The sequence below is a fragment of the Ursus americanus genome, chromosome 3, assembly GCF_024610735.1.
Source record: "Ursus americanus isolate L20-20 chromosome 3, mUrsAme1.1.p, whole genome shotgun sequence".
Classification (NCBI taxonomy): Eukaryota; Metazoa; Chordata; class Mammalia; order Carnivora; family Ursidae; genus Ursus; species Ursus americanus.
In genome coordinates this window covers 17,355,140-17,473,289 of record NC_142129.1, presented here as the reverse complement: position 1 = coordinate 17,473,289, position 118,150 = coordinate 17,355,140, and the positions used below count along the sequence as shown (strand labels likewise).

At 47.0% G+C, this 118,150-nt stretch overlaps 3 protein-coding genes and 1 long non-coding RNA gene across 4 annotated transcripts; 2 read left to right on the top strand and 2 right to left on the bottom strand.

The window, feature by feature from the left end:
* The first annotated feature begins 5,285 nt into the window (after positions 1–5,285).
* Positions 5,286–19,983, top strand: STMP1 (short transmembrane mitochondrial protein 1). The gene is made up of 3 exons (XM_045792581.2): positions 5,286–5,408; positions 17,279–17,332; positions 18,302–19,983. Exons 1-3 carry the CDS (start codon positions 5,394–5,396, stop codon positions 18,374–18,376), a joined length of 144 nt encoding a protein of 47 aa, XP_045648537.1. The 5' UTR covers positions 5,286–5,393; the 3' UTR covers positions 18,377–19,983.
* A 4,385-nt stretch (positions 19,984–24,368) lies between these two features.
* Positions 24,369–64,831, bottom strand: SLC13A4 (solute carrier family 13 member 4). The gene is made up of 16 exons (XM_087860805.1): positions 64,692–64,831; positions 59,208–59,336; positions 47,538–47,674; positions 45,451–45,623; positions 44,969–45,023; positions 42,661–42,700; positions 41,577–41,654; positions 39,436–39,620; positions 35,949–36,065; positions 34,864–34,965; positions 33,383–33,484; positions 32,563–32,660; positions 32,226–32,350; positions 29,418–29,579; positions 28,051–28,188; positions 24,369–25,994 (listed from the first exon to the last, which is right to left on the bottom strand). The coding sequence occupies exons 1-16, from the start codon at positions 64,788–64,790 to the stop codon at positions 25,857–25,859; spliced, it is 1,878 nt and encodes a 625-aa protein (XP_087716931.1). The 5' UTR covers positions 64,791–64,831; the 3' UTR covers positions 24,369–25,856.
* LOC123788915 (uncharacterized) lies at positions 34,948–93,348 on the top strand. The gene is made up of 9 exons (XR_015723820.1): positions 34,948–35,158; positions 35,856–36,088; positions 50,701–50,843; positions 66,328–66,428; positions 67,877–67,946; positions 79,802–79,904; positions 84,298–84,422; positions 85,451–85,739; positions 92,000–93,348. It is a non-coding gene; the product is annotated as an uncharacterized LOC123788915 (long non-coding RNA).
* FAM180A (family with sequence similarity 180 member A) lies at positions 66,744–82,708 on the bottom strand. Its single transcript, XM_045792578.2, has 3 exons — positions 82,344–82,708; positions 72,035–72,135; positions 66,744–70,584 (listed from the first exon to the last, which is right to left on the bottom strand). The coding sequence occupies exons 1-3, from the start codon at positions 82,417–82,419 to the stop codon at positions 70,240–70,242; spliced, it is 522 nt and encodes a 173-aa protein (XP_045648534.1). The 5' UTR covers positions 82,420–82,708; the 3' UTR covers positions 66,744–70,239.
* Positions 93,349–118,150: the final 24,802 nt, after the last annotated feature.

Sequence of the window (118,150 nt, the reverse complement as noted above, 5' to 3'; positions counted from 1 at the left end):
AAAAGGGCCTTGTCATTGTTATAATTGAAGTTAATTTCCTGCCCACCACTTAGAAACATTAGTCTTTAGCTGAAAAGCATCCTGCTAATGAATAGAAGTCTTAGGGGAGTGTGAATGCGTGAGTAAGTGGGTCCACTATGGAGTAGCGACATCTGAACATAGGCAGGAGCTCAGAATCAGAAAGGAGCCTGGGGCACAGAATCAAAGCATTTTGTAAACCTTGTGAGTGTGAAGCTAAATTGAAAATGAAGATTTTTAGATTTACTGAACTTTGTTTTCTTGTTTTCCCATCATTTCTTCCAAAACTCCAGCAGACTGGATCGGAAGTTGGACACTGGGGAATGTGTGGGGAGGGAGGGCAGGAAGGATTGCCGCTGCAGGTGTGCTGCTTAGAAGACTGACCAGAAATGCAATTTGTATTATAAAGCCAGCTAACAGCTGAGCCTCGCTGCCTGACTCAGCATGGTTACCTGGGGTGTGGAGAGGGGCTGTTGGGTGCTGCGTGTGCTCTGTAGCAAAGCAAAGGGGATCAAAACATTGTAGAACTTTCATTTTAAAAAGGTTTAGCATTTAAAGGGAAGGTTCATCCAGTCCTAAAAACTACTAAATAAACATAGGCTCTTAAAGCATTGTTTTTACTGAGTTAATCTGTTTGGTGGGATTAGAAAAAAAGAGGTGAGTACCTTCTTTATTGTAGTTTTCATAAAATAGTGTTGCATAAATATATAAGTCTGAACTTTATCTGAGCTATAAAAGCTGTTCATACACAATTGAGCCTTTTCTAAGTACTCGTTTATTTTCCCAAGTTGTTTTGAAAAACATTGACTCTTCATAAGAGTTGAAAGAAAACGCATTTTGCATATTTGCTTTATCTTTTTTATATGTATATACATACTGTTTTTTCCCCTTGACTGTTTGAAAATAGGTTGTAGACATCGTGACACTTTGTCCATATTTCAGCAAGTATTTCCTTCCAAATCATAATACCATAATCGCACTTAAGACATTTGCTAGTAAAATGCAATAAATAATTTCTAATATTCAGTCTGTATTCAAATTTCAATTGCCCCCAAACTGTACTTCTAGACCTTTTATTTTTTTACCCAGAATTAAATCAAGAATCACACATTACATTTAGTTCTCTCGTATTCCCTTGAGTCAGAAGCGGTTCCCCTCCCTTTCCAGGGGAGAAGGTGGTTAACCTGACACTTTTAAGCTATTTTGGAAAAGGTCCCACAGTTTTTGTTTTGCTTTTTAATTCAGGCTAAACATTTCTGGCAACAATACTACAATTCTTTGGGTGATATGCCTTCAGCATATCATATCAGGAGGTACATATCAGTTTGTCCCATTATTTTAAGCTTGCTCAATTAAGGTAGTGCTTGACACACCTCTCCATTGCAATGAATAATCTGTGGGTTGATACTTGAAGACTGTGAATTTATGTTTCCAAAAACCTTTTCAGCCATTGCTTTTATCATGTATTCGAATTTAAATAATTGTGTATGGCTTCAATCATACAAATAATATAATCAACATAATAAACGTGCGGATACCCACTCTATCCTCATGTCATATACTTAATTTGGTCAAATCTTTAAATTAACCATATTTGTTCCAGAATTATTTTTTTAAGTACATCTACTGTGGTAGATACAGTTGGGGCTCCTGTGAACTCCCTGATCCCATTCCCACTACTTCCCTCCCAGAGATAACCTTTGTCTAGAATTCATTGTTGAATTTGCTGTTCATGTTTTATGCTTCCACTACATATGTGTGTGTTCATAGGCATTAAAAAGGATTGTTTTACAGGTTGTTTTTTTTTTTTTTTTTTTTTTTTTTTTTAGTTTTTAATTCCGGTTAACAGAGCGTGTTATATTAGTTTCAGGGGTACAATATAGTGATTTCAGAACTTCCATACATCACCCAGTGCTCATCACAAGTGCACTCCTTAATCCCCATCACCCATTTAACTTATCCCTTGTTTTACAGGTTGTTAATCTTTATATGTGTGTTGTAATACTATGAAACAATTTGCAGTTTGCTTTTTTTGGTTTAACATTGTGTTTTTAGTAATTCCTCAGACTCATTTATTATAAATATTGAATGGTAGTTACTATATTTTACAAATACCCTAATTTATGCATTCTCTTGTTGGTGGGCAGACATACATTTAAATTCCCAGTATTTTGCTATTACAAACAGTGCTGCAATGACTATCACACATGTCTCGTTGAATGAGACATGACATGTAAGAAGGCCTCTCTGGATTACATAACTAGAAGCGGAAATCCTGAGATGGAGGTTAAGAGTTTTAAATTTCACTAGACACTGCAGTTTTTTTCTCAGTAGTTCCTCCAATTTACTCCCACCCATGGGGTGAGAGTTCCTGTTTGTTCATACCATTAATAACAGTTCCAATTGTCATACTTTTTTTCCCCCAATGACTTAATTTTTTAGAGTAATTTTAAGTTTACAGCAAAATTGAGAGGTAGATTCAGAGATCTCCCATATACCTGCTGTTCCCACACATGCATAGTCCCCCCATTATCAGTACCACTCACTGAATGGTACATTTTTACCAGGGATGATCCTGCATTGACACATCATAATCATCCAAAGCCCTAGGGTTCACTTTTGATGTGTATTCTTTGGGTTTGGACAAATGTGTGACATATATCCATCACTACGATATACAGAGTATTTTCACTGCCCTAAAAATCTTAACCTTCTGCACTCTGTGTTAATTTCTGTGTTAATTCCTGCTTACCCCCACCCTCGTAACCAGTTATCTTTTTATTGTCCCCATAGGTTTGCCTTTTCCAGAATTTCATGGACTTGGAATCATACAGTATGTAGGCTTTTCAGATTAGCTTCTTTCACTTAGTAATATGCATTTAAGTTTCCTCCAAGTCTTTTCATGGCTTGATAGCTTTTTTCTTTTAAAGCACTGTTTTCTAGGGGCGCCTGGTGCCTCAGTCGTTAGGCGTCTGCCTTTGGCTCAGGGCGTGATCCCGGCGTTCTGGGATCGAGCCCCACATCAGGCTCCTACGCTGGGAGCCTGCTTCTTCCTCTCCACTCCCCCTGCTTGTATTCCCTCTCTTGCTGGCTCTCTCTCTGTCAAATAAATAAATAAAATCTTAAAAAAAAAAAAATAAAGCACTGTTTTCTAGTCCATTGTCTGGATGTTCCACAGTTTTTTAATCGGCTTACCTACTGAAGGGCATCTTGGTTGTTTCCATTGATTGAAGTTCAGATCTCTTGGAGTTTAGACAAGCTAGAAAGGGAGTGAAGCCAGAGGGGAGCGCACAGCTTGTAAGAATATGGAACAGCTGAGAGACTGGAGATCTGGCTAAGGTCAAAAAACTGGTGAAATAGGAAATAAGTTTTGGGAATATAATGCTTCAAAGGTGGAGCTGGTCCAGTAGATGACAAAGTGTGGGTTAGGAACATGGGGGTGGATTGCTGAAGTGGTATGAGGATGGTCACTGGAGGTAAGGATTCTGTGTGTGGCCTTGGAAGTCTCCCATGATCATGATAGATTGGCAAGGCTGAAAGGAAGGCTGTTAGATGCCAAAGCTTTTGGTAAATGAAGGGACCACCTGGGAAGTCAGTAGATGAAGGCATCGTGAAGGGATAAAGGAAAGGCATTACTCTTGAAGTGTTTCCATCAGAGGACATTTAAGTAATAATCTCAAAGTAGCAAAAATAATTCTGCCCTTCTTCCCCTGTCCTTGTGGTTATTTGGGGGTATAAGAGAAAGAACCTTTGAAAAGACCTTAGAGGAACAGGCTTCCTTTCAGGATTTATTTGTGAGAAGGGGGTAAGGTTTTATGCAAGGAACTTCAATAAATCCTGTGTTCAGAGGCTGCACCAAGCACTTGCTGGGCAATGAGGATGGAGTCATGAACGGATGAAATCCTCATTATGTAGTTCACAGTATGGTGTCTTGCAACTCAAAATGTTTCAGAGGCCACTGGTAGCAGCCTCACTTGGGAGCTGGGTAGAAATGCATGTCAGGCCCCAACTCAGATGTACTGAATCAGAATCTGCAGTTTGACGAGATTTCCAGGTGATGTGAATGCACATTAAAGTTTGAGGAACACTGGTCAAGATTTGACTGAGTCTTGTTTTAATCTAGACACGCTGGAAAGTGAAGTGTGTTGCAGCCATCTACTAGCATCTCCTCCCTCTTGGCCGTCCCTTTAGTTCAAAGAGATCCCGCTCCTCTGGTTATAATTGATGAGAGAGCACCTGACACTAACTTGACCAATCAGCATTCCTTCCCCAGGTATTGAAAATGGTAGGGAAAGAGTGATCCAGTTTTTCTATCGTTGGATCATTTAATGAGTAAACTCCAGTAAGTTACAATGGTCAGACTCTGGAAGGCAGAAAAAAACAAAAGGCAAAATGAGAGAACAATGAAGCAGATGTATGGAGAAAGCAGAAATGGAGAGAAAATGCTGCTTAATTCTGGATTTCTTTCCTGTTCCCCATCGTTGTCCACTGTATCTCCATATCACTCTCCCATATGGTTTAAGCTAATATGATTTGGTTGTTCTGATCTGGAACCAGAGTTCTACTTAATGTAACAGATGAGGGTGAATTCAGAAGGCTGAGAGCAAAGAGAAAATGTGGTCTTGCTTTGGAAGTGTGTGATAAGGGAGGTTGTTGAAGGCTTGAAGACCAGGAGTAGGAGGTGGCTGTAGTATGCTGGGGTAGCTCCGTGTGGAGACAGGATAAGGAGAGGTCTTCTAGAGCTCATTGTCCAGCCCGGACACATGACAAGTCTTTATTGATCCCTCACGTTGTCTCATTTGATTCACCCAACAGTTCAATGGGGAGCTGCAATCAGCCCCATTTACAGAGAAGGAAAGGGAACTTGAGCGAGGTTAATTAGCCAGGAGGTGAAGGCAGTCATGAATTGGACGGGGCTGTGCCAGACTCCAAAGGCCTTCAGCTTAACCACTTAAGCACCTAAACTCTATCAAAAGTGCTCATTGTAGGTTACAAAGCACGTTGGGGTGTAAGTAATCTAGATCCCGGGACCCGACCCAGGTTTACAGAAGCGGGATTTGGGCACTGGAGCCTTGGAATCTGAACGATCAAATCTGTCCATCCAGGCCTGCCTGGGACTTGAGGCTTCCTCCGCTCAGGCCTTCTCCCTGTTCGGCCAGTCCAGGCGGTAATTCCGGGTCTCTCCGCCAGGGGGCGCCAGGGCGCCGCGAGCGGCTCGGGGTGAGGCGAGGCGAGGCGAGGCGAGGCGGGAGGCGCGGGCGGGGCCGGGCGTGACCCGGAAGCCCACGGCGGGTTCCGCCCCTCGCTCGGGGAGAGGCAGGCTCTGACCGGCCCACCGAGCTGCAGCTGCTCTTCGCGCGCTCCTCGCCGACGCCATGCTCCAGTTCCTGGTGAGTGGAGCTGCCCAGGAGGAGCCGGGGCTGGGTCCGGGGCCCCGCCAGCCGGCCTGGGTCCGGGTTTCGGGGGGTCTGGGCGTGCGTCCGGGGCCCCGCGGCGCCAGCTCGTCGCCTGTCGGGGTGGGCTGCGGGGTGTTGTGTCTGTCGGCCCCCGGCCGCTTTGCCAGCACTTATGCGTCCTTCAGACCGGGAGGTGTCGGCGGGCACTTTCACAGCCGCTGCTGTGCCGTCCCGGCGGGCCTTGTGTGAGCCTCGTGTTAAAGCTTTTGGGGCCCCTGATGACTTGGAAGGCTCCCCTCGCCTGCCCTCCCGCCCCCACACCCCACCCGGGCCTTGGAGCCCTGCTGGTGGGTTTTCTGGGAACGCAGGAGGGCCAGCAGTAAACTCTGAATGAGTTAGCCGCCTCACGAGGCGCAGAAGCACAAGGTCAGAGTGCGAGGCTTCGGGGAGCCCTCGTCGGGCCTTTTATAGCTTCCAGACTTTGCGGATGGCTGGTTGCTGGCATGAGTCAGACCCTGGTGTGCACGGAACTCCTCCAGAGGGCTCATTTGGGGGGAAATGACTGTTACTGTGATTAAATAAATTCTATCCCATGGCTCTTTATTTCGGTTCAAAATTGGCTTTCTGGCACAGCTGAGTGTATTTCAAAGGTTGCCTGGTGAAGGTTTCCGGAAGACTCGCCAAACATTTCCAAACGAGAGTCTTTCCAAGTGTTTGTGCCTCCCGAACTTGATGCTTCCTCCCTCTCATTCTGATAAAGAGGCAGGTGAACGTTCCAGTTACCTTCCAGGTGGCCAGATGGAGTGCTCTGGGGATGAGATGCTTTCCCGAATGTTATATTCTTTATCAAAGAGAATTTTTCAGTGCCCCTTGTGTCTTTTTTGAGGTGGTAATTGATTTTTAAAATCCTTAGGAGGAAAGAGGTATCCTTGACATAAATTGCCTAAGACAGGGCTGTTCCTTTGCTTCTGGAAATTTCTCCAGTGTCCTAACTGGGTGTTAGTTAAGGAGTCAAGAGAAATCATTATTGTCTTTTAGTTGTAGGAAACATTCATGTTAAAAATAATATCAGCCCCAAAGTATAAGATGATAGCATTGAGCCTGATACAGCTGTAGCGCATTGACAGACTGGGAGACCATTGATTATTATTTTTTTAATAAAATTTTTAAAAGATTTTATTTATTTGATGGAGAGGGAGAGAAAGCACAACCAGGGGGAGCAGCAGACTCCCCAATGAGCAGGGAGCCCAATGCGCGGGGTTGGATCCCAGGACCCTGGAATCATGACCTGAGCCGAAGGCAGACGCTTAATGTACTGAGCCACCCAGGCGCCCCTGATTACTTCTAAGTGCTTTTGCAGAGTGAATTTATTTGGCTTTGGAATAAACTTTTGCTGTGTGTAAATATGCACGTACCTGATTTGAGAATTCAGAATTCTCAGCATTTAAGGAGAAATAATGCAGCCATTCATTAAATTCCTAGCTCAGAAGTCTCTGGAACAGGGATGCTCTCTTGCCCTCTTGTTCCTCAATCTCCTCACTGCATCTGTTGAAAGAAGCGGGTAGTATGACTTCTCACCTTGATTCCACCTCTTTCAAATGATTAACTCTGTGCACTTGGGCAAGACTGTCTCTTGCTTTTAACCATTTGCTTTATAAAATGAGTTGAAGCAGGTGATTCCTAAGTTGTCCTTGAGCTTTTAACCTGTGACCAGCCATCTTGTCCTAGTGCTTAAGAGGTTAGATGCCTGGATTCCAACCCCAGCTTCATCATTTGCAAGCTGTGGGAACTTGGGTAGGCTCTCTAAATTCTCTGTGCTTCGGTTTCCACAAAAGAAAATGGGAACCTACCTCATGATTTTGTTGTTAGGATTAAAACTGAGTTAGTACATGAAGGTACTTTAGAGAACGGTGACACTTCATAAGGACTCGGCTATTATTCAGTTTCTCTTTTACAAGATACTAGCTGAACTCTAATACGGTTTCTTTTCAGAATTGGGGATTCAGGGGCACCTGGGTGGCTCAGTCGGTTAAGTGTCTGCCTTCAGCTCAGGTCATGATCCTGGGGTCCTGGGATCGAGCCCCACATCAGACTCCTTCCTCCTGTCCCCTACCCCCATTCATGCTCTCTCTCATTCTCCCTCTCTCTCTCAAATAAATGAATAAAATCTTTTTTATAAAAAATGGGGATTCATTTGCCCTCAGGTAGGCGATGGGACAAGTTTTGAAAGTGCCAAATTATTACAACTTAAACCACAGTCATCCCACGTTTTGGAACCCTCCAGGATGCTCCCTACACTTGTCACTTCCTGGAACACTATTCGAAAACCACTGCACCTGGGTTGTTTATATATTCCTTTCATTGTTCATTCCTCCATGGATTAAAATAATTCACCCATCATCCTGGTCTCAGAAACGTGTTGCCTTGGTCCTGCTGCCCTTTGCTTTTACTGCAGTAGCTTCCTTAAGGTTTAGCTACAGGTGTTGTAAGGAAACTTCGGAGGCTTTTGAGGGGAAGCCTGACAGGACGGGCATCTCTGGGAGCTCGGTGGGCACTGCCTGTCATACTGTTACTGGCGCCAGCTTTTGCTCCTGTTACCGTCTGAAGTGGCAGCCCTTGGTACTCTTAATCACGACCTCCTTAATCCCTCCTCCCTTGGCTTTTGGATCGTTCGTCTCAGTGTTTTCTGGCATTCTTTAACATTATAACACAATGTTTAATTTACGGAAGAACCTGTGAAGGTGCCTGGCTCGGGTGTTGGCCCCTCCAAGGGCTGAGGGGATCAGTATCTTGGTGCAGCAGCTGGGAAGGGGCCCTGTCTAATCTCGCCTGTTTGTGCTGGCTGCTTTTCCCTTCTTTTGGTTACTATGAGTTTCTCGAGGCTCAGTCCTTGACTTTCTGCTCCTCTCTTCAAACCCACCCTCAGGGAGTGTGGTCCTTGTCATGCTGTCACCTTCTCCTCTTAGCTGCTTCCAAAACTACCTTGTGTCCCTTTCTCTGAGTTCCAGTTTGCTCTCCTCTCCTGTCCGCTGAACATCTCTTGTCATCCCCTCTATCTCAGATCCAGCACGTCTGGACCCATTACCTCTTATGTTCCTCACTCTGCAACGCACACCTCACACCTCGCACCTAACTTCTTTCTCTGTTCTCCAGCCCTGCCTTTCTCAAATTTGAAATACTGACATTATCCTTGATTTATTTCTCTCCTTCCTTCTCCATATAATTTAGCTGCTATGCCTAGCACATATATTTCCCTGTGTACTCTTGGGCAAGTTACTGAACTGTGTGCCTCAGTTTCTCCAACAGAAACTGGGCAATAATACTTTCTTTTTTTTTTTTTAACGTTTTTTTATATTATGTTAGTCCCCATACAGTACATCCCCGGTTTCCGATGTAAAGTTCGATGGTTCATTAGTTATGTGTAACACCCAGTGCACCATGCAATAGGGCAATAATACTTTCTGCTTAAAAGGCTGCTTATAAGGCTGTGAAGTTAATTCATGAAAAAGAGAACGCTGCTTTGCACACGGCACTCAGTAAGTGTTAGCTATTGTTTTAAGCCATTGGATCTTCATTACCTTATGAAAGTCCCATCTTTATGGTCCCACTAGAGAGGTGTCTTTTACTCCACCGTTGCCCTAGCTACGCGAGGGTAGCTGGTGTAGGACTGTGGGTTTTGAGTTGGAAGAGTTGTTATAGGTTCTGCAGTTCAGCTAACATGCTGACACCTCAGTTTCTGCTACTAAGGGGGTGTCTGGTTTATGTTTCATCACCTCCCATTAAAATAGGCTCTCTACTTCCTCAGATGATCTATATCATTTTCCAGTGTCTCCCTTACTAGTTCTTGGTGTTAAAGAGCAGTTTGCGTATAGAGCTTACTTAAAAAAAAATTTTTTTAGGGGCGCCTGGGTGGCTCAGTCATTAAACATCTGCCTTCAGCTCAGGGCATGATCCCAGGGTCCTGGGATCAAGCCCCACATTGGGCTCCCTGCTCTGCTGGGAGCCTGCTTCTTCCTCTCCCACTCCCCTGCTTGTGTTCCCTCTCTCGCTGGCTGTCTCTCTCTCTGTCAAATAAATAAAATCTTAAAAAATTATTTTTTTAATTAAAAAAAAGTGGGGTACCTGGCTGGCTCAGTCAGGAGTGCGTGGCTCTTGATCTTGGGGTCATGAGTTTGAGTTCCACATGGGGTATAGAGATTAAATAAATAAAAAACTTAAAAAAAATTTTTTTTAAAGGAAGTAAATCAGTGAATGCAATACTGTGAAGGCAATCATATCTCCCATCAAGGCAAAGATGAGTTTCGTGCTCTTTTCCAACTTTTGTCTCTGTCTCAAGTTAGGACTTCCAATAGGAGAGTGGATATCCTAGTTTTTTCTTCTGCTTTTAGTGGAACTGCTTCTCAGATTTTAGTATGATGTTTGTGTTTCTGATATTTCCTAACAGTTTAAGGAAATTCTCTTCTGTTTCTGCTTTAAGAGTTTTTGTTGTGATTGGTTATTGAATTTTATCATGCTATTTCCCCATCTGATGTGAAATCATCTCAAGTGATTTTTCTCCTGTAATATGTTCATACAGATTACGTTAGATTTCTCACGTGAAGCACTTGAACTCTGTGGCCCATTCAGACCATCATTTGGTGATGCACTGTGTTTTGTTCACTGCACCTTCACTTACTTTAATCTTGTCTTTCTAGAATAGATCATAAATTCCAGGGAAAGAAGCAACATAGCTTATGCTTAGATTTCCTAAGCACATGGCACTTGGTCAATACTATGTGATTTATTTATTTAATTAGATATTCCTCCTTTGCCTGATTACTACTCTCAGATATTCATAAGATACTTGAATATTGGAATCAGCTTCTCTGAGAACAGGCAGACCGATTTTACCTGATGGACCTCTTTCCAAAGTGTTGCAGCTATCTTTTTCATGAATGTCCCTATTTAATTTACTGGCTCAATTGAAGTATTAACAGCCTCCCCCCTTCCATTGTCTAAGGAAAATTATAGAATGTAAAACCTTGCTTACATTTTAAAAATGCACATCTCTGTGGTGGTAGTAGAAGAGATATAGGTTATATCCTCACCAGATTTTTGTTTTAATGTATAGAATGTGGGCTTTATTATTATTCAAAACAGATATTAAACACAGTTGATGATATCTCCACAACAAGTCTTAACTGTTTAAAGACTAAAGGTGAATTTTTTTCTTGCTTCCTTGGAATGGAGCAGTCTTCAAACAGCTTCTGTAGGTCTTTAGACTTAAATGGAGAAATAAAATTATCAATTTATCTTTTTGTTAATGTTAGATAATGTATATATCTAGTTTTCTTGCAGTGTGTAGCTTTTCTCACTTGAAACCATAAAACATTTTTAGGTATCCTTTTGAATGCTAGTTGTAGCTATATTTGCTAAATGAGAGTATTTTTATTATTTTTAATGAGATTATTTTTAGATTTCTTAAGCCCTTGTCGGTAAATATGAGATGGTTCAGATTCTGTGTCATAACTTGGGTTTGGGTGTGTACTCTTTGAAAATGTAATTTGATGAGTCCTATTTCAGAATTGTTAGTCAGTCAGGGTTATTGCCAGGAGCCATCCCTGGGTAAAAATTGTAGCTTTATTTGCTAATTGACAGATGTAACTTTTTGATTGGAGAGGGGGTGAGCAGCAAATGATGAGAAGAGTCAGATTGCTATGGAGTTGGCTTTCTTATTTTTAAGACTTCGTGCTTCTTTATGTTGATACAATGTTGTGATCAACCTGCTCTTGAGTCCTTACATTAAAAAGAGTTGATTTTCTGTGGTGTTCATACACAAAGCCAACTGTTTCTCAGTCCTCATTTTTTTTTTCACCCTAACGTTTCCATTCTTTTTAAACATTTGTCCAATCTGGAAACCTTGAAGTTGTCTTTGATTTCCAGTTTTACCCCATATAGCTGATATTTTACGAAATCTTAATCATTTTTAAAAATATTTTTTAAAAGATTTTATTTATTAATTCATAAGAGACAAAGAGGCAGAGGGAGAAGCAGGCTCCTCATGGAGCAGGGAGCCCAATGCGGGACTTGATCCCAGGACCCCAGGATCACGACCCAAGCAGAAGGCAGACACTTAACCGACTGAGCCACCCAGGTGCCCTAAAATATTTTTAAGATATAATTTACATCATGCAGTTCACCCATTTACAGTGTAGAATTCCACGGTTTTTTATATGTTCACAGAGTTGTGCAACCATCACCACTATAATTTTATATCCAATATTCCATTGTCCCCAAAAGAAACCCCGTATCCATTAGCGTTTATATCTCATTCCCCTCTTGCCCAGTCCTGGACAACCACTAATTTATTTTGTGTTTTTATGGATTTACCTATGCTGGACATTTCCTTTAAGTGGAGTCATATAATACGTGGTCTCTTCCGACTGCTTTTCACTCAGAGCAATGTTATCAAGGTTCATCCATGTTTAGCACGGATCAGTACTTTTATGGCTGAATAATATACCACATTTTGTTAATCCGTTCACCAGTTTATAGGCATTTGGATTGTTTGCACCTTTTGGCTCTTATGGTTAATGTTGCTGTGAACATGTGTGTACAAGTTTTTGTGTGGATGTGTGTTTCAGTTCTCTTGAGTATATACCCTAAAGTAAAACTGCTGCATCATAGGGTAACTCTGCTCAACTTTGAGGACTTGTCAGACCATTTTCCAGAATGGCTGTACGATTTTATAGTCCCATCAGTAATGGATGAAGGTTCCACTTTCTCCACGTCCTTTTCAACACTAGTTTATCTTTGTGACTGAAGTCATCCCTACTGAGTGTGATATGGCACCTCATTGTGGTTTTGATTTGCGTTTCCTCAATGACTAGTGATGTTGAGCATCTTTTCATGTGCTCATGGACCATGTATATCTTATTTGGAGAAATGTCTATCAAATCCCTTGCTCAGGAGCACCTGGGTGGCTCAGTCGGTTGAATGTTGTCTGCCTTCGGCAGGGGTCCTGATTTCAGGGTCCTGGGATCGAGCCCTGTGTGGGGCTTTCTGCTCAGTGAGGAGTCGCTTCTCCCTCTCCCCCCCCCCCCCCCGTGGTCTCTCTGGCTCTCACTCTCTCTCAAATAAATAAATAAAATCTTTAAAAAAAGAAAAATCCTTTGCTCATTTTTAAATTGGGTTGTCTTTTATTGTTAAGTCATAGGGATTCTTATATTTTGGATGCAAGTCCTTCATCAATATGTGATTTGCAAATATTCCATTCCATTGGGTTGCTTTTTCATTTTCTTGATGGTATTCTTTGAAGCACATTTTTAATTTTGATGAAGTCCAATTTATCTTTTCTTTTTTTTTTTTTTTGTCACTTGTGCTTTTGATGTCATATTTAAGAAACCGTTGCCTAATGCAAAGTCATAAGATTCACTACTTTGTGTTCTTACAAGAGTTCTCTAGTTCTAGCTTTTACATTTAGGTCTTAATCCATTTTGAGTTAGTTTTTGTTTATGATGTGAGATAGGGGTCCGTATTCACTCTTCGGCATGTGGATGTCCAGTTGTCCTAGCATCATTTCTTGAAAAGACTGTTCTTTTTCCATTGAATGTATTAGCACCCTTGTTAAAAATCACTTGACCAGGGCACCTGGGTGGCTCAGTTGGTCTGTTGACCCACTCTTGGTTTAGGCTCAGGTCCTGATCTCTGAGTGATGAGATCGAGCCCAATGTCAAGCTCTGAGCTTGGTGGGGAGTCTGCTTGGGATTGTCTCTCCCTTTGCCCTTCCCCCATCTACCCCCGCCCTCTCTCTCTAAAATAAATAAATCTTAAAAAAAAAAAAATCACTTGACCGTAAATGTAGAGGTTGGTTCCTGGACTCTCCATTCTATTTCATTGGTCATCGTTGATTTTTATTGTTATTTTTTAAATTTTTTGTTTATTTTTTTAAATTCCAGTGTAGTTAATATACAGTGTTATATTAGTTGCAGATGTACAATATAGTGATTCAACAATTCTGTATATTACCAGTGCTCACCTATTTCACCCATTCTCCCCCCCACCTCCTCTCAGGTAACCATCAGTTCTCTGTAGTTAAGAGCCTGTTTTGGGGATCATCATTGACTTTTAAGAATAAAACAATTCAGTCATGTTTGCTTGCTGTCCCCTATGCTACCACACTAATCTGGGCCTTCCCTGACTGTACTTATTCATTATTCGGCTCTTTATTTGAGTAGAGCTACTGGGTGAATACTTCCAAAGCAGTGCTTTCATCACGTTCTTGCTGCTAAAAAATAGCCATTGGCTCCCTATGAAGGTTACATGTGAACTAAACTCCTTGCCTGCTTTTTGAGGTTCCTGAGCCAGCCCTACCCAGGGCTCCATACTTATTTCTCTGCGTTTCTAAATTCAAATCCTCTTCTGATCTGTCCTGTTTCTTTTAGTCAAGTCATCACTTCCTCATTCATACCTTATGCCTTGATTCTCCACATTCAGTTCCCTTCTCAGTTTAAATTTTAACACTTTCTCAGCATCTTTAGAGGCTTTAATAAAAAGTTGAGGTACATTGATCTCTTTCAGATATGGTTTCTTAGAAGAATCACTTCTGTGTCATTCATGTGGCTACTTAATGCATGACACATTTCTGGTTTTTCCTGCATCTGTTACATTCAGGGTCCTGTACTGGTTGCTGCCTTCAATTGTTATATAACTGTTTTATTTATATGTAGCTTTTCTTCCTATATATCATGTATAAACTCTTAAAATGTGTAGGGATCAATTTAGAATCTCTTTACAGGGCTGAATATGAATTTATTTTTAATATATAAGGGTCTTCAATCTTTTAATCAGAACCTTTGGGGGCCACATGTATTTGAGAGACTATTTTATTATTATTATTAACAATTTATTTATTTGACAGAGAGAGAGAGCATAAGTAGGCAGAGTGGCAAGCAGAGGGAGGGGGAGAAGCAGGCTCTCCACTGAGCAGGGAGCCGAAACACAGGGCTCCATCCCAGGATCCTTGGGATCATGACCCGAACTGAAGGCAGATACTTAACTAACTGAGCCACCCAGGCGCCCTGGGAGGTTTTTTTTTTTTTTGTTTTTTTTTTTTTTTTTAAGATTTTAGAAAGGTTTAAGCTGCATATACCTTGTTATTTAACCCAATAGCACTCTGGGATAGCATTCTTTAATGACATACATTAAAATATTTACTGTTATACATATTCTCCAGGGGGACGTAGGACAGGATCCTATGATTAAAGATTGCTTTTTCTGTAGCAAAAAGTGAGTATTCACACTGAAATGTGATAGAGTATAAAGAGTATCATATCCATTCAGGTTAGGTGTGATTTTGCTGCCAGTTGAGTTACAACTAAACAGTTTGAATAGAGTTTTGGGTTTCAGAGTTGTGGGTAATGAATGGATTGAGGAGCTGCACCGATTCTAAGTGTATGGTGTAATTGTAGACCTGGAAAATTCTGTACGTGGCCCTGGGCCAGTCTAGGCTTGCCTCCTGTGGCTCTTAGCTGAAGCCTCTTCCTCCCACCCATTTGTTCTTTAACCACTTTGCTCATGTCACTCCTCTGTCCCCACATTTCTGGTGTTTTACCACTTATTGTCCCCAATGTGCACATGAGAAGCAGCCATATATTCCTCAAGTCTCAAAATGAAAGTCTCAAAATGATTGCAGAAGGCATGTGATAGTAATTTATTTAGTGTTGAGCTTGGGAAGCAGTCATTTTTCTTTTTTCTGCACTACCTTCTCTGCAGGGGATACTGTGGGGGAATCAGTGATGTGGAGGGGGCACCGTGGAGGTGGCATACGGCCATCTGGATGGACGCCTTGACGCGGCGTCCAGGTCTGGGCCTGGAAGAAGTTAAGCAATCTTGGCCTGCAGAGAGGTTGCAGACTCATTCAAGGCCTTTTATAATCTGGCTCCAATCTAACTTGTCAGACTAATGAGTCACCATTCCTCAGATTTATATTTTATATTTATATATATTTTTTATTAGATTAAAATGTTTTCTCTGTGTAAACTTGCCTAGTGAGCATCCCATAAATAACATAAATGCTTTTCTGGCTTCATGCTTTTTCCTCAACATTTCACTTAATATGTGACGTTTCTCTTATGTTGTGTATTTGATTTTACAATATCCCAGTGGTAGACCTGGCAGTGTTTTGAAACTGGAATTGGATAGCACTTGTCTAGAGGCCCATAGTTTTTGTTTTGTGTTTTAAAATAACTACTAATTTTTCATGTGCTGGTGAAATTGCCAAATGAAGCCACATTAGATATGCCATATTTATGTCAAGACACATGTGATGAGAACCAGGAATCCTAGAATGTTGGAGCTGGAAGGAACATTGTTAGTATAATGTTTTATAGATCAGGAAACTCAAATCCTCTACAGCTACACAGCTAGATAGTAGTGGAACCAGAGCTCCATTTTTCTTGAAAATTTTCACCCTTAATGTTTTCTCTGCTTGGTGTTAGAGCTAAAATTCTCAGTTGAGGTAAATTTAATACTCTTTCTGGATTTGGAAAACTTCTGTCTACCTCGTTTCAACACACAGGAGTGAAAAAAATCATTTTGCTTATTGGTGCCACCTTGGTAAAACTATAATTTCACAGAATGTGCCTAATTAAATGATTAGAAAATGGACTCTGATTAGAGACTGGACGGCCTCTTTTATGCTCCTTAATTAACTAACAACCAATTTAAATTGTGCTTTTGGTGTTTAAAGCTCAGGAAGGCTGTATTTTGTTTCCCCGTATGTGTCTCTGTTTTGAAGAGAAGGTTCGACCACACCATGTAGAACTGATGGTGTTAAGTGCCACACTTTTTCTGTTAAGCTCTGCTGTATTGAATAGGAGCATTAGATTAGAGAAATGATTAGAGAAAATGATTTTTTAAAAAAGAGAGAGGCCAGTTTGAATTTATGAAATTAGAAATTAGGCGTCCCGTTGGAGATTCATAATTATTGGAGGAAAAAACCCCAGGGAATTACGGATCATCATTAGAACTCAAAGTTTAATGAGCTTTGGTTCTTTTGTGGTGAATGGAGTGCCTTAAATTTTCATTGAACAGTTTTTGTTCAGGAAAACAGTCACCCAATGGAATAAGCATTTATAGGTCTCTAAAAATGATGCCTGTCTCTCCTCCCTGAGTAAGAGCTGGTTAGGGAATCTTTGTCTCCCACAGGTCTTAAGTGTTCTGCCCATTAGGTTCCACCCCTGGCAGAGTGCTAAGGCATGTGCTGTCTCAGTTGTATGTCAGAGTTTCCCGTGCTTTTCTGTCATGATACATTCTCGTTTTTGAGTGTGTATCTAATTTAGGTTCTGTGTTCCTTTGTTGTGAATGACCCTGAAAAAGTCGCTTCATTACCCTAGGCCTCAGGTATGAAGAAATTGAATTGTGAAGATCTCTTCATTGTCTAAGATGATACAATTTAGCTGAGTACTTTTTTTAGTCGGATATTTTTTACTCGATGTAGCAAGAAGTAACAATACTTATAACCAAAAAAGAAAGAAAGACAAAAAACAAATTACTTTTAACAACAAAATCATCACTTGGGCTTGGGTTGCTAGAACTGACAGTTAAATATTTATGGAGGTTGTGAGGGGAAGGGAGAATCTAGAGTAGATTTGTTTAGTGCTGCCATTTATTCTCACTTTTGTATGCTCTTTAACCTTTTGGAAGAGTATTTCTCTGTTTATTTTACAGAAGAAAACTTAATCTCATACTGCCTAGCCCTAGACTGAACACTGGGGTCTTGAACTGTCCTGAGCTCCTTAGGCTGTTGTCCATATAGTTTAGTTTAGTATCGGATGGCACAGAACTTGGTATCCAGTGTAACTCTTCCTGTTCTATTCTTTCAGCTTGGATTTACTCTTGGCAATGTGGTTGGAATGTATCTGGCTCAGAACTATGACGTAAGTGACCATATCCATGTCCTCCCTGATTCCTTGTCACAAATTTGTAGTGACTTGTCTTTGTTAAAGTCAGGTATGCCTTCCAGCATAAATGAAGTCCATAGATCTGAGGGAAATGTTCTGAATTTTGTAGAAGGATTTTCCATTGTTTGAAAAATACACCTCACAGAAGCATCTGTCCTCCATATCACCACAAGAGGGCAAAATCCCATCAATTTAAGATGGTCTTGTGATCCTGAGCTGTGGGTGTTAGCCCAGAGTAATTAATTACTGAGTTAGAGTCTTCTTACAGTTCTGTGGAAAATTATGTGATAAGTGGGAATTTAAAGACTAATTGGATAATCCTTTTAGGCCCCGCACCCTGGTAGTAATGACTGAGAATTTTAGTGATGAATCTTTATAGTGCAGCTCAGTTAAGAAGGTCAGAGTTTTGTGAAGTGGGGATTATATTAGCCTCATTTTATAGATGGGAAGTTGAAAACCAGGCGACAAAACTGCCCATGAATGGGGATTCTGGAAGGGTTGTTGTAAAGAGAGGGAAAGGAAGTGACAGGAAAAGGGAAAGAAGGGAAATATATTAACTTTTGAAATGTTTGTGGTGAAGCTTTTGATGTGACAAAAGAAATTCTTTATCAACCTTCACTTGAGTTATATAGTTTTCTAGGAAAGAGCTTTATTAATTTATATTACCTTTATTGTTTATATATATAACTTAGCATTGTATTGAGGTGCTAAGTGGGTATATAAAAGTAGAAGTCAGAATCTGGCTTCCAGGGAGGGAGCAGACCTTAATTTCCAACTTCTGAGATCCTTCTTATGCAGTTAGGGGGCTAAGAAATTCTGTTCAGCAGGTCACTTTCAGAGGAAAATAAAGACTTGTGCAATGACCCTTTATTGTTGGAGGAAGAGAAGTAAAAGACTATTGATTAGGTAGATGCAAAATTATAATAATCTTTTTTCTCTTTAAAGATACCAAACCTGGCTAAAAAACTAGAAGAAATTAAAAAGGACTTGGACGCCAAGAAGAAACCCCCTAGTTCATGAGGCGGACTCCAGCACTGCCTTCCGGATATACCGATTCTGCTGTTCTTGAGGGCCTCCTTACCATCTGAACCAAAAGCTTTTGTTTTAAATCCCAGCCTCAACAATTTTCTTGTTAGATCCTGCATTGCCTGAGAGCAGAGATGGGGCCACAAGTTAGAACCACCCTTTTCCAACTTCCTCACCTCGTCCCTTCCTCCTTCCTGCCACTTGAGACGGCCTAAGACTGGAATTATGGTGCTAGATTAGTAAATGTGACCTTTAATTAGTAGTCTCTCCTTTATTCTTTGGAATTTCTACTCTTTTCTAAAGAAAAATTGATGAGTTTTGTATAGCCAGTCAGACATAAGTAATGCTGATTTCACAGTTTAGCGGTTATAATGGGTGTTTAAATATTTGGTACTAAATTATGTTGTTTTAGAGTCATTAAAATTAAAGCCCAGAAGCCAGTTACTCCTGCATTATCCACTTATTTTGTACTGTTTTTAGTCAGCTCCATAATTGCTAATTTAATCAGTAAATCAATTTACTACTCATTAACTGAGAAACTATATTCTGAGAACCCTGTCAGGAACTATGGAGTTTAAAAATATGTAAAATAATGGTCTTTATCCTCCATAGAATTCATAGTCTAGTATGCATGTTTTTCCTTAATTGTGTCTTTGATTGGGCTCTTTTCCCTCACAAGAATCCTACTTATTATCCTAGGGAATTATAGGTGCATTTGACGTTACATGGTGGATAAATGACAAGTTGTAAAGGAAATTTTATGCCTCTTCACATTAAAAATGTATTTACATTATACCTTTATAGTGATTCTCCTAAGAAACTTTGAGGGTTTTTTTTTTCCTGCAATCAGAAATCACCATTGTGTGTTGACCCATAAGTAGGGACATCTCTAAGTCCCTCATTCAGCAGGAAGAAGCTGCTGAAGATGAGACCTCCACCGACTTGCCAAAGATTTGTCATTGTCCATCTGTCAGGGTAGAACATAGAGGCCACTTTTAGGCAACAGGCTTGAGCAATTAGAAACCTGAGCAAGGCAAAAGGGCCCACAGTGACCACCGAGCTGATGCAAACAGGCTCATTAAGCCATAGACCCTAACTGACCAATGGGCTACTTAAAACCAGTCACAGTCCCTAAGATTGCCAAAAAAGGGAGAATTCCATAGTCCTTTACTTTGCCGTGTAATATAGCCCCTCACCACCACCTCTTGGCACTCTCTCCTTTGCTGTCCTGCCCGTTGCTCCCTTGCAGTGCATTCAGTAAACTTCTATTGCTTTAAAAAAAGAGAGAGAGAGAGAGGGGCGCCTGGGTGGCACGGCGGTTAGGCGTCTGCCTTCGGCTCAGGGCGTGATCCCGGCGTTGTGGGATCGAGCCCCACATCAGGCTCCTCCTCTGTGAGCCTGCTTCTTCCTCTCCCACTCCCCCTGCTTGTGTTCCCTCTCTCGCTGGCTGTCTCTATCTCTGTCGAATAAATAAATAAAATCTTAAAAAAAAAAAAAGGGAGGGAGGGGGAGAGAGAGAAAGAAAAAGAAAGAAATCGTTGTAATTTGTCAAATGTATAATTAGTCCATTTTTTTTTTAAATAAAATGTTTGTATACATCACTTTTCCCCTGGGTCAGGATACAAAAGTGATTCAGAACAGAGGGCCTCTCATACTCCGGTCCTTCAGCTCCTAGCTCCTCTTCCTGGAGGCAGGCACTATCAACAGTCTCCTGTATACTTTGAGAAGGATTCTCTGCCGAAACAAATACGTGTGTATGGGAGTTTTAACACAAATCATAAACTGTACTGAGTTCACCCCTTGCCTCCCCCCCCCCCCCCTTAATGGAGATCATTCCATATCATTAGGTAAGGAACAAGACCTCTTTCCCTTTTTTGGCTACATGAGATTCTGTTGAATGGATCTACATAACTTATTTAAGCTGTTACTGATGAACATTAGGTTTCCTGTCTTTTGCTGTTACAGTGGTAACCTTGAACATAAAGTTATTATACATAAGCTACACCCTGAAAGTGTAATTTGCACTAACTGTACATGAAGTTCCATTTGATTGTGTGTTTTGTTTTAGGGACTTGAACAGCTCACTGAAAATGCCATTTCTGAAGACATTTTAGCAGAATCAGTAAACTGGAAGAGTAATTTAGAGATACCTTTTTTCAGACAGTGATGACATTGGTACTATGTGATTCTAAAAGGGGTTCTGCTTCTCTTTGGAAACAGGGCTCTCATACGTGAGTAGGGTTTATCTCTGGCAGCATGTCCTAGTGTGTGACACAGATGAGCAGCGTGTTATGGTTTGGCTTCACCCTAGAAGTGAGATCACGGGCGAGGGGCTTATTTTTCTGACACTGCTGTATTCTCTAAGATGTGGACTTAATACTACCTCATGTGGCTCACACGAGAAGCAGTTGAGATAATGTATGTGATGTGTTGCACAGTGCTTTGCAAATTGCCCAATAAATAATAGATGTTGGTCGGAACCTGCTGCTTTGGTCAGAATGCTTTATTTTTTTGCAGTCACTTTTTTGGAACCAGTTTATGAACCATGCAAAATTTGTCATTCTGTGGTCACTCTTCGTTGCTGATGAAAATCTAGAGTATCTACCTTGATCATACCTCCTGGCTCACAAGATTTGATCTTGAGTGACTGAATTGTTAGCAGAATGAACCACAGCCTTGAAGGATAAAGGTTTACCACCTTTGAGGGTATTCAAAATGCTACAAGTTTAGAAAGGTGCTTGCAAAGAGGGATTCCTTGTCACAGTTATGGTAGCATGATTGCTCGTGTGTGTCGTTTCCAGAGGGGCTTTTTGAGGGGTGAAGGTAACTTAGGTATTAGGAGATTAGGTATCTCTGTATTACATCTACTCTCATTTGGATGTAGGGCTTCCTCAGGAGTGACTGACTCTTCCCCTCGCTAACTCATTTCTACCAGTGGGAGGCATCCAGCAGCTCCGTTCTTGCATTCACCTTCACGTGAACTGCGCCACAGGGAATACAGGCTGCCTTTGTGGTGGCTCTTCAGATGCCCTCCTCTAGTTTTAGGTTCTTGCAGCAGCGGAAAGGGGCTGAGTTCTCAGGTGAGATTAGCCTCACTGAGATAGAGGAGGAGCTCAGAACCATCACAGATTTTCGGGTGTAGTTGAAACTTCGTCACGTGGGTGAGGGTGGCAACAACTGTGATTGTGGCATTAAGAGTTGCGTTCCCCGGGTGTTTTGTAGGGACTTTTGCCTCGCAAACCATCGGAGGGATGGGAAGAATCACCTCAAGACATATTCTCCTTTTAAAATTGTTTGAAAATTCCTGTTGATGTGATTTAAGAAAACTCTTGGCCATACGTGATCATAAAAGGAAGGTTACCGACGTGTACAAAATAAGACTTTAGGATTGGTGCTGGGAACTTCATAAACACAATGAACTTGAAAAGTTTATCCTCAAACCATCATCCTCCCAAACAAAGGGAGAGAAAAACCCAAACAACTGTATTTAAAATCCTCAAAAGGGGCTGTCTTTTAGGACTTGAAGTTACCAGTTGATGCCTCTAGACATTTCTTTTGATTTGGTGTTTTATGCAGTTAAGGAGTAACCTGCTGATTTAGGGAACAATTTCATTTTTTCTAACCCATTTACTCAATTTTCATTTGTACGACTGTAGAGAAGGTTACACTGTGGTTTTTCTAGTTGTCTGTGCGTACAGGTTCCTAGAGCACGTGTACACATAATGTTTTCATTTCCACTAAGCACTTCACTCCCTAGATACTCCGCTGGTGTTTGTTTTTCTGCTGAGGTCTCTTGCCTTTTTAGTACTTCTGTTCTTCCCCCGGAAGGAACACCACAGACTGTACTGGAGCAAATGAGGCTTTTCTGAAACTTCCCATCTGGGACTTTGCACATAGCATTTCCATTCCTTAGTCATGAATGAGTTCTTTTTTCCCTAGTGACTGTTAGGGCTTTGTGGAAGGCTGGTGGTGAAGGGAACATATTTTGAGATCTTGCCCGGTCTTAATAGGAGAGCTAGTGACACTTAGATTTTTCATGTTTAGTCTATACCTTTTCTAAAGCTCTGTGCATCATAATTTAGTCAAGTACATTTTTTGGTAAGGCACTGGGAAACGAGAGAACAGTGGGGTTTTATGAAAGTGAACAGGGTGGGGCATTGCAAAACCTGAGGCGTGGGTCTGCTTGGATCATTGCCCCTGTGGCAAGGCCTTACGAAAGGGACAGTGTGGTTGTGTCATTCCTGCACGTACAGTTGTACAGCACTGGGACAAGAAAGTCACCATGTAAATAGCCGGGCAGTTGTGCTTGGAATTCATTTAGCAGGGGCAGCCGCAGAATGGGTTACCTGTGTACTTGGGTCGTCTCTGGCCTTTGTGTGCCAATGGTTTGAACATTTTGTGATACTGAGAGTTATTCTAATGTTTAGATGTACTTTTTTTTTTTTTAAGGTTTTTAGACAGCATGAGAGAGAGCGAGCATGAGTGAGAGGTAGGGGCAGAGGGAGAGGAAGAGGCAGACTCCTGCTGAGCAGGGAGCCAGACGCGGGGCTTGATCCCAGGACCCTGGGATCATGACCTGAGCCAAATTAGATGCTTAACCGACCGAGCCACCCAGGCGCCACTAGGTGTACTTTTTCAAACATGGTGCCTTAGTGTGAAGCCAACTATGTTATTTGGTATTCAACTGAAAAAACAGATTTATTCTGACATTTCTGAGGGAAAACTAGCTATCTTTTATTTACTAAAAGATGGTTCATGAGTCTTTGCCATGTAAATCCTAATATAAAAGATTGTACCATGTACTTCATGGCTGACTTAAAGGAATTTCAAAGGCAATTTTCAAAGGCAATTAAGCAAGTTTGATACATAATTGACTTGAAAATAAGGTGCACCTAAATGTCTTCGTTTCTCAGTCATCTATAAAATAAGCTGGTATAAGGTGATCATTACTGCTTTCCATCCATCTAGTGTTGTGATATTAGAAGAAAAAATCAAATGATCTATGTGCAAGAGACATAAGGCTAAGTTATTGTCCACCAGTGGCGTGATACTAGATGACAAGGAGTTGTTAGTCATCTCTGACATTTCCTGTCACTGGAATGAGCGGGCTTGGTTAGCCTGCACTCTGGCTGTGGGAAGGAAGAGTGCTGCTCTGGAGAACAGTGAGTAGAGCCGAAACTGCGTGCACTGGCTCCTCGGAGCATCTGGCAGCAGCTACGGTGGGGAGTTGCACCGCTTTCCCTTTAGGGCTGAGTGAGGTTCACAAAGGCTGCACAGCGGCCAGGAATTCTAAATCCACTGAATTCTTAGTCACCTCTTCTTCCTCTTTTTTACTATTTGTACTCTGAATCTTACTATTTGCACCATTGTCTTAATATGAATAGGGGCTTGGCGTCTTAAGTTCTGGCATGGGTCAGACAGTTGACAATTTGGCAGCTGTGACAATACGACAACACCCTGACTCTTCTGAACATTTTATAGCAAAATAACTGTAGAGCTGCTGACTCGGTCAAACCAGCTATTGTGTGCATAACACTAGTATTTATTTGGGCTCAGTAGGTCTTTATAAGGAGTCAAATAATGTGGCCTAGGCCAGTTGATAGGGCAGAAGCAGTAATATTCGTGGTTAAATCTGGTCATTTGTGCTGTGGTCAGAGCATGCAAGTGTTGGCCGGCACAAGAGAAATTTTAGAATTCACAGATATTTGATAAACTAAGGGAGTGACTTTATTGATAAGTTATTGTGTGGGAAAACTGCCCATGTTATCAATAGTAACTTAAAATCAATTAAAAGAATGAAGTAACTGTGGAGTATTACTTTTCCAGTAAGACTGATTTAGCAAGGTACTGGTGGTAGAAATCTGAAATATGTATTGCCTACAAGCCAGGGGCCTTGGGAGCTATAGCCAGTCATATAGCAAGGACATCTGTCGTGGGGAAAATGGCATGGTTTTCAGGAGGAAACAGGAGGCCTTGATTTCCAAAGTGATTTTTCTCACGGGCAACATTTATTGAGTAGTTAGTTTACTATATTGTATAAGTTGCTGGAGATGTTAAGGAACATAAGACATCTTCTCTCCCCCCAAGGGACTCATTGACTTGTAGGAAGTGACTGATGGTTTGGAACTTTCTGTACTTGTCTTCTGAGGAATGAACTCCTCATTACATGCAGAAGAAAGCTAGTCAGATACATTAATAGTACTGAGGTCTTAATGATAGTTTGGGCCCCATTAATAAAACAGGTATGAGAGTTTTTTCTCCCTCCCAACTGAACCAATGCAGTGGTATTGATTAGTGGTAAGTAAAGAGAGAGACAGGTGTCCCCCCACTATCCCAAAGTAGAGCATTCCTGTGAAACCTTTCGTAAGCTGAAATGGCATCAAGCAAAGCAGCAGTTACCATTCATTTATATGGAAAAATATCTGAGCATTGGCAGACCCAAAAAAGAACCTCTCTTAGGCTTCTCTGATACCTTAGGACACTTGCTAACGGGGCACAAAATAAAGACAAAGCACAGGTGTTCGCAGCTCTGGCAGCTTGATGCTGAGATGCTGAGTGTTGTTTCCCGGGAGGGGGCATGGTGGCACCACTCCAGCTGCTCAGGTTGCGCACTGCTCCTCTAAGGGCTTGCTGCAAAACCAGTGCTGAACGCTACATGCACTCTTCTCCTAAACCTGAAAATCCTCTTCAGATTTCTTTCAGCTAGCGACAACTGGTACTAACGTAGGTCTTTCGTAAAAGTGAAGTGGTGTAACTAGAACTTTTGAAAAGTGGGGGATGCCTGTACTAATTTCAATGTGTCATCTTCCTCTACTTTTCCTTCGACAGAGAGAAGCTTACCAGCCCCTTTCTAAAGGAGAACACTATTTCTTTATGGGAATTTGGTGCCAAAGGTAAAGAGAAGCCATTGAAGGAAGACGCTAAAGTAATGAGAAAGGAGTACTGATTGCCACAAAGAGGACTTACCCAGATTGCCTTTTTGTGGTGAGAGCTTAAGGATAGAAACACTGATGAGAAAATTCAGGGGCAGAATTTCCTCCGAAAGAGGAGATGTAACTGGTTTCGTTATCTGTGCACAGGTAGGATGATTTGGATTCCCCCTTCAATTCCTAAAAAGGGGTTAAGGTATTAAGAATAAACCTAGTAAGGCTAGTTTGTGAGGCTTAGCCTCTGAGGGGCGACTAAGGTTTTCTTCTCTTCCTGTCTTCAGAAAGAAGTGGAGAGCCCAAGATACCAGAAGTGAGAAAGGTCACAGGGTTTCCTGAACTATGGTGCTAAGGAAGGAGGGCAGAGCAGAAGGCACGAACACCAAGCATGTGTTTTGGTTGTCGGAGGCTTGCTGCACTTTGCTTGAGGAGGCAGATGGCGGAATCTTCTGGTGTTGGTTGTGCGCTCCTGGTGGCTTCCTTGGCCTCTTGGTCAGATTCTGTTAGGTGCTGGCAGCTCCTTCGGTTGGACCGTTTGCCCACTCGCATTAGGCCTGATCAGTGATGTTACTGACCTTCGCCCAGGCTGGAAAAGTGTCCAAGTGGAAGAGGCTAACTCCCCATGTGTTGATGGCTACCATGACGATCACCAGGCCAATGACATTGACCCCCAGGCCAGCTTTCACCTGTAGGACACAAAGCAGCCCATCCTCATCACTGAGCAGGCCGCAGCACAGATCCCCCAGTCTCTGCATCTATGCTGCCCACCCAAGCCTTGGCCCTGACCTGTTCCAGTCACTGCCTGGAATCTGGAGTGTTGCCTCCAAGGGTGGCTCAAGACTGTGAAGGATGGGAGAAGCCATTAGAACCATCTCCACTTGTGTTCTCACTCTCAAGTGGAAGCCTGGGAGGCATGTACTTGGAACACCAGGTGTTAGAATGTTAAGAGTTATGCTACGCAAGGATCCTGTTAGCTACATGATAGGGAAATGCATTAAGGCGGGAACTCTTGGAGCCTTTAATGTGCTGACACATAGGGGACCTGTAGGAGAGGCCCCACTGTACGAAGCCTTTGCCACTGTTAACTGTTTTTTCCTTCCCAAAGCAACAGCTTATGGAAGGTAGTGTGCCTTGGGTTCACCTGGAGAACCAGGTCAGCTGCCTCTGCTCAGCCCTTCCATGGGAGGGTGACACAGACATGCTAGCTTTGCTGCTTTCTGCTGAGGGAATGTCACCTCCATGACCCTGAACCCTCCCATTGCTGCCATGGAAGTGACACAGGCTGAGGGGGGTGTGAGGGAGGATGGCTGGCAGAGCCAGGGCCAGATGGAAAAATGTACAGTAAGGGTAGCTGGCAGCCTACCAGGGAGGAAGCAAGCACACCGCTGTGACCACCGCAGGTCCACTAGCTGGCATGAAGTTGGGAAATCTGTGAGGGAACATGAATGCTAGGAAATTGTTCCAAGCAAGTGACTAGATGTGTTGTTTCTCTGCTTTCTGGCCAGAGCCCTGGACTTATTAATCATCTTGCCCCCTGGGCTTTGGGCGTGAACTGCCCAGGTCCCCTAGCCAGAGGAGGCATGTTCTAACGGGGCTGAATTGAAGTCGTTTAGAGCTGAAAGGAAGCAGAGCATGTAGTTGGAACCTCCGTCTTCTGCAGGTGAGGAAATGGAGGTCTCAGGTCAGTGCCTGGGCTGGGAATAGAACCTACGACTGGCTCACCTCTTGTCATCTGGTGCCTTTGAAAGGCACTGTCACTGATCACTTGATTCCAGAAAAGATGACGGGGAAAGGGGGTGAATGGTGGGGGTACCCAGGAGAGGAAGTAGGGGACAGGAAAGTTGGGACTGAGCTCAACTCTCTCGAGCAGATAGGGTGGTGCGGTAAGAGATGAGGGGGAGGGGAGGGGCGATGGCTGTGCCCTCCCTTCCCTGAAGTATTACAGAGGACCTGTATGAGCAGTTTGGATGGTACAAAGGATCTGAATATCTGCTACTGGCCTGAAGCTCTCCCTTTCCTCCATTTGGTATTTACAGGGCTGCTGAGTACGAGTTTGGACTATACTGAACTAGAATGTGTGAGACCCTCAGCAAGGGGGACAGCCCTATCTCATCCCGGCCCCAGTAATCAGGAGTTGTTTTCATCTTTCCCCCATCCCCCAGCGGCCTGGATATCCAGGAGCACAGCAGTGAGTATAGGTTGAGGGGTTGAGGGTAAATAGGCCCAACACGACAATCTGACCAGATGTCTCCCCAGAGCCATCTTGTGGGAGTCCAGCTGAGAACTAAGAAATGAGATGTGGGTGCTTCATTTTGCCATTGTTGCCTCAGGGGTTCTGGCATTGGGGAGAGTTCAATGGGAGGGTCCTGTCCCATCAGACCTTTCACCCTAGGCTCCTACAGTTTCTCCTACTTCGCTTCTGTGAGTAAACCAGTGGCTTTTGTGGTGAACATCCCCACTGGTCCAGTGAAGAAACAGGCAGAGCCTTGTGCCGCCTCACCCTGGGTTGCATCTCGTGTCTGTTCCAGCTTTCTCTGCCTGGATAAGGGTGGGAGAGCACATTCTTGCTATTCTTGGTGCTTGTGGACCGGCTGAAGGCCTTTTTGCCAGCACCATTTTTCGACCACACTAGACTGGGTGTTGACAGACCACAGACACTGCTGCAAAATGATAAACTTCAGGAGAAGGCTGTGGAGCCACTCGTCCCTGTCCATCGGCAGGAAGCGGGCACCCATGACTCACCATGTCTTTGATCTGGCAGTGCCCGTAGCTGAAGACGATGGCGTTGGGGGGATTGCCCACGGGCAGCATCACTGCAAAGGAGATGCACATGGTGACTGGGATCAGAGTGTAGAGTGGATTAATGTGCAGCGTTTCAGACTAGGAGAAGAGAGAATTCACAGAAACGTCAGCGCTGAGATGCGGCTTGCACTTCTTGGGCTTAAAATCACAAACATGCTTTAAGTGGTGGCTTGGTGGTGGCCAACCTTGGCTGGTGGGGGCAGTTAAATCACTACCCTCGAGGGCATACAGTGCTGGGCAACCTGGGTGGGCTCGTGCTGCTCACTTACTTCCGGTGGAAACGTGGGCTCTGAGTTCCTTCCTAGAAGGGATGTCTCATTTCTTGGTGCTGGTCTAATTTTATCCTTTAGCCGAGAGATTCATTCTTCAAACTCAAATCTCATGAGTAAGCTGCTTGGGTTGAGGTAGGGATCCCTCATCCTTGGGGTGCAGAACTAAGGTGTTTTTCTAGGTGCTGCTTGCTTTGTATGGGATTTGAAACCCATGGCCTTACCCTCAGTGTTGCCGAGTTTTAGCTAAGTGCACTCCCATGCTCACACAAATGAGATGATGGAGGGAGCAGGTGGAAGGCGACATCTGAGCAAAGAGCAAAGATAGTGGCTGGGGGTAGTTTGGGGTTAAAGAGAGCAGAAGGGTATCAATTTGTTGGGGATGGAGGCTTCATTTGATAGGTTCCAGCTCACTAATGGGACAGACGCAGCATTGTGTCTGGTGCGTTACCTTGGGGGTTGCTTAGCCGGGCTGAGATCTGGGAGTTGCTCCCCTCCCCTCATTCATGAATAAGAAATTGTTCTGAGACCATGGGATGAGGCTGGCATTGCCTCAGTTCTCAGACCCCCACCCCTGGACAGAGAAACTGGGGGGAGGTGGTGATGACAGAGCTGTGGTCTTGGTCTTTACAGCTGAGGGTACTTCTGGGAGCATTTTGCCCCCATTTTCTGTAGTTATTCCTCTGGCCCTACTCTTAGATCTTAGGAGAGAAAGAAATGATGATTGTGAGTAATTGGAATCCTAGGGTTTTAAGGATATTCTCTGCATTCTTGTTTCCATTCAGGCTGCCTCTAAACTAATCCTAGTCTTTCGGAAAAGGGTTTCTAGAACCCTTGCTACAATTTTATCTATCTATCTATCTATCTATCTATCTATCTATCTATCTATCAATCAAATTTGAAACCATTTCCCAACTAGCGCTGGAGCACCGATCCGTGATGTCTGTGGCAATGACCAGAGGAGAGAGGACAGCTGGGGAACTGCTCCCTGGGCCCAAGGCAGCTCCTCCTGACATCTGGGCGCCCTGCCCTACTCACCAGGCTGCATAGGATGGGCAGGAAGATGGTGATGGTGGCTGGGTTGCTCACAAACTCGGTGACGATGGACACCAGGATGCATGCCAACAGGGTGACAGCCCACGGTGGGAGGCCACTCAGAGACAACATCTGGTGCCCAATCCACGTGGAGAGGCCAGAGCTCTGCAGGGAGACGGGTGACACAGTAAGAAGAGAGGAGGAAGAGCACATTCCCCATGGAATTCTTAGACTCCAGAAGGTCAGGGATGTTGGGGGGTTGGAAGGAACCACTAGGAGTCATCTAATTTGGCGTCCTATTTTCAGGCAGACTGGACCCAGAGGCATTACTGATTTGATGATAAGATCATTTTTACAGCCCAGAAAATTCTTTATGATTGTATAACGTTCAGTCTCGGGGTTTCCTGGGCACTCGTCACAGCGCATGGAGAGCCACCCATCCTAATGGCTGTGATTCTTCTCAGGATTTTGCCATGATGGCTTGGCAGGGGCTGGAGATCTTTGGGGCAACGGGCCCTTCGATCTCATTACTCTCTCCAGCCTCTGACATTCTCACTCTGTGCATCCAGTCAACAGTGATTTTGACACAGATTCCCCAGTGTAATCCTTAATTCTACTTTTGAAATCTAGCTCTCTTATCACCTGTGAAAAGGGGAAATTATCAACATCTTTGGATAGTAGCCTTTCCTGTGGTTTGTGGGGAGTCAGTGGGCCGGGCTGAACACTAGAAGCTTTACATAGAGGGATTCCCAGTCTAGCCACACTCATTGGGAGGGTGCCACCAGGCTGGCCCACCAAGCTAGTCATGGCCGTCCGGCCTGTTTCAGGTCCAGTCTCCTCATGGCTGACATCAGGATCTACGATCCACCAGTGTTTTTTCACGACACAAGATTTGAAGGTATGGTGCCACTCTCGAACCTTTTCCATTAGCAAAATTTATATAGATCTACTTCAATAAATGAATATTATTACCCACTTGGAATAACTTCTTTGGTTGGAAGCTGTTCCTTTGCCAATGGTGGAGATTCCCTCCCTCCCTTAGAAAATAAAGGACACCGCTGAGTTTTTGTACTATAAACCCAGGTTGCCATATGCATTCTCCTGCCCTCCCTCCCTCCTCCTCTCTCTTCTATGGCTGATGTGCTCTGACTTTTCCTGAGCCGAAGGCATACGCCCAACTGACTGAGCCACCCAGGCATCTCCTGGGAGCGCTTTCTTTTCTCTTTTTGCTCCATGGCCTGTGAACTGCAAATCCAACATGTGGGGACTACAGCAATTTGTGGCTGGAACAGGGCTTTGAGGCCTACAGGAACTCTGTGATTGTTACCTCTTATAGCACATTACACCTTATCCACTGGACAAAGGGGAGGAAGAGCAGTTAGCTCAGTGGGAACAGTACTTCTTACAAAGAAATGGCATTCCACTGATCACATGATCCAGACTGTACTCAAAAGTAAAGTGAAAAAATTTAATAGCAATTTTTTCCAGAAGCTATTTTATACTGTAATTTGAAATAAATCGAGAAATTAGATTTCCAAGTTAGAAAAGCACAACAAAGGAAGTCTTACTTTTTTTTTTAACCTCGATACAAAAACATTTTACATTGGATTTTCCTCATGTCAAGACTGAATTATTTCAAACTCGGTAGGAATCACCTATATCATACTTGAATTATATTATTAAAATTAGTAGAGTCAATAGATTTTACAGAAATATCACCTATGCTATCTGTAATACATATAAAATTTTGGTTAAAAAAAATCGGGCTAAAACTAACAACTGACATTCAATTAAGAGGTATGATATTTTGAACTTGGAATTAGAAATAACAGCACATATACAGGATTGGCTGCAAGACGGGACATTTAATAGTGGCTAACAAAAGAATGAGAGTTTCAGTTGGCTGCAATTTCAATATAAATGTTGACATGAGTGCCAATGAAGCCTTATAAAAGCTCCCATAAAAATACAGATTGGTGCTTGGATCAGAGGTGAGAGATGGGGCTTGGGTAATACGACTACTTTACTCTGCAGTAGACTGACCACCTCTGGACTACATTTGAATAAGTCCAAGGGCAAAGTGTAGTGAGTCCCGAGGAGAGAGACCAGCGTGGTAAGGAGTCACTGCTTCTTGAAGAATGGTTGAAGGATCTAGGGAGTTATAGTTGAGGGGGAGGAAGATGATCTAAGGGGATCTAATAACTTTTTATGACTTTAATAATTATTACCTAGGATGGGGTTCCAGAGGACAGAGCCAGAGTCAACTGGAAGACATACAGAAGATCTGAGCTAAGAGTAAAGAGCAATTCTCTGTTCCCCGCTCAGGGAGTGCCCTGTCACTGGTGCTGTCCAAGCCCAGGGGTGTCTAAAGCCCAGATTTAGAACACATTCTCCAAAGGGGCTCAATATATGCGTATGGACTGACTGAGGCACAGTTTGCTCTGTGTAGATGTAGGGTGTGTCTGGACCCTTTAGAGACACATTTCTTACCACCACTGTCAAATGCCCAGAAGGAGATGGCTATAAAATCCAATAAATTTGTGCCTGTGGCTGTATGGGCCGGGCAGTGAGGTGGGAGTGCCCATGTGCTGTGACTCCCTGGCACAGCTGATCTGTAAGTCTGTTCTCAGCAGCACTAGCCTAGAAGCTCGGGGCAGGACGGGGTATCCACGCCTGGCTGTACTGGTCCGTGGGGTGAACGTTCACCTCTCCCTCAGCACCTTTGAATCTTCCCCCCAGCATCAAAATGATTCATTAGGTAAAGCTGCTTAAAAACTCTTTGGCCCAAGAAGAACAGGATTCAAGAGTTACCTTGCTGCCAGAAGCCAGGGCATAGCCTCCCCCCACCAGAATGACAATCTCCCAGGGCATGGTCTTCTGGAAGTCCTTCCATGTGATGATGGGCTCTGTCCCCAGCGAGGGCTCCTGGTTCTGCCCTGGATCACAGGTAGACAGAGGAAGAGCCAGATGAAACCTTAATGGGTGGGGGTTGTGGAGACAGGGGCCTAATGGGCGAACCGATGATTTGGAAGGCTGCTCTGCTCTCGTGGGGGGACTCAGAAGGCCTTGGGAAGGCTCTTCTGAAAATTCTGACTGGGGTATGATTGACCAGAGCCAGCCCTGACTTCTTCCCTTGAACTTCTCTCACCGTCACTCTTCTTCCCAAAGCAGGGCTTCTTTGCTGGGATCAGGAAGAGGAGGAAGCCGAGGAACACAGAGACCGTAGCATCGGTGCGGTAGCCCTTCCTAGCAAAGAGACAAGCAGGGCTGGAGGCGGAGGGTCAGCAGGGGGAGGGGACCATGATGTCTCGGGACAGTCTGTCTGAACACAGTGCCTCTTTTTAGGACCCAGTCTAGTGGGTGGTCAGCCTTCCTTCCTGCAGCTGCTGCCGTGCTGTCCAGCGGTGGATTGAGTAGGCGAGGGTTGAAGTCTGGAGGCTGGGTCTGGTGAGGGTAGGCATCTTAGTGTGGCAGGAGTTATTTCGATAAAGGAGACTCGAAAAGGATGAGTCTCTTTCCTGCAAAGGTCACACCTCCGTGTGTGTCTTTGCTCCTCTGAGAAGCTGAGCTGAGAGAGGTGTGGCCCCAGCCTTCAGGGGTCCTGCAGGGACGGCCCTGGGGCCTCTACCTGCCTCTGCCTGCCAAGGCCTCGGCCACCCCCTCAGGCTCTCACAGCTGGCATTTGATCTTTATGCCTCAGAGCCACCTGCGAGAAAACTGAGGTTCCAAGAGCTTAAGTAACAAGATCAAGGTCACATGGCTGGTCGGGGCAGCACCAGCTCCCAACCCCAGACTCAGATGCCACACACTGTCCATACTGGCTTCCCTAAGAAGGGGGCACTTTCAAGGGGACGGAGTGCTTCCTGGGCTCACGGCTGCCTCTATGAGTCGAGGAGGGACACTGGTGGGAACTGCCTGAAGGGTGTGTGTCAGGGGGTTATTAGTAAGGAGGAGACAGTACCACTTACTTTTCAAAGAAAGAATCCCATCCAGGAACAAAGCCAGGCTCCCGGGTGAACCACAGCACGGTCATCAGGATGAAGAAAAACCCAGTTACCATTTCAGGGTAGCTATAAAATACAACAGGAAAAGCTGCTCCAGGAACTGGGAGGTTTCTGTTTGCTTTTTCACTTCGCATGGGGTGCGCCTGTGTTCAGAGCCCCCATCCCGGGGACAAAACAGTGGCTGCCCCGCCGCTCTGAGCCGCTGAGCAGAAGTGGGAAGAGGGCTGAGAAGATGCCAGACAACGTGACGTCACCCGCATCTGCTAGAGAAGCCGAGGTAAGGGTTGACGTGGAACAGCAGCCTACGTTTACGCAGTGCAGAGTAGGGCCTCCAGGGAGAATGCAGTGGAAAAGGCCCTCACACTCGGCTGGTGGGGGTAGGAGTGGCTACAACATTTTGGAGGGAATCTGATGACGTCAGGGGCCTCAGATTCGGTCCTTCCTTCCATGTAAGGAAATAACTAGAAATGCACAGTGATATGTTCTCTATTTAAAAACTAAACATTAAAAGTGGAAACAATCTACACTCCGTGATATTCCACGATGTCAAATACATTTTGGTATAACTGTAGGTTCGTATGAGATGCATCTAATAATGATGTTTGCGCTGCAGAGCTGATGGCCTGGGAATATAATGACAGTCTAATGCTAAGTGAAAAAAAGACAAGATATAAAACTATGTTCAGTTTGGACTGAATTTTAGCAAAAATACATATAATTTTGCAAGAAAAAAGCATGGAAGGAAGAGTACATTATGGTAACAGTTGTTAACAGTTAACACTGAATAAATAGAAGTCAATTTTAGTTTTTTTCTTTATATTCTCCTGTATTTTCTTAATGTTCTACAATGAATGGGTATTCCTTTTATAAATTAAAACATTTTAAAATACTGCTTATACCGGGATCCTTTTGCCCAAAGCTGTACCTGCCTATTGCCATAAAAGGAGAAAAATGGCACTAAATAGGCTGTGGGGTCACTGGGGAAAGCTGATAATGGCTGAGGGGGTGGTGATTCCTCCAGCCTTCTGTCTTCAAGTCTGTATTTGATGATGCCTGATGCCCCCCAGCTCCCCAGGAGTGGCCATGGGAGCGGCGGTGGCCCATTCAGAGCAGCAGGGGTGCTGACTGTACGGGGAATTGGGCCTGTCCCAAGGGGGTGGCTGTGCTGTCTCACGCTTCTTTCCCCGGCCACCCCAGCTGCGCCATCCACCCCCACATGGCGGCTATACCTTGGACTTGGAACATGGCAAAGGGGAAGGGCGGCCACCTGGAATCTGGACTAGCCGGACTTGGGCATTCAGAAGCATCTGTAAAGGCCTGGATTCGTAGTTGTGGAAAATTCCCCAGCTCAGGGGGCTGTGGGGAACAAGGCTGCTTGCGTGCTCACTTCACCTGCTATGCTTTCTATCTGGGGGAAGGAGAGAGGGTGAAGGGCTGAATTTTACCTAATGGCTCCCAGCTTTTCATATTCCTCTTGGATTCTCTTCTCTGACACCTCTTCCCTTTTGGTCTTCTTCTTCTTGCTCAGGGAGCAGGTCTCTCTAAAACTGAGAAGGAAGAAGGAGCAGAAGAATAAAGGAAACGTGCTTCTGAGGCCCAGGGAAGTCAAGGATTGAGCAAATGCTCAACTGTTGCCTTGCTGTGATCACTAGTCGCCTCTTCTCTCCAAGCCCAGCTCTCCTACGACTTTTATCTGCCAGGTTTCACAGCCTCCCCTCAGCCTCTCCCTGAGGCTTCCGGGTATGTCCACATGGGTATACCTCTGGTGTATCGACATGAAGTATCATGTCTTACAGACTTGTGCGAGTGTGTTTATGTGGGGTAGTTTCTACATTCTGGAGGTACAGAAATATACAGCTATCACTGATTTGATAGTAGCTTCTGAGTTATTAAAAAAAAAAAAAAAGCAACTCAGAGAACATTCCCTGAGCAATGGGAATCTTGGGTCCCATGGACCAATAGCAAAACATTATATATATCTTCCCTTTATGTGTTTGAGGCTGATCGAAATATGGTTATGAAGAAAGGCTTGCTAGGCAGATTAATATCAGAAATAATATTGCAAGAGGAATGTCTTACTTATGACTTGGAGAAGTACATGAATTGTTAGTTCCTGCAACTACTATGTATGAATTACTCGTGTCTATCAAATTAAGCCTAAGGAAACTTCTATTTGGAGTCACATTTCTTTAGAAGTTAGTTCAAATTATTCTGTATGCTTTGAGAGAAATGAAACTACATTAACCACCCTCCCCTTCAGACTTTTTATAAATGCCGGTTCCTTTAACCAGTGAGTTGGAATTAAGAACATTCCATTGCAGAGCTCATAGTGAAGTGCCGAGGCCATGCGTGTTTAGAGTGGCTAGACCAGAGGATGCCTGACTCCCCGTCTTGTCCAGTGGCTTCTCCTCACGCATCCTCTGTGGTTACTCGGCAGCTCGGCCTTGGATGGCGCTCCCCGGGCCTCCCGCCATGACTTTGGATGGACAGGAGAGCCTCGCTACCTCGCCGGCGGGGCCCTGGGACTCACTTGCAGCCCAGGAACAGCCAGTGCATCCAGAACCAGCTGACCACCAGCATGAGGAGGGAGATGGGGAAGCTGAAGAGGAACCAGGTGCCGAAGTTGACCACCTCTGCAGCGGGGGTACTGGCTGCGGGGGAAAGAACCAGGTCAGTGATGAGAAAAGGCTGGACTCCCACGTCGTTCCTGGGGGTGATAAGCTAAATGCTCCCTAAGAAGACAGACATCAGAGCTAATGGTAACGACGTGGTAGGTAACACATTATCTAGAACTCACGTATCTCCCAGCTGCAACTGTACAGGGCCCAGCCAAGCAGCATGAAGTGAGCTAGAAAGGGCACCTAAGCAACCAGACTTGATACCACTGAAGTATATACACTTTGCACTCAGGAGAAACACTCGGGAGCTGTTTTGCTCTTGATCTATGTAAAGAGTCAGAACTAAGTTTACTCATCTGGTTTTCAGGACAACGGAGAATGGAAAGGGCAGTCTGGTAAACTTGATTTATAAAGTCCTTGAAGGAATGTGAGTTTTGATGGGGGATGCAAGGCACCAATTCTGGAGAAGTTTGGACTTTCGAGTGTCGTGAAGGTTCCAGGTATTAATAGTGCCCCTAGGAGAGCCATGACTTGGAATCTCCAAATCTTTTATCAACAACCACTGCTGTCCTAGGGTCTCAGGAAGGTTACCCGGAGGACTCTTCATTCATCAGGAAGAGCTGTGGCCCCCAGCCCAGGTGTTGTTTCCTGAGGAGCCATGATGGGCCACATGTGAGTCATGACTTTAGCCTAGACAACACCTGTGTTCCTTTCCTCTTGGGTTCTTCTCCCACCTCTAAGGTGGGAGGAGACTGCCCCTCTTTTCACACTAGGCACTGCATGGAAAAAGAGAAAGACAAAGAGCAGAATCCCCCCCAGAGAGAATGCAGTGGAAACACAGGTTGTAAGAGTGTTTCATCTTCTCTGTCATCACAGGGACATCCACTTCTTTGCACTGTGGCCTGGTCAGGGACATACCTTTACCATCCATGTGCTTCTTGGGAAATTGTGACAGCTTGTGCCTTCCCTAAGGGCCAGAGTGGGTCATTGATGGGGGGATGGGGTGGAAAGAAGGGCTTTTGGAACTAGAAGGCTACCAGGGGGTGTAAGTCTGGCCTGTAGTGGACTAACAGGAATGAAGTCTGTTGCGTCTTCTCTTCTCTGTACATAGAAATCTAGGCCCTGTTCCTGGACCCAGGAAAGGGAATGGGTTTTTAGAATAGATTAAATAGACTTTTGTGGATACATGTGGGAGCCTATTCCCATCTATAGCACTTTATAAAGTGTAACAACTAATTTGTAGATTTTTGAAACACAGCCAGAATGAACTCATGGTGGTCTGTTCACCAATGCCAAGAAAAAGCATGGCAGCACTTTCAGACTAGGGGCAACCCAGGGAGTGCACCTTTCTTTCATAGGATCCCTGTTGTCCATGTATGCCACAGTGATGACTCAATGTACCAGGACACAACCCAGGAAGGAGACTAAGAGAATATGAATTAGCCCAACCACAGAGTGAATCAGAAATTAGAGAGTAGAAATTCAGAGTCTGGACAGAGTAATATGGTGTGAGGACTCTGTGACACTCAGATCCTGGGGACTTGGGTCTTAACCTTTCATTGGTCTGTCCTCCCCTCCCCTCCCCTCCCCTCCCTCCCTCCCTCCCTCCCTCCCTCCCTTCTCTTCTCTTCTCTTCTCCTTTCCTCCCTCCCCGCTTCTTCCTTCCCTTCCTTCCTTGCTTCCTTCCTTTTCCTCCTAAAATGAAAAGTGTGTTTCTTCTCTTGTCTGTGATCAGTTTCTCTGCTCTCTGCTCTAGAGCCCTTCTTGTGTTCTCAGGGACATCACTCTATCAATCATCCCCTCTCTCCCAAATCTTTAATTTTCCTTTCACCTGGAGGTCCCTATAGACATTTAAATGTCTTCCATCTTAAAAACCCCTCTTGACACCACTCGACTCTCCATTATCATCCCATACCTGTCCTTATCACGGACAACTCTCTGTCTACTCACCGCCAGCTTACTCCTCAACTCACTGCAATTTGGCTTCACTTTTCAATCACTGGACCAAATTGCTCTTGCCTAGGTCACCAGTAACCTCCATGTCACCAAATCAAATGGACACATTTTTGTCCTTCTTTTGCTTAGTCATTCAGCCACTTTAAACAGTATGGCCCACTCCTTCCTCCTTGAATACTTTCTTCCCTTGGATAGAAGGACACCAGATTTTCCTCTTCCCTGTGTGATACCTACTATTCTCTCATTTACAGCCTACTTTAAATATTTGAGCTTAATATGTATGGCCCCTGCTCTACTTACTCTATATATTCTCCCTGAGTGATTGATCTCCTTCACTCTCCTGGCTTCAGTTGCCGTGTGCGTCCCACCAGGACCCACTACCATCTAATTTGTGGGCCCCAGTGCAAAATGCAAATGTGGGGTTGCTTGTTCAAAAATGATTAAGAATTTCCAGATGGTGAGAGCAGAGCATCAAGCGAAGTGTGGGGCCCTTCTGAGCACGGTGGTCAGTGCGATTGTTCAGGTTGTGTGCTCATGAAGTCAGTTCTGAAGGCCCCTGTCTCTAAATCTATGCCTTTAGCTTAAAAATTCCTCTTGAGATTCAGAGCTGTGTATCCGTCTGGCCATCTCAACCTCTACATCAACATTTCCTTATTTTTCTGCTCATTTAGGGCAAGGGCAACTCTGTTCCCCCAGCTGCAGAGGCCATGAGTCTGACAATCAGACTTGGCCTTTCGCTCTCTCAGATTCTTTCTAATCCTGCCGAGGCTGGTCAAGTCTACCTCTGCCTCTCTCTCAAATCTGACCGTTTCTCCTCACCACTGCCTGGGTTAGCAGGCCACCGCCAGCCCTCTTCTGGGCATCTGCGGTGGTGTCCAAAGTTGTCTTCCTGCTGCCTCCTTTCTCTTTTCCATTTTTTTTCAGTCGGAATCAGCTTTCAAAACTATAAACCTGAGCATCTCACTCCCGCCTAAAATTCTTCAAAGGCTTCTCATGGCCTTTCGGATGAAGTCCAAGGTCCCTCACGGGCCTCAAGAAGCCCTTCATGATCTGCACGTCCACCTCCCTGGCCTCCCATTGCCCTCCACCATTCTCCTTTATGTGCTCTGCTCCCTCGCCTCGGAGTCTCCCACTCGCTGTTGTCTTGGTCTGGAAAACCTCCCTTCATCCAGTGCAGGCCCCCTGTGCTTCCGGTGTGGCTTCCATAGCTCCGTCCTTGGGGAGGTGTGTCCTCCCCGTGGACTGGGTGGCCCCCCGTGGGCTCTCCCAGCAGAACCCCGCCCTTCTCCAGTCACACTGAACTGTCGTGCTCCATCGTCTCTTTTCCCTCTTGGTACAGAAACTGTTCTAGTTCCCTTTTCTGCCCTGTCCTTAGCACCTCATTCAGCTCCTGACACGTAGTGGGTGGTGAGTAGATATCTGTCGGCCAGGTGAGTTACTTACTTGTTGAAGTGTTCCAAGAAAATCAGGCTGGTGGACGTGCCAATGATGGTGGTCAGGCCCCCAATGGTAGCGGCATAAGATATGCTCAGAGAGAGGCACTTGCAGACCATCTGGTCATGCTGGGACTTGTACTTTCTGTTGAGCTCCTGGTTCCTGGGGCCGGGGATCAGGACCAGAGGCTTTTCCTAGCAGAGAAAAACCAGTGAATCTTTCCATCCCAGCATGGGCTGTCCGGGCCACAAAGCATGAAGACGGGCACCATGGTGCCGTGGAAAGGTTTTATGCTTGAGTGTCAGAAAGACAAACCCCAATCCTAGTTCTACCGTTTACCAATGTGGGCAGCCCCTCTGAGCTGCGTGTTCTTCTGCAAAATGGAGAAAATCCTATTTTCTCCACCCAATTGTTGTGAAGAGTCATTGAAGTAATGTATGTAAAGCACTTAGAGCACTTCCTGGCGTTTGACAAATGGTAAGCTAGTATTACTTTTGTTGTTAGTCACAGCACGTCTGTTTTCACTTGAACTCCAGCAAAACTGGCTGCTCTCCGCCTTGCGCCTTGCGTGTGAATGACACATGGAAGATGGCGGTTCTCTCTGGAGTTGGAGTGAGGGTCCTGACTGGGAGGTGTCTGAGAAAGAAGCCTGGGGTTGCTGAGGGAGTCTAGTGTGTGATTCTCTCCTCACTCTTGTCTGCTTCTTGCCTCTTGGTTTTGCCTCCCCACTTTCCCCCTCCCCTTGCATATAAGGCTAGCCTTCGGTGCTCCTCTCACACCCTCCTTGGCCCACATGGTGGCCTTTCAAGGTCAGAGGTTGCTGACCTCTGGCCTCCAGTGTAGATAAAGCAGCAAGTGGGGCACCTGGGTGGCTCAGTCAGTTAAGCTTCCGACTCTTGTTTCGATCAGGTTGTGACCTCAGGGTCGTGGGATCGAGCCCTGTGTCAGGCTCCCAGCTCAGCACGGAGCCTGATTAAGACTCTCTCTCCCTCTTCCTTTGCCCCTTCCCACTGCACACACTCTCTTTCTCTCTCAAATAAATAAATAAGTCCTTTAAAAAAAGAATAATAATAAGAAGAAACAAGTACCCTCTGCCCCTATAGGCCTGGTCTCCCCTCACTGAGTCTTCATGAGACCAGGAGCCACCTGGTGCAAACGTCAGCAGGCCAGACCCTGGGAAAACCACGGGGAAGAGGCCACCTTGCCTCCTTTCTCAAAGCCCTTAACAAGTGCCCCACCTCATAGGAGGGCCCAAGTCAGTCTGGACCCTTGCAAGCCTTCCTGAGAAATTCATTATCAGAGCTGTAAGAGGCCTCATAGATTCTCTGGTCCAGTGGTTTCCCATGATCCTTTCTTCTCGTGAAAATTTTCATGGACCTCCAATATGTAAAACATAACGTAGCATTTAATCAGCATATGTCTGTTTTATAACTGAAAGTAGACACGTGTGGTCAGGGAGACTTGGATTTGAATCGAGATGCTCCTCTCACTACTGGCTCTGAGGCCGTGGGCACATGATGTTGTCTCTTTGCCTCATCTGCAGAAATGGGGTTCTGCTACCTCCCTGAGCCATGATTAGGGAGAAAGTGCTCAGCACACTGTGCTTGGTACCTACTGAGGGTTTCAGAAATGGTGGCAATTATTTATGCTGATGATGGATGTTAAATATTCGAGATTATTTGGATGGACACAAAAATTTGAAATCAAGGGTTACAAGTGATAGCTGCGATTTTAGGCCAGCTTCAAGATCTATCTTGTTTCCACATTTCGTCCCAGTGGAATAGCAAGTAGCAGGAAAATACTCATTCGCACAAAAAGAGCAGTTTTCGTACAATCTCCGAATACTCAAATACAATATTTGCATTGTCCCCAAAGCACCTTTGAGAAAAAAATCTGAACACCTCTGATCTAGTCCAACCCTTTTATAGTTGAAGATAAAACCAGGGGCTCCGATGGTAGAATGACTTGCAAAATCAAGAGTGAGTTAGACGTTTGACCTCCATGGCACACGCAGGCCAGGCATGTTTGTGGACTGAGTGCCTGGTGACAGCACACTGGCCTGATGCCCTCATAACTTCAAGACCAGTGCCCCTTGGGAAGCTCAAGGCCTTTAATGTAGGAAACAGGGTCAAGGGGGTGAGTTCCATTACCTGGGACCGGTGTTGCTTCTTGCCCTGGGGATTTGCTGTTTTGACCGGGCTGGTGACCGTGGGCACACCATTCACGTTCTGTGGGGACAAAGACCATCCCACTGTCAGGAAGAGGAGGTGGGGGGCCTCGAGGGGTGCTGCGTAATTGCCCCATGGTGACTCACGCCTCAGCAGTGTGGCCATCGGGGACCAGAAGCCACGGAGAGCATGCAGTGGGGAGACACCCCACCGTGCCTCCAAGACACAGAGTCCCATCCAGCGGGTGCCAAGCAGTCCATTTGCAGAGACTTCTGAAACTTGGCAGAACATGGCTCTGTCCTTGTAGGACAGCTTTCTGCAACTTCATTAGCTAATGAAGAATCCTTCATTTTTCTTTAACACAAAGAAAATGAAAAAAAAAAAAAATCTCACCACAGCAAAGTCCACAGTTTGGTGATCACAATTTGGGCTGATATAAGAAGATGTGAAACCAGTTCTGGGGGAAGAGGTGAGGCCATAAACTCTGCTTTCCTCTACAAATGTGACCCTTTGGGGGCTCCTGGGTGGCGCAGTCGGTTAAATGTCTGACTCTTGGTTTCAGCTCAGGTCATGATCTCATGGATTGTGGGATCGATCCCTGCCTCAGGTTTCTCGCTCAGCAGGGAGTCTGCTTGAAGATTCGCTCCCTCTGCTCCTCCCCCGAGTCACACACGTGTGTGCTTTGTTTCTCTAAAGCAAATAAACGAATCTCTAAATGTGACCCTTTTTATAGTACAGTTTTTGTATGTAATCCCCACTGCAAGGAATCCTCCTGAGGATGAATGTGTCTCTTGGAAATCTGGATGGCTGAGTATTGGGTTTCCAGGGAAATGCGAAGGGGCACTTTATGAGGCTAAGCCCTCTCAGGGCTGGGGTTGAGGTATGCAGGCCCTCGCCCGGAGCCCGTCTAGCCCTTCTCACATCCGGGCTCGTGTGAGCACCTGTATGTTCTCACACCAGTGGCTGCGCCTGGGCTCTAGGACAAGCTGCCCGGCGTCTCTGTCCCTGAGTTGTCATGAAGGACAGCCAAGTGATCTTAAAGCACAGAAAAAAATCAAGGCCTTACCTTGTTCTGCATCAGAGAGGTGAAGTCTGCAGTCGATGTGCTGGAAGAAAGCAAAGGAGATGGGAAAACAACAGTGGACCAGACTCCATGAGATGGGAATGCCCCCCGCTCCCATTGGCGTTTGTGTAAGTGACCTCTCTAGAGTCCGGTTTCCTAGGCTACAAAGAAGACTGATCTCACCCGAGGCTTCCTGGCCTTCCAGGGATGCTGTCGGGGTTTGTGGGGACATAGCATTTCCTCAGAAGCAGTGCTGACGCTTCCAGTAACCAGCACGGAGTGCTTCTCAGGGGCCAAGCACTTCACTACGAACTGCAGTCCTCACGACATCGTTCCCCTCATGACGGGTGCATGGCGCAGGTGTTACTACCTGCATGTGCGGAGTAGACAGTGCGCCCAGAGACGAGCCCCGGAGCCCCTGACCACATTCTCACCGGCTGACTCGGGGAAGGTCACTGTCTAGGAGGAGAGACTTGTGAAATGCTCATCTGAGGTTGCAGGAGCAGGGAGGGCCTGGGCTGCACATGGAGAAAGGCAGATGAGAGCCAGAGGAAAGTGGAAACTGAACTATAGCGTTACTGGCTACGCTCAGCGCTAGCTGCATGCTTCGGTGTGTCTTAGTTCTGAGGACAGTGGGTGCCATGAGCTCAATGTGAAGACATGTTGGACACGTGTGCAGAACTGGAGTCCCGTGGCCGACAGCCATGTCCAGGCTACCCCAGGGGAGGGTAAGGGGCTGATGGGGGTTCAGAGGGAAGCATTCTTTGGAGAGGGTCGTTAGCCTGGAAAGAGTAGAGTGGTATTCCCAAATCGGGTGAGGGGGCAGAGCCCCTCAGAGAGCATGGGAAGTGCTGGCCACCCCAGAAGACGGCCATTCTCACCCGGCAAATGGCCCGGCTCCCACCAGCACTCTGCTGAGGGAGTTCTAGGGACAACTTGAACTTTTGCTTCGGAGCCTGGGGACATATATTTAGGTCTGGAGAAGAACAAAGGCAGAGGAGGCGGCGCACACGGAAGGTGGCCGGGCTAGAGCCGTCTTGCAGAGGCCCTACGGAAGAGGCCGAGACAACCCCAGGACGAAGAGGCTCTGGGGGAGTGAGGCAGCAGAGCGCAGAACCTAGGGGTGGGGAGAGTGGTCATCCAGGAGTGCCTCACCACCGCCATCAGGCCTGGCACCCCGCAGAGGGCACCTCAAGGGGCTGCTCCAGGGACGCTCGATGTGGGCACTTGGCAAGTGAGAGAGCCAGGGAGTGTCAGGGGAGGACGCCTGGAGACGTCAGGAGCAACAGAGGGAGGGGCAGGGGCCCTGAGGCTGGGAGGAGGTAGGATGAAAGAGGATTCTGTCCCCGTACTCTGACCTCTGACCCTGTAGGCCTGGGGGACAGGAGGCAGGAGGCGCTGTGAGAGACTGAAGTTTTGGAGTCCGGACCAGACTGTTGACTATCTGCAAAGGAGCTCGTTCCGTTCTAACACCTTAAAGAACCAGAGAGCAGTGAAGTTTGCCTGAGCTCTCGTCCAGGACCGTGGAGGGGAATCGGGGAGCGGTGATTGAAGGCAGCAGTGTGGGGGAGAGCAGAGCTCGTCCCCACCCTTCTGCCTTCTCCCCTCACACATGCTGGTTGGGCAGCTCTCGTTGCCCAAGAAGACACCAAACTGCAAAACTCAGCTCTGCTGCACACCCAGCTTTTAAAGGCAATATTCCCAGTATCCTGTGAAGACCACATTTTGATACAGAATTTCTGGAAGAAATGAGCTGTTAATGAATCTGCCTCACATGCGTGGTTGGGGGTGTATTTCTCCCATTTTAGATTCTCTCCACCCTCACACGGCTCTCTCATCAACTGTCCTCGAATCCACTACCCGTCACCTCATCTTCCCTTGTCACATCTGACAAGGCCAAACCTCGTAAGACCATAGCTGGTATCCAGAAGATACTTTGTGATTCTCTGAGAATCTCCAGTGACATTTATTATGCGAATGGTTTTCCATTAATTAAATGTACTATTTTCCTAAGGACACCAATTCCGATGAAATTCTACTTGGTAGATGTGTGGATAATCAGATTCAGTCAGTCTTTCTGTCTCTTCCTTTGTGGCTGCAACTCCCTGTGGTCGAGGGAATTGCCCTCAGGCCCTTGGCAGGTGGTTCCCAGGTATGGAGAGGGAATCAGGGCAGAGGGAAGTGGCGGTGTGGCAAGACGTGAGCCTGGCCCATTCACCTAAAAGAGCTGTTCAGGAGCTCATGCCAGCTTCTCTGACCTCTGGAATAGAGCTGGCAAGGCTCTGTCTGGGAGGAGGGCAGTCATACTCACTCTTCATTGACAAAGATGAGCTCCAGAGAGGGCTGGCTGTTGTTTACCTCCAGACCTACGGTAGCAAAGGAAAGCAGACGTGAGATGTGGAGGCTGGAGCCAAGCATGCAGGGCAGGGGCTCAGGGCTGGGGCTGCCGGGGGAAATCCGGGCATATCCTGCTGGCGGCAGGCATGACCGCTGCCCTTCTCTCCGCTCTGCAAGCGTGGGGGGGCTTACGGACAGGGGCAGGTCCAGGGTGTTGTCAGAACCCTTGAGTGTTTGGGGGACAGGAGCAGTGGTGGCTGCTGTGAGCAGGGGAGGAAGGAAGAGCCAGGAACGCGGGGTCACCAGGGGGCTTCGGGTTCCAAGGGCTGGTGTGGGATCGAGGGGTGGGGCGGGGCCCAGGGGTGGGGTGTGGGGGCAGCCCTGAGGGGGGGGCGGGGCGGTGTCCCAAGAGGAGGGGCCCGGGGCAAAGGGGAGGTGAACTCCAGCAAACTGTACTGATGGGCTCGGCCTCTTCGGCGCTGGAGTTGCCAGCCACGAGCTGCTCGTCCTCGGCACTGACCAGCTCCTGCAGCACGGCCTCCACGATGGGCATCACCATGGCAGTGGTGGATGTGTTGGAGAGCCACATGGAGAGCAGCGTGGTGCAGCACATGAAACAAAGCAGCAGCCTGCAAGGCAGGGCGGGCGCGGCGTCCACGGCACGGCCACCAACTGGGCGTGGCCCCCGCTCCCCTCGCAGGGCTCCCTTGGGACCCCTACAAACCCGATGGAGCCGGCCTAGAGAAGGGGCCGGGGAGGGCGTGTATCCAGAAGGTCAGGGTTGTATGGCACGCATTCGGCTTTGTACCCCCCGGGCTTGGCACAGAGTAAACGTGAAATTCGTATTTGTGGAATGAATAAACCACACTTCCTGGGCTAATGGCCTCGCTCATAAAAAGCCCTTCGTCCAGCAAAGGCTAGCTTTGGTCGTAGGGTCACCGGGCCTGGACTTGCTCATTGCTCGGCTCTGCAGACATTCGCTTGGTAATGAGGTGCACTTTTGGTGCCTACAGGAATTCTTTTTTTGCCCTGCAAACAGCTATTCTTCGGGGACCATTACAGTCCTTCCTCTGCGGCCATGTCACCAACTAGTAATTACTAGTGACCAAGCAGAGTTCACAGTTCCCACCCACTTGCCCCTCTGCCGACCCGCTGAAAGGATAGCGCGCCCCCACCCCCAGGCCACACAAGTGTCCCATGTCACTGCGTGCAGTTCTTCAGCTAGGATCTTGAAGAGTCAACCCTTGGAGGAGAACGCTAACAAAAGTAACTCTCAAGTTATTTCACTTTGACTTTGGAAACATACAATGTGTGTTGGGACAGTCGTGTTCTCGCTTCCGTAAGACAAGCCAACATAAAGACCACCCATGCTTCGGTGGGATCCCTGCCATCTCGCAATGTGCGGACACCTATCGTGTGGATTATGTCAGGCAGGCCAAAGTCCTAGTGATGTTTCTGTTTAGGCTGACAGCAACGTGAGTTTGCCTGCGCGGGACCCCCACCAGCAGGCAGAGAGCACCGCAGGGACTGGAAACATGCTCAGGGGAGGGAGAACGAAGAAGAGTGGACATGCAATGGGGTCAGCATTCCTGAGTTTGAGTTGAGTACACAGAGGTTTTGAAGAGCTGCGGAGTTCCAAGGTAATGTGTAGATGTCATTGTGTGCCTAGGAGGCTGAGTGTGCGGTACAAGGCTATTACTGAGTGAGGGGGCAAATGACACCAAATAAGCTGTAGTTAGGTGGGAGACAGGAACCTCCTTTGAGGCCTAGCCTGCATTCATCTAAATGACTAATGTTGAAAACCGAAACCATATTATTTATTTATACTCCACTGGACTCCCAAAGGAGTCAGGGCAGCTTACAGAAAAGGTTGCAAGAAAGCTCTTAGTAGAAGGTGAGACCCACATTCCAAAGGGAAGAGAAAGGTGGGGTTAACACAAAACTGTCAATCCCGACTTTCCCGCACATTCCCCAAGGTTGGCAGTGTCTCCCCTGGCATTCCTGACAGCAGACAGAGAAGAGGCTGAGGCTGAGGGCCTGGGGGGCATCGCAGATGCCAGGTCAGAGGCTACGAGTCTGAGCTGCGGTGTGAACCAGTGACAACAAAAACTCAGAGTGGATGGGAGGAAACCTCCATGTCTCCTTGAATAACAAAGGAGAAGACACTCATTTCCCTGTCCAGCCTGTTCCCTGTTCAGCCAGAAAAAAGGCTGAGAAACAACTGACGCTGGTCCATCTCCTTTTACCCAGTGGGCCCCTTGTATTTTGTAACCTGCTGCCCGTGAAGTCTACGTGGCTCCGAGAAATTATTGAGACTGCGATAATAGATGACACCAAAGTCACACACTGACATCTCCCTTCCATGATCAAGGGCCCTCTCACCAGAGGGAGCAGTGCGAGCCCAGTAGCCCTGATGTCATTCCGTCCCCATTAGTAGAAAAACACCCTCACCTGGAGTCACCAGGGAACCCAGGACCCCTGTCCAGGTGGCCCCCTGGTAGCTGGGGGCAGCGTGGTGGCCGGGCACCCCAAGGGCTACTTACATGCCCGGCTTGGCTCCGGCCATCATGACCATGCGCAGAGCAATGCGTTTATGCAGGTTCCACTTCTCCACGGCAGCCGCCACGCAGATGACGCCCACCAGCAGCAGCGTGGTGTTCTTGAAGTACTCGGTGGCCACCTGCGGGAAGGCGGCGCGGTCAGCCCCTCCCCGGCCAGGGCCCCGCGCATGCGCCGCACGCAATTCATGCTCAACTGGGGGCTGGCAGCGGGAAGCCGGGAGATGAGGGTTGTTGACGTAGCCGACTGCTTGAGATTGTGTGTGTGTGTGTGTGTATTATGTATGTGTGTATATATACACACACACACACATATTATATGTGTTATATGTATATAATATGTATATAACATATATATGTATGTAATATATATAATACGCACACGTATATATTATATATACCCACATACATATATATCTACAAACGTACATACTACCTTAGGCACTGTTCTAAGCTCTTTTCAGAGATTATTTCATTTAATCTGGCCAGTAACCCAATAGGGTAGATATTCTTCTCCATGCTTAAAAAAACATTAGAGCACTCTATTTAATTACGATATCATTTCAAAGAATAAACATATAATTTTATCCTAATCCTTAAAATTATTAAAATAACTCTGGGCGGGGGACGCCTGGGTGGCTCAGTTGTTTAAGCCTCTGCCTTCTGCTCAGGTCATGGATCTCAGGATCCTGGAATGGAGCCCCCTGTCGGGCTCCCTGCTCAGTGCAGGGTCTGCTTCTCCCTCTGCCTCTGCCTCTCCCCTGGCTTGTGCTCTCTTCTCTCTCCTCTCTCTCTCTCTCTCTCTCTCTTTCTCTCTCGCTCATTCTCTCTTTCAAATAAATAAAATTTTTAGAAAAAGCATAAAGTAACTCTGGGCTTATCCCCAAATATCATTTTTTCCTTAGCTTTTTAGAAAATTACATTCATTTTTTTTTAATTAGAAAATTAATGCGTGCTCATTATGGAGAACTTCAAGATAAAGAAAAATTTAAAGGTGAAATTATCTTTAATATTACTACTGTTATTACTTTGGCATATTTCCAATTTATGTCTATATAGATACATAATTGGATTTACACAGTATGTAGTTTTTTGTTTTTTAGTATATAGTTTTATATTCTGCTCCCCCCATTTACATCATACCCTGATCATTTCTTATTTGACTTAAATTTGTTGTAAAAATTCATGTTAATGAAGCATAACGTGCCACAGAATTTGGCCATTTTCCTTTTATTGAATACTTAGGTTAATTCCTTTTTTTAAAAAACTACAAATGGAACAAAGACTCTGCTTAAATCATTAACCTTATATAAATGTGATTATTTCCTTAGGTTAGAGTTCTCAAGGGTATCTTTATAGCTTGTCTTAAATCTTCAAAAACTTTAAAAAATTTAAATAACTCCAAATAATTCCAAAGTTGCAAAGAGTTCCAAAGTGATAATATAAGGAACGCCCATACACTGTCTACATTTTTCCCCCTGAACCATCTGAAGGTAAGTTACATAGTGTTAGCCTTTTCCCCTAAATACTTCAGTGTCCATTTCCTAAGAAGAGGGGTTTTCTCTTCCACAACCAAGCACCAGCAATTAACTTCTTCCTACCACTTAAGGATGAGGAAATTAAGACCGGGGCCTGTGAAGATACTTCATGTGTTTAAGGTCCACAGATCAACCCTTCACTGATTTCCTCACTTGGAACAGTCTCTTCTCTGTGTTACAATCAGATTTCAAAGCCCAGTTCAGGACTTCCTTGTGAAAGAAGAAAACTTTCCTTGTGACCCTGGCCTCTGACTCCAGAACATTCCCTGTGGGCACCATTAATTCCACCCTTCACAGAGCAGGCAGAGCAAAGCTTGACTTGTTGCTTCATGCTCTCACTGTTTGTCTTTTTCTGTGTACCTCTCTTCTCTCTCGACTAAATCTCAGTCTGCAAAAAGGCCATGGATTATCTTGGTATCTTGATATCTCTTAACCCCGAGCACCGAGACGCAAAAGTAGATGCTCAGTCACGTACAGAATTGTTCCCAAGAAGGGAACCGTGACAGAAACTGAGAGAGAGATACAGAGAAGTTTAACTTCTAATTTAGAAACCCTCTTTAAAGTGGAAAAACAAGACTATTTCTCATTGCAGAAAAAAATGAAAACTGCAGGAAATGTAAATATAGTAAAATACGTGGTGTTGAAAATAAACAAAATTTGCATAATCATACTGTTAAACTTTGATTATCGAATTAACCAAAACCATGGTGTACCTATACTGGGAGGACTGGAGGCAGGAGAAGGGGGGCAGTGTAAGAAGACAAAATCCTCATCTGCTGTCCGTTGGAAGTCAACTGATAATGTCTACAAGTGATAACTCAAGAATTAATATAAGAATATCAAATCAGAGAGGCGCCGGGCTGGCTCAGTAGGTAGAGCGTGAGACTCTTGATCTAGGGGTTGTGAGTTCTGGCCCCAGCATTGGGTATAAAGATAAAAAAATAAAATCTTAAAAAAAAAAGAAGTAATATCAAATAAGAATACCATACGGTGCGGTTCTTAATTGCAGAAGAATCGGTTAACAAAGACGAAAGTTATTGACCCTGGATGGGGGTGGGGCGGAAGTGGGACTTGGTGGGGGCACAGAGGGGGAGGGGTGCGGAAGGCCGCTGCTGGTTTTGCATTACGAGGTTTTCAGTATTATTTGATTTTTAAACACTGCTAACACCCTGACAACGTAAAAGCCAAAATAAAGCAGCGTGCTCCGTTTCTCCCTTCTCTCTTTTGTCCCAGGGAGAGGTCCTTGTGTTTCCTTCATGAGGTTGGTGTACGAAGAGAACGGTCACCTGCCTTCTCTGTGACCATTTCCTGGAAGAGCCCCCTGCTTCTGCTTAATCTAGTTCTTGTCCCCAAACCCAGTCGTCAGTTGGCACTGTCACTAATGCTTCCCGAGGGTAGAGAAGGCTCCCCGCTCTGCTGGGCTGGTGACTCTCGAGCGAGTCCCCTCGGGGAGGGGCGGGTAGGCCTCTGAGCTGCGCGGGCACGGGTGAAGATGCTGCCCCCTAGTGGGAGGTGGAGGCACCACGGGGCTCCCTGAGGGCTACGGCTGAGGGGGGAGGGGCGCGGGGGTGGTACCTAGGACCTTTCTCACTGCGCCCTAACTTTCCCAGAAGTCTAGACGACAGCTCTGTGGCGGAATCGGCGTTTTCTTTTCCTCCGTCTATTGAGGCGGGAAACCCACAGAAGACCTGAGACTCTGTACCGGTCCCTCCACTGGCGCCATGACTCGAGGCCCCGCAAAGCCTTCACAAAGGTCAGTGCTGTCGTGGTCACTTTCCTAGGGGACTGGCTGGCAACATTTTCATTTTCTGCCTCTTTGGCACATATCATAATAGGATACCAGTTTGTGATGGCCTTTTAGGAGCCCGGAGCCAAAGGACAGGTGGCGCTACTTTCTCCGGATTCCCTTCAAAGGGAAGGAGAGAGGAACCCACCTCGCCAGGCCAGGAGTTTGGCGTTTCGCATTCACTTTCTCAACAGTCTAGGAGGCAGGGACTGTGGGTACCTCACTTTGCAGGTGAGGAAACGGGCTCAGAGGGGGTAAGGTTAAGGAAGTCTTCAAGGTCACCGCGCGAGGGGCGGGGCGGGATAGCAATCCAGGTGCATTTAATCCAAAGCTACCACACAACGTTAACGCTCAGGACGGGCCAACCGGAAACCATGCGTCGAACGCAACTCTAGGGGACTCTTCTTGGTCTCGTGCCGGCATGCGTAGGCACACATTTCTGGCTTCATTCATAATCACAGTCCTGACACTGGCCAATGCAAGCCCCAGTCCCGGCTTTAGCGGGACCCTGGCTCTGGGCTGTTTTCAGACTTGGTGTTCCATAGGCTTAGGTCCCTTCGCGTGCCCTCCCCGCCCCTTGTAAGCGGGGTCATGCGCCTGGGCCATGCAGCCTGGCTGTAGTTTGTGATGAAGAGGAAGCACAGCCAAGTGGGGAAGAGTGAGGGCTCCAGAGTCAGCCAGGACTCTGCTGTGTGACCCCAGGCAAGTTACTCAACCTCTCTCGGCTTCATTTGGGCATCTAAAATTTAAAGAAAAAAGTATGTGAGTCCCTACCTTTTGTAAAGCTGTTGTGAGGTGGACAACCAGGATTTTTGGCAGCTCTTCCTGTCACTCAGTGGTCCACACAAAGGCTGACCCGCTCTGAGGCCATTAGTACACAGAGAGCACCCAGGCACAAAGCTGCCTTTCCACTTTTATAAATTAAAATTCTATCCGATGGCAGTGTTGCTAGCTGTCCAGCCCACTGGGTGTTTGTTTGTTTTATAATAAAACCTTGGTCATTGAGAACCCCTCAGGGAACACCAGGCTTCCAGGATTCTTGAGGGCTATTTTCACTGTTTTCTGACATGCGTTGCTTACTCCTGCTTGCTGTGGGCATTCCTTTCCCCACTACCTAATTTCTGAGCTCATAGTCTGAGTTGGGAAACTGGATAACAAAGCTGGTTAGAATTATTTGCTGAGAGAACTAGGATCCCCAAACGAGCGCTCCTCCCATGAGTAGAGTCCGCAGTGTCTGTGATGTTTGCAGTTTTATTCTTGCCTTTTCTGCTTTTCTGCTCTGCGGTTTTTCTCTGTTTGCCGGAGCCCTGAGCTGGGAGGGCAGAGGTGGTCCTGGACAGTGTTTTAGAAGAGATGTGCTCAAGGAGGCCACTTGGAAAGGCGGGGCAGAGAAGACCAACAGCATGGGCTCTGAGTACAGACGAGGTGGGTTTGAAGGGTTGCTCCCCCCCAGATGAGCTGCAGGCTCTTGAGCAGGCCACGAAACCCCCATGGCCCCATCATTCCTATGTTTCTAGTGGCGAGAATCATGCCACACAGCTCATTTAATCCATCATGGCATGGCCTTGAGTAAGATAAGGCAGGCAGGGTCTTAGAACAGTGCCTGGCATACAGGAAGTACTCAATAAATGTCCATATTATTAAAGAAGTAAAAAAAAAAAGGATAAAAACCTTCCAGATGAGATTGAGGGTGATGCCGGGGAGGTCAGCATGACCGAAGGAGGGAAGAAGAGAAAGAAATGAAATAAGAAGGAGTAAGGTGGGCCTAAAAACCAAAGATTCCTCCAAGTTTTCTTAGTGAAGTGGGAGCGCATTGCAAGAGCTTTCTGAGCCAGGCTCATGGAGAGGCCCAAGGACAGAAGGGCTGGCGGATGTGGTCCTTCACTAACTAGCTGATTGTTGGTGAATTGCAGGCAACATCCATTAGTGATGAGCTTTTAAAACCTTCCTTTCTTTGAAGGTGGAATTATTGATTGATCTCTACATAGGTTAGGTTTTAAATGTTTAAAACAATTTTTATAAAGGTTGTGGCTCTATTCCTAGACGTTGGAGAAGGAACTCTGGACAGCAGGCTCAGCTCAGTGCTCTTCTCCGGAGGAATGCAAATGGGCCTCCCTGGGGCTCTCCCGGTAGAGGCAGCCCACAGGCCAGTCCTGCCCCCTGCCGCTGGCGCCGGCGCTGTGGAAGGCGCTTGCACACTCACCATAGTGGACAATCCTCACAGCTCCCCCCGAGGCCCTTGTTTTGAGATCCTCCTTTTTCAGACGAGTAAAGGGCAGTTCAGAGAGATTATACAACTTGCTCAAGACTGGTTAGTGCCAAAACTGGATTCAAACTCAGTTCTACCCTACTCCCAGCTTGGATCCTGACTCTTTCCAGCTGCCATTCTACTTGCTCAGGGTGGCAGCAGCCAGAGACGGCTGGAGGTGTGGTGGACCTGACGGTGTCCTGATGCGGACATCTGGCGGCTCTGAGTGGGGTTGGCCTCAGAAGTGCAGACAGTCAGCGCTTTGCAGGTCAACTGTGGGCACCTCTAGAAATGGTGGGAACGTGGCAAGCCCTCAGGAGACCAGTCGTGGCCTCTGGCAACGCACTTAGTTTGAGGCTCTTCTGGACATTGGAACAACTTCGCAGGGACATCCTCTAGACCCCTGGAGGGGACCCCTGGTTGGCTTGCCCTCAGCACGGAGCTCAGCCCCCAGCCAGAGCCGGAGCCCAGGCCACTGCATTCTAGCCAGGGCCCCAGCAAGGCAGCCAAATCCGGTGCGCCTGACTCGAGGCCTTTCCTTGGGGAAAGGAATGCTGTTCCTGTGGGAGAAGTCTCTGAGGGCTCCAGCACCCTCCTAATCACCTAATTGCACTCCCCAAGGCCAGAGCTTTGCAAATCACACTCACTGCCTCAATTTCAGGAGGCCTGCGGGAAGGGCCCAAACAGCCGGGGCCCTGGGCCTCCATGCCCCATTTGAGTAGGCCTTCCTCTTCCATCTGTTTTATGTATTGAGTCTCCCAAGATGTGGTTTACAGAAAAGGTTTTGTTGCTAAAAAAATATCCTTTGCAAACCCTACCGTAGAGAAGTCTAAAGTGGAGAGACTCAGAGGAGCGCTGACCTGGTCCGGATGTCGGCTTAGCTCCTGGAGATGCTGAGTCATACAGCACCCCCAGTTTCTTCTCTGGGATCTTAGGAACTGCCCCCAGTGGAGGAAACAAAGGCAGGGGGCTGGGCTCTGAGTCCAGAGGCAAAGGGGCTGGCTCATATGTAGGGAGCAGCTCTTATGCCAGAACCCTTAACTCGGCCTCAAGAGGCTGCAATATCTGTAAGTTCTTGGTCCCAGGCCCCACTCATGGCCTGGGTGTGGAGCTCAGCTCTGGGCTGCATCTGGATGGCTGTGGGTGATGAGTGGCTTGGGTTCAGGCAGGTGGCCGGGTCCTGATACTCAGCCTACCTCCCCACAGGCCTGCATGGAGGGGGGTCAGCCTCCGGGGTGAGCAGAGGCCAGAAAGGCAGAGCAGAGCGTGGTATAAACAAACAGAGAAACTCAGGGTCTGGGTGATGGTCGGGAATCTGGCAGGTCAGAAAGATCAGGAACCAACAGGGAAGCAGATTCACGACATTGAACTCCAGTGTCATGGGGCTGCACAGGCCGTTTTGTTGTCACAGCTGGAGCTGCCCTGCTGCCTCTCCTGCCCTGGCAGGAGCTAGAATGCCAAGGAGACTTGCCAGGGGCCTGCAGTGCAGGGCCCGGAGAGAGCAGAGGGTGTGTGTGTGTGTGTGTGTGTGTGTGTGTGTTGGGCAAGGGAGAGAGAGAAAGCAGATGTCATCTCTATTGCAGGTAGTTTCTGACCCTGGACACCCCGGAGACTATTCCCAAGCCCTATCATTCAAACCATGCCTTTTACTGCCCCGCAGAGCGCTCTCGCTCCCACCCTCCTAGAAACAGTAATTGTTAGCCAACTTGATTGTCCCCGGCTATGGCAGCACCTTAGAAGGACATCGATGATTTCCGAGGCAGATACAATGATAGTTGTGAGTCACAATGGAGGTAAAATAAAGAACAAACCCCAGGTCCAGGCCTGAGCTCTGTATACCAGCAGAGGGAAGTAGTGACAGGATGCCAACAAGAAGGTCATAGGATCCCAAAGTCAAAGGGCCCTTTGCGTCCATCCCCTCTCCCAAGGCACGAAATCTATCTCTAATGTCCCTGACAGGGTCGCCTGGCCTGCATTCCCAGGAACAGGGATACCCAGATGCCCCATGGCAGCCCATTCCAGCATCTTCCCTCACACGGAGCAGGTCTTTCTTGCAGTGCTTGGACTCCGGTTCTGGTTTGACCCTCTGAGCCTCATGTGTTGAGATGCAGAAGCCAGAAATCATGTCCCTCTTGAGTCTTCTCTTCTTTCCCATGTGACTCGCATTCTAGATTTTGGACATCTTGGCTACCCACCACTGCATGGGCTCCTGATCTAGAATTTCATGCTCTGGACACAGGCATTTATCAACTCAGTGGACTTCAGTATGTATTGGCCAGCGGTTAAGAGCACACATTCTGGGAGCACACACTCCTGGTTCAAGTCCTGACTCCACCCCGTAGTAAGTTCCTTAACCTCTCTGAGCTTCCATTTCTGAACTCCTCTGTAAAGACAGAATGAATAACCGCTGTACAGAGGATTCAGTGACGCGGGAGCATGTGAGGGACCTCCCATAGTGCCTGGCGTATGGTAAATGCCCCAAATTTTGGCAGCCACACTGGGCTGATGGATGATTCATGCTACATCTGTACTCAAATAAAAGCCAAGGTCTTTTCCACACACACTGTTAACATTTATCCCCATTAAACGTCATTTTGTCAGTTCCAGGCCATTGTCTCATCCTGTCAGCATTGTTTCTGTCGTCATACATTAGTGGGCCCATCCAGCTTTGAGTCACCTGCAGATGCAGTAACATGCCTTTTGTATTTTCCCTTGGGCTCTCTCTCTGGTCCACTGCCAATATGTTACTCAGGATTCTTTAGGTTCAGCTGTTTAGCCAGCACTCAGGCTACTCAGCTGTGCCATCATCCAGCCCACACTGGCTCCTCTGATTGAGAATTTTTTTTCCCCTGGAAATTGTGAAGGCTCCAAAGAAAAAGTTCATTTGTAGTCAACAACTTCTGTTTAAAAGGCTGGGGGAATTATAAAGCCTTCTAGAAAGATGTCAATCAAAAATTGGTCAACAAAGTTTGGGCACTCGGTGGGGTAAATTTCATTTATCTAGAACATTCCCTTTTAGGGAATTGGGTGAATCTTCCACCATGACAGAAAATGAGGCATTATGGCATGGGTTTTCTGGGTTTTCCTGTTTGGTTTGTGCCTTCTCTCTTTTAGAATAGAAACTTCTCAAGGTCAGGAGTCTATCATTTTGTATCTCTTCTCAGCAAGACAGAGAGAAGGAAGTCTAAGCTTTGCACACAATAGACTCTTAACACCTGCTGACCGTCAAGTCATCACCATAAAAATTAACCATTTGTATGCATACATCCAAGTTGTCAGTGGGAAACTCAGGAGGGCAGAGATTCTGTGTTTCATTTTTGTCACCTTCAGGGTACCTATAATGCCCCATATGGCCCATGGTAGAAATATTTTTCCGGATGTTGAATGAGAACCACAAGGGACAAAAGCCACGGTTCTAGAGTCATACTGATCCTACCCACACACCTTGGGTGGAGAGCACGCTATCACACACCATCCAGAAACCATGCAACCAAGAGCTCTTCACTGAGGGCCAGTGCAAGGATCCAGGCCATAGACACCACAAATCCTAGGGACTGCGAATCTTTTTGGAGAGAGGACATGTCTACAGAAAGTTTATGTCAGGTGTGTCTGATGGACCACCTGAAGGCTAAAGACATCAGATCGCCTCAAGGGATCTGAGCCTTTTGGAAAGGCTTCACTGTAGAGGGTAATTGGGGGCAGGACTTTAAAGGTTGGAGGGAATTGAAGAGAACTTTGAGTCAAGGCAAGGCTAGGCAAGTACAAGGTGGGTTTGGGGAATGACACGCAGATGATTTGTCTGCAGAAGGGGCTCCTGCAGACCCCCAGCCTACCTTTTCCTGGGGAGCCATGGCACATGCTGGTGTAGGGGTGTGGCTGCTGGTGGTGCGTCTGCAAATCTGAGTGGCTCACAAAGGCTCATAAGCCATGTCCTATACTTATCGCCATTTTCCTCTGATCTGAGTTGAAAAAGCTAGCTGAACAGACTCTCTTTGGCTGACACTGCTTCCTGTAGCCCAACTGTTAAATATCATTGCCAGCCACCGCTCCTTCATCAGAAAGATGGGGTACGATTTTTCACCTCAAATGATAAGACCTGCCCTCTGGCTCCTCTAGTGCTTTCCATCTCCAGCCCCAGCAATAACAATGCCTAATCCTTCACCAGACAGTCTTCCTTTTCTCCTCACAAAGTCATGGTATCCCCACAAACCACTGACTCAACAGTTGTCCTTACAGGTCTGGCATACCTGGCTGTGCAGAGGGGCGGGCCCTTGGATGAACGGTTGCCTAGCAACATCTCTACCGTGCTGAGGCGCTGACTGGGTCACCCCTCTGGAGGATTCCTGCTGCAGGCAGCCCTTGGAGAAATAGGGACATCATCTACTGTCCGCTTTGGGGCTGCCGGTAGTGAAATACAAAGGTAGAAATCTTTTAATTAGTAGTTAGCTCACTTTAAATGTTAGTTAAGATTCAATGCTTTCTATCACGTTGTTTTTTTTTTTTTTCTCTGCCCTCTATATTCACCCCCCGACTCATGGGCTCCTGGTTTCTCACTTCTAAAGAGAAACATGCAGAATAAGTTTAAATGCTTTTCTCAGGAAAAGTCGTGTTTAAGGCCGGTGGTTCTTCTAGGCAGGCACACAGACCAAACTACCTATTCTTATTTTCACAAAAGAAGGGGACACTTTGGAGCAACTGCCTGGTGATTCAGGTCACAGGCTGGCTTTTATGAGGGTCTCCAGGATATTGGTGTTGTACCCATCTTGGGAATAAAAGCACTGCTGATGGCTTGGGGGGGTCCCATCCTTTTTGGAACGGCTAAGGCTACTACAGCTACTCATTGCCACCAACCCTCCCATCCAAAAACAAAAACAATGCAGGTAAAACGATAGCAACAAAAACCACAACGAAACCCAAAAACTCAAATACCCCAAACAAAACAAACACATTGGCTAGTTGAGTCCATCTGGTAGAAGAGCAAGCAAGAATATAGACTTCGAGATCTAATTGATATGAATTTGAATCCAGTTCGGCTACTTCCTACCTTGTGGTAGGTAAATAGATTTTGAGTGAGTTTCTTAACTCTCTGAGCCTCTTTACTCATCCGTAGAATGGAAATACTAACACCCACCTTGTAGAGATCTCAGGGGTAACAGATAACTAATATAGTACTTCCGGGAGAGTGCCTGATTCCTAGTAGGCCTGCAAACATCAGTTCCCTTTTGTCTTTCATCTGTGCCTCTGTCCTTAGTCTCTACCATTCGATCTTTATCAGAAACTCTAAGCAGAGACCAGGGGCTATAACGAGAGTCTAAATAGAACCAGGTGTTAATGAATGAGGACCATCTTCCATCTTGCTTCCGGGTTCTGGTTGTGTTTTCCTTCTTTCCCGTTTGTGGTAGGGTTAAATGTTTGCCCTGAAGTCTGACCACAGCCTGGGCTTGATATTGACAATTTCTGGTTGAGCTTTTAAGAATGCCACAGACAGAAAGAGTGGACAGAGAGGGCAGGTTCCAGGTAGACAGCAGTCAAGGAAAGAATATGCAGTAATCTTGACTTGGGGAAGAAGGAATAGAGTTTTTTTGTGTTTTTTTTTTAAGGGGAAGTGGATGAAAACATTGTTAGGACTCAGAAAAACATGGTAGGTCTCTCTGTCAGCAAACATCTATTGAGCACCTACTGTATATGGGCTCAGGTTTATAATGAGATTGCAAAGACCTGGGAAACTGGATTCCTACCTTTGATTACTGCCTTATAGTTTACGCAGGCATACAAAAGACTGAGAAAGGTCAACAAGCATGCTAACCACCCAGTTCCTAGAGGGTTTCAGATGGAAGGAGCAATTGGATGTGATCAGTCAAGTAAGGCTTCCTGAAAGAGGCAGTTTGAGGGAGATGAGAGTTATGGGAAAGGAACTCAGGGTCTGGAATAGCAGGTGCAAAGGCTTAGTGCTAAGAGGTTGTTCTGGAGGGTGAAGAAAGCGCCCCCCCCCCAAGTGCTTTGTGATTCTCCCTTCACCTTGAGCCCTCTTTCACTGGCCCAGTAGGGTCCCCAGCAGGGATCTGGGCCACAAATAGTCTAACCTCGCTGGATCGGAGGACTCCGAAGAACGGGTAAAGGAAGGCAGGCACCAGGGCTGCAGCTCCCAGAGGCACGGCCTCGGACACCCAGTACACAGCAGTCACGATCAACACGTAAGCACACGCAGCCTCCTGGAAGGGGAGGAAAGTGGGCGATTAGTCACAGGGACAGCCCTGGCCGCGGAGAATCCAAATGAGACCCGGGGCGGAGGCAGTAGGCAGACTCAAACATGGGCCTCAGGAGACAGCCCGGGGAGGGGCAGAGCTGGCCTTGGTGGGGCGGGGGGGGGGGGGGGGGGGGGGAGGGGGACTGCCGTGGATCCTTGGCGGGGCCGGTACTTGGGTGTATGCAGTAATTGCTGCTCCTGGGTGGGCTGGCGCCTGGCACGTGGTCTGCAGCAGGGAAGCCACCAGGCTTAGGAGATCCCAGCTCTGCTTGAAACTGAGCAGGATGGGGACTGACATGAACTCAGTGTCCAGACCCAAGATCAGAGTCTCTAAAGATGGAGTTCACAGCTTTGACAGGCAGCAGAGTATTTTGGCGTCGAGTTGATTGGACGCTAGGTGTTCTTGGGGTCGCTGAAAGTTAGGATCCCTCCGTGTAACGAGTCACGTGTGAGCTCTGAGATTGGCCCATTTTGGGGCTGGAGAATTCCATGCTGGGGGGTGGCTGTTGTGGGCATTAAGAGGTTTAGCAGCATCCCTGGCCTCTACCCACTAGATGTCAGTAGCACCTCCCAATTGTGACAGCCACAAATGTCTTTAGACATTGCTAAATGTCCCTTGGGGGGACATTTGTCCCTGGTTGAGAACCCGTGTCCTTACCAGTGTCTGGTTCTCACTGCTCTGGGACTTCATTCCCCCTGCTTGATGCACCTGGAAACATCCCTCTGATAAAGGAAATAAAAGTACCATCTACCTACAAGGGAAGGCCTGGAAATTTACAGAGTTTTCCCCAACGCCCTCTACTTTGCTGGCTGTACAACTTTGGGGTGCACAGAATAAAAAAGCACAACACTGTTACCAACAACCAGCCCTCAACCTCAGCCTCTAGTAATGCTGGTTGCTCGGAACCATGCTGCTTAATGGCACTGAGAAAGGTCACTGGCTTACTCTCGGGAAGGGTCACTGTCCGAAGGCCTTAACAATGGTCTTGGAGGGCCACTGTACAGAAGGTCCAAGCAGGCTCTGGGTTCCTCAATTTATACATACTTCTAAACCATCTGGGCTCAGGTCTGACCTGCCCTAAGGCTGGCTGGTGATCAAGGAGCCTGACAAATCTTGTTCTGTTTATCTCTCCCTTGGGTTCAGAACAAGCGTCCTCAAACTCTTGCACAAAAGTTACAAAAGGTCGCCATGATCAGTGAGGGGCGTCAGGAGTGATTAACCCGGCTTGGCTGGATGGGACCTTGCTCCCTCCTGATATGCATGGATTACCGCCTTGGGGTTTGAGAAACGGGAACAGCGCCCAACAATTGTTGACTGTAGCTCCCACTGAGATTTCCTCTGGGGCCAAAAGATCAGAGAGAAGTTAAAACTTTTGGAAGTTGCTGATAAGACAACAGAATCAGTAAGGGGGAGAAAAAAAGGCTCCATTGGAAAAGAATGCAATTTAGAGAAATACCCCCCCCCCTTCGTTACAGAAATAAAACTTCTTAAAGAAGTTCAAAGCCTTGAGCCCCTTTGAGCCCACTTATTCCTATCTCTTCCCTGGGAAACAGAATGGCATGTCTTAACTCCAGCTGAAGATAAAGGGGACAGGATATCTGTCCCTCCCTGAGAGCCCTTATTCCTTCCTGAGAACCTTTAGTCTTTCTTGTCATTACAGGGCCGCAAATTAAGGTTAAGGGAGAGGGGAAGGGGAGACTGAGAGAAAGAATGAGAGAGAGAAAGAGAGAGAACAAACTTTCTTCCAGGCACCATCTTAGTTTGACTTAGGAGGACGTGGGTAAGTCAAGGTACACTTTTTGATGGTGATTATTGTTACCAAATTAGAATAGGTTGGCTTGGAGGAAGTCAGCAAGCCCCCTTCATCCAGCATTAAGAACAGAATAAACCACCATCATCATTTTTACCTGGACTTTCCTTAGAGCACAAGAATGGCCAAGAGACTTCCTCCAGAGGCCCTTTCCATATTTCTCACCCCGTTCACCCACGGAATTTACATGAACTTCCTTTTGCTCCTTCCAAAACTTCTCAAAATTCAATGGGTAAGGATAACCCCCCAAAATCTTTGTGAGGTTTGATTCCAGAAATCCTGGGGCCCCACAGCTGGCCAGTGTCTGGCAGGCGGGCTCAGTTAAGTTAGTTGAACTGAATTGGGTTCCTCTGCTGGCTATCAGGTTTCTCTTATCTATCTATTGGAGAGAATATTCTGGAAACCCTCGACCCCTTATCACTGCCACTAGTCAGCAGGTGTGTAGGGGCTGATGAATATTCAGGCAGTGCCTTTAAAGGATAGTTCTGTCAGTTCTTTTTGGCTTCTGTTTACAAATAAAGGAGGGAGCTCAAAAGTGGCATTTCCCCATAGGGGCTGGTTCCTGACCGTACCAACTGACATGTGCATCTGTTCCTTTCCCATGCTGTCCCGTCACCTCAGTGATGTCCCATTCAAACTTCACTGGAAGTTTGAGGTCTGTTTATTTGCTGTCATAAATGACTGTGAGGCCTTTCTGAAATTTAGTTTGGGGCTTGGGTGTAACCTTAATCCTGCCAGGGACACTGAGGCAGGCCTCGGTTATGGACAAGCCCCTCTTGTACCCTCCTCTTCCGTAACATGGGAGACCAAGTCTGGGCTCCTGGTGTTAGAGAGCTGAGCAGGAAAAAGGGGAAGGTCATTCTAATTCCTCCTAGAATGTAGCTGTAGCTTGTCTTTTCCAAGAACCATCAGAACAGTAGGCCCGGAACTCCTGGCCAGGTCCCTTCCCTCAGCTTTGGCCCAGGGCAACCAGGTCCGTTTAGGAATTAAATATCAGAACCTAAAATTTTGACGCTCGGGAGTAAGAATGGGTGAGAGACGTTCTATGTGTTGGTTTGTGCTTCCCGTGGGCGCTGCTGACCTCAAGGTGACTTTATGTCATTCTAGAAGAAGAGCAGTGCTCTCATTGACATGGTGACACACGGAGACATCATCTTTGCAGGGCATCCTGGGTAAGTGGCAAGTAAGCCGCGTCCAGCTCTGAGGGCACTGGGCACGCCGGGCTCCATCTAGCTGTCCCCGGGGCTATGGGATCACAATAGCCACCCAGGGGCACCGACTGGGAAGCTCTGAGGTAGTGTTAGGTTTACTGTCTTAAAAGGCACTTGTACTTTTTTTTTTTTTTTAAGTTTATTTGAGAGACAGCCAGCGAGAGAGGGAACACAAGCAGGGGGAGTGGGAGAGGAAGAAGCAGGCTCCCGGTGGAAGAGCCCGACGTGGGGCTTGATCCCAGAACTCCAGGATCACGCCCTGAGCCAAAGGCAGACGCTTAAGGACTAAGCCACCCAGGCGCCCCTAAAAGGCACTTGTTCTTAACGGGGGCGATTTTCCCTGCCCCTCCTCCCATCCCAGGCCCAGGGGGTATTGGGTAATATCTAGAAACATTTTGGGCTGTCAGAGTGGAGGGGGGGTGCTGTGTGCTCCTGGCATCTAATGGGTGAAGACCAGGGATACGGCTAAACGTCCTTCAATGTACAGGACAGCCCTCCCCACAGCACAGAATTATCTGGCGCTAAATGTCACTGGTGTGGCCATGGAGGAACCCCGTTCGAAGGTGAAACTGAGTCTGACAGAAGGAGCTAGGCCAGGAAAGGGCAGTGTCCCTTGGTCTCAGTAAGCAGCTGTAAAAATCTCTTCAAAGATTATGTACAGATCCAAACAGAGCAGAGGCTCACCTGCTCTTCCTTTACTCTCCTTTTTTTATTTAAGATTTTTTCTCTTCTTTTTTAAATAACACCTGTCTTCCATCAAATTTATAGATTATTTTGCCTACTTCAATAACTCGTTATTATTATTTTTCTTCTTCTTCTTCTTCTTGTGAATACTTCTTACTAGGCAGTGGTGACTGAGAAGTTCAAAGCCAGGGCCCCAGAATGAAAAGTAAGCAACCCACACCCTAGAGTCATGGTCCCCAAAGATGGGGCTGACTTAGGGGGACACAGAGGTGCCTCATACTGCCATGGAGAAGAGGGCACTGTATCTTTGGTGAACGTTCCCTTAAGTGCATCAGACATTGGGTAAAAACAACAACAACAACAAACCTTGAAAAAAAAGAAAGAAAGAAAAACCAATCAGCCCATTTGGACAGAGTGAGCCCTAGGAAAACTGTCGGCAGCAATCACTGTCTGCTAATCCCAGCCTGCTCTTAATCAGCGTCTCCCTGGCACTCTGGGGTATTTATTCTAGTAAAGATTTAAGCCAGTTTGTTTTTAAGACGGGCCATTCTAATCCCCTCTATTTAACTTTATAACTCAATGTTGGTTACCAAGATACTCGGGGAGCTGCCTGGAAAATCTCTTCCCGTCGTCCCACAAACATGATTAACCTCTCTTAGCTTATTTTTCCTGAAGTCTCAAGGGTAGTGCCTGCAGGACAAGGGGTAAAGCCCCTAAGAGGAGGAGGGTGAGGAGGAGGGGAGAAGGGAGAGGAGAAGGAGGAGGAGGAGGAGGAGGAGGAGGGGGAGGAGGAAGGAGACAGGAAGGGAAGGGAGGCCAGTGAAGGTCTGAGAAGCCAGCAGAAGGCAGAGCCAAAGCTTTGGCATCTCTGCTCATGCAAACCCCATCAAAAATTGGGTCATGGTCTAGAGTTGGGGGCTCTTATTTCTTTTTTATCGCTTGGTTGAATGTCTCTCTCCTTCAAGAGCACAGAGAAGAAAACACAGAGGATACAAATGATCAAAGGGCCATGTGCATGGGACTGGGGCAAGATGCCAACCTCTGCTTTCAACGTCAAGTTCAGAGGGACTTCTGTGATTGCATTTCAAAGTGTGGTTATCGGAACCACAGACCCTGGTGGGTGCAGAGGAGCCCCCGTGGGACTCCCCGCCCCCCCCCCCCCCGCCGCACCCCCCCCTTGTCCTTACTGGAAGGCCTCCCTGCTCTCCAGCTCCCTCACAGAGAGCTGGTCACATGGTGACCCAGTTGAGCCCGGCCCAGCAGCGTGTCCCTCTGCTCAGGGGCACAGCGCGTGGCCCCCGCGCCGTTCCGGCGGCCCGAGGCCGGTGTAGCACCCCTCAGCTAGTTCAGCCGCCCCGCCAACCTCACCCCTGGCTGGGGGGCCACCCGGTCGGGGGCCCCGGGAGAGGGGCGGAGGGACGAAAGCGGCAGTGTGGGGAAAGAAAGCATTGGAGCCTCCCCCAGAAAGATCTGTCCATGCCTTGAGCCCGGGAGCAAAGCCTGTGGAGGAGCTGCCCTGCACCCCATCCCTCGGCCCCCCTGCCCTCCCTGCCCTCGCGCCCGACGGCCGGCCTGGCCGGCCCGCAGGGACAGGAAGGGACGCGCGGTACTCACGCTGCTGGGGTGGAGCACGGGCAGCGGCAGCAGCAGGAGCGGCACGAAGATGACGAGCAGCAGGTTTCTTGCCCGGAGGAGGCCCTTGAGCAGGCCCATGGTGGCCCTCGGCGCCCCCCTCCCGCCTCCCGCCGGCCGCCAGGGGCCTTCACTCCTCACCACGCTCGGCTCAGTCCAGAAAGACTTCTGCAACCCTTCTCGGCTTCCAAGAGTCCTCTCTTGTCTTGGGGGCAGAAAAGGAGGCCAGTGACAGCTCCTGTGTGCACAAAAGCCTGGGCTCCTTGCCTCCTGGTTTAGGTGGGATTGGTGAGCATCGTTTTACGCCCAGCAGCAAGGGACCAGGAGAGGAGGCTGATTGGAAGCATAGTGGGCTCCCCCTTCGCTTGATTAGAAGTAGAGAAACTTCATTGTGGGGCTCCGCAGAAAGTCCCCCTAATCAATCAAAGGCACCGCTCTGCTGCTGGTGGTGAGGCTCAAAGAAATCATGTAAAGGCTTTCACCAATTAAAAATACCCAGCGCACGGGCTAGTGCCCTCCATCATTTTTGCTCTCTCTGATGGCCTGTTCGGGGCAGTACCGGTTTCTCTCCCACCTGTGCTTGCTGTACCCCCTTCCCTTAACCCAGGCCCCCAAGTTGGTCAGCGGCGGATGCAGACTTCAAACAGGGCTGGTCTTCTCTCCTAGGACCTGGCACCTGAACTCGGTTCAAATTTCTTTCCTTCCAATTGGTTTCCCACTTTAATTTGTCTTGAACCTGGGCCTCCAAAGCAGAAAAAAAAAAATCCCCAAGACTTTCCCTGCTTGTCACCGGACAAAAATCTTGCCGGAGGCCCACCTTAACTTTGCTTCACCTATGGGGAGCCGGACCCCGCAGTGGCCCCGCCCCTGCCTCAAAGCCAATCAGGAGGGCGGAGAGATTGAGGCAGTCTCTCTTCCAGAGGCAGTCCAGGATTGGTCCCAGCAGGGGCCGCCGAGTCCGCAGAACCTAGGCAACTTGCAAAGTTTATTTTTGTTTCTCAAACATCCTAGGGGCTGGAGTGATGATTATCATCGGAAACATAATCCCACTTAAGCGGAGCTTTTCCTGGGAGAGCACTCGCGAACCTAGTCCATAGGAAGATGGGTTTAATGGTTCTGAGGAAATTTGCCTCCAGAGTGTACCATAGCAAGCCCTTCGGACTTCCCTGATGACAAAGATCGTTTACTTCAGCGTCTGAGTGAATACCGAAGCACCTGGGTTCAGCAGAGGGTGTCAGCCTATAAGAAAGACCCCAGACCTTTCTTAGAGAGAATGGGAAGGGTAGCTACCTCTCTAGAAAAGTCTAGATGCCGGTCTCATTGCAAAGGCCCTTGGAGTCCAGATGTCAGTGGTCTTTCTTGACTGGAGTAGGTGCTCAAATGCTCCTCTCTGGGGCTCTTTACCAAAAAAGAAGCAGGGAGCTTCCTTTGGCCAGTATGCAAGGAGGAAGGAGGTGGGAGGGCAGGGAAGAAGTTGACAAGTTCAGGGTCAGGGCCTTAGCAGCTGCTGCACTCTGCAATTTCTGCTGCTTAGAGATCGGGAGAAGCTGTTAGCCTCTTTTCTCAGAAGGGACATGTGGATAAGGTTACCCGTGTTGTGTTTTTCTTGAATTCACAGAATGCAAGAATGCAAGGTCTGCAGTTGGAAATGATCCCCAGGCTAAACGTAAAGAGACTGGAGAAGCGACTCCAGAAAACCAGTTCTTCCTGACTTCTAAGGCAGGTGCAATAATGGACAGTCGAGGTTCCCTTCGAGGCTGTCTTGCCATTGCAGGATGGGCTATGATGACCCGTCTCTTTAAATGTATGTGAAAGACTGGCTACCATATTTACTACATTTGTGCCTCGTTCTTGTGCTGATTTTAAAACTCACAATGAACAAGACCACAGGTGGGATGTTTTGGGTGGCAGATATTAAAGAGGGTGGAAAATAATTAAACAGCTGCAGAAATCAACATCCCCTGTTCAACCCCTAGACCACTTCAAATTCCTGGGTGAGATAATCTGACATAACAAAGATTCCACGGAGCCTAGTAAACTCAATCATGACGTTTTTATTACACTGTTAAGTGAATAATTGTTAAATAAAATTAGGTAGGGTGAGCGACACAGTTAAGACCAGTAGTTCTTCTTCAGGACTCTATCCATTTTTTAGATGAAGAAAACATTTTCCGGAATACTAGACTTGAGAAATAGAAGGCAGGTTTCACTTAGATGAGGTATCTAAAGTAGTCAAACTCTTAGTAACAGAAAGTAGAAAGGCAGTTGCCAGGCACTGTGGGGGAGGGGGGGAGGGGAGTTGTTCCAGAGGTATCATTTTTTTGCAAGATGAAAAGTTCTGGAGATCTGTCATACCACAGTGTGCATGGAGCTGACACTATTATACTGTGCACTTAGACATTCAGATGGTGAATTTCACGTTGTGGTTTTTTTTACCACAATTTAAAAAAATGTAAGACGTTAAAATGAGTTAGGAAGCTAAGGGGCACCATGTAAAGACATTTGACAGGCGCTTGATTTTGGACCAGTTCACCTGTGGAAATATCTTCTGACTGATTTATCAGTGAGGTGGTTCTCTTTTCGATTCAAGGTGAGATGACAGAGGATTGGAAATTTCAGCACATAGATGTTTTTCGATGTCTCTTGAGTGACACCAGAGGAAGCCATGAAGGTGCCAACTCTAGAAGACGGTTCCAGAATTTTTAGATCCTAAAAGTCTCCAGCAGTATAGAGAGGCAGAATTAGTTACAGGCAAATTCCATAAGTTACAGGCAAATTTCCATAAGTTCCATAGGTTACAGGCAAATTTCCATGACAGACACTACACCCTAGATTATTCTGTCTCTGTGTACATATGACAAAATGTGACCCAGTTGTGATCATGGTGTTACAGAGCGGTATTCATGAGTTAAGATAGGACAGTCTGTTTCTGTCCAGTCTACTACTTTACTGTTCATTGAGCAAGGGTTGGGTCTTGGGGTGGTGGTGGTGAGTGTTATATTTGATTTTGCATGTAAATGAAGTTATTAATATAAACTGTTCTTGTGGGTCAACAGTCAATTTGTAGTCAGCCTAAAATAGTCATTAATAATGTCATCTAGTTAGTAAAAATGGAATTTTCATTTGTCTTTAAAAAAGTCATGCCCTTCTTGTTTCTTTTTTTCCAGTCATGGACTGCTGCATAAATATGGGCCCCGATTGATGACTACGCAAATGCCTTCAGTTTTTTGCAGCAGGGTGAGTGAATTACCACTGGTCCTGGGAACCATCCTCCCATTCATGGATCTCCTACCCCTCAGAGAAGCCAGGTATATCATAACATGGAAGGCAGGGCCTACAGGGTGGTCTTCCCACCCACTGACTGGAAGAAAGCGCTCAGATCCTTCCCGATGGGGGCGGAGCCCTGGGGTGGGATGTGAGACACTGAGGTTGGGCTATTGCACAATGTCGAAGGGTTGAGGCCTGTCTCACCTCCTCCCCACCCCTCATTCAGGGAAAGTACAAATAGTGAAGGCAGACCATGAGGCTCATCTGCCTTTTGGGAAATCCTGACCCTGTACATTGACCTTTGTTTGAGTCAGACAGTGATACCCAAAGGGGGCAGAAAGACAGTGAGCGTCAGAGTGCAGGCAGGCAGAGCTCGAGTGAGCAAATGTCAGCCAAAAAGCACTGGGAGAGGTCTCTAAGAAGTGGATACAAAGATAATCAAAATTGGGCCCAAAGATAGAGCAGAAGAGACACCAACTAAAATAAAGAGACCAGCTTAGTGACCATGTCATAGAGAACACGTAATATTAAAAAGGGAAAAACTGAACAAAAAGCAAGTATCAGAGACTGCATTTGAGGAAGGTAGGGAGAAGTATAACCAGGGAATGAGAACCAGAGAGACCGACAGCTATTAATCTTCTGAACCCAAGAACATGAGGATGCCAAGCTGTATTCTTCTCTGATGATGACCACCTTCTTCCTCCATCCTGCTATTTCTCCAAGCTGATCATACAGCTTGTACTGCTCAGCAATCATTTATTCAAAGTTTTTAAGAAATGCAGAGCAGCTTCAGGCATCATCAAATGACAACAGTTAAATACCCATTTCAGAATCAAATTTAGCCTGATAAGGTCTCACTCATTCAAAGGTTAGACCTCTTGCAACGTTAGCCTCCAAAACCCAGCCGTCAATCTAGGAGAGGCAGAAAGATCTCTGAGCTGGTGGGGAGTCTGTTCAAGAGCCCAGTGCTTTTCTGCTAGTGGAGATCTTCATCTATTAACTCATATTTAACATAGAATTTAACATAGAATTATAACAAGCCTAGCCGTCTTGTGTGATAGCAGGTGATAGCAGCTAAAAAAGAACACATTGCAAAGGGTGGGTTATGTTGGCAAGAAAGAAGAGTGCATCTTACAGCCTCACAGTGAAGAAGGCAGCCGAAGAGCTCACAGCACACACAGAATTAGCAAAGCCTGGGGCCTTCCAGGACTGGGGCAAACAGTCCAGCAGACCCCGTAGGTCCTGCTGTCCTCCCTGTAATAGCTCACACTTAGCTCGATGGGCATGGAAATTTCAGAGTTAGAGCAATCTTAGAGGTTATTTTAATCCAGCTCCTTGATCAGGATGTTTCAAAGATACTGAATAAAAGCTTAAGGTGTTTCGTATGTAGAGTTTAAAAAGGTGCCAGGTCAATATTGCTCAAAGGAAAGTTCTGGCATTTGAAAGGGAAGTCCTGTCATCCGAAAATCACTTTTACTTGGAGCACCTCATTTTCCGATGATGCTGAATGATTTTCAGCATTTGGATAGACATGGCCGTTGGTGCCACCTCTTCATTAGTGTGATGAGGGTGACCCTCTCCGCATTAGCTTGCTTTCTCTGTTCAGAAGGCCAAGCAGGACTGTTTGCAGGCTTTCTGTGGACCCCCTTCATGTTTCTCCTCCGTATTAGATCAGCTTCCAGAGAAGAAGAATCAAGACATATAGGTCATAAAATTACTGATTTTCTAACTGATTTTTCTTGGTGACTTTTGGAAAAGGTGAGAAGTATATCTTTGACCAACATTTATTTGGCTATAGCTCTAGGTTGGTTGGGTTTTTTTTTTTTTTTTAATCTCTTACTATAGAACCTTCGGGAAGATGTTCGATCAACCTCACAGCGTGATGTCTGTCCCCCATCTTCCCGCCATGCCCAAACCTCTGCGTCGTCTCCTCTAGCCCTGTGCTCGCGCTCGGGTGTTTGTGGCAGTTGCTTGGTGTTGAAGCGTGGCTGAGACTCCTACATATCACCAGGCCAATCATTTGGCCTTTGGAGGCTTCTCGAATTCCCACCCTAGCCCCTTCTTCCAGCCCAGGTCACACCATGACCTGAATCAGATGGGCTTGTGAGGAATCTACCAGGGACAAAGAACATGGCATCATTTATTTTACCTCTGCTACTCTGAGCTGGTGGCATGTGCTTTGTCACTGGGCTCTGTAAACGGAGTAGAGAATGAAGAGTATTCAGGTTACTGTGTGTGCTGGTCCCTGCTGTGCGCCAGTCTCTCAGGGAGTCACTCTGGGGCCTGAGGACCGCATCAGGTCATGCCGCAGGGCCTGGAAGAGGCTACGGAAGGACTGGGCCCAGATGTCCTTCTGATGCCCTTGGGACAGGGCTGTGCGGTAGGCCGTGTAGGCCAGGGTCAGCGCTGTCCTTTCGAAGTCCTCTTTCTTGAGGATGCCAGGGTGGCTGGAGAGGCTGGCGCTCAGCCGGCGGATGTCCGGGATGCGCTTGGGGATCACGTCATTGCAGATGATGCGGAAGTCAGAGGCCTTCCTCAAGGAGGCGAGCTCCTCGTCCTTGATGGAGATCTGCAGGTCAGGGCTGATGTCAAGTTCAGCCAGCAGGAACTGGAGAGAGACATGGGACGTGGAAAGACATGAAGCATTCGGGCATCGTTGAGGACATCAGTGTGTTCATTCTCACGTATGTTCATTTAGGGAGGCTGCTGCGTCTCCAGTTTCGATTTCCCACTAGCTGTGTAACCCTGGATGAGTTACTTAACTTCTCTAAGCCTCATTCCCTCCTCTGTGAGACGATTAGTGACAACAGTACTTCACTGGGATATTGTGAGAAGTAAGTAAGACAAATGCGGACGGCATCTAATACGGTGCCTGGTACAAAGCCACTATTTCAAGGACTGCTTATTGTGACTAGAGGCCTGGACCCACGCGCTAGTCCCTGCTACCCTTCCTCCCTTCCACCCAGCAAAGATCTTCTAGAGCACAAACTGACTATTTTGGGTAATTTAAAATCAGAAGCTGAATTCGAAGAATGCAGAGAATTGTGCTAGGAATTAAGTGGGATACAGAGATTTGTCCTTGTTTCTCACCTGTTCTTAAAAAGTAGAGCTCTTCCAGGAACCTCAAAAATACCTCTCGCACTCAGAGTTCTAACTTTCCTCTCTGTCTCTGACTCCTCCTGGCTCTAATCCACCCCCCATGCTACTGTCTGCTATCTTTCGAGAACAGATCTGTTCATGTGACTCCCAAGTTCAAGACTTGGCAAAGTTTGTTCCCCATGGCAGGATTGGAAATCTCTTCCCCTTCCCCCAGCTCAACGGCTTGGCTGCAGTAGGCTGTGTCTCAGCCAGACAGTTCTGGTACATGGAAGATGTGAGAGGATGTCAAGGCAGGAGGGGAATTTTGGAGATCATCGTAGTTCCTCCTTTAACAATGGAGGAGATTCAGGCCCAGAGTGCCATGGCGGCTGACACGAGGTCACACAGCGGATGGGGGCAGAACCGAATGACAGCTCAGATCTTGAATGTGGAATTTTATCATGGAACCAGTCCAAGCAGCCTTGGGGAATTTACCTGCAGTTTGGAGAACGAGTGGGGTCTTAGTGGCCCAGGAGAGTAAGGCAGAGGAAGAGAGCTTCGAGGTGGCCCCAGCCCATCAGAAATGGAGCTATCCCAGCATGCAGTTCCTGGAGACACACCTCTGCTCAGACACCTGACGTGGCATTGCCTGAACACTCCTGACCAGCCCTGCCTCAAAGCCTCTGCTTGGGAATGTTGCCCTACTCTGCTGCTTGGGTGCTCGTGGTGGCTCCTCGGGGCCCAACGGAAACCTCTGATTTTGCCTCAACTGAACTCCTGATGCCATCATTCCCTGTCCTGGCGTGTGGGAAAGGAGAGGAGATACGAGGAAGACCTGACTCCGGGACGGGCAGGATGCGATGAACCCACAACGTAGTCTAGACCAGTCCCTCCGGAGCTTAGGTCCCTTTTCCAAAAAACAGAGAGAAGGTGCAGCGCCTTTTGCATGACTTGAATTGACCACTTTCCCTTCTGCCTACCTCATAGAGCAGTTCGACTTCCTCCAGGGAGCTCTGCAGGATGGGGTTCAAGGGCATTGATGAGGATCGCTTTGGCCGATGGGCAGCAGGAAAGAGCACGGCTGCAAAAAACCAGAGTTAGCTTGAGGGGCTGCACTGTGCACATGGCCTGGAGGCCGGCCAGCCAGTCCGGAGTGTGACTGAGTCCAGGTGGTGGTGGCCATGAAGCGGGGAGAGCTGACAGACGACTCTGGTGTGTCCCTGAGCACTCCCAGGTATGTCAGATGTTACTATTTCAGACCAACGATTTCAAACCTGGCTGCTCGCCAGAATCATCCCAGAAAGTTTTGAAAAATACGTATGTCTAGGGGTATGTATACCCTAGGGAATTTACGTAAAACAAAATAAAACAGACATGAGCAAATCGACAACCCTCCCCACCCTCCCAAATTCAACAGATGAGTTCTCTAATAATACTGCTCCCTTTGTCAATAGGACCGTCTGGTTTATATTTATTGTCAACCCTTTTAATCAGAGGATCGGACTTCTGGCTTGTCCCCGACCATCTGAGATATAGCGGCCAAGAATCTGAATACAGGTGACAAAGTACAGGAAAGGAGCTGCCACAGACCCTGACGCCTGGCCCCAAGAGTGCGGGCAGCCAAGCTCAGGGCTTCCCCCAAGGGCTGGCTGACTTAGAGATGCATTGGGTATGAAGTCAATGACTTGTCAATGTTACTCCTTGGTGACTGCATTTAGAAGTTGTAGCTGGAGGAAGATGGATGAGCTGCTAGACGTAGGGGGGTGGCCGAATTAGGAACCGACAGAGGACAGGTGAAGAAGACCGACTATTGCAGAGTATGGGAATAATCACGACAAATTGCAGTTCTCCAGGATCATGTTGGGTGGGAGCAGACAGCCCTGTTCACCCCACAGCGCCACCTTGTACCAGGGCACTGTGCAGGCGTGACTGGTCACCCCGCTGTCCGCTGATTTAAAAAAAAAAAAAGATGCATCTTCTTCAAGACACTTGATTGTGATGTGCTAGAAGCCTGGGCAACTAACTGTAAAAGTCCAAGAGACTTGGAGGCAAAGTCGTGCCCCCTGAATTTGTGCGACCCACAAATTGTATAACCATACACGACAGCTCTTGATAATGGTGCCCTTGGAAACGTCAGGAGTCTAGTGATGTCCAGTGTCCTCTGGTTAAAGAAGGCAGGGCACTGCATAAGCGTTTTGGAAGGTTTTCTATCGGAAGTGATACAAATGAAACATCTTCAGTGTAAAGGACATTTTGGGAAAAGCTCACTGGTAGGCATCTCCTACTTCCCGGAAAAAGCTGGTTGGATGTCATATTGCTCTCCTACTGTTTACTCTGTAACTCATTATCTATACCACAGGTTCCTCCCGGGTTAGGATAAATATGGTTTCGTGTTTCTGCGCCCCCAGCAGAGCCTGGTAAGCCAGGCTGACCCGGTTCTAGACCGAGATGTGACCTGCCTCTTTCTGCGCACCCTTCTTTTCTTCTTACCATGAAAGGGTGGATGAAATCCCATTCTCAGGATAGGATCCGAGAGCAACTTCTTTAATTCTTGTCCTGGGATTCCATTCTTATTGTGAAATTACAGGTGTTGTTCCCTTAAAAAAAATTCACACCCCAGCAGGTGAAGGGGATAGGAGAGGATGAATGCCCTGGGCATGGAGCCCTTTCAGCTTCCTGTCATCTCAGACTTGGGATGGCCGCCTTCCAGGAAGTTCTTTACGGCTTAACTGTCTCCTGGTGAATGCCAACGCTCCTTTAACACACACACCCCAAGTGGACCCTGAATTCTCAAAGAATGGGGACGAAAATGCTTCCAGATTCAAAGCTCAGCTTAATAATGAAGAAACTATTGTTTCTAAGTCCTTATTCTGATTCTTTTTAAAGTGATGACACAATTGGGGAAGATCAGAAATAGCTTCAGCCTCTAGACAGGAGACCGATCATTGCCCCAGAAAGTGTGTGTGGGGGGGCACAGAAATCTGAAAGATGGACCCTTCCCTTCTTGTTCTCCTGCGCCACATGCTTCCACCACCTTCTGCCGGAGCCCTGCCCATTGCCACAGCTGCTTGGACCGTGTGTCAGGCAGGTGCTTTCCTACTGCCCTGGGTGTGGAAATGCAGCCGGCCGGGGCCAGACATCTGAGAGGCCCAGGTCTGACTCTCTGGAAACGAAGTGAGGCCTACAGAGGATAGATTCACCTTCAAGGAGTTGCTAGAGGTGGGAGTGGGGGCGAGAAATAAGCTATGTCTGGTCCCTGGCAAAACATTTGGGTAAAAGGTTAAATATACAGTCACTCCCGATGTTCTGGTCTACAACAGTGAAGGCTGGACTCTGCCAGAAGGCAAATGGCCCACGTGAGAGCTGACCAGCTCCCAGAGGCTGTATGTGCAAAGCTTTAAACTAGACTTGCTCCCGCGGGGTTAGACACACAGCCTTGCTTCCCCAGGAAGCCTTTCCCGCAACCCCGCTGCCCACCAGTGTCCTTTCTCTAGCTCCTTATGCCCTCTGCATCCTGTCCCCACATTTCACGTCTTGCCGTCTGTCACCCCAAAGTGCTTGTCAGGATGGCCAGCCCCTGGGAGTGAGGGAGGAAGTTTATGCTTCCCCTGCTTGACCTCGATGTCTGCATAACGCTGGGCTTCAAGGGAAGGCTCGGTATATATGTGGGGATGAGTTTAAAGATGAGCAAGGGATTTTGGGAGGCGCCTGGCTGGCTCAGTGGGTTAAGCATCTGCCTTCAGCTCAGGTCATGATCTCAGGGCCCTGGGATTGAGCCCCATGTTGGGCTCTCTGCTCAGCAGGGAGTCTGCTTCTCCCTCTCCTTCCGCTGCTCCTCCTGCTTGTGCTCTCTCTCTTTGCCAAATAAATAAATAAGTAAATAAAATCTTTTAAAAAATCTTAAAAACAATAAAGATGAGCCAGGGATCTTCAAAAAGCCTCACAAAACCAAAACACCCATGGAGACTCTTGAGGCTTTGTTGGGGTTTCTCCTGTCCTGCCAGCTCGTCGCCTACCTGTATGGAGGTTATTATAAGTTTGGCTTCCCGCTCACTGTGGGTGATGAGTAAACCACTTGGGGCAGCACAGCCTCCACCAGGCTGATGGGGAGATATGAGGGCTCCCCACTGGATGGCCATTAGTGTCGGCACCTTCCCTGAGAGAGGGGACAGAGGGGAACAGTGTGGGAGGCCAGAGACGGGCAGAAGGGCCCCACTTCCTCCTTATGGTGCCATCTGAGCATGGAACCCCAGGCAAGAAGGCTATGGGGACAGGTGTGTCAAGATACTGACTTCATGTGCCTTTTGCTTGATGTAAAACTGGGCCAGTTTGTTTTCTTCTTCTCCACTCCAACATTCTGCAGCCAGCCTGCTCTCCAGCTATTTTTCTTCAGGATGTGAATGTGTCCACGAGGACCACTTAGGGTGACCAGGGGACCCTAGAGGCTTCCATGTCTCCCAGCATGAACATCTGCTGCACAGCTAGTCTCAGGGCAGGGAGACCGTGAGCTTCTCCCCTCCTCACCAACTCCCTGGACATATGAGCCTTGTGGGGGGAAATTGAGGGTTTATGGTACATTGGACAGATCAGCAGAGAACAAAGGATTCACTTGCTAAAGGTCATGGACATGCACTGATCCTGTCCGGGAACCAGATCCGGATCCAGAGATTCGAGAGTCCTGTGTTGGGGCGTGTTCTGTCCGCATCTTCTTCTTCTTCTTCTTCCTCCTCCTCCTCTTCTTCTTCTTCTTCTTTTTTTTAAGATTTTATTTATTTATTTGATAGAGAGAGAGGCAGTGAGAGAGGGAGCACAAGCAGGGGGAGTGGAAGAGGGAGAAGCAGGCTTCCCGCCGAGGAGGGAGCCCGATGCGGGCCTCGATCTCAGGACCCTGGGATCATGACCTGAGCCAAAGGCAGACGCTTAACAACTGAGCCACCCAGGTGCCCCCTGTCCGTATCTTCTCCTGAGAGACGCATATAGACTGCACACCAAAGTTGTTAGAATGTGAAGTTCAGATACCGTCACCACGCGTGAGCCCACTGTGTGCTGGTCAGTGTGCGCCGTGCTTTCCACGTGCGCCTTGGGGGGTGGGCACTAACACGCCAATTCAGAGATGAAGAAACGTGGAGGTTAAGAAATTTGCCCTAGGCCCCTCAATTTGTTTGCCGTAGGACTGAGATTAAATCCAGACCTCGCAGGCTCCCAAGCCCTATCTCACTGATAGGGAGAACAATGCTATCTTTTCCGAGGTGTACCGGCCCGAAGACTGGGCTCAGGAAAGATAGTGTAGTTAATTATGAATGAATGCATTTGGTATAAAACATATTCTGAAATGAACCACACGTAATTTTTTTTTTAAGAGAGAGAGTGCACGTGAGCAGGGGGAGGGGTGGAGGGAGAGGGAGAGAGAATTTGAAGCAGACTCCATGCCCAGAGCAGAGCCCGACACAGGGCTCAATCCCACGACCCCGAGACATGACCTGAGCCGAAATCAAGTCGGTCGCTTAACTGACTGAGCCATCCAGGTGCCCCTTACCGCACATAATCTTAAAAATTCTCTAACTTTGGTTTATAACCCTATGATATGCAAGGTCACATTACTGCAGCCCCATGGTCACTCTCCTACATAGACCCTCAGCTCCCTTGCTCCCTCTTTATTCCTCTGCAATCACTTGGCCAAGTCACAGCCCATCCTGTCACCTGTCCACCACTGCACCTGTGCACCCGAATGTGGCCGGAACAAAACACAACCCTGTTACATGTTCTCATTCTGAGTTTGCGGTCATCCCGCACACAGGGGCCTTTCCACGCTGCGCGACCGCGACCCGGATTTCCTGGTTCCTCCTGCTTGGTCTCACACCTTCTACTCTTTCCTTAAAGCGGCTGCCTGCATCCTGTCCTTAAACTCTGACTTCTCTGTCACTGTGCCCACGCGCCCCCCTGGAGCCGACTTCTCCCTGCGCACGAGTGACGTCGCCCAGGAAGATGGCACCCAACCTTCCCACCTGGCCTCTGTTCTCTCCTGCGTCTTTCATTTCCCCCTCACTACTGGATCTTTCACACCAGCAGGAACGCTGCTTCTGTCTGACTTTCAGCTTTGCGCTCCAGGCCAGACGGCCGGCCACCCGGCCACCTGCAGGCCTCTCCTTGCCCATTCGTAATAGCTGCCTCTCCTGACCCCAGACTCAGTCCCAACCCCAAAGCGTGCACACACACATGCACACACCATACACCCCCCCACACACACATGCACACGTATGCACATACACCACACATACCACACAAACACACATCCCGCACACATACAAACACTGCTCCCCAACACACCCACCCTGCTGGCTATAGTATTCCGCATCTCTCTCAGTTGCTCAGGCCAGAGACCTTGGAGACATCATTGATTTTCCTCTTTCACATCACACACCCAACCAACCAATAAGCTTGCCGGCTCCACCTTCAGAATATATCTGGAATCCGTCTACTGCTTGCAACATCTCCGCTAGACTCCCGGTTCAAGGCTTGAGCGCCTCCCCTAAAGTTGTCTTAGCTTCCAATCTTGGCTCCCACCCTCGTTCTATTCTTTTTTTTCTTTTAATTTATTCATTTATTTGAGGGGGGGGAGAGAGAGAGCATGTGCGAGCAGAGGGAGAGGGAGAGAGAATCTCAAGCAGACTCCCTGCCGAGCCCAGAGCCCAGTGTGGGTCTTGAACTCACGACCCTCAGATCATGACCTGAGCCAAAATCAAGAGTCGGACGCTTAACCGACGGAGCCACCCAGGAGCCGCATCATTGTATTCTTAATACGACTAAAGTGCTTTTGTGAAAACACAGGTCAGATGCTGTCCCTCCTTTGTCCAGAACCCTCAGTAGCTTTCCCTATCACTCAGAGTAAATGCCAAAGATCATCAAATGGCTACCAGATGCTACATGATTTGCCTTCTTCCTGCCTCCCTGAGCCTGTAATTCCCCCCTGGCTCCTGCCACCCCAGCCACAGGCCCCTTCACTGCTCCGTAAGCACACGAGGTATGCTTCTGCCACAGGGCCTTTGCACTTCTGCTTCCTCTGCCTGGAATACTTTCTCCAGGGATTGCATGGCTTACTCCCATGTTTCCTTCAGGCCTTTAGTCACCTCTTTAGGGACAGCTTCCCTGATTTCTGTATTTAAAAGTATAATCCCTTATACTGTGTCCCTAATTTATTGTCGGCAAACGAACCAGATGTCTTACTTATATATGTGTTTATGTCTGTTTCCCTCACTAGGATGTCAGCTTCCAGAGGGCATGGGGTCCTGTCTGTTCTGTTTGATGCTGTATTCCCAGTGCACAGTATTCTGCTCTCAACTAGGAGTAGATGATCTCATAGAAACACATTAACTACCCTTGTCACTAAACCCCATTCTTTTCAAACAGAGTGCTTTACTAAATCCTTTTCTCCCCTCCCCCACTTTTTTTTAATAGGCTCCACGCCCAGTGTGGAGCCCAAGGCGGGGCTTGAACTCACTACCCTGAGATCAAGACCTAAGCCGAAATCATGAGTCAGATGCTTAACAGAATGAACCACCCAGCTGCCCCTAAATTCTTCTCTTCCTAACAGGATGATTCTAGAACTTATTTTTAGTTCCAGGTGCTGGCTAATTATCAAAATGTAGATGTGATCTCCTGTCTCTACCGCCCCCTCCCTTATTCTCTGAGGAGCCTGTCTTCCTGCCTGGGAGAAGCTACTTTTAGTGATCTCAGTCAAAGCTGCCACCTGTCTCCCCCACACCTTAGCCTGTCCAAGCTTTCTTGTCCATACATACAGACATAAGTCTCCTTAAATGGAAGAGCCTGTCTTTGCAGCCTGACCTTCTCGTTGACTTTTTGTAATCTGGGATAAAATTCTTCCTCCCTGCAATCTTCCAAATATGTTTAATAGAACAGAATGGTATTAAGGCTAACCATGGTTCCCACATAACTACACAGCATTTGTACCAAAGAGCTTGTTGGAAAGGATTCAAACTGCACACCATATTGAGCCAAACTACGATATTTTTAACAATACAGTCGAAGCAACTCAATGGAAATGGTGATGGGTGTGGAAAGGGAAAACTCTCATTTATGAAAGATCTTTTGTGAGATCTTACTGATGTCATTTACTTTTCTGCTCCCGGGCCAACCCTTCAGGAACGCAGTGACATTCTGAGGGAGCCAGGATCTTGGCCCCGTGGGTTGGGGTCCTCTGGGAGTGGTTCTGAAAGGGTCAGACTGCCCCCCATCCCCACCCCAGGGAGCCTAGGGCCAGGGAGCAGGGAGCACCCAAGGGGTGGGGAGGGGATGAGGGAGGACAGCCAGGCTCTGATGCCGCAGAAGTGGGGTGGGTGACAACCTCCAGCTCTAGTCTTCCAGCTGAGTGATCTGGGGCTTCTCGACTGCTTGCCCATCTTCTAGTTTCCTCACCTGTGGATGGTCAGAAGGGCACCTGCCCCGGGGACTCACTGGGGCCACGGGGCTGTGCTCAGTCCTGTTAGCCAGTACTTACTGAACACTGATCACAGGCCCTTCCCTTCATGCCTGAAAACACACACAACTCTGAAAGGGACTCCTGAAAATGACATAAATTCCACCTGAATTTATGTCTGAATTTATAACTGAAGGGCCATCCTTCCCTATTAACTTGCTTTTAAAAAGAATAATTTACATGTACTTAATAAAAACAGTTCTAGTATGTCATACGTACATTTCTTTTTTTTCTTTTTTCTCTTTTTTTAAAGGCTGGTTAGTTCCCCTCAGCCCCCCAAGTGGTCCGGCAGGACAGCAGGACCTGGGGGCTTGGGCCAGGTGTGTCCGGCTTCCGGCTGGCCCCGCTAACCACAGGTGAGTCATCGGGTCTCTGTGACGTCCCTGCGGCTGGAGCGGGGATCCGGCTGGGCTGGTGTGGAGAGCTGCCTCCCAGGGCGGAATCCTAGAGAGCGCTTCTAGGGAGAGGCCCCGAGAATGGTAGGAAAAAGGCCGTCCTGACAGCAGGGTGTGTTCCTTTTGGGTTTATTTCTACATTTCCACTTGGGGGCAGGGGACGGGGGAGGGTGGAGGCCAGGGTGCTGGTGGGGGAGGGGGGATAGAGGCGGGGTGAAGGGGGGGTGGAGGGGGGCTTCGTGGGCAGAGGGGGAGGACCCTGCTGGGAGAGGTCGCCCTCAGGCTGTTCCTACAGGGAATTCTTCTAAATGAGGCCTGGCGCTGGGGGCGGGGTTGGGGTAAGGATGAAGACGAAAGGAACAGTTAAGTACATTTGGAAAAATTGTTTTTTATTTGGGTGTGACTCCCATTCCATCTTTAAAAAATGGCGACTGAGTATTCCTTTTATAATTAGGAAAAAATGTTAAAAATGAAAAAAAAATCAACTACGTGGAAGACTTTTGATGATGGTTGGAGGGACTCTATCACTGGTTGACTCTGCCGGGAACCGCTAATCTAGCACTTAACAAAGCCGCCTCACCATAGCCTCTGTTCCAGCTGTGTTGGCTTCCTGTCTCCAGACAGATTTGTTATTATTATTTAGGGGCCCGACCTTCCCCAGGAAGGGGGTGGACAGGGCATTGGCTTCTCGGACGTTGCTATAGAACCTTCTGCTGAGTGGGAACCTCAAACTTTCTTCCATGAAACTTTTTTCGTTGGTTTAAGTGATAGGTAATAATTCACTTTGATAAGCTTCTTCACCGTTTACAAAGCATTTTATTTACATTTTGAATTATGACCCTCACCACACGCAGTGAAGATAAGCTCTGTTATTGTTAATATGGGACTCGTTTGTGAACCGAAGCTCAGAGAGGTTCAGAGCCTTGCCAGACATCACACAGCCAATGAGAGGCAGAGCTTAAATCTTTGAGTTTCCTGCAGGATTGCCCATGACGTGGCTATGGTGTTTACAGCCTTGTTACAAATCCAATTATCTCATTCGGCTTTCTAACAGCCTGTGCATTGGAAGGGTGGGTATTAGCAAATTAGGGAAGGACCCCAGTAGCACACAGGGCTAAATGACCAAAATGTAATGCCAAGGTCTTTTTGCTCTCCTAAATGTTGCCTCCAAAGTTTGTGCACATCACGAGCAGGGAGGGGGGTTGTGTGATGTTCTCAGAAGAAAAGGAAAATGCTCCATTAATTATTTGCCTCTGGGTAACAATCATTTCACAGCTCAGCTCAGAGAATTGGCAAATCACTGATCTCAGGCTTAAAAATGAGGGCATAAAACCCAAATAATGAATAAGGAATGGTTTTCGCTCCCCACCCATGTCAGATTCATTTGCTCTGGTCCACACTGGCCGCTCCTTCCTTCCCCCGCACTCTCCTTGAGAACCTGGAGGCTCAGCCCCACAGCCACCCCTCCCGCCATGCCAGTCTGTGTCCTCTTTTGGCTCTCTAGAAACACCTGTGAGCCTGCCTTCTTTTTCCAGTGCTTCTGGGGAGACAGACTTCTGTTGACTTTAGGCAGTGGAAAGGGCTGAGTTGAGCTCTGCTGCATGGAGTGGTCCACACTACTCCTCCCTCAGTCCCCAAGGGTGATCAACTCTGATTGGCTGGACACGCCACCAGTGTCTGCCAACAGGAGCCACTCCTGGGCATAGAGAAAAGATGCCACGGGGTCCCATGGGAGAGGACGGCAGCCATGAGGGAACAGCCTTGCCGGGCTCCCTCCTTTCCGAGGTGGACCGCAGGGCGGGTGGAAGTAGCTGTCTGACGTACACCTGAGTGAATGTTGAAGGGTCACTCTTCCTCTCCTGCCACTGGGCGAGCTCTCTCCAGCTGGAAAGATGTGTCCACCCCTGCTCAGAGCAGCATGGAGACCTCCATGTGGACAGCCAGTGCCCAGGGCCCCTGGTCGGGGTCCCCCAGGTAACAGGCCTTTTGCACCCCAGCACCCCCAGTCCCATGATACTAGCGTCAGTCCTGGTACCTGCTCTTCATATGCCCTGCCTGGTGGTGGCAGCTAGGGATAGGGGGTGCTCAAGGGAGCCTGCTCACGGTCTTGGAAGCAAAGATGACTTAGCTCTGGCATGTCAGAAAGGCATGCCCTCTGTGTTCTTCACCTCGACCGAGTACCCTCCGTGGCTTTGATAATTTTCAGTGTCCCATCCCTCATCAGCTTCTAGCACCTTCTAACATGTCAAGAAGCATAAAGCAACTGGCAGAGAGGAAATAAAAGGGGGGAGTACAGGGCTTCTAATTTCCTTCTACCACCTTACTCTTTGCCCCCCAAATTCCTAATTGTATTTAAGAAAGAGTAATGAACATCAAACAGACAAATAGAAAGCAACTTACCCCTGCTCCACCTGTGGGACACAGTAGCCTGGGCATCGTAACACAATAGCAGAAGCAGCAGCGTCTTCCAGCACATCTTTTCTTCCCAAAAGGTGAAACGTTGTCCCCAAACCCAATGGGACCCCGGGAGCTACAGGTATGCCAGTACTGGTCCTCCCAGTGCGAAGATATAGTTCGTACCCCCCTTCCCTTGGCGGAAGTGCACAGATGCCCTCTCCCGCCCCAGAAGGGTGGAGGCAGAGGCGGCCTCTTGCGGGGGAGGGGGGGGGACAGGAATTGGGACCTCTGCTAATTCGACTCTCTCCGGGATTGGGGGACTGGGCTTCCACAGAGAGACTCTGTTTTTGAGCACATCTGGAGTGACTCACGGGGCATGTGATCTCCTTGGCAGTGGGGTGGATAAATATAATTTCTGTACTTGAGTTCCATGTGTTGGATGGACCCACTGGAATTTTTCTTTAACAAACAGACTCGTGGAACTTGTTAGAGAGCCCGGCAGAGAGCTGGCTGCTGTCCCCGTCCACACACACACACAGCAGAGCCAGGGGCGAGGGCTGCTGGAAGAGCCGGGAGGCTTGGCTGGCAGACGCTGGGGCTGACAGCCCAGAGCTGCCTTCAGGACAGCAGAGTCATTGTGGTGTCTGGGCTGAGTGTCACTTGTTGCCCTTCCCCGGAGCTGGGCCTAGCCATACTGGTGCCTAGGGTGGGCTCCGAGAGCCTTGCCCAGGTGGTGGATGGATGGGCAGCCAGCAGTTGGGAGGAGCAGAAGTAGAGCTGTGCTGTGACGCATGGGTATCGTATATGCAGCTAACGATCCGGGGACCCACAGTGCACCTCTCCTCCCATTCATGTTCATGACACCCCGATTCCTGAACTGCGTCTAGCTAGACTTGAGACCAGACCACTTTGATTCTCCCAAGCAAAACGGCAGTGTTTTTCCATGATCTTGTTTTGGGTAATTGATTAACTAGCTTTTGTCAAGATATAATCGATCTATAACATTGTGTAGGTTTAAGGCGTGCAGGTGCTGATTTGATTTGGGGCACGTCTGTATTGCACTGTGATGACCACTGGAGCCTTAGCTAACGCCTCTGTCATGCCGCGTGATTACGATCCTTTCTTCTGGTGAGAACATTTGAGGTTCATAATCATTTTTCAAGTATGGCCTAGACAGACAGACATCGTGGTTTTTGTCTCGTATCTTCACCTTCTCTGAAGGTGCCAGAGCTTCAAGGACATTTCAGGATGACTTAACCTCACAGGTTTCCAACCTGTGGAGGTCGTGCCCAGGGCGAATGGGTCCCTGGGGAGACTTCAAGATCTCTCTGCTTTGATCAGAACACCTTTAAGATTTTATTTATTTATTATTTTATTTTATTATATTTTAATTAATTAATTAATTTGAGAGAGAGAGAAAGAGAACATGAGCTGTGGGGTGAGGTGGGGGCAAGCAGACTCCCCGCTGAGCAGGGAGCCCGATGTGGGACTCGATCCCAGGACCCTGGGATCATGACCTGAGCCGAAGGCAGACGCTTAACTGACTGAGCCACCCAGGCGCCCCCAGAACTCCTTTTAAAAAATCCGTTCTAAGAAGTGGCTTGAAAAACAAACTTGACTATAAAATTTGAAAACCACTGATCTTACTAATATTAACAACAGCTCTTGGCGCTTCCTTTGTTTCGGACACTGTGTTAGGTCCTCTCCCTGTCTCGGTCGATTTCATGCTGGCCCCGAGCTATGAGGTCAGTACAGGACTGCACTCCTGTCCTGTGGACGTATAATGTGAGTCACAAATGTAATTTAAAATTTTCTGGGAGCCCTGTTAAAAAAAGTGAAAAGGAACAGTATCGCGGCAATCATAATAACATGTTTCATTTAACCAAATGTATCTAAAATACAATTTCTATGTGTAATCAGTATGAACATCAGCAGGGTATTTTTGATTCGTTTTCAGACCAAGTCTTTGAAATCCAGTGTGTATTTCCCGCACCACAACTCCGTTCGGACCAGCCCCATTTTAAGTATCCAACAGCCACGTGTGACAGGTGGCTACTGCCGTGGGCGGAGCGAGGCTGGAAGGTAAGAGGGCGGGTCCTGTCGCCAGAGCAACACGGGAAGTGTAGTTAACACTTATCGCCTCACCTAAGCTCTACTTTGTCGGCCACTGTCACATGTACAATGAAATACTATTAGCTGTAGTAACTGTGATATACATTATGCCCAGGACATATTTATCCTGTAACTGGAGTTTGTACCTTTGACCCACCTTCTCGCATTTCTTCTACCTCTGGCTACCGACAATCTGTTCTCTGCTTCTTTAAGTTTGGTTTTTTAGATCCCACATATAAGTGAGATCGTATAGGATTTGTCTTTCTCTGTCTGGCTTATGTCACTTAGCATAATGGCCTCCAGTTCCGCCCATGTTGTTGCAAATGGCGTGACTTCCTCCTTTCCTATGGCTGAAAATATTCCACTGTGTGTGTGTGTGTGTGTGTGTGTGTGTCTTTGTATATACACACACCACATTTTCTTTACCCATTCATCTGTCAGTGGACACTAGGTTGTTTCCATGTCTTGGCTATTGTAAATTATGCTGCAGTGAACATGGGGGTGCAGATGTCAATTTGAGATGGGGATTTCGTTTCCCTTGGACATATACCCAGGAGTGGCATCGTTGGATCATGTGGTAATTCTAGTTTTAATTTTTTGAGGATCCTCCATACTGTTTTCCACGGTGGCTACACCAATTTACATTTTCACTCACAGTGCTCAAGGGTTCCCTTTTTCCCATATCCTCATCAACACTTGTAATTACTTGTCTTTTTGATGATAGCCAACCTAACAGGTATGAGGCGATAGCCCATCGTGGTCCTGATTTGCATTTCTCTGGTGCTGAGTGATGTTGAGTGCCTTTTCATATACCTGTTGGTGACTTGTATGTCTTCTTTGGAAAAATGTTCAGTTCCTCTGCCTGTGTTTTTTAATCAGACTGTTTTTTTGCTATTGAGTTTTACGAGTTTTTTTTTTTTGTATGAGTTCTTTATATATCTTTGATATGGATCCCTTACCAGATATGTGATTGGCAAATATTTTCTCCCATTCTATAGGTCGTCTTGTCATTTTGTTGATGGTTTCCTTGGCTATTCAGTATACTTCCTTCTTAAATCTGCAAAGATTGCCCAAAGGACCTAGCACGGGACTGGGCACTCCAGCTGACCATTGAATATTTGTTGACTGATGCAGAAGCAGAGAAGGTGCCAGCTCCCCCTGTTCTCTTGCCAGCACTTCCGTGAGCGAGGCAGTGCTGGGGAGGGAAGATGGACATGACTGCCTGGCCACGGGGAAGCCAGGGCCAGAAATCACACTCTTGGCCTCTCGTCCTGGACTTTTTCATAGGTAGGCTCAAATCACCAAACTGTCACCTCCTAATTCCTAAGCTGAACTGAGGATTGGCTTTTGGATTTGGGCTGGGAATGAATGTGTTTGTAACTAATTTCATTTCATAAGATGATGAACTAGGCCTTCTCTCCCACCACTACAACTTGGCCGCAGGAGGGAAGCGCCTCGTTTCTCCAGGAGCCTCACTGAAGTCTTGAAAAACCCTGGTCTAATGCACAATTCCCACCCCCCTCATTTTTTTGTTCGTTTTTCTTGTTCCATGCTGCAATTCTGCTCACATTGGGTAAGACTGGCAGGCAAATGGAAACCTTTTGTGACAACACAGTAAACCCACAACAGAGGAGCTTCCCCGAGTTACCGATTATGCGAAGAACACTTAGAGGGTGGGAGGATGTGCCCCTTAAGGGAACAGTTTTCAAGGACATTTTTGCCTCTGAACCCCCACGGCACTTCCCTGCGTACTTCTCATCAGCACCGGTCGCTTTACAGCTTAGTTGCCCCGTCCATTTACTGAGTTCTGACCACACACCTTATTTTATTTCACTCAGTTTTCATAGCAGTTCTGTTCAGTGGATACTATAATAAAGCCTGTTTAGAGATGGCAAACTGCAGCTTAGAAAAGCTAAAGGGCTAGGGTCACACAACTGTCAAATGGGAGGTCCTCCCATATCGTACCCTGCAGGGGCTGAGATGAAAACACGACACTAGTAAAGCAGCTTCTCTACTTGGGCAGCACGATGTGGCCGAGGGACAGCTGGCCTGGGCCCATGTAATTGGGAGTAACAGGTGGGGGAAGATTCTGTTCATTTTGAGAGTTCCAGCACAGAAACGACACAGTCAACACCCATTTGTCACGCACTCCTCAATTCATCGAATCTTTGAGGATCAACTCTGTGCCAAGCAATAGGCATGTCAAACCAAATGAGACATGGTCCCTGGCATCAAGGATCTTTCATCAGGGAAATAGACACCTCCATAGCTATTTAGAATACGCGATATTAGATTTAATGATGGAGGACCCTATGGTAGGAAATGAGAGGAGAGGGCTATCTGGGAAGGCTTCTTGGAGGAGTTGACACCTAAATTAAGTTTTTAGGGATGAGTTGGATTTAATTAGGTCGTGGGGGAAGGGACGGTGGGGGGTGGGACAACCTGGAAAATGACACAGTGGGGCGAGACAACTTGATGTGTTTGTGGGACTGAAAGTGGTGACCTTGTTGGAAGATCAAGGGTGAACCAGGCAGTGGTGGGAGGCAGGCTGGGAAGGAGGCAGGGCCCCGTCATGGAGAGCCTTCTGTGCCACACCTGGACTGTATCCTGCCAGGAATACGGAGTCCTGGAGGCCGCCACCAGGGGAGCGAGGTGGCGAGGTTTATGGTGGCTTTGCTGCAGAGGGTGGATTGGATAGGGTAGAGACCACTCAAGGGGGGAGCAGATGCAAAGTTCTAGGGAAAGGTGATAAGGACCTGAATCAGGGCAGGAGCTAGTGGTAAAGGAGAGGAGGGCGTGATTCGAGAAAGATCAAAGAGGCAAAATCGGGAACACACAGTGATCCCTCAGAGTAAGAGCTGAGAGAGGGAGAGAGGGAGCAGACAAGAAGTTCTGGGGTGTCCCCAGCTGAGACTGTGAACACAGAAGGAGGAAGTGCTGGTTTCAGGACGCTGTGATTTCAGTGTGGAAGTGTTGAGTTCGTGTGCTGGGCCTCATGTTACTTGGTTTCTAGGTGCTCGCTCCCTGCCATACTGTCTGTATTGTGCCGCTGCTCTTTACCTGGGAGCCCTGGGGATGGCTTCTCATTCTCTGAGCACTCCCTTCGACACACGGATTGTCTGCTGTGCTCTGCAGCTGTGAGGATGGGATAGAGTTTCAAGTCTTCCCAGAGAGGAGGGTCACTTGTGGATGGATTGGGGTATGAATGAAAATAGATCCCCCAGTGGAAGCAAACATGGACACCATGACATAACTCTTCGGGGAAAGGGGGACCAAGGCTCCCCTCTTCATCTGGTTGACTCCATTCATCCTTTGCATTCCGGCTCAGGTGTCCCTCTCCCTGGGAGCCCTTCCTGGCCTCCCTGACTAGAGTGATTCCCCCAGTGAAGCATGTTCATAGCTCTGTAAACCTACCCTCTGTATCTCAGCCTGGTTGCAATTTTACTTTGTGATATTTTGATGAAGGCTCTTAAACTGTGCACTGTAGCCCCATGAATGCAGGGATCATGCTAGTGTTTGCTCACCATTGTATCCCTAGAATCTTCTGGCAGTTTGTAGGTGGTCTACCAGCAAGGCAGTCAGGCAGTAGAGGTCTCCTGTCAAGGTCCTAGCAGAAAACAGGTGGCACTCTCTGAAACGGAATTAGAGAGTCTAACAAAGTGACTCTTTATAAAAGAATGAAAGGGTTAAGGGACCAATGCAGGGACTCTTCACAGTGGTGGCTGTTACCACGTGTTATAGTTTGAAATAGGTCCTTCAAGAAGATATTTTGAAGTCCTAGACCCAAGTTTCTGTGAATGTAATCTTATTTTGAAATAGGGTCTTTGCAGATGTAATCAAGTTAGGATAAGGTCATTAGGGTGGGCCTCCAGCCAATATGACTGGTATCCTTAGAAGAGGAGACACAGACAGAGACGCATAAGGAGAAGACAGCCATGTGAGGAAGGAGATGGAGATTGGAGGGATGCACCTGTAAGCCAAGGAAGGCCCACGATTGTTGGCAACCATCAGAAGCTAGAAGAGGCAAGGAAGGATTCTCCCCTACATGTTTCCGAGGGAGCATGGCCTTACCAACACCTCGTATTCAGACTTCTAGCCTCCAGACCTGGGAGACAATACACCTCTATTGTTTTCAACCATCCAATTTGTGGCGCTTTGTGACAGCAGCCCTGGGACACTCGTACAGCCCTCCTAGGCTTCAGGGACAAGGGGAGGAAATCCATTGTTTGCAGTGACCGGTAGCAGAGGGACCACCTGCCAGGAAATGTGGTCCAGGTGGAAAGATGCAGCCAGGGCAAGCTACAGCCTAGCAGGGAACAGGGGAGTAGATGCCTTGACCTCTCTCCGCTTCCACTTTCTAATTTCCATCTTCTGCTCCCATTAGCCTGACCCAATGGGCAGCCAGAGGGCAAGGGAGTGGGGTGGTGTGGTCTGCGGAAGCTTCTGAAGTGCACAGCAGAGTGGCCAAGGGGGAGAGTGATGTGGAGGCAAGGGGAGTAGATCTTATCCAGTAAGTAAGTAAGTAAGTAAGTAAGTAAGTAAGTAAGTAAATAAGTAAGTAAAATGAATGGGAGCATGACAGGGACGGAATGCCAAGGTCATTCTTGTTTCTAGTTTGGGAACAGACGATTTTATGGCACTGCTCTGTTTCCACCAGGAGGAGAAAAGAGAGGAGACATAGGTTTTAACAGTTAGGACTTGGGCGTCTGGCTTCGAGCCCTGCCCCCTGACTCCGCACCCAGGTTCTGGGGCTTCTGAAGCCTCCCTCCTTGTTTGTGCCGCCAGCACCTTGAGGCTGGACACTATTTTGAGGCTTTAAGTGCGGTGATCTGGTATGGCACCAGAAACACAGCTGTAATTATGAAGTGCCAGCCTCGACAGCAGGAAAGTCACCGGCCCGTAAGAGTTGCCAACATAAATGACTCAGTAGGATGTGCACACTCGAGCCAGCCCAGGCCAGGACGCCCTCCTGCCACGCAGAGGTCCGCGGTGCACAGAGGAAAAGGAACATCAGGGTAATTAGGCTCCCGAGTCGATGTAAGGCCTCCGCATCCAGTGGCCAGCTCTGCGAGCCGGAGCAGTAATTTGGGGGAGCAAAGGGGAGGACCATGAATTGATGGGCCAATTGAACAAAATGGGCCAGGTCTCTCGTCTGGGGGAAATACCGTCAAGCTCGGGCTGTGCGGGCAAAGCCTCTGGAGCTGGGTTTACGTGGCCCCACAACGTCTGCCATGCCATCAGCTCGGCGGCCTGGCTCTTGCATAGACCACGGGACCACGTGCTCTCCATTCTAAATGCAAGTGCCTTGTCTCGGGAGGCCAGAGAGAGGAGACGGTATTTTTGTTGGACTTTGTTCAGTCTGGGATCTTTGTATTTCTCAGATTAAAAATAACCAATTACACCCCGTGTTTCTAGGGTGTGTGCGTGTGCGCGCGCACGTGTGTGTGTGTGTGTGTGTGTGTGGGAAGGAGGGAGGGGGTAGCTAAAACAGGGACATTGTCTATGTACAGATTTAGCTGGAACAAAGTCTAGATGTTCCCATCCATCCTTTAGGGTTTTGAATGATAATAATGATGCTACTAGTCCCTCTTAGAATTGTCCCCGTTACCTTCAGATGACGAACATTCACTGGTGTCCACCACGACAAGCCACTGCAGGGAAAACGTAGGTGGTGGCGCTGTCCTTGGAGAGGTGATGATTTTTTTCTTCTTTAGCAAAAGGGACTGTCAAACAGGATCCCCCAAACGAAGTTCAGGGAGATCAAGAGAGATAGATAGATAGATCGATTGATCGATCCACCTGACTGATGCGGGAGAGAAGGGGGTAGGGGTTCTGGGTCTGTGAAGTGCTTGCTGGAACCCGTCCCGATCCAGTTCTCCCTCACCTGAGGAAGCGGCTGAAGGAATCTTTGGGGGGGGGGTGGCTCAGGTCTTCAGTATAGCTTTTTTTTTTTTCAGTTTTATGGAGACATAATTGACACACATCACCATATAATTTAAGGCGTACAGACGATGGTTTGATTCACATACGTTGTGAAGTAATGACCATGAGAGCCTCAGCTACCATCCACCCCCTCACGTAGATACAATAAGAGGAAAGACATTCTCCTCGTGATGAGAGCGCTCAGGAGCTCCTGTTCTGATACATCACACGGCAGGGTTAGCTGTGGTCATCACGTCGTGTGTCCCATCCCTAGTCCTTATTCATCTGATAACTGGAATTTTGTATCTTCGGACCACTTCCTCCCCTTCCCCTCCCCACCGGCACAGTTTTCTTGCCATCTAGAGAGATCCCTGCTGTGGCTTCCAGAAGGCACTCTGCTTGTTGCGACTCTATACCCAGGGAAGTGAAAGTCTTCTCCAGCCCTCAGCCCGCCGTGGCTGTTGGCACAGCTAGTGAGAAATAAAGACCATTTGATCCCTCTGCAAGACTTCTCATTTCCTTTGCATTTTCTCCTCCAATGCCCTACCTACATACTAATAAGAACTTGGATATTTTTGGATACGTAAAGGCCAAGGAGCTAGGGCCCTGGAAAACACAAACTGGATTTCCAGCTACGACCCACTGTGGGATGTGGTCGAGGTTGGTGGTTGCTATTTGTACCGCAAACAATAAAGAGGGACATCCCAGTTGCATAAAAATGCAGAAGTCACGCTCCCTCAAAGAATTATGACCTGGAAGGCAAGACATTTAATTAGAAAAAAACTTCCAATCAAGACACTATCTGGTAAGAGCAGCAGGCATTTAATGTGAGACACAAGCCTTTGGTGTGTTAATCCACTGGGATGCTGGGAATATTTGGTACAGGGTTTAGGCCTGCCCTGACCAACATACTCTGTGTGTGTGTGTGTGTGTGTGTGTGTGTGTGTGTGTGTGTGTGTGTGTGTCTGTGTGTCTGTGTGTGGGGGGGGAGGTGGGAGTAAGTGTCAGAGAGGTGGTGCTGGTGGCTGGATGATTCCAGAAGGAATTTCTCAGAACGGAAAGTTCTCTGGGGAGGGCATCTTGGCTGCTCTTTGGCTAGGATTCCAAAGAAGCCAAAGACATTGCCGAGACTTCATAAAGGAGGAAGTGTTGGCGTCTCTGCAAGTTAAATCCCATCTTCCACCCTGAATTCTTGCCTAGCAGGGATTTGATGAATGGATATGAAAATACGCTACAAAGCTGTTACTTACAGTAAATGGCGGGTGGGTTCTGCTCAGATCAGGGGGCGGCTGGGCTGGAAATGGGGAGCAAGGGCCAGGGAGGAGTTGGCGGTTCCTGATCCCAGCAGGCTCCGGGAAGAGAGGCTAGTTATGCAGGGAATTTCCTGCCTCTGCAACCCCCCCTAATGCCAATAACCACAGTTGAGCAAATTTACCTCCTGGCCGCTTTGGGGAAATTTTCAAAACAATACCTCAGAAGCTCTTTCAGGTTAGTCCTTAAAATCCAAATCCAGTCTAGGGCTGGTTCATTTCTGAATCAAATATTGGTAAATAACTGACAACTAGGTGATTTCACCAGTTACCAAAATGAAAGAAAATCTCCTCTCTTTTTTCCTCTTAATGCAGAAATGCTGGGGAAAAGAATTTGTTCCTGAAAGAAGAGGTGTGTGGCGGGTAGGGGAGAGGTAAGAAAAATACCCCGGGTTTTGGATGGTACCGTCAGGGCTAGCATGCACCTGGGGGTGGGATGGGGTTGTCAGGAGCTGATGATACATGGGGTTGTCATTTTGAGAAAAACGTGAGAGCAGCTTTGGGAAAGAAACAGAAGGAGTCAAGTAACAGGCAAGCACCACCTGGGCTTGCTGAGGGGATGAATGAGAGAGGCGAGTTCAGGGAGCTCCTCCTGTGTGAGTAGAGACCATTTCGTTGCGACATCCCTTTCCCTTTTCTTGTGACCCCATAGAGTAGAGATCAGTAGAGAGATGGAAGTAATTAGGAGGAAAAGGGAAAGGAGAGAAGTTTGGGAGAAAGGTGAGCTCAAGGGCCGAGCTAGGAGGGATAAGAGGAGAGCGGGAGGGAATGGGGTGAATTTGTGTCCCCCCCCACTGCTCTGCCCTTCGTATATTCCCTGTGAGGAGGTTATATGTGAGAAGGGAGGCTGTCATTGGCTGAAACCCATGCACACAGGGAGCACAACAATAATAATTTGGACTACTAGGACTTCGAGTCTCTGTGGTTCAATAAATATCTGTTGAATAAATCTTAAGGCAAAGTGATTTTTTTTTTTTAATGTGTATCATCCCAATGATTGTTCCCAATCTTTCCTCTGCATGTCTAGGAGGACTATGAGAGCCCTTGCTGTGGTTAAATGAATGTCTGACTTTATGATAGAGTTTGTGCCCTGCAGTTTGACTCTCAAGGTATAATATGGAGTCGTTAGACAAAACAAGAATCAGAAAGAATAAGAACGAGTGGTAGGAATTTATTCAAGGGTCTGTAAACTCTGTCTGATGGAAGCGCTTCGGAGACCTGGTTAAGAGTCCCGCATGGGCCTTACTCTTTCCCACATATCTCAAGGCAGAACGGTTGTTTTCCATGGAGGGCAGAGAAGTTGGCTGAAGTAGACATATTTATTTATATCTCACCGTGTCGGCTGGCCTCCCTCAAGTCGCTTCCAGTGGGTAGAACAGGGGAGCATCTTTCTAGTTCTCATCTGGTGGAGAGAAGCGGGTGTGTTTCTTGTACTTCTTCTAGTCTCTGTTGGTGAACCCAGAGGTACGGTGTTGCGTTCCTGTGTATGAGGAAACAACCGCTCTCTGCCCTGCGGTTCCGAGAGGACACCGTCATAACCCTGTGCAAGGAGGGTGTCACGGCTGAAAGGGCTTTAGATCACCTAGTACCTCTTTCTTTCTCTTCATGCTGTGACCTGGGGAGGGTGACTTTCATTACAATTCATTGGAACAGAGAATGGAAATATGCACATAAGACTAATTATAAAAAAAAAAATCAAATGTGTCAGGAGGAAAGGAACGAATACATGAAGCAAAATGGAAAATGACCCGGATGCTGCTCCAGGGACCAAGCCCAACATTATAGCCTTAAATTAAAACCAATGCAAATATCCATCCATAAGAGAGTGGATAACAAAATGTGGTATGTTCATACAGTGGGATATTATCCAACAACAACAAAGAGCGAATTACAGACACATCATGCAGGAAACTGAAGAACATTGGAGCAAAAGAATGTGAGGTGGATGTGATGTTGAAGAATAAGCAAAACTAGGCTGTGTGACTTCCTGGGGCGAGGGGGGCTGGTGACTAAAACAGGGCAAGAGAGAACTATCTGGAATGATGGAAATGTTTTATATTTTTGTCCACATGAATGCTTTATGGGTGTGTGTGTGTGTGTGTGTGTGTGTGTGTGTGTGTGTGATTGAGCTGTATACTTAAGGTTTGCAAATTTTACTGAATGCAAATTGTACCAGAAAAAAACCCCAACAACCCTCAAAACCAAAAGCCAAATAATGGACACACGGAGAACGGGAACTATGTGGTTAGGGACTTAGGTACATTTATTGTTGATATGCTCATGAAGCAAATCTAAGAGCAACACGAAGAGAAGCCCCCTTGCCTAGCATTTTAAGTAACTGGGCATGTTACCTGATGTCTCTGAATTTCAGCTTTTTCCCTATTAAAAAAAAAAAGGTTCCTTTGTTCCTTGCACACAGAATGTGCCACGTCAAATGGTCTAGCAGGAGAGAGGACACACAGACTCCAATTACAGACCTTGATTCTGTTCTGCCAGCACAGTGAGCCTAGTCACTCAGAAATGAACGTGGCTGTCAATGCCAGCCCTGGCCCGTCTCCCTTTTCCTGCCTTTCTGTCTACAGTCAGCACCACGGGAGCCCTAGAAAGGCCTTATGTTTAGGCCCAGGCTGGAGCCTCTCTCCCTCCTCCAGGGCCTGCTTCCCCTCTGCTCCAAAGCTGCTTTGTCCTCCAGCCCATTGGCTCTGAAAGGGTCTTTCTGTTTGGTGAAGGAGTTTAAAGCCAGACAGAGAGAGAGAGTCTGAGGGCACTGGACGCACACCCAGCCCCAGTGCCTCAAATATGTGGCCAAGAATCCACGTTTAACTTCCCCTCAGGGAAACAAGTGACAGATCCTCCTTCAGGCAGTTCCAAAGACATATAAAGAGATACTAACCCCTCCCCAGCCCAGCCCACCTCCCTAGGCCACAGAGCTGGTCCTGAGAGGAGTCTCTCATACCCTTTCATTGCCTCAGAGCCTCCACAAGGGAGAGAAGTGGACTGTTGCATTTGGGCTTGGTCCCTGGAGCAGCATCTGGGTCATTTTCCATTTTGCTTCATGTACTCATTCCTTTCCTCCTGACACAGGGAGGCGGATGAATGAAGTGGTTCTTATTTGCTGACAGGAAAACAGCCTCCAAAGATGGAGGTGTCCTAACCGGAGGTCCTTGGGCAGAGGTCACACTCACCCTCCTTGATTTAGCCTCAGGATCAACCCAGGAGACAAGCTTATCTCCTCGAACTGGGTGGAGCCAACAGTCCTTGGCCAAGGCCTTCTCCGAACAGGAGCAGGGCTTAGTGCGAGCACTGTATGGGCCCAATAAAAGCATAGATTCTTAGACAGGAAGGGATTGGAGATTAGAGACTCCAACTCTGTTTTATAGACAAGGAAACTGAAGAGGAGATGGGGACTAACTTGCTTAGGGCAGGAGCCAATCAATGACAGAGCCAAGGAAAGAGCACAAGGGGCCATGTGAACTCAAGAGCCTGAGCCGCCATGATAGGAATGACCCCATCATATTCGCTCAGTTACACCGGGCTTCTCAGCCTCCACACGATCCCCATTTGGGACTGGGTAGTTCGTTGTTGTGGGGCACTGGCCTATGCATTGTGGGATGTGTAGGAAGTTCCTTGTCCTCTACCCACCAGATGCCAGTAGTACTCCCTCACCCCAGTTGTTACAACCTGGAATGTCCCCAGACATTGACTGATGTTTCCGGGGGGGGGTCAAACTCACCCACAGTTGAGAACCCTGGCAACAGAAAGCCAGTTCTTACATTCCAACCCATAGAGATGCATTGTGATGCATTTATTATTTGTAGATCTGTCTCATGCATTAGTCTGAAAGTTCTCTGAGGTCACAGAGTGGGTCCCCTTCACCTTGCTGTCTTCTGTGTGTGGCATGGTACTCGGCATGGGAGAGACAGGCCATAAGTGGTTTTTGAATGAATGAATGAACCAGCTCACTGAAAGTCAGCTTTCATTTGCTGGGTATCTAGTATCTTATGAAACAGCAGCCTGGAGGACAGGCAGAGGGAGGACCTGCGTGACCTTCTCTCTGAGGGAAGTGGGGGCCTCCTGTTCATCTGCTTTGTCATTCGCTGTCATGGCCCCACAGAGACATCTTTTCCTGGAGCTCCTTTTCTCATGCTCCAGACTGAATTATGTGGCTTCATTTCGTTCTTACAAAACAATAGAATAGATGCTATACCAATGAGATTTTTCTCACTGGGGATCAAGCCAGTATTCTGGAATGTGAAGCCTTGAGATTCTCATGTTGAAAGGAAAAAGCCCCAAAATACTGCCATTAGCAGCCATGAGAGCCTCAGGGGGGATATCTGTTGTTGAGTCATAAACTTTGGCATTGGGAAAATCACAAGTAAAATATAAAAGGAAAAATCTCTACCACAAAATCCCGTCTTTTTGTTTTTTCTTAATCTCAGAAATTTTCACCAGTGTTGGCTTTGGGCAAGTGGTAAACTCCTCTGTGTCTATTTTCTTTTTCTGTTTTTTTGTTTTGTTTTGTTTTGTTTTGTTTTGTTTTGTAGGGGAAAAAAAGTGCTTTCAGAGGATCTTAGATGCAAAGTTACAAAATATAAGTTCCAGTGAATCTCGAAATTCACTGGCGCTTTTTATTTTATGGTTTGCTTTGGGCAGAAAGAAACCCGGCAGATGCTGAGAGAAAATACAAGTTATTGGCTGGATAGGTCCCACAGGAGAATTCATGTAACAAAAAGATGGACTGACCTTTCCAAGGACTTTACTGGTCAATTAATTCAAATGGACAGATTGATTTCAGTGTGATTAGCAAAAGAGAACACGGTTCAAATAGAACAAAAAGACCAAAAAGGGAATGAAGACATGGCAGCAAGAGGGAAGGACGGGTGGTATTGGGTTAATATTGCTTTAAAAGTGAATTTTACCAGGCTGCTACCGTGTATCAAGGACGACGCCATAGAGCCCTCATTGTGTTAGGATTCATGTGATTGCTTTCAGTCTATGCTCAGGGATGATGACCATTGCTTAATATTGACTGGTTGCTCTCGGGGAAGTGGGAGATAGATACACCAGGACCAGTGGGAGAGCCAGAAGGCTTGGGGTGCTAACTCAGATAAGGACCTCCGAACAGGACCCACATTTAGGATGGGAGGGTGGAGAAGAGTCAGATGCATCAGGAGCGGTTGGGAGACAGTCTGCCGCTGGCACTGCTGGTGAGAGAAGTCACTGGGGCAGAAGCCGGACCCCTGGATGGCCTGGGACTGGAGCAAGTCTGAGCAACACCAGAGGGAGGAAGACTGGACTTCTCAGCCAGTGAGGGGCAGACAGACTCAGAGAATTTCGAACAGGAAAGGATATTCGGCATCTCGGTGAATCTCACAGTTTTCAGATGGGGCAGAGGGAGTGTGACATAGACAAGCCAGAGGCCTCCCTCCCAAACTTCACTCTCTCCTCTAGAGAAGTGGTCCCTGGGTTTTCTGAGGCCAGAGAACATATTTATTGGTTTATTCAGCATGGCCTCAGGCAAGCAAGTCTGAAGCAGCCGGATGCGAAGCATCTCCCAGTGAGATATATCTCTGACACTGTTCAATGCTCAACACAGATTGACATCATTCTATATGCTTCCGGTGTGGACTCCCATAAATCCTCACCTGCAGCAAGGGAATTCTGTTGTACTTCCGGTGTCCAGTCTAGGACTGTGTGGTGACCAGAGCCAGCTGGGGGAGAGGGTACAGGGGACGGGGGTGAGGAGGGAGAGATGACGTGGTTGGTGGCCATGTTTAGCACATCTGAAAAATGAAAGCTTTTTTAGTTTAAGTATGTCCCAAATATTGCATGAGATAGTACTTAGATACTAAACATTTATTCACTGTTCATCTGAAATTCAAATATAACTAGGCATCCTGTGTTTTATCTGGCAATCCTTTCTTGAGACTGTTGGCAGCAAAGGAGCCTGAATCCTTGCTGATGGTGGTGAGGTTGAGGGTGTGGTTCTGCCCCTATTTCAGATGGAAGATGGCCGTCCGGGGCTGCTTTTCTCAGACCTTGTCTCATTTGCCTGGGTTTCAGGAAGAGACAGGAAATACTATTGCTTTGGAGACGTCCAGGCAGCAAAGGAAGGAGAGAGAAGCTTTCATAGGTCATTGCTACAACAAATGTCTTTCTCCAGTTCCTTTTTGTCCTGCTCCAGAGAGAGGAACAACACACTCTTTAAGGACTGGAGGACAGAAGGCAATGTGGCCAGATAAAGTGAGCATACACTGTAGCATGTGTCCTGGGGAGATAATGGCTCTGAACCTGCTAAAATAAATGGTCCGCTTTGTGCTTGAATAATAATCAGCTGGCAGCTTTGTTCTCTCTTCTCAGCAGCTGGGTGAGGAGATTCTGATTTCAGAGGAAAAGCTGTGACCTAGGACTGACCAAGTGGAAGGAGGGTGGGTAGGGGCGGGGGGTGGAATTTACCACACCGGACTGCCCCCTATCGGGTGGGTGATACAGCCCCTTGCTACAAATTATTTCCTCACTGCTGTCATAATGCCCAAGGTCTACCATTAAGTCTTAAGATAAATGCCCTTCGCCTTGAAAAATGCTCATATACCTGAGAAACACAATGTATTAAGCCATTATCCTTTTAGAATGAATTTATTCTTTAGGCTCGTTCTAACCCCACATTTGGTTGAGGGCGGAGTCTTGGGGTTGGTTATTGGATCCTAGGATAGGTAAATCTTGTGGGGACTGAACGGCAGAGGGGTTGACCCACAGAGACAGAATATGAAGAAAGCCCAGAAATTAAAGGGTCTGGGCAGTTCAGGAAAACAGGGGAAAGGTTGGGGGGAGGGGGAGAGAGAAAGAGGGTGGGTGGGGTAAAGCTACCTGCTCTACGACCATCTCTGCTGGGGCTCGCATGAGTGGAATTGTCCCCAGCTTTCCAGACAAATTGGGGGTGGGCATTGCCAAGGTCAGGGCAACTGAATTCCTGTTCTGCTCTTCTGGGTCATTCAGAGCAAATCACTTCTGCTCCGTTCTTACCCCCTCCTCCCAGATGCCAGGAGGGCACATAAGAGCCTGGAGGGGAAGGCTCTGGTTGGTTGCAGCGGGGAGAGAACCCACATCCAGTGCCTTGAACCTCAGGGGGTCTTTCCATCTCATGTGACAGCAAGTGCAAGGTAGTCAGGACAGGCTAACTTAGTGCTTAAGCATGCCACCCGGGATACAGACTCTATTGACTGTCCTAAGCAGAAGAGGGCAAGGGGCGAGGGCTTGGATTCATTGTTAAGTGAGCTGCCGTGCCCCGGCAGAAAATTAGTAGAACATATTCAGCATAGCCCTGGCATTCTGGGCCTTTTTGCCATTTGCAGGAAAGTCTGGGCCTTTTTGCCATTCTGATGTTTTGGTTTCCAGTACCGTTCACCTTGATGGGTGGTTGTTTTATTTCCTGCCAGATACTTGACTCTGTCTAGGTTCCCTGTGTGGCTTCCCCTCTATTTGCGAGGGTACCAAGAAAGCTGAGGCATCCAGGTTGGTGTGTGGCTTTCCAGTGGATTCTCTGGGCTCAGGATGATCTTTTCCAAGCCCTCCACCCAAAGCCTTTACAGGAGAGCAGTGGTCAGAACTCTTGCTCACCCTACACAAAGAATGCTTACCCTCTAGTCAGTGTGGTTTCATTTCATTCCTGAAGACTAAAGCCCGAGAAGAGATGGTGTGTGGCTTGGAGGTCAGAAAGCTTGGGTCAGCTGGAGCAGTAGATGCAATTTTCCATCAAGAATGACTTGTGCTGGGGCGCCTGGGTGGCTCAGTTGTTGAGCATCTGCCTTCGGCTCAGGTCATGATCCCGGGGTCCTGGGATGGAGCCGGAAGCCTGCTTCTCCCTCTCCCACTCCCCCTGCTGGTGTTCCCTCTCTTGTTGTGTCTCTCTTTGGCCAATGAATAAACAAAATCTTAAAAAAAAAAAAAAAAAAAGAATGACTTGTGCTATCCTCCCCCACCCCCACCCCCAGAAGGCCTTTAAAGTCCCAGAGATTTCCCTCTACTCAGGCTTGGCCAGTGGATGGAATAGTTCTAATTCAGGTAACAGCAGAACTTGGAGCGTGATAAAGCCAGTTGAAAAATTCCCTCCTCGGATGGATAGATCATGACATAAACGGAGATTACGGCTTCTTAGGGCCATAGCCCATACCTGGACACGAGCCAGCTCTCCTAGAAATGTGCTCTCTAGAATGCATTGTAAAGACCTTGCAGTGCGCCCCTCCATGTGACAGAATCCATCTGATTTAGTGACGGTAAGAGCTTTGGAATCAGGAGGCCACAGTTGGATGGTGCTATACTTCAGTACATAAGCTCTTGGAGACTGTTTCCTCCTCTGGAAGGTAAGAATCAGAATCCCGGGTTGCGTCTGTCACAGGGAGGCCCTGGATATGGACGCGTATTTCCAGTGCTGAGCTATTACACAGCTGTAGGTAAGTATCATTTGCGGATCGCGATCGCGGCTGTGGATGGAGAGCGTGGATTTCATAATCGAGGGGCAGCCCATTCGGTGACTCTGCTCCTATTGTCCCAGGCTTGGACAATGATTTCTAAAGCAGTGTCTTGAGCGTAGTAGCTGTTAATCAAAGTAAAAGTGATGTGAATTAGTCTAAATAAACCAATGGGCAAAGCCCCTCCTCTCTACTTCAGCTCATCCCAGGAACTGGTATGCTGGCGTCCAGCCAGGCTGTTCAAAGGAATTGCCATGGTGAGACATCACACATCACTAGACGTGCCCATGAGCAGAGACTGGGCATCGATAAGGCAAAGTCCCATTAAATAAGCCCCTCTACCTGAAAGGACATGAGAATCCATTTCCTGGCAGACAGCCGTGCCGTAGCTCTGGCCTTTCCTGGAAACTCTTCTTTGTTACTAGACAGTATCTTTTTATTTTCTGGTTAAAAAAACAAAAAAACTAGTATAAAAAATTGTTGGCTATCTGCAAAATGATCCAATAAAAGCAGTTGTCCTGGTAAAAACTTGGTGGATTTGGGCTTCCTGGGCATTGACACAGGGGATGCAAATGGCCAGAAAAGACTATGGCTGGTGTTTATTGAGTAGCTACTATGTGCCAGATGCTGCATGAAGCGTTTCCACGTATTACTGCCTTTAATCCTTACAATGACCCACTGGGGTGAGTACTATTATTACACCCCCTTTACAGATGGGGAAACAGGTTCAGGGAGATCAAGGAACGGACCTATACGGCTGGGAAGTAGCAGGGCTGGGACTTAGACCCAGCACCGTCTGATTCCAAAGCTCAGGCTCTTAACTGCCATGCAACGATTTAACTCTTTGCCTTATTTTTCTCCTCGGTTTGTAACTTCCCATCGATCTAAGTGAAAAGATATCCCTTTTGCCCTCCGTCTACCCATGTCTCCTTTCTTCAGTTGGGCAGCCCTGGGTTAAACTCCACAGAAAGGTCTGCTACACTGAAGGAGAGTGGGATTTGGGGTTGAGCTCTGGCTCAGGCAGTCTTTGAAGCTATAGGCAGGCTGGCTCCCTCTCTGGCAATGATGACCCCCTCTGGCACTAAGGGTGCTATGTCCCTGGCAGCCCTCGTGAGGGGCGGGGGTCCAGAGCTGAAATGGTCAGGGACAGGGTGCTCCGCCACCACGAGACACTCTCTGAAGCTGGCAGGAGATCTGCCTTACCTTGCCAGCACTGCCCTTACCCCCCCCTTCCCCCCAGCTGCAACCCCATAGGCCACCCAGAGCAGAGCTGAAGTCTCTCCTCTCGCTTTCTCCCTCTTTGAAATGGGCATAATGATGGGATGCCAAGGGACAAAAGAACGAGAAAATGTCCTTTGCCAATTGTTTTAAAAATGCTCAGAACCAACCCCATGCCTCCTCACTCCGCTAGCCTTGCAGACGGCCTTCTGACTGCTTCTTCTCATCCTTCTTAAATCGATGCTGGAGTTCCATCTCCACGTCTTCCTTGAAGAGCCAGGCTGGATTAGGGCGCCCTCCCTCCGTGCATTCTGCATGCAAGTGCATTCTTGGTGCCTCAATGCTATCAGTGTCTTTACGACCAGTTTACTTGTCCGTCTCCCCCTAGACTGGGCACTCCGTGAGGGCAGGACTGCGTTTCCTAGCACACGGCAGATACTTACGCGTGTTTGTTGATCTGAACCATTAAACTGGAAGGAAAGATCAATGTCCATTCCAAAGGTTTTCTGTGTGTTTGTTTTGTATGTGTTTGTCTTTCAGTGCCCGACTCTTCCACCTCTTGGGCAGAGCTACTCCCTGGGACTCTGAGACGTCTTTGGAAGTTTGCTTGCCTCCTACAGATCTCGAGGTCATAACTTCGTGTTCCAGGGAATTCCAAGGGGAAAAAATTATTTGGTTCTGCAAACCCTAACGTCCACTGTTCTGATAAAGGATCCCAGCTGTGACAAGGAGATTATTTACTTGAAACTAACGAGCAAAGCTAATTACTGCAGTAGATTGGGGCAGGGACAGGGTGTACCAGAGCAGGCTGCTGGCTAATGTTCCCAACCCTGCAACTCGGCAACTGAGCCAGAGAGCCCACTAGACGTGCCGGTGCCTTTTGGTCTTCGAAGCGCCTTTTCAATAGCAAACAGACTTTGGGACTGTGGTTTGGGACTCAATGGTCTGATAGGAGCCAAGAACGAATTTCTGTGGCTTGTTCTTTTTCTCCCTGGTTCCAATTTTTGTAGAATATATAATAAGACAATTAAAGTCTAACTTTTTTGAGGAAGTGGGATACACCCATCACTTCCACAACTTCATTCCTCACAACTTGTGCATGGCTTCTTTCCTCTAGAACAGCAAACCTACTTCTTGTCTGTTCCACTCGCTGCCTGGGGTCTGAGCCACGTCCCTCCTAATGCAACTCGAGCTCACCTGCCAGGAAATCATTGCCATGGACCCCACCTGGCGATGCTGATGCCTCTGGTTGGCATTCTGGGCTGTGCTTGGACCAGGCACCAAATCCCATTATAATAAACTATGTGGAACATCCAGATTCTTTCCTCTTGGTGGAATTTTGTTAAAATTAGACCTGAGAGAAGGTAATAGAAGGATGGGGTAAGGATTAAATATATGGATTAAATTAAATCACATAAAGTGCCTAGTCTAGGGCTTGGCACAATTTACATACACTTCTTAGACATTTAATTTGAATACATGTCTTTAGAGCGTGTATTGGGAAGCCCAGTCTTGTTCCCTATAAACCATGGTCTCTGCTCTCAAAGGGTTTGCGATTTTGTGGAAAATGATAAGATGTATGCGTGACAGTCTAGAAGCAATCTTCATGTGGTGCATAGGCTACAGGGAGAGGAATGGCACGGACAGCAGGCAGGCGAGCGCTGGGATTTACAATGAGGCAAGAACAGCCACGGGTGAGGCTCACTGGAAGAGGCTTAATGGGGAAGGACAGTAGGAAAGTCTAGGTACTCTTTTGCCAAAGATTATTGGAGCAGGCACCAGGGGCATGAAGGGGGTGGGACAGAAGCCCAGAGATGGTTACCATGGCAACAAAGGATGAGTGGACTCTGAGGGGCAGGGTCTACAGGAGCCCAGGGTATGATGGCACCTGGGGTTGGATCATTAGTGAAGCTGTCCGGGGCCCAAGCAATCATGGCTTCATGAGAGACTGGGGTAGATGACGGGCATTTCAAAATGTGCATAAGGGAAACATTGGCTTTCCTTGGAATTCTGTGAGTGAGAAGCATCCTCCAGCTTAAGTTAGAAGCAGGCAGGGAAAGAGAGAGTCTCTGTGTTTGAGAGCAATGGGGGTGAGGGGCCCTCTGGAAAGTGGCAGGTTTGGCCAAGGTGCCAGTGGAGACAAGAGGTGACAATGGCCCACAACAAAGGTGAGCTAGCAGTAGGAATTGAAACTTCACATTACAAAGTGTAGACGCTGTGGTAGGAAGCTCTGGGGCGAAAAAGAGGTCCCCCCCCCCTTTCCCCACTGAATTAGCAATTGCATTCTGTGCTTGGTGCTTTGGGCCCTGAAGGACAAATAAGGAATTGTCATGGATCTAGGTCCTTGAATTCAAAAAAAAATTTACAATAGATTCTTATCTCATATGATTGGTCAAAATAAAGAAAAAAAGATTGTGGAATCAATATAAAAATTGGACCTATATATCTTAAGCCATTTTATTTTAATTTAAAATGTAAAATATACACTCATTCTCTAGTATTTTATTTTATTTTATTTTATTTATTTTTTTAAATGATTTTTTATTATATTATGTTAGTCACCATACAGTACATCCCCAGTTTCCGATGTAAGGCTCGATGATTCATTAGTTGTGTATAACACCCAGTGCACCATGCAATACGTGCCCTCCTTACTACCCATCACCGGTCTATCCCATTCCCCCACCCCCCTTCCCTCTGAGGCCCTCAGTTTGTTTCTCATAGTCCATAGTCTCTCATGTTTCATTCCCCCTTCTGATTACCCCCCCTTTCTTTATCCCTTTCTTCCCCTACCGATCTTCCTAGTTCTTATGTTCCATAGATGAGAGAAATCATATAATAATTGTCTTTCTCTGCTTGACTTATTTCACTTAGCATTATCTCCTCCAGTGCCGTCCATGTTGTAGCAAATGTTGAGAACTCGTTCTTTCTGATAGCTGAGTAATATTCCATTGTATATATGGACCACAACTTCTTAATCCAGTCATCTGTTGAAGGGCATCTCGGCTCCTTCCACGTTTTAGCTATTGTGGACATTGCTGCTATGAACATTGGGGTGCATATGGCCCTTCTCTTTACTACGTCTGTATCTTTGGGGTAAACACCCAGTAGTGCAATGGCTGGATCATAGGGTAGCTCAATTTTTAACTTTTTAAGGGACCTCCACACTGTTTTCCAGAGTGGCTGTACCAACTTGCATTCCCACCAACAATGTAGGAGGGATCCCCTTTCTCCACATCCTCTCCAACAATTGTTGTTTCTTGCCTTGTCTATTTTTGCCATTCTAACTGGCGTAAGGTGGTATCTCAGTGTGGTTTTGATTTGAATTTCCCTGATGGCTAATGATTTTGAACATTTTTTCATGTGTCTGTTAGCCATTTGTATGTCTTCATTGGAAAAGTGTCTGTTCATATCTTCTGCCCATTTTTTGATTTGTTTATTTGTTTCTCGTGTATTGAGTTTGAGAAGTTCTTTGTAGATCTTGGATACCAGTCCTTTATCTGTAGTGTCATTTGCAAATATATTCTCCCATTCCGTGGGCTGCCTCTTAGTTTTGCTGACTGTTTCCTTGGCTGTGCAGAAACTTTTAATCTTGATGAAGTCCCATAAATTCATTTTATCTTTTGTTTCTCTTGCCTTTGGGGATGTATCATGAAAAAGGTTGCTTTGGCCGATGTCATAGAGGTTGCTGCCTATGTTCTCCTCTAGAATTTTGATGGATTCCTGTCTCACATTGAGGTCTTTCATCCATTTGGAGTTTATTTTTGTGTATGGTGTGAGATAGTGGTCAAGTTTCATTCTTTTGCATGTAGCTGTCCAATTTTCCCAGCACCATTTATTGAAGAGACTGCCTTTTTCCCACCGGATGTTTCTTCCTGCTTTATCAAAGATTAGTTGCCCAAAGAGCCGAGGGTCCATTTCTGGGCTCTCTATTCTGTTCCATTGGTGTATGTGTCTGTTCTTGTGCCAGTACCATGCTGTCTTTGTGATCACAGCTTTGTAGTACAGCTCGAAAACCGGCATGTGATGCCCCCAGCTTTGTTTTTCCTTTTCAACAGTTCCTTGGCGATTCGGGGCCTTTTCTGTTTCCATACAAATTTAAGGACTATTTGTTCCAGTTCTTTGAAAAATGTCCTCGGTATTTTGATCGGGATAGCATTGAAAGTGTAGATTGCTCTGGGTAGCATGGACATTTTAACTATGTTAATTCTTCTGATCCATGAGCATGGAATATCTTTCCATCTTTTTATGTCTTCCTCAATGTCTTTCAAGAGTGATTTATAGTTTCTAGAATATAGGTCCTTTATGTCTCTGGTTAAGTTAATTCCAAGGTAACGTATGGTTTTTGGTGCTATTGTAAATGGGATGGATTCCCTAATTTCTCTTTCTTCGGTCTCGTTATTCGTGTATAGAAATGCAACTGATTTCTGAGCATTGATTTTGTATCCCGCCACGTTACTGAATTGCTCTATAACTTCTAATAGTTTGGGAGTGGCTTCTTTTGGGTTTACCTTATAGAGTATCATGTCGTCTGCGAAGAGAGACATTTTGACTTCTTCTTTGCCGATTTGGATACCTTTGATCCCTTTTTGTTGTCTGATTGCTGTTGCAAGGACTTCTAGTACTATGTTGAATAATAGTGGCGAGAGTGGGCATCCTTGTCGTGTTCCTGATCTTAAGGGAAAGGCTTCCAGCTTTTCCCCACTGGGAATAATATTTGCAGTAGGCTTTTCATAGATGGCTTTTATGAGATTGAGAAATGTACCTTCTATTCCTACACTCTGAAGGGTTTTAATCAGGAAAGGATGCTGTATTTTGTCAGATGCTTTTTCGGCATTGATTGAGAGGATCATATGGTTCCTGAGTCTTTTCTTGTTGATATGATGTATCACGCTGATTGATTCGCGAATATTGAACCACGCTTGCATCCCAGGTATGAATCCCACTTGATCGTGATGGATAATCCTTTTAATGTACTGTTGGATTCTATTGGCCAGGATCTTGTTGAGGATTTTGGCGTCCATATTCATTAGGGAAATTGGTCTGTAATTCTCCTTTTTGATGGGGTCTTTGCCTGGTTTGGGGATCAAGGTAATATTGGCCTCATAGAATGAGTTTGGTAGCTTTCCTTCTGTTTCTATTTTTTGAAATAGCTTTAGGAGAATAGGTATTATTTCTTCTTTGAATGTTTGGTAGAATTCCCCAGGAAAACCGTCCGGGCCTGGAGTTTTGTTATTTGGAAGGTTGTTTATCACTGACTCAATCTCTTCATAATTAATTGGCCTGTTTAAGAAATCAATTTCTTCCTGTTTCAATCTTGGTAGTTTATAGGTTTCCAGGAAGGATTCCATCTCTTCCAGATTGCTTAGTTTATTGGCATATAGCTGTTGATAAAAATTTCTAATAATCCTTCCAATTTCAATGGTGTTCGTTGTGACCTCTCCTTTTTCATTCATAATTTTAATAATCTGGGTCCTTTCTCTTTTCTTTTGGATAAGTCTTGCCAGTGGTCTGTCAATTTTATTCTCTCCAAGAATCAGCTTCTAGTCCTGTTGATCTGCTCTACTGTACTTCTGGTTTCTGCTTGATTGATTTCAGCTCTAATTTTGGTCAACTGCTCCTCGTGCATGGATTAGGCCTGTCCCTCTGTTGCTGTTCCAGCTTCTTGAGGTGAGAATATAAAAACTGCATTTTAGATTTTTCTATTCTTTTGAGTGAGGCTTGGATGGCTATGTATTTCCCCCTTAGGACTGCCTTTGCAGTATCCCATAGGTTTTGGACTGTTGTATTTTCATTCTCATTGGTCTCCATAAATTGTTTAATTTGATTTTTGATTTCCTGGTTTATCGAGTCATTCCTGAGCAGGATGGTTCTTAGTCTCCAAGTGTTTGAGTTTCTTCCAACTTTTTCCTTGTGGTTGAGTTCCAATTTCAGAGCGTTGTGGTCTGAGAATATGCAGGGGATAATTTCAATCTTTTGGTATCGGTTGAGACCTCTTTTGTGTCCCAGAACATGGTCTATTCTTGAGAATGTTCCATGGGCATTAGAATAGAATGAGTATTCTTTGGTTCTTGGGTGTAGTGTTCTATATATATCTATGAGGTCCAACTCGTCAAGTATGGCATTCAAAGCCTTTGATTCTTTGCTTAGTTTTTGCCAGGGTGTTCTGTCTATTTCTGATAGTGGAGTGTTGAGCTCCCCTACTATTAATGTATTTTTATTTATATGTCTCTTTATTCTGGTTAAGAGTTGGCTTGTGTATCTTGCTGCTCCCCTGTTGGGGGCATATATATTTATAATTGTCATATCCACTTATTGAATACTTCCTTTAAGAATAATATAGTGCCCTTCTGCATCTCTAACTATAGTCTGTAGTTTAAAATCCAATTTATCTGATATGAGAATTGCTACCCCAGCTTTCTTTTGAGGTCCATTTGCGTGAAAGATGGTACTCCATCCCCTTACTCTCAGTCTGAATGCATCTTTGGCTTCGAAATGAGTCTCTTGTAGACAGCAAATGGATGGGTCATTTCTTTTTATCCAATCTGCAACCCCGTGGTGCTTTATGGGAGCATTTAAGCCATTAACATTAAGACTGAGTACTGAGAGATATGATTTTAATGATGCCATGTTGCCAGTAAAGTCTTTGTTTGTATTGGCTGTGACTTTCTGTTCTGTATCACTCTTGGGGCCTTTTTACTTTTATAGAACCCCCCGTAATATCTCCTGTAGGGCTGGTTTCGTGGTTACGAAATTGGTTAGTGACTGTCGATTCTGAAATGTCTTTATTTCTCCATCAATTCTGAATGACAGCCTTGCTGGATAAAGGATCCTTGGCTGCATGTTTTTCTCTGAAAGAGCTTTAAAAATGCTCCCCCAACCCTTTCTCTTATTCCAGGTCTGTGTAGACAGGTCTGACGTAATTCTGATGCCTTTGCCTTGGTACGTGAGAAATTTCTTTGCCCTGGCCGCTTTCAATACTGTATCCTTGAATCTAATATTTGCGAATTGCACTATGACGTGACGTGGCGTAGGTTTGTCGTGGTTGAGCTTGGGAGGGGTCCTCTCTGCCTCTTGGACACGAATGTTTGTTTCCCTCGCTAGATTAGGGAAGTTTTCAGCTACAATTTGTTCAAATATCTCTTCTAGACCTCTGTTTTTCTCCACCCCCTCGGGGATGCCAATGATTCTACCATTGGATCGTTTCATTGAGTCAGTAATCTCCCATAACCTACATTTGTGGGCTTGGATTTTTTTAAGAGCAGCTTCTATTTTGGTTTTTTCCTCTATTAACCCATCCTCCAATTCACTAACCCGTTCCTCTGCTTCTGTGACCCTGGCTGTCAGAGCCTCTAGTTTTGCCTGCATTTGGCTCATAGAATTTTTAATTTCTGTCAGATTCGCTCTCATTTCTGTCCTTAGGGATTCTATATTCTTAGTAACCTTTTCGTTAATACTTTTTTCAATTCTACTCATCATCTTGACCATTGTTACTCTGAATTCCATTTCTGATAATTTGGTTACATCCATATCCATTATTTCTGTGGCAGAGGCCACAGACTCACTGTCTTTTCTTTGCTGGGGGGGGCTTCTCCTTCTTGTCATTCTGATGAGGAGAAGTTGCGGGGTTGTCCAGAGCCCAAATTATTGACTGGGTCCCAGGCCGTGCCCCTTGTTTTATAGGGATCTTAGGGATGTGGGCTTCTTCTTTAAAGATTTTATTTATTTATTTATCTGAGAGAGAGAGACAGTCAGCAAGAACGGGAACAGAAGCAGGGGAGTGGGAGAGGAAGAAGCAGGCTCCCAGCGGAGGAGCCTGATGAGGGACTCCTTTCCGGAAAGCTGGGATCACGCCCTAAGCCGGAGACAGGCGCTCAATGACTGCGCCACCCAGGCGCCCGGGTTGTGGGCTTCTTGATTTTTCAGCCTGCCTTCTGTGTTCTGGGGGAGGGGCCTGCCGCGCCGATACTCAGGCAGCCCTGTTTGGGTAGAGTCTCCGTGTCCCCTGCGAGGGGGGATGGGGATGGGCACTCTCTGAGCCGGAATTTCCAGGCTTTTGTTCTCTGGCGGCTTTCCCTGGCGGTTTGCTGTGCCTCTTCTGAGAGTCAGAGCAGCAGAGGCTGAATTGTCACAGGACAGAGGGATTGCGGCCCGTTCTCCACTGGTGTTCTGGCCACTTTAACTCTGTTTCTGTTGGTGCTGCTCAACCCTGCAGCGTCCCGGGATGTGCGCCCCACACCTGGCTTCCCTGCCCTCACTTCCAGGGCCGGCGCGTCTCTGTCCTTTGTGTTTCTAACGCCGCCAGCCGCCCCGCGCGCGCTCCCGGATCTCCCGGTCTCAGTCTGGATCCAGTAAGCACACCGGGATTCCGGGGTTCCGCGAGATGCCTGGTGGCGCGCGCACCCAGCGCACGGTCTCAGTCTGCTGTTTCGCGGGTGCCGTCCGCGAGCCCCGCCTGCTCTCCCGTGCAAGTGGCTACCACTTCCCGGCGCCCGAACGCGGCGGCTCCCTCCCCCTTCCGTTTATCTTCCGATATCTGTGCGAGGTTTCACAGCTCCCCGCTTTGTACCTCAATACTCAGCGCTGGAGATGTTCATTTGTAGAGATCCAGATGTATCTTCCTGCGTCTCAGGCTGATTCCGTGGTTATTTAGGCTGGTCTGGTACCTATCCAGCTCGACTCAGGGGACCGGCTGAAAAAGGGCTCCCCTACTCCTCCGCCATCTTAACTCTTTCATTCTCTAGTATTTTAACGTTGAGTCCAGGCTTTTTCTTTGACCATGGGTATGCTGATTGGAGTTCCCTGTCGTCTTTCTTATCTGGGCCACATTCAGGAGCATCAGTAATGGCTTTGCTGCTCCTTCCGTTCAATTGAGAGGTCAATTTTCCTCTACTCGAATCTGAGCTTGTCTTAGTGATTTTCTTGACTGACAGAATGCAGAAGTGACATTCTGGGATTTCCATGGCTAGACTCAGAACTCCCTGCTGGGCTCCTTGGAACATTCTTCCGGGAGCCCTGAGCTCCATGAGGCTTATGGAAACTGCCAGGTAAGAATTTACTACCTTGAGTTGTCCAGGCTTAAAAGGCCACACATGTGAGCTCCGGAGGATCGTCCCAGCTGGGCTCAGCCTTCCAGCCATCGCTGTGAAGGCACAAGCATTTCAGTGAAGCCATCTTGGGGCCTCCCTCACTGATACCACGTGGAGCAGAAAAATTGAGTGGCTGAGCCCTGTCTGAATTTCTAATCCACAAAATGGTGAGATATTATAAAATGATGGTTGTTTTATTTTTTTTTAAGACTTTATTTATTTATTTGACACAGAGAGCACAAGCAGGGGGAGCAGCAGTCAGAGGGAGAGGGAGAAGCAGGCTCCCCGCTGAGCAAGGAGCTTGATGCAGGGCTCGATCCCAGGACCCTGGGATCATGACCTGAGCTGAAGGCAGACGCTTAACGAACCGAGTCACCCAGGCGCCCCGAAATGGTGGTGGTTTTAAACCACCAAGTTTTAGGAGAGAGTGTTACGTGACAGACAGCTGGACCTGCATTTTAAAGAGGGCTGAGTACATGCTCTTAGGGCTGGGAGACACCTAGACATCACACAGGTTGGCTCTCTGATTTGCACGTTAGAATTCTGAATACTGTCAGAGCCCTCCAGAAACTGAGCGCAAACTTCCGTGATCATACGGAAGGTGCTGGAGCCTTCTTATTTCAGCTTTACCTTCCCTGCCCTTGAAACTGAAGGGTCTCCTGTGCTTACCTTTCCTAGCTAACCTTGCTGGAGAAGCGCCAGCAAGCAGAGTTAGATATATCCATGGTCAGCCGTATCATTTCACCCATGTGAAGTCGGCCTCCCCAGGCCCTGGAGAGTCTCTGAGGTCAGAGACTACATTTCCTAGTTGTTTGACGGGAAACGGGGCAGCAGCCCAGTTTAGGGAGAGCTTGGAGCTTTCCACCTCCGTGCTCCTATCGATGAGCGCATGGCCAGGTGTGGCCCCGTGGGTGTGGTGGCCGAGAGCTGCATCCACAGAGGAGCTCCATGCTTGGTTTCATGCCCTGGTGTTGCCATCTTGAAATTCTTAATGCGTTTTGAACACAGGGCTCTGCGTATTCATTTTACACTGGGCCCTGAAAATGATGCAGTCAGTCCTGCCATGACTCATGCTGTGTATGGCCAAGACCAGGACCTCTGGCTGTTTTATTAGTATTGCCTGGAGTCTTTCACCAAAAACCAGCGGGAAGGTGGGGCAGTGAGGAAGGAAAAACCACATGGAAACATGAGCGCTGCATTCTTATTTCCCTTGTTAGGAGATAAACTGAGGCATCTTAAAAACTTCAGAGTTTATTTGAGCAAAAATCGATCTGAATCAGGCAGCGTCAAACCAGAAGGGGTTAGGAGTGCTCTGTCGCCGAGAACCAGGAAAAAGATTTCTTTGGAGGCAGTGAGGAAGGAAAAAAAGGAAATTATTTAATTAGCTGTAGCTTAAAGCCTAGTTAGCTGTTTGTGGGCGGTTGTCTTAAGGATTTTGATTTCGTAATCTTGCACTATTACAAGCTTAGAGTTTGCTCTGGTGGGGCGGCTAAGGCAGTAGACCCATCCCTAGTCTGATGGCCTTCTCGTTTAGTTAATCTAACACCCTCTATACGACAGATGCCCACCCCTCCCCCACCCCCCAAGATTGACCCACCTGTGGCAGGACCGACTGTTGGGGAGGGATGCTTGGCTGGGGATGCAGTGAGAGGCAGACTGTGCCCTCCAGCTCGGGCCTGAAACAGTAGAACCCACAATGTGCTGACTCTCAGCCCTCTTCGCTGGGAACCAAGCTGAGGAAGCCCCTTTGTCCAGTAGTGGGGTTTCCCAACAAGGGGAGATACGGGGCAGTGGGGAGCAAGAGCAGGGCAACCACAGGGGGTCCGGGCATCTACAGCTTCTAAGAGAGGGAAGCAATGCAGAGCGAGACCACGCCTGGGGCTTCAGGAAAGACCCAGGAAGCTGGGGCGGGGGGTCAAGGAGAACCATCCCTACTCCTGCAGCAAATGTGAAGCCCATTCTCTGGCTAAGTACCCCCTCCTCCTACCACACTTAGTAATCCTTTAAGAAAAAACCCCTTCTGCTTGCTCTCAGCTTGCCCTTCCACAAACCTGCTCAGTCCTCTGCAACTCTCTCTCCTTTGTCTACCGGCTATGTCTCAAAATACCCACAGGCTGGGTCGGAGGTCACCGAGCCCATAATTCTTTTCTCTTTCTTTTTATTGTCCTAGAACAGTGATTCTCAAAGCATGGTCCCTGAGCTAGCAGCCGGCCTCCCTGAGTAAGTTGTTAGAAATGCTAATTCTCCGACTCCAACCCAGATTTATTGAATCAGAATCAGAAACTCTGGGGGTGAGGCTGACAATCTGCCTTTTAACAAGCCCTCCAGGTGATTCTGATGATCAGTAAGGTTTGAGAACCACCCCCTCCTTGAGACACATGGCTGAAATAAGGCTCCTTACCAGCACACCCCAAATTTTAGAGTTGACTCCTGTGCGATGGGATGGGGCAGCATTTTTGCAAAGGGAAGCAATAGTCATTTTTTATGTACAATAGCCCTCCTCCACACACACACACACACACACACACACACACACACGCACACAAAAATACACATAAAAAGGGAAATGCTTAGGGGCGCCTGGGTAGCGCAGTCGTTAAGCATTTGCCTTTGGCTCAGGGCGTGATCCTGGCGTTATGGGATCGAGCCCCACATCAGGCTCCTCCGCTATGAGCCTGCTTCTTCCTCTCCCACTCCCCCTGCTTGTGTTCCCTCTCTCGCTGGCTGTCTCTCTGTCACATAAATAAATAAAATCTTGAAAAAAAAAAGGGAAATGCTTAGCTTCTCATTCCTCCTCTATTTAACATCTGTTACCCGTGCTCTGAGTTGTTTGAACAAGAGAATCAGCGTTAGAATGAACTTGCTTGGAGGGTGTCTGGAAGGCAGGTGCGCCTGCCATTTTTAGTGCAAGCTGAGAACAAACACAGCACACCGAGCCCAGATCAGCCTTCTGCTGCTGGAGGCAGAGGTGGAATTTCTGTTTCGCTGGGATGATACCCCCTGAAACGCTGCCTCCCCTTGGGGCCTTAATTAGAAGCAGCGGTGGCCCGCGGGCCTGCTGAGTTTCCATTTGATGTGACGGCACAAAAGAGCTGAGATGGAAAACCAGACCTTTTGTTATTTCACACATTCTGAGAAGCTTCTCATAAAAGCCCCATTCCCGGTTCTTACTTGCTGTCACACGCACTAGGGTAATTTTAAAAAGGTTTATAGAGGGTAAACTGTTGGTGAGATCTGACTTTCCCTTGTTTGCCATAGATGGTCAGATTCGATTTGTCATCTCGACCCCAGCTCGGCTCTCTCCCAGGGGGGCCCATCTCTCCCCAGCCCTGCTTCCTGTCCACGCACCACTGCCCTTCCTGCCCCAGCTCCCTGTGGGGCTCTCTTCTTTCTCCTCGGGTCTTCCTAGAGATGCCCTAGGGTCAAGTATTGACTTGGAATCTTGAACATTTAAAAAAAAAATTCAATATAATCGTAACGACCCATTCGAGATGTGGGTATTTTAATTTCCTGATGCACCCATGAATTGACCCGAGCAATCCAACTAAAGAGCTGTGGAGATTTCTTACGTTTTTCTTATACCACTATAGGCAACGGAGGATATACTGCAGGCTGAGAGACACCAGCTATAAGCCATGGGAACGAATGGTGAGAAGCTGCAAAGGGGAGTGGTGTGATTATCTTCCCCAGTCTACCACATGTGCCGTGGTAATGAGCTCGTGGGCTTAGCCCAGTGCAACTCTTGGCTCACGGTAAGTCCCAACCACCTGTCTTCCACGTGGCACTTAACTGAACAGCGGAGTAGCCTTACCCTGGGTTAACAGGAAACACATAAAAACTGATGTCTTCTGACCTATCAAGGGGGTCCTGCACCTAGACCCGTGGAGCTGTGTTGATTGGATAATTTTGCATTGCTTTGTCTTGAGTCTCCAATTTTCAATTTGTAGGTTACTCTTTTTTTTTTTTTTTTTTAATTTTAAAACTCACCTAACTCCGTTTGAGCACAAAGGGGAATTTACTCGGGGATACTCGAGTATCTCGTAGCACCCAAGGCCAAGAGCTATATACAGCCTAGGCTTCCTGAAGGCCTGGAATCAGGAAGGGGATGGAAAGTCATCAAGATCCGTGTTGGTTCTTTTATCCTGACTCTTCTCGCTCACTTGGGGTCACCTGGACTCTTTTGCTTCTTTCTCCATGTTTGATCTATGTTCTTTTTCTCTGTAGACAAGCTTCTACTTCTTTGGCAGGAGTATGGATAAACATGGCTGTCACAAAATGGCAGACTGCTCCCTAGTTGTAGGGGGAGCCTTGAGGATGCCCCAATTCCCAATAGCTGGTAGAGAAGCTGAACAACCTAGTTTGGGTCAGTGGTGACCTAGTCCATGGCTGGGGACAGAGTCGTGTGATACCAACATTACTGCTGTGGTTCATTTCATTAGGTGGAGATTTGTTCTGTTAAGAAAAATTATCTCAAATTTGGAAATAAGAGAAAAGGAGGACAGCATGTCCTTTCAATGTCCTGTTGAAGCATTGTTTATCCACCTGAAGGTTCTTTAATTATCTAGATGTATCTTTATTTGACTCAGTTTCTGCTACTGATAAAGACTCAGATCCTGTGAAGTTTGCATGATAATTTAGAGATTTTTGTCCAGCAGATATTCAGATGATTTCTCTCTGGTAGAAGATATAACCGACGCTTATGGTTTTATTGCCTGAAGCACATTAACTAGTTTTGTACCTCACCTAACAATCTTATTCCAACATTTTCTTTCTTTAATGACAATACAATGCTTCACCCTCTCCTCCTCCTTTGAACCAGCCCCCACCATCCTGCTGATTTCCTCATACATGAGTTGCACTGATCTTGACATATGTTTATTTGTATGAGAATCGTGTTAACTTTTTGCAAATTGTATTTCTGTAGTTCCTGGAAAAAAAGGGGGGGATTGGATCGACACCTCAATATTACATTTTCTTTTCTGGTTCCTGTGAATCTCCTGTTTCTTAATGGCTGGCACAACATTTTACCAATGATCTGATCTTTTGCTTTAACGAGAGTCTAGCGTTAGTAAATGTTTTCCAGTCTTCGTTGGTCTGAGAGATACTTATTTCATTCTTGCTCCTGAAAGAAACTATCATTGGATATCCATTCTAAGGTGACTCTCTCTTAGGCCTTTGAAAATATGATTCCCCTGTGTTCTGGCTTCATTTGTCGCTGTTGAGAAGTCAGAAGTCAATCTAATTGTTATTCTATCATGGGTAATTTTTCTGTTCTCGCCAGTTGCTTTTAAGATCTTCTCTTTCTCTTTAGTATTTTGTCTTTGACTGTCAGAATCTTTTTTTTTTTTAAGAGTTTATTTATTTGAGAGTGAGAGAGTGAAAGAGAGATCACAAGCAGGGGAGAGGGGTAGGGGAAGAAGCAGGCTCTCCGCTGAGCAGGGAGCCCGACTCGGGACTTGATCCCAGGACCCTGGGATCATGACCTGAGCCGAAAGCAGATGCTTAACCGGCTGAGCCACCCAGGTGCCCTGACTGTCAGAATCTTAATGCGGATTCTTTTCTTATTTGTACTTCTTGGAATTCACTGGGCTTCCTGACCCTGAGGATCTGTGCTTTTCATCAACTCTTGGAAACACTCAGTTAATATTTCCTCAAATATTACTTTCTTCCATTATTTATATTATCTCATTCCAGAATTTCAAAAAATGATACATTAAATATTCTTACTCTGTCTTTCATTTCATATAACCTCAATTTCAACATCTTTCTTTCCCTCTGTGCTGTATCCTGGGTGAGTTCTCTAAATCTGTCTCCCAGTTTACGCTTCTTTCTTTAGCAGTGACAAATATTCTCTTCTGCCCAATAAACCTATGAAGCATTACAATCAGGAAAATGCAAGTAGAAATGACTAGCCTCTCATCAGAATGGCTGAATGGAAACCAAAGATAATTTCAAGTGCTGATGAGACTGGATAGTAGCTCCCCTGCTGATGGGGGTGTGATTTGGTATCTGGCTCTCTTAGAGAATGATTGGCATTACTACTGACGTTGAGGATTCTCAAACCCGTGGAGCTAGTGATTCTATGGGTAGGTGTTTAATTAATATGAGTACAGGCATATATGTGCTAAGAGTCTTCAAGCTCGTTCCCAGCAACATGATTCATAATAGCTCAAGCGTTCATCAAGAGTAGAATGATAACAAATTTGTGATATATTCATACAACGAGAACTACAGGAATGAAGATGAACAAACTCTCTAGCTATAAACAATCGTGTGGATACATTTCTCAAGTATAATGTTGAGTGAAAGAAAGCGGATTCAAAAGAGTATATTCCGGATGTGCCCATTTATAGAAACAGACAGAAAAACCAAAAACGTTGTGAAACAAAATTGTTGTGATTAGGGATGAACACTTAAGAGTAAAAAACTTTTAAAAAAAGGAGAGGATGACCACAGAAGTCAGGATAATGGTTAGCTTCGGGGAGGGTGGGATAGTGTACTGACTGAGAAGGGATGCTCAGGGGTTTTGGGGGTACAAGTAATATTCTATTTTTCAACCCGGTTGTTGATTAATCGAATGTTCATTTTGTAATAAATCACGGGGCTTGATGCTGTTTTGTGAAAAATAAAGTGCTCCGATTTGAAAATAATGAAAATGCAACATATCTAAATTTGTGAGATGCAGTAGTAAGGGATTTTATAGCCTTAAACATTTATATTATAAAATAAAAATGGCTAAAAATCTAGGAACTGAGTATTTGATTTAAGAAATTAGAAAAAGAACATTAAAATAACTCAAAGAAAGTAGAAAAAAGAAAGCAATGATTTGAGAAGAAACTGATGAAATAAAAAACACATAGAAAATAAAATATAGAATAAAAACGATCAATACAAAGAGTTCATTCTTTGATATTATGAACAAAGTTAACGGACTTCTAGCAAGATTGATAGAGATAAAGAGAGAAGACAGAAATAGTCAATATTAGGAAATGAGAAAGGGAACGTGTAGCAAATACAGCAAAGCTTACAAATACAGCAAGAGACTATTAAGAACAAATATATGCTTTGGGGCGCCTGGGTGGCTCAGGCATTAAGGGTCTGCCTTCGGCTCAAGTCATGATCTCAGGGTCCTGGGATCAAGCCCCACGTCGGGCTCCCCGCTCAGCGGGAAGCCTGCTTCTCCCACTCCCCCTGCTTGTGTTCCCTCTCTTGCTGTCTCTCTCTCTCTGTCAAATAAATAAAATCTTTTTTAAAAAAAGAACAAATACATGCCAATAAAATAGAAACTTAGGTGAAACAGGCAAATTAATGGGAAAATATAACTTATCAACACTGAAAAGTAAAAGAAATATGGAATACTTCCATCATCATTGAATCAAATAAATTGAATTAGTACTAAAGAATCTTCCCATTGGAAACATGCAAGACCTAGAGAGCTTCAAAAGCAGGTTTCACAGACTTCAAGAAACAGATTATCAAAATATCACAGAAACTTTTACAGAGAATAGAAACAGAGGGAACACTCCCCAGCTCGGTTTGTGAAGCTCATAAAAATCTTCCTTCCAAAAGCAGATGAGGGCAACATGAGAAAGGAAGATTATAGGCTGATTTTACTCATGAACACAGATACAAACAGCCTAAGCAGAATTTTAGCAAACGGAATGAACAAGATATAAAAAGACAGCAGATCA

Bases quoted from the DNA above. Each gene is read 5' to 3' on its own strand.
- STMP1 (XM_045792581.2), top strand. The intron at 17,333-18,301 runs GTAAGTGACCAT...TTCTCTTTAAAG, and splicing joins ATCTGGCTCAGAACTATGAC to ATACCAAACCTGGCTAAAAA.
- FAM180A (XM_045792578.2), bottom strand. From the start codon at position 82,419: ATGTGCTGGAAGACGCTGCTGCTTCTGCTATTGTGTTACGATGCCCAG. The intron at 72,136-82,343 runs GTAAGTTGCTTT...GGTTTTTTGCAG, and splicing joins GTCCCACAGGTGGAGCAGGG to CCGTGCTCTTTCCTGCTGCC. The intron at 70,585-72,034 runs GTAGGCAGAAGG...GTCTCTCTCCAG, and splicing joins AAGTCGAACTGCTCTATGAG to TTCCTGCTGGCTGAACTTGA.
- SLC13A4 (XM_087860805.1), bottom strand. From the start codon at position 64,790: ATGGGCCTGCTCAAGGGCCTCCTCCGGGCAAGAAACCTGCTGCTCGTC. The intron at 59,337-64,691 runs GTGAGTACCGCG...CTCCCCTTCCAG, and splicing joins CCGTGCTCCACCCCAGCAGC to GAGGCTGCGTGTGCTTACGT. The intron at 36,066-39,435 runs GTAAGTAACTCA...CCCCGCAGCCAG, and splicing joins TTCTTGGAACACTTCAACAA to TACCCCCGCTGCAGAGGTGG.